At 38.1% G+C, this 144,179-nt stretch overlaps 1 protein-coding gene across 3 annotated transcripts; it reads right to left on the reverse strand.

The window, feature by feature from the left end:
- Positions 1–10,396: 10,396 nt before the first annotated feature.
- On the reverse strand, positions 10,397–102,152 carry FLRT2 (fibronectin leucine rich transmembrane protein 2). 3 transcript variants are annotated; one of them, XM_081333608.1, is made up of 2 exons: positions 101,524–102,152; positions 10,397–17,768 (listed from the first exon to the last, which is right to left on the reverse strand). In XM_081333608.1, exon 2 carries the CDS (start codon positions 17,371–17,373, stop codon positions 15,382–15,384), a length of 1,992 nt encoding a protein of 663 aa, XP_081189734.1. In that variant the 5' UTR covers positions 17,374–17,768; positions 101,524–102,152; the 3' UTR covers positions 10,397–15,381. The 3 variants fall into 3 exon arrangements, with proteins under 3 accessions (XP_081189734.1, XP_081189735.1, XP_081189736.1); XM_081333609.1 differs by lacking the exon at positions 101,524–102,152 and adding an exon at positions 96,858–97,668; XM_081333610.1 differs by lacking the exon at positions 101,524–102,152 and adding an exon at positions 27,050–27,101.
- Positions 102,153–144,179: the final 42,027 nt, after the last annotated feature.

The raw sequence follows: 144,179 nt of genomic DNA on the forward strand, positions 1-144,179 counted from the left end.
TAAAGCATATAAAGAATGGTTACTGGAATTGGGTATGTCTAGCTTAATGAAGAGAATGACTAGGGATGATAGCAGTGTTCCAATATCTAAGGAGGTGCCGCAAGGAAGAGAGAGTCAAGCTATTCTCCAAAGCATCTGAGGGCAGGATAAGAAGCAATGGATGGTAACTAATCAAGGAAGCAACCCAGAATGAAGGAGAAATTTCCTGGCAGTTAGAACAATTAATCAGTAGAACAAGAAGTTGTGAATGCTCCAATAACAGAAGTTTTAAAGAAGAGATTGGACAACCATTTGTCTCAAGTGGTATAGGGTTTCCTGCCTGAGCAGGGGTTTGGACTAGAAGACTTCCAAGGTCCCTTCCAACTCTGTCATTCTATGCTATGCTATGCTATGCTATGCTATGCTATGCTATGCTATGCTATGCTATGCTATGCTATGCTATGCTATGCTATGCTATGCTATGCTATGCTATGCTATGCTATCTTATTTTATATCCTATTTTGATTGGGTAACTTCTTTGGTAGACTGTGAAAATCTACAATATCTTGATTTTTAGCAAAGCATTTGACAAAATACTGCATCATACTTAACTAATCAAGCTCTTTAAAAGTGGCCTGAGTTATAGTACAATGAAATGGATGCGTAACTGGCTAAAAAATTGTACTCAAAAGTACTTATCTGTCTCTTTTCATCAAACTGAAGAGAGACACTTAGTGAGCTACCATGAGCTTCCATCCTGGCCTCTCTACTCTTCAACTTTTGTATTAGTGATTTTGATGAGAAAGTGGATTATTATGTTTGCAGATGACACAAGATTTGGTGGATTGTTAATACTATAAGAGAAAGACATAACATTCAAAATAAACTTGATGAGTTAGAGAAATGGAATGAAAGTAATATTTAATCACAGAGAAATGCAAGTTACATGTTTAGCAAATATTAATCAAGCATATGGTATAGAGTAGTTTGACGAAAGTAGTTGTGACAAAGCATTTGGAACTGATGACAAACTGTATATGAATCAGAGGTATAATGGGGCAACCAAAAATGCAAATGCAGACTTAGGCTGCATTAACAGAATTATTATTTGAAATTTACAGGAGGCAATAGTTTCATTTTATTCTACATTAATCAGAGCACAACTTAATTACTTGTGTTCATTCTGGCTACCACACTAAGAATGTTCCATTTTTATCCTCTCTTTTCCTAGGAGTTTTTTTATACTTTTTATTAATATTGATTTTTATATTTTTATATCTGTTATATCTATATTTATGCCTTTTCTGATTGTTGTGCACCACCCAGAGTTGATTTGGATGAGATGAACAGCTATACAAATTTGATTAACAAATAAAATTAAAATGCAGATAATTTGGGGTAAGTTCAGAGGAGAACCAGAAGAATAATTAGATGACTAAAAAGTTTTATGAAGAGAAGTTTAAGGAATTATGGTTGTTTAATCTTGGTAAGAGAAGATGATGGTACCGCTTGGGGCAGAGAAGGGTATGATATCATTCTTCAAATCCTTGAAAGGAAATCCCTGAAATAGAAGAAGATCCAGACTTCTCCTGAAGTACAGGTCACAGAGTAATGGCTTTAAGTTGCAGGAATTCCAAATGCATATTAGAAAGATTTTATGAAAGTACGAATGGTTTGACAGGAACCAATTAAGCAGAGAGATGGTGGACTCCCCTGTGCTTGGTATGCTTAAGTGGAGGCCAGACAGCCATCTGTCGGAGATTATTTAATTTGGATTCCTGCACCGAGTAGGGGATTGGATTTGATGACCTAAATTAATCTTTCCAACTGTATGATTCAATGTTCCTCTGAACACAGCTTGAAATTATGTGCTTCTGAAGAGTCACAGAAGAAAAATACTGGGCTCACTTAGTTCTTATCACACACAAAGCTTACCAAACACAGGCAGGGTGTGGGTGGCAGATGATGCAAAGAATGAGTTATCCAAGGTGTCAGAGCTTATTCTCTAGATTTTTTTTTCATCATAAGATGCCTGAAAAATATGTGGGAACTCAAATTACATATTTCTATGGAATGGATCATCTTTTGAATATCAGAAGTCATATACTTCTGAAATAATGACACATTATAGATTTTACAAGATGCCTTGATAAAGGGGAGAAATGTTCTTTCCCCTAGCCAAAACAGCATCTGTTTTCAGCACAAAGTCTTTCATCACTTGTTAAGAAATATTTCCCCCCAAAGTGTTATTTTAAAATAAATGAGAATGTTCAATAAACAGGCTGAATAGTTAAGCTCAGATTTGGGTTGCAATAGCTTGCATTGTTCTGTGTTTTCCCTATTTTCTGAAAGGCATCAATTGTAAGGTTACACATTGTACCTTGTGTCATCAACACATTTGTCAGATAAAATGGGATTCTACATTTTTTATTGTTAGCAAATGTAAAGGTGGTTATGGAAAACTATTTACAAAAAAGATGCTAGGTCAAATGCTATGTCCACAGAGAAAATTATTTTGTTATTTTGCTCTGATTCTTAAATAAATAGACCAAGTCCAAGTGCTTTTTACATATCCCTAGGCTTAGAGATAAAGTGAAATGGGAAATTGTTCCTAGATATAGAAAACACTCATTATCTATAAGTGAAGAGCAATTGTTAAGTAATTTTAATGGATACGATAAGGAGCAAATTTAGAGAATACTTTCAGTCAGGAATCAGTAAGATTTAGCCTCAGAACATACTTTAAATAACATTTAATATACTTTGGAATTCATATGTACCAAATAATAGTATTTATGAGCATGTGCAGAATGTCCTTTTTCTATCCAACATCAAAGGCAAATGGCAAAATCAAAGGCAGGATAGAGCTATTACAGGCAGCACTAGTTTTTCTTAATTGAAAGCAAACAGCTAGAGCTCTGGAGACATCACAAAGATTCCAGATGCCAAGTTTCAATTATTCAGTGTAAACTTTTATTTGGAGGAGACCCGCTCCTTATAAACATGCTGCATTATTAACCATGCTACAACACTGGTGTTAAATATCCAGTTTCCTATTTTTCCCCCCCTGGAGCTTTGATCTCTCCTTTTGACTTAATAAAATTCTCTGGGATATGAGTCTACAATTACTTTTTCTCAACCTATATTTTTGAGGTGTCAGAAGCCAAATCTGGAAATTTATTCTCAAGTTTGGACAAGGATTCCTCTCCAATCTATATATGGTATATTGATGATTCCAGGTGTACCTATTGCAATGATCAAGAATATCAAAAAAGGGAATGTAACCAAAATGTCAAATCCATACCTTTTTTACATTCATGTAATGAATATTCAAAACAGGCAACACTCTTGATGTCCACTAACTGTTGTTGTAGAAGCCCACAAATGATCTATTTCCATCCCATTCCCTCTTTTTAGAGTAAATAATTTCTGAACAGAATTATAACAACTAAAATTGGATTGAAAAAATGTAGGGGAATCTTTCTTTCTTTCTTTCTTTCTTTCTTTCTTTCTTTCTTTCTTTCTTTCTTTCTTTCTTTCTTTCTTTCTTTCTTTTTCTAGGGATGTTGAAGAAATATATTTAGTCAGTGTGTTTCCATTTTCCAGATTAATATATGGATTCCAGATTAACATGCAGATTGGAAGACATACTTCATTGTGCATTTCAATTAATTTTGTGATGCAGTTCTTGTCACATTAAGAAATTACAGAAGCGTGCCTATTATGGAAAGTTGTAAGTAAAATGTGTACATGATATATACAAAATTAGTATATTATGAACAACTATACAAGAAAACAAATGCATTGTTCGAAAACAGCAAGATGATGCAGAAATGGGATGGATAACATCTTATTAAATATGTATAAGACTAATACAAAATAAATGTGGAGTCGTACATATTTATGATTCCTGGACATTTATCAGTTCCTCAATTTCTTTATCATATCTCCTCCTCTGCATAAAGTCTTAGAATCCCAGTCTATAGCTACAGTATTTACTATGTAGTCATGAGAATGTTAATAGGCAACATCTGTCTTTTTCTACTTTTCCTATTGTTGACTAAACATTTATTTCCTTTTTCATCTCTAAGATGCCCTGCTCTAAGAAGGCATGTGACATTCAAAGAGATCAACGTTTGCTGCTGATCCCTATTGTAGAATAGGGACTGCATAACGTAAAAATGCACGTAAAAATGCAAGTAGAAAAATAGGGACCACTACGGTGGGAAGGTAACAGCGTTCCATGCGCCTTTGGCGTCTAGTCATGCCGGCCACATGACCACGGAGACGTCCTCGGACAAGCGCTGGCTCTTCGGCTTTGAAACGGAGATGAGCACCGGCCCCTAGAGTCGGAAACGACTAGCACGCATGTGCGGGGGAACCTTTACCTTTACCTTTAACTGGCATTGAATTCATATAAAATAGCAGTAGTTGTCCCAGAGTGGATGAGAGACAGACTTAAATGAGCCATCTGCACATAACACAACACATACAGAATAATTCCCAGGACCCAAAGCATATTGGAATTAGTTTGAAGTTCATTTTTGTAACAAACATTCCCTGAATTATACTTGGCTATTAAGTGTATATATAGAAAGTGATAAGGCAGAGTGAAAACCTATTTTGAAAAAACATGCAAGAAAAGTGAAAACAATGCATAGAAAGCGTCTAAAGAAATACAAGTTCTGCCTGCTTACAGATTACTTTTTCCAGGATTAAGCAGTACAAATAAAAGAAACTATATAGGAGGCGTTCAAATGTAACATTCCTTTTGTCAGGAAAACAAAACACCATAATTGTTAAATCAGATGTTTTCAGGCCTGCTAATGCTAGATGTGAAGTGTGTTAGGAAGATAGAAATATTTCAGCTTTTGTGCTGTAATACAGAGGTCACCAACCTTTCTTGGTTGGTAGACCAGAGGAAAATGAGGGAGAAGCACTTTAAATGCCCGCATGCACACATGCGCATGTGAACGCATACAGTGCCATGAGCACATGTGCGACACAAACGTGGCAGCACTAGCACCTGCATAATACTCTCTAGCTCTACCCCATTGTTGTGCAGTGCAGCGCCATTTTATTTTATTATTTATTTATTTTATTTAATTCAATTTATGTACCACCCTTTTCCCGAAGGACTCAGGGCGGTTTACAGGGCAAAATTAAAACAATACAATATAAAAATTAAAATAAAATTAAATCAATAGCCCCAAAATTTAAAATTAGAATTTAAAAACCTTAAAACCCCTCAGTCCAGGCCAGCTAACTCAAAAAGCCAGGTTTTTAGGTCCCGGCGAAACGAACGGGCACCTCATTTTTGCACCCTGTGGTGTGGCAGTGTTCCATTTTCACACCTTGTGGGGTAGCATCATTCCTTTTGCATCCCGTGGTGTGGTGGTGCCCCATTTTTGCATCCCATGGCATGGGGCCCCATTTTTGAGCTCTGTGGCCGCAGCACTAGCACAAGTGGGTGGGTGTGCAGGCACCGAGCAGCCTGTCCCACAGCCCAGTGGCCACTACTGGGCCGCGGCCCACAGGTTGGGGACCCCTGCTGTAATACATTAACTATGCTAACATTTAAGTATGCAAAAGCTGTCTCTCTGTGTTTTTGTGTATGAGAGGTGGATGGTTCAGATTTTTTTCTCACTTAGGCTAAAGTGCTATGGTCCTGGAAGACAATCAAAAGTTTGTAAGATCTCACTTTCTTTATAGATGGGATCCAAAATTGCATTCTCACTTCCAGTTCCCAGAGAACCTTGTGTGACCATTTTGCCTATTTCGACTGACATGAAAAACTCACTTTTATAATACCTGATATGTCTGGAGATACCTATCTTAAAGAACAGATTCCAAGGATAGTTAAACTAATTCCCTGTAGATGATCATCTTGCTGGCAAGTGTCTTTTTACTAACGTGTAGTAGGATAAGGACAATTTAATGCTGAATGTCTATGGAAATTCTCAATTATCCAGGTTATGGCTGTCCCAAAGGTGCTTTTTTTCCCAAAAGGCAACAGGACTCTTCAGAGTGAAGTAGCTTCTTGGATAAGAAGCAAAATGTCTCAAAGGAAAGAACCAATTGTCTTTTGGAAAAAGCACCTTTGGGACAATTTAATGCTGTTCCAGGAATAGCTCTTTCAGGGTAATGGTGTTACTATTGTTTTATTTCTGATTTTATCATTTCACTGCTCTTATTTTTTTTCTAGTTGTTCTACTTATTTTAATGTCTTTATATAGTATTTATTTGCCACCAGGAGCACTGAATTGTGGAAAGACAGTCCATTTGCTGCAGAAAAGTGTAGGCATTGATTTGTGATTTCAAGTGCACTCCCTTACATTTCAGTGTATTTCACTAAAGCAAAATCATAATACATTGAGACGTTATGTGAAATTCTTTCAGTTTAGAAAGTTACGATGAACTTTATATGATTAGCTTGCAGAGTAATAAGCGTATGAAGAATCAACATTTTATTAAATTAGCATTTGTCATTTTTTGTCTGTGCAGCTTATTCTATTTCAAATCACCACTATATCACATATATATGTATCGGCTCATCTGTGCATATTCTAACAAAGTTTTCTGCTTATAGGTGAAAACTGCATTTAAAGAGTGAGGAGTGTAAGATTAAATAAAACCTAACCCATTATGACAAAACCTAACCCATTATGTCATAAAAATATAGTTGCTGGGTCCTGAAAAAAAAATTAAAAAATGACATTCTATAAACAACATAGGGATGCGGTGGCTCAGTGGGTTAGGACACTGAGCTTGCCGATCAGAAGATCGGCAGTTTGGCGGGTCGAATCCCGAGTGCCGCGTAGCAGAGTGAGCGCCTGTTACTCGTCCCAGCTTCTGCCAACCTAGCAGTTCGAAAGCACGTAAAAATGCAAGTAGAAAAATAGGGACCACTACGGTGGGAAGGTAACAGCGTTCCGTGCGCCTTTGGCATCTAGTCATGCCGGCCACATGACCATGGAGACGTTCTCAGACAAACGCTGGCTCTTCGGCTTTGAAATGGAGATGAGCACTGGCCCCTAGAGTCGGAAACGACTAGCACGCATGTGCGGGGGAACCTTTACCTTTACCTATAAACAACATATTGTTATAGTTTTCTTTTCAGAAATGTCTCTTAGCTTGAAGAGCAGGTAAGGAATGATCCAGCCAAAATTATGCAATATAAATGCCATGCAAATTTTACATTTTAGAGACAATACATTTTCTAGCCTTTTAGTTTTATTTTTTTTTAGAAACTAGTGTTCTTTTTATAAAACTGTTTCAATTTTACAAATACTTGAAGAATAATGCAACTTGTTTCATGGGGCTTAAAAGAGAACCACTACATGTAGAGGTTAATAGCTTAAAATAGACTCAGGCAGATTTTCAAGGGTCATCTGTGTGTGTGCTTGCAAGATGTTAATTAAAATGCCAACTATTATAGGAAGCCCAATCTGTCCTACAGTTTCATTTCACATGTGGACATGCCATATTTTATGCTGTATTGCTTTGTTCTTGAATTTCTAGATGGAGGTAAGTCTATTGTAGGGACGCGGTGTGGCTCAGTGGGTTAAGATGCTGAGCTTGTCGATCAGAAGGTCGGCAGTTTGGCGGGTCGAATCCCGAGTGCCGCGTAACAGAGTGCCTGTTACTCGTCCCAGCTTCTGCCAACCTAGCAGTTCGAAAGCACGTAAAAATGCAAGTAGAAAAATAGGGACCACTACGGTGGGAAGGTAACAGCGTTCCGTGCGCCTTTGGCGTCTAGTCATGCCAGCCACATGACCATGGAGACATTCTCAGACAAACGCTGGCTCTTCGGCTTTGAAATGGAGATGAGCACTGGCCCCTAGAGTCGGAAACGACTAGCATGCATGTGCGGGGGAACCTTTACCTTTACCTATAAACAACATATTGTTATAGTTTTCTTTTCAGAAATGTCTCTTAGCTTGAAGAGCAGGTAAGGAATGATCCAGCCAAAATTATGCAATATAAATGCCATGCAAATTTTACATTTTAGAGACAATACATTTTCTAGCCTTTTAGTTTTATTTTTTTAGAAACTAGTGTTCTTTTTATAAAACTGTTTCAATTTTACAAACACTTGAAGAATAATGCAACTTGTTTCATGGGGCTTAAAAGAGAACCACTACATGTAGAGGTTAATAGCTTAAAATAGACTCAGGCAGATTTTCAAGGGTCATCTGTGTGTGTGCTTGCAAGATGTTAATTAAAATGCCAACTATTATAGGAAGCCCAATCTGTCCTGCAGTTTCATTTCACATGTGGACATGCCATATCTTATGCTGTATTGCTTTGTTCTTGAATTTCTAGATGGAGGTAAGTCTATTGTAGGGACGCGGTGTGGCTCAGTGGGTTAAGATGCTGAGCTTGTCGATCAGAAGGTCGGCAGTTTGGCGGGTCGAATCCCGAGTGCCGCGTAACAGAGTGCCTGTTACTCGTCCCAGCTTCTGCCAACCTAGCAGTTCGAAAGCACGTAAAAATGCAAGTAGAAAAATAGGGACCACTACGGTGGGAAGGTAACAGCGTTCCGTGCGCCTCTGGCGTCTAGTCATGCCGGCCACATGACCACGGAGACGTCCTCGGACAAGCGCTGGCTCTTCGGCTTTGAAACGGAGATGAGCACCGGCCCCTAGAGTTGGAAACGACTAGCATGCATGTGTGGGGGAACCTTTACCTTTACCTTTAAGTCTATTGTAAGACTGATGAAAGAGTTGATGTGAGATTTCAGGTGAAGTTCACCGACTGCATTTGCAACCCGATATTGACCCTGATAAATATGACTCTGTAAGCTCCCATAGGACACTGATGATCTCCCTTTCTATGCAATAGATTCTTCAGTATCTAATTTTCAGTATCATAAGGGCAAAGTACATTTCAGTTTCTAGTAATAGTTAATGGTAATTCTAATCATCCTTGATTACTGGTATTACCCCTGTTGGGAACTGGAATCTAATACTACGTAGATACCCAGATGTTCTCTCTCTGGTAAAGCAAATAAAGACCTTTCATGTGAAGAATATCAGCTCACATGGGCCAAGATTTATTCTTGTGTAATTCCTCCTGAAAATCAGTACTTTTCCCATCACCCATTTAATCCTTTCAATTGAGGATTGAACTTGAGATGTTCAGCTTGCAAACAATATGTTCTTTCATCGAATATAAGCCAGCAATCAAGGCAAATACTTATATTACTTTAATTTGTTAACTTTTTCCCCCCACCAAGAAGGCAGTCAGTCAATTTTGATGACTGGGTGACATATGGATAAATACACACACAAACACAAATCTTGACATTAATGAACTAGGCAAGATTTGGAATTTCTTAATATGGGATGAGTTTATATTTCAGGTGAACCCTTAGATACCATTTGTTTTTCTAATAAAAATGGTGGAATATCCATGGATCTTCCTTAGCAGTCTGCTACTAAAAAAAGGAAACTCAATTTGTGAGTATGTGGGACACGGAGTTTTCAGGTCACAAAAAGGAGCTGAGAAGTGCACATATATCCTATAGTGTGAGGATCCTCCGCTCCTGTAGTGTGCTTGTATAACCAACAATTGAGGCTTTACTTTTATTCTATTTTGAAATAATTCTCTATAGCTTTTCTGAGGGGAGCATTGAGCTGCAATATGATTTTGGTAGTGCAGTGGTTAAAAAGCAGTATTGCAGGCTAACTCTGTCCACAGCCAGGAGTTCGATCCTGAAAGGGCTCAAGGTTGATTCAGCCTTCCATCCTTCTGAAGTCAGTAAAATGAAGACCCAGATTGTTGAAGGCAATATGCTGTCTCTGTAAACTGCTCAGAGTAACAGTACATAAGTCTAAGTGCTACTGCTAGTTAGGAATAAACTTGTTATGCTCAACCACCCTGCACATTCTTATGGACCTCAGGAGGGAATGGGCAAATTAAAGGCAATGAAGAAATGTCTTCTTTGGATGAAGGACATACTCAGAATTTGCAGGAATTATTTTAGGAACTACAGACAAACGGGGCGTAAGACTTAGCAACATGAAACCCACAAATACATTCTCTTAATGTCCAAAAGTTGTGCAAAACTTTCAGAAGACTGCTTATGAACCCATCGAAGCCTATACAAAACATTTCTACTCACTTCCTTAATGCAACTACAACAGTAAGGTTAAGTGAGTTTGCAGGCCCTAACACATGGAAACAACTGAGATCAGCTTCCAGAACAGCAATCCAAGCTTGGAAAAAAGAGGTGGGGGCATTCAAAGCTTAGGATGTTTTTTGAATAGTCTCTGTCTTCCACTTTCCAAATTGCTATTGCAATCATAAAGAACAATGTGAAATAAATAGCCTTAAAATTAGCTTGTCAGCAAAGCAATGCTATTAGGGGGAATAGGAAAAAAAACACATAGTTCTTTTATTTCTAGCATTTTTTAAAAAAAATGTGAGTTGCATTTTTATTATTTTCATTCTCTGAAATGTTGTTGAAAGTGTAGTGCAGTGTTGCAAACTGGTGTTTTGCTAGCTTGAGTTGAAGTCCACACATTTAAAGTTGCCAACTTTGAAAAACACTACTAGTATACAAAGATGAGGCCTCTTAATGATTACTGGCTGTTCTTTTTTATTGACCTTTAGTACTAAAATGAATTCTTTTCCTATCTGCAAAACAAGAAAGCACCAGAAGGCAGAGCATCGTGATGTTGGAGGTGGAACTAACAACACAGTCCTACTTTTCTTCCTGACATTTTCTGGCTGCACAGAATACTTCTAAAGAAAGATTTTACAGTGGGATACTACAGCAGATATCTGCAACTTAATAAGTTATGCAATATTGGATTCACAATTTTTTTAAGTTGGGGTGGCATCATGCCTTAAAGCTATTGATCCCACATTGCTTACCTTCTGAGATTATGTGGGATTTGTAAGAAGCTCTTGGTACATACAAGATACTTTAAATTTAATGCAAATATATGTATTTGCATTATCCCATTCAGCTACCAGAGTTAATACATGCTTTTAAGCATCATTCCAAAAAGATTAGCTATTGTATATGTGAAAAACAGCCAGCTACTTTGTCATCAGAATTAGTTTCTAAACTCCAGATCTCATATGCATGATAATTTACTTTGTTTTCCCCATTAAAAGTATCACAAAAATTTTAATATAACTTCCCTATTCAGTTATCTATATAAAATACTGTATCATTTTAATTTGGGGAAATTCTTTTATACCCTTGAAAAATAATGAAGACACAAAATCACTATTTAGTGATGCTTTAACAAATGCTATTCACTTGCATATCAAAGTTTTGTGAGATGCATACATTTCTCTGCAATCATTAGTGCTTTATTCATTTATAAGATCTGAGCAAATTTTATCCAGGTCAAACAAACTCATGGGAACAGGGAGAAATCTTTAATGTTATTATTAGCTATCTAGTCTCTTATTTTCTTGTGAAACTGTGATTTTGCATGACATTAGATAGGTATCCTAAAATGATTTACTTCATGGAAAATAGAAGTTAATTCTGTATAATGGCTCAAATACCAACAGTCAAATCCACTGCTTTTAGAAAGAATCATATGCTTTTCTTTTATATACCTGTTCCTTTGCAGAAAAAAAAACAACTATATAACTATTTGAAATTTGGCCAAGTTATTCCCCACCATTGACATTTCTATAATTCCACGAAATTCCTCATAATGTTCTTTTCCTGCTGAAAAAGTTGCAGTCATTTCTTTTTCCAATATGGGACAATGAAGCACCCATTTTTTCTTTACAGTCAACGAAACCAAGTTGGAGTAGACTTTCTTTGGAATGATCCAACTAGATCAGGGCAATTTTGGGATTGTGAAATGGACTCTCAAACTACACTAAGTGGTATTGACACTGCTAGCTCGCCACCAAATCTTTCAAATCTTATTGCTTGTCAATTTTCTACACAGAATAGCTGTCTTTAACAAAGTATTAAATGCCCAAAGCCATTAAGTTATACACCATCATGAACCTAACTTGAAGATAAAACAGTAAATGTATCTAGGACATTTTTTTAAATAGTTGATAAAATCAATCCTGATATTTTTAAATTGTTGTTATAAGTCTCCTTAACTAGGTTTACACAACATTTGATTAACCTAAAACAGATAGATTGAAAATGATAGCTTTTAATTCAGAAAGTGGTAGGAAACTCAACTTTTGACTTAGCATGTTTCTTAAGTTTTAGCCATCTTAAAGTCTCATTGTTTTGCTTGCACATGCGGTATAAACCAGTAATTTTGCTTGGTTACATATACCTCCAATCATCCATTATCTTATGAAAAGTAGAACTAGCAAGAGTTCAAAGGGAAGGAACCAACTGAAAATTGCTCATAGAAGCACTAGGAAGATACCATTTGCAAGTTGAAAAATGATTTGTTTAAGAGATGTTCATTTGGAATAAGCCATAGCTTTCTTGAATGGTGTTCTGCTTAATAATGGTTATGCTTTCTGAACAGAATGAAACCAGCTCATGTTTCAAAGATGAGACAAAGAATTTCTTTCTTTGGGTGCAAAAATCACAGTACTCCTGACAAGACATCAATCTCCAGAATGCAAAGGAAAAGGTGAAACCCTGTCAAAAATCACTAGAATGAAACAGGTTCAACCCTGATGGCATTGATGAACATCAGATTTACTTTCTTTTGTTCATGTAAATGACTGCCACATATATTGCAACACAGATACAAGGTCTACTGTTTGGACTCTCCATTTTATTATAGATAAGATAGTGTGTGTATGTGTGTGTTGCTTAGGCTCATGATATAGAAAAACAACTAGAAAACAACTAGATTAGACAAAAAAAAAGCCTATTTAGTCTATCATCATATTTCTCATCAAGTACATGATTCTGAGTAGAAGAAAATAAGAATTACAGCTGTTACTCTTAGCAACTGAAATTCAGAGGCATTCTTTATGCTGGAAGTAAGATTTAGCCTTACGCTCTATAAAGGAATTCAGTTTGGAGGACATTCCATTATCTTGCATATGCAAAGAATTAGTTTCATTTAACTGCTGTGAAGTTATCCCTGTTCCACCTGGATGACATCCTGCTTGCAGGAAAGCCTTTTCTTCCTATCTTTTTTCATAGATCTCTGTGTGTCTTCTTAATGTTTAAACAATATCTTCTCTCAACAAACAGCTAATTCAGTCAAAAGCAAAAACAAAAACAGAAAAAAACATAATAATTCCCTAGCTAAAATTATACATTTGAAACCATATGCAATCTTTTAGTTAGCAACCTTCAGCAACTACACTGATACAGTATCCATGCAGGTTGCCTAAAATACCAATGGAAATTCTTATATTATTGAAACCTGATTGTAAAATGAACAATTCCTTTAGGGAATTATTGGACTCCGCTATCATACAAAGTCGTGATCCATCTGACTGTTGTTAAACATTAATATAATTATAGGTGTGTTTTGTGATTAATAACAGATTAGGTAAACTGAGAAGGCATACTGACCACGGTTCTTATTTCCATACCTTAAATCATCCTTTTTTCAAAGGTGATTTTGGGTTAGCCTTTAATTGAAGGATATATTACTGAGATGACTAATTTTGTAGGTCATTTCTGATTATTAGAAAACAGTTTGAAGCCTCTTTTCCAAATAAATATGATTGTGGAGTAGGAGGAGGAGAAGTAGCTTTTTTAAAAAAAAATGAATGAGTTGATAATTGTGCTTAATTCTCAAGAATTCTGCATATGCATTTAATTAGATTAAAAAATAAGAGCAGAGTGTAAGGGAAGGCCACACTAATTTATTGATTAAAATAAATAAAATAATCAAATCAAATATGGGTAGTATAGTCCAGCCTTCTCCAACCTGGTACTCTCTACATTTAGTGGACTACAATTCCATAATCTTAGCCAACATCATTTCCCCTGGCTAATATCCAACTCATGCCAGTATATGAAACCATCAGTCATGTCCTCAACTTCATGCAGAGACTACATATGGGGAGAGTGGAAAGTTAACTAATCTACCATCAGTGGATCTTTGCCTAATGCTAAGAGCTGCACTAGGTTCTCCATGCAATAACATATGATCTTCCATATGATGCACTGGAAATTCTTCTTCTTCTATCACTAAAGGGGTGGGTTTTCTTTTTGTCATGTTTCCATATTAATAGAACTGTACAGCTTAGAATCCCAGGTAGTCCTTTTGCAAAGGTACAAAACTGAGCAAAATAATCTGGAAGGGAACCAGATAAAGTTAAGGACATTTCTCCCTAACTGAAATAATGCAAGTTATACATTTGGCAAAATCAGTTTGGCAAGTAATTGTAAAGGGGTGTGCAAGACTGCAAAGTCAATGAGGAAGCCAGATTTACTCAGCAATCATGTTACTGTCTTAACAACTGCTGTGATTCACTTAAGAACAGTGGCAAGGAAGGTTGTAAAGTGGGATAAAATTCACTTAACTGAAATTTTGGGTCCAGTTGTGGTTATACGTTGAGGACTACCTGTAGAATGTAAGTATTGATTGTATTCTGCCAAAGGTCTATCTGAATTGCTAATAAAACTTTTGAAATTTATGACTTAATGTGATTTCACTGGGAATTCAAAAATGCATTTCTGGAGAAAACAAAGTCTAGATGCAGTTTATTTATTTTTTTATAAGGCTGGTCAGAAAACGTTCCCAATTTGATGAGAATTTAATAACAAATGCCTTATCACCTTTTCTGAGAAGAAATGAACAAGTGATATATTTTTTGAAAAAAAGCATTAACAAAATGAAGGATACAGGTTTGTTAAGCCTGATATCCAGGAAGTTCCTAGTTTTAGTCACTGGCTAAAGGGAGCTAAAGGGACAGAGGCGTACAAAGTGGCCAATCTAATTTTTACAAATTACGCTTTTTAAAATCACCAATGAGGTTAAATTATTTTCCTGTCATGTAATACTGCTTAGGCATTCCTAAAGTTTCCTCTTGTAATACAAACTTATCTTAAACTAATAGATATATGAGCCAAAATCCCCCAAACAGCTCCAAAATCAAAGTATTGAATGTTTGAAGAATGAGGCATTTTGTTTTGTATTTCCTTTGCCATGGCATTGGGTTCTTATTGTACAACCCTGTACAGTACTTCTTCAATATATATATATTTATATATATATATATTTATATATATTTTAAAGATTTAAAAAGCAAAAAGTTACAAAACTGTTTGCAATTAACTTGAAATAGAAAAGATAGCACTTTTTTTAAATCCCATTATATAGTACACCATATAAATTACAGAGTATTCAAATGCACAAATGCATTTGTGTAACATTTATCAAATGTAATTTTTGTTGATTTGTGTGTGAGTAGATTAATTTTGCTTGTTCCCTCTGGGTTTTTGCCTGTGGTAATATTGCCTCACCACATACCTCACTATCACGTATGACAGTGTTCCAGGTCTGAGACACTGCTGTTGCAATATCGTATATTGTTGGGGATGTGGCAGTCTGTGTAGTTAATGCCCCCATTTGGGGTATATATAGGCTGCAATCTGAAATCTCCTTTAAGGAGCTGATCATTATTTAAGGAGACAATCTGAAAGCTGGTTTCTGTCATCTCCAGGATGGAGTTGTCCTTCTTGGTTCCTGCCTCACAGTAGTCATCTTTCCGTCGCCCACGGTTGTATTTCCACTTCTGAGAGGTGTAGCGTCCTTTTTTGTGCATGTGCCAGCAGAAGATACTAAGCAGAACTACTAGCACAAATACAACAGCCCCCCCAATTAAGCCTGCTAACAGAAATGGAGAACCAAGGCTATGAGAAGTTGTCTGTTCATGGCTAGAAGCTGAGTTGCTTCCATTATTCAATAGGGAAGCCTTTGTTGTGCCTTCTGAGCACACAGTGTCCTCACCAATGCGGTAATTATTAAAATCATCCAAGGGAACCAAACAAATCCGGTATGTGGATTTGGGCTCTAAATTTGTCAAGCTGATGTTCTGCCTCTTATCAGTAACTATCCGTTCCTGAATAATGCCTCCTTCCAGACTATGACCCATTTTAACCCAAGTAAGCTTGTAGGCCATCACATTAAAGAAGGAATGCCAGCTCACTTGGATGCAAGTGCCATTCACAACATGGATAAACAGCTGAAATCGTTCAACAGTGGGAAGGGTCATTTTTTCTTCATCATTCCTCTCAGGCACAATGGGGAGTGTGGTTATAGTAGGGGCAAGAAGAATGTTTGTTTGTTTGTTACTTGGGGTTAAGTATGATGAAGTAGGGACCATCATGGTTGGCAAAGATGTTGTGGGAATATGAGTAACAAATGATACATCTGGGATAGTTGTAGGGCATGACAACATGTTCATGTTGAGTTCCCTGACAGCCATACCTCGGACTTGTTCTGGTCCCTGACACATGAATCCTCGGACATTGATGGAGGAAGGAATTAATTTCAGCCATTCAGTAACCCATTTAATACTACAATCACATAGCCAGGGATTATTCCTTGCTGTCAGTTGCTTCAGGCTGTGAAGATTGTCAAAGACACCTTTAGACAGCATCCGAAGTTGATTGTTGGAAATATCAAGTCGTTCCAGGCGATGAAGATTTGAAAAGGCTGAAAGTGGTATGTTTGATATCTGGTTGTCCTGTAAATAAAGCCTAAGTAGATTTGTACCTGGAAGATCGGGAGGTGGGTATGTCAATGAATTCCTTATTATAGAGAATTCCTTAAGTTTGGATAAATGGCTGAAAGTGCCATCTGCAATTCCTTTATTTGTAAGGAGATTACCATCCACTATAAGACGTTCCAAACTTGTGAGATTCTGAAAGGCCATGTCTGATATGATGGCAATTCGATTTTCATCCACTCGTAGTTCTTGTAAGTCCATTGGAAGGCCAACTGGTACACTGCTTAAGTGATTCTTGGATAAGAACAGAAGCTTGAGGCTAACAGCTTCCCGGAATGCCCCATCCTCAACTCCAACAGTAGAGATAGAATTATCATCCAGATGAAGCTCTTCTAATTTCAAGAGTTGTGCCAGAGCAGCCCGAGAAATGGTCTGGATGTTGTTTTCTTGCAGGTGGAGAACCCTGACATTCCTGGGGAGATTCATAGGGAACTCATCTAGCTGGTTGCCATACAGGTAGACTGTGTGCACAGACTGGACATTGTGAAGTTCTGCAGGAAATCCAGCATTGTTAATTTGGTTATTGTGGAGGTAGAGTATGGTTACACCCTCCGGTATTCCAAGAGGCACTGAGGTCAAACTTCGTTCATTACAATAGACAAAGTTTCGGTCGCAACGACATACACTTGGACAGGCCAGCGCTTTGGACAACTGCACATACAATCCCAGAAAAAAAACAAGCCAGGATTTCAAGAAAGCATACCTGTCCATGGGCCACATTCTAGTCCACGGGCCCATTTCTAACTGAAGAAAGAAGGGAGAGTTGAAGAAAAAAAAAAAGAAATAAAATAAAATAGATGTTGTGTTTTGTCCTCTGTGCAGATGTTATATTCCTAGAAACTAAATGCAAAATAATCCTTATACAATTGGACTGTCCTTCAGTCTGCTTCTGAAAATCACTGTGCTGTTAGCCAGGTTTACACATTTTGATGCCTTCCTCCATGTATGCTAAATGGAAGAGTAACTATGTTCTATATAGAAGGCCAATCCTCAGTGTGAAGTTCCAAACGTTGACAGGAGACAGGGTGGTTGGATTAACTTTTCCTTTCACTCTGGCATTAGTAGTGAAAGTGCACTCAGGTTCCTTCTGTCTAAAAGGCATTCATTTCAGCTTTAAGCTGGGTTTGAGAAATCTGTTGAGAGAGAAGAGGGAAGAGATAATAAAAAAAGGCTGCATTGTTTTGTTAGTTAACAAACATTCTGTGAAGACAAGTTCATTAATGGTGTGAATTGGTAACATAAATAAGCCAGACCACATTCATAAATAATTCAAACTAACAATTCAAACTAAACAGAAAAATCAACTGGGAAATGCGAATGAGTAATGCGTTCCTATGATGTGGGCATGACAATGAATCAGGTGCAACAGTGACTAGTAGAAACAAGAGAAAAATCAAGCTAGGAATAGGAATATATATATATATATATATATGTTTTCTGAGGTTTTCTGAGGTTTTCACGGGTGCTTGTATGTAGATCTTTGGTCATTCTGTTTTTTTTCCCACGTAGAATTGATCAGGGCAACATTTCAACGAAATCTCATCCGTCACCACAAACACGGAGCCGAACCAAAGCAGCACAACTCACCAGTTCAGGTCTGAGGCTGGCAGCTGAGACCAGCCCATCCACTCAAAACACATCCCCACCCAATCAGAACACAGCCCCCATTCAAAACACACTCCCACCCAATCAGAACACAGCTAACCCCCCACCCAATCAGAGCACACCTACACCCACAGACCACCCCCCATCTGGCAGTTTAAAAAAGAAGAAAAAACAGCCACTACCATACACTTCTCCCAGAACGAAGCTGAAGCCACCAGCCTGAGGATGACGGATGAGATTTCGTAGAAACGTTGCCCTGATACCTCCAATTCTACGTGGGGAAAAAACCGAATGACCAAAGATATATATATATATATATATATATATATATATATATATATATATATATATATATATATATATATAGATATAGATATAGATATAGATATAGATATAGATATAGATATAGATATATATAGATATATATAGATATAAATATATAGATATAGATATAGATATATAGATATAGATATATAGATATAGATATAGATATAGATAGATAGATAGATAGATAGATAGATATAGATATAGATATAGATATAGATAGATATATAGAGATATATATAGAGATATATATAGAGATATATAAAGGACGCGGTGGCTCAGTGGGTTAGGACGCTGAGCTTGTCGATCGGAAGGTCGGCAGTTTGGCGGGTCGAATCCCGAGTGCTGCGTAACAGAGTGAGCGCCTGTTACTCGTCCCAGCTTCTGCCAACCTAGCAGTTCGAAAGCACGTAAAAATGCAAGTAGAAAAATAGGGACCACTCCGGTGGGAAGGTAACAGCGTTCCGTGCGCCTTTGGCGTCTAGTCATGCCGGCCACATGACCACGGAGATGTCCTCGGACAAGCGCTGGCTCTTCGGCTTTGAAACGGAGATGAGCACCGGCCCCTAGAGTCGGAAACGACTAGCACGCATGTGCGGGGGAACCTTTACCTTACTATAGAGATATATAGATATATAGATATATATATATATATGTAAATTTTTTGGATTGCTGACAAAGAATTAAAGGCCTTGGGTTAGGCTGAAACAGGAAATAAGATTTGTCCCATGTTTGGGGCCTAGCAAGGTAATCTAAATACTATATATATATATATATATATATATATCAGCCACTTTAAACCCCTCCAAACCACACAATAAGCAAACTGACACCCACTATAAAAACATGGCACCACCACAAACACGAAGCCGAACAAAAGCAGCACAACTCACCAGCTCAGGTCTAAGGCTGGCAGCTGAGACCAGCCCATCCACTCAAAACACACCCCCACCCAATCAGAACACACCCACCATTCAAAACACACTCCCACCCAATCAGAACACACTTACTCCCCCACCCAATCAGAGCACACCTCCACCCACAGAACACACCCCCTCTGGCAGTTTAAAAAAGAGGAACAAACAGCCACATGCTTCTCCCAGAAGAAGGAAGCAGAAGCCACCAGCCTGATGATGATGGATGGGATTCCGTCGAAACGTCGCCCCTACACCTTTAGTTCTACGCGGGGAAAAACCCGAATAACCAAAGATCCATATATTTCTAAATATATATATATTTAGAGGAACATCAGAAAAGCAGTGTGTTTACTGAATACTTGTCCAACAGCCTATCATTTAGGAGTAAATCTGTGTTGTTGTCATATGTTTTGCTAGTACAAAAGGAGAGTTATTTTCTGATATTTGATTAGACATATTAGTATTACAGCTTCCCCTGCCCCATTGTTCTGGGGAATACAATTTGTTTCTATTACTACAAAAGTAGAAAAGTAAAACCTTGGTTTCATTATATTAAAAGGCATTTACTCCAATATCCACTCTCAACTTATACCTATCTGATAGTATAGGTTGGCCTGGTAATCAGGACAGTGACAAAAAGATCTGAGCAAAAAAATACAGTACAACCAAATATATTATCAGAGGAAAAAAGGGTGAAGATCTTTTTTTAAAAAAAAATGTAGCGAGGCAAAAGCCTAAACCAATGAAAATATAAAGTAGATAAGGTTATGCGAAGCTAAGCAGCATGATGGCCTAGAAGTTGAAGACTCTAGCCTCTCACTCAAGAGAGTTCAATCCTAGACAGCAACAGATGTTTCTCCATCAGGGCGCATAGAGAAAATATCTGCTGCAAATTCCATTTAGGCGTCAGGAAGGGTAAACGCTGACTCCATTCAGTTGTCCCAACCCCACCCTCAAGCAAGGGATTACAGGGTCATAAAAATAAAAAAACAAAGGTTATGTGAAGCTGAACGGAATATAGACAATTTCTCCCACTTATGACTTTGAGGGATGTAATTCAAGATCTTTTAATATTATTCAGAGAATTGTTTTTATTAAGACGACTGTTAAATTTCAAGTCTTCCAAACACCTTCCTGAATTTCTCATGTTAGTTTGTCTCTTTACATCCATTTTATATAGCATCACTAAATCAAAGGTCATGCTCCCTGAGATTGTATTTCAGAAAGCACCTCCACATCAATCTTATAGATACAGAGCTTTTTCATTGGATGGGTGGCAAAAGCTATGATAGTTTAAACTTTTATTAAAGCAGCAAGGATAACAGCAGTAATTTTATACCACAAAAAAGCTTATGCTAGACTTCTTTGCAATAAGGTTTCTGTGTGAATGCACAAAGCTAAAGGTCACAAAATTAAGGCACTAGGAATCAACACTGCAATCTGCAGAGTTTGGGGAACATTTTCCTGCACTGTTAGGTTTTCCATTACATGTCAAATAGTCTTTAATTTTGCTTTCTCTTTCTGGCTGTATCCATTACTTAAATTTAAAAATATTTTTTTTAGTTCCTTAAAACATGCTGATAAAGATTTTATTCAAGATTATTTACCATTTAGTTATGGACTAATAATTTCTATTTTTTATATATTTTGCATATTTAATAGTTAACACTGTATAACAATTAATTTATTTAAGTGAAATGCTGAGCAAAATGTTACACAAATTTAACTCCCAGTTTCTCTCGTGTTTTAAAAAGGCAATATAGGCAAACTATATTGGATGGGGGGAATGTAAGCATTATCTACCTATATATGTAGGCATGGGCATATAAAAAAGTATATATACCAAAGGGAAACCTTACAGCCTATATCTTGCTTATTACAGCTCACAATACTATGTAACACTTAAATACTGATCTTACATAGATTTAGAAGTTTGTTACATATAACAAATAGAGAAAATTATATGAAAATCTTTTAACTTCAAAATTAAAACTGCTATGAAGACAATCTGGATACAAGAAAGAAAATTCACTCCTTTCTCCAATTTGCTATACTTGCACAAACCCAGCAGACTGCCACTAACAGAATAAAATTATTCTGCTTTTGCCTCACATTCCCACATTGTGTACAGCATAATGTAATAGTTGTTATGTTGGACATGGGAGGACAAACTTTAAGCTGATTTTAGCCATATGGCTTATGTGATGATTTTCATTACCTTTCAGTCAAACCTAACATTTTTGTTTGTTGGATTGAGTGATGACGAAAGAGAGAAAGTTCTATTTGTATTGCTTTGAGGATCTACAAATTAATATTATTCATGTAATGTAGTCACATATATGTGCCCAGACATTAACACACATGTGCATGTGCTGCACACATGTGCGTGCACACACAAACACATACACAGAGTTCAAATTCTGAAAATAAATCAGCAAATTCAATATTATGGACTGAGGAAACACATCAGATGCCCTCAATGTATTTTTGGTAAGATGAAACTCAATAAGAAAGCAAGTGATATCCTATATTTCAGTTTTCCCTCAAATGTCAGAAAGTGGGTGGGTATAGAGAGGAACAGTATGTTCATACACAAAAACCAGGGGAAGCATTTCTCTTTTGCCTTCAAATTTCTAAAAATCTCACTGCAATCTGGAGTAGTTTAACCACATGATCTTATGATATTAAAACTTACATCATTGTCTGATGCTAGGAGGCAAGACTATAAAGATGATTCACCTTCTCCTTGTTCGTATCCCTCTTGACACAATTTTAATTACACCTGTCTTTCTGCCTCATTTACTAATGGAGTTCAGAATTAGAAATGGAACAAGCCAAAGCTGTAGGCATGAGATGGAAAAGGCAAATTGATGAATGAGAAAAGGGAGATGAGGGTTGAACACAGGGGAAATGTGGTAAGTGGAAGAAGGACTAATAACCAGCACATTATAGCTTTACTGTGCATGTGTCCACTGTCAGCCTGATCAATGGCTGCATTGTTTCCATCTGCAATTTCCTTTGTCAACCGAGCATTCCTCAGGACAAAAGCTGCATCATCCACTGTATTTATAAAAGCAAGTCAGAGAAATAAATACACAGGAGAAAAATAGTTATTCAGTGCCAAGAGTGGAAAAGATTAGTCAATATAGATCTATAATAACAAACTAAGAATAAGCAGTAAGATATAGTGGAGCCTGTTTGATTTCAAATTAGCACAATATATGAATCCAGCCATTCTGGGTAGTAAATACCCCAGTATAGGATTTAGTATTACATTTATATCTGGCCATTACAGTTATTTAAAAGCTATGGGTAAAACAAACTATGGCTTTGCATAATGTGTGAACTCAAACCTGTATCTGAAACAAACAGTCACCATGGATATTTAGTGAGGGAAAGTCTCAATCAAAGATGTTAATTTTAATATGTTTCCTTTTAATTTTCTCTTCTCTTCTACACCCCATTTTTCAATACACTGGGGAACAGATTCCAGCCCCTCCCACGTTTTATTGGTTTCCTCCCTCTTACTCATCCTGACTCTCACTATTTCCTTCTTTCATTAGTAGTCAGATTATGCTGACCTCTCCGAGTTGGATCAGCGCTACAATATTACTGGCAATTACCAGTACCTACAGTTTGAACCGTTAAAATCAGAATAGCTGACCCAGTTTCAGCTTATAGCAGCACTGGTCCCTGGATGAGCTGATCAAGTGCAAATGGAAATCCGTATAAGATGACTGAAAATGTATACTGCATAGGCTCAAAAGATTGTTGAGAATTACCCCTGAGCAACATAATGCATATTCTAAGATCAGCAGTATTCCGTCAGGAATGCAGTGTTAAGCAATACAGTCTCATTCCCTGGAGGATAATTTCAGAGGTGAACCTAGAGGGGGATATATCAGTAAGAGAAAACAAGAATCAAAAAGAGGGGGGGAAGCATATTTTAAGGGCATTTGTTGCAGAAAACAAGATATATTTGTTCTTAAGGAACAATGTTCTCAGACGCTAGGGATGTCTTTACACTAGTCAAATCTATTTACCAGTTTTATTCATTTTGGAAACAAAGAAATGTTCAAGGATTTAGGACAGCAACACCAGCAGCATAGCAAATGACCAAACTGTAGAGAAGAATTACAATCTCTTTATCTTTCTACACTCTATGTAGCTGATAGGAATGCCACTTTCCCAAAGATTTACTAAGATGCTATTCAAAACTAAGGAGTAGGTAGGAAATGCTGACATTTGCAAACATTATGGTGGTGTAAAGCTTTGAAGGGAATCTTTTTGACAACAGAATGAAGCACCTCCTTGAAGCCACTTTGCAAAGCAATAGGGGCCCCCCCTGAAAGAAAGTCAAGATCTTGCATTGCTTTTGTTTTTTTCTTATTTTTGACATCTTCACCAGAAAGTTGCGATTGATCCACACAGACAAACCCCGGGGTAGCTTTTCTTCAGTGTATTCACAACACACTCAGTAATCCCTTCTAGCTACTAAAAAGGCCAAAGGAAGCCTCAGAAAGAAGGCAAAGTATTCTGAAATTAATTGAATCCTTACTTTGCTTTGTCAAGATGAAGCAGAGTTATCAAAATTTTATTGTCCAACATCAGTTGGTTTTATTTTTGGCTTTCCCTTCCCTTCCTCTCCATCTTGACCTTTTGGGGAGGGAGGGAGGGAAGACATGTTTACTTGCTTCTTTATATTAGTACAGCTTGCATGTGTGAAAGAATTATTGATGTACACAGATGAGAGATTATTTTTTTATGGGATGACCTTATTTAGTGTATTAAAATCTTTCTCAAGTTGAGCTTGACTCTGAGTTTTCATTGTCACAACTATGAAGTTGGATGACAACAACGTAGAAGTGATTGTTTTCCATGAAAAAAAAAACGTAGAAGTGATTTGCTACTGCCTTTCTTTTTTCGGTGTATGTGTGTTAATGTTCCAGTCTAGACCAAAGGACCATATTTCTTGATAGTTTCCTGTCCAAATACAAAACATGTCTGATCTTGCTTAGTTTTTAATGATTAGCCAAAATCAATCTAGCTAGGATACATAAATTTACACACACACACAGATATACACGTGTGTGTACATATTTGTATATGTATGTATGAATATGTGTGTGTGTACACACACACAAATACATTTATGTGGAGAGAGATCCCAGGGCAGAGGTCTTTTCTATGTACTTTTATTTATGTTAGTCTGATTCTCCATTGTTCTTATCAAGCATTCACCTTGAATTCTGATTAGTCTTCCCTGTGGTATGTATAGCACTATTTGGAAAAAAAAGCCTTTATATCTAAGCAAGTGACTGGGAAGATACCAAGGTCAGATGGTCACAATCTGTCATTAAATGGGAAAATATTGTATTTGTATTTAAATAATTGTAATTTTACATTTGCAAGTATATGAATTATAGAATATGGAAATTAATATATTTATATAACCTTATTTTCTTTTCGCTTCTTCCTGGTGAAGCACAGGTAGTCAAGGTGAAAAACAATCAGGTTATGTGTGGCTGATTATTCTGTGCAAACATTTAAGGACCAAGTTGTTTTTGTCAGGGTTAGGATTTAAAAGCTGAGCATTTTTGTAAGGAATACTTTTCCAAGATAAACAGGTGACACTGTATATTTTAAATAAAAATAAATAAATTAGGATAGATGATACTTAGGGATATTTATAGAAACTTAAATCTCCCTGTGCTTATATACCTATTCTCAAGCTCTTGTGAGCTTTTCTGAAGCCAATCAAAAGTGTTATTAAGAACAGAAGAATCAACTGTCTTGGTTCTTGTGAAGAATGAGTTGCTGGCTTTAAGCTTCTCTAAAACAAAGAGAGTGTCCTTGTGCATTAAATTAGGCTTTTAGTTTGAAAAACAAAAAGAAACAGAGCCTCTTTGTGTATTACACTCTGACAAGAAATGTCACTCTCAGAGCTTCTTAAGATGGCTAGAGAATGAAGAGAAGATAAGGCAAACTTTAGACAATATTAAAAGGTAAAGGTAAAGGTTCCCCTGCACATGCAACTTTAAAGTAACTAATAATATTAATTTATATTCTGTTCACTGAAACCTGAGAACTTGGGTGAATGTTTAACATTGTAATATTCAACAGTTTTAAATACACTTTATTATGCTTTTTTATGCTATCATATTGCCTTGTCATACCAATCAAAATAAATAACTCTCTCTCTCTCTCTCTGTGTGTGTGTGTGTGTGTTAACCATTTTAAAGTCTGACCTTTGGTGTCCCCCCCCCCTTGATACTTTTTTTCTGGGTGGGAAGGGTTCTAGGTACTTAATTATTTCATTATCTCTTTTAAATAAAACATGCTGCTAAAATGAAAAAAAAACCTCTTTTTATTGAATTCTCCCTTTTCCATATTTTAATAAGCATTTATTTCTTTGCCATGCACAATTTTTATAAATTACTCTAAAATTACCTTTGGTTTGTAGCTGAGAGACAGACACATCTTTAACCCAGAAGGCAGCTCTGATTTATGGCAGTTTCTACCATGAATCACAACAATCACTAGACCAGGTTTACAATTTGAAACCTTAATTTAAGTGCATACTTTTCAATGTTTATAGTAGCATCTGTTCAAAAATAATTGATTCCAAGTTGTCCTCTGTAGCAGAAAAACCACAATAAATCAAAGCAGTAATACACACACCAGACACAAATGTCACAGTTGCCTGAGACTTCCCTGATGCCTGTATGTAAGTGATACAATTTACATGATGCTATTGGGTGTATAACATGATTGGTCCCCTTTCCCATCTCAGATCCCCATTTTAAAATAGGGAGAATGGAAACTAGCTGAAGATTATTTTGAGGTTAGAATTTCTTTCCAGATATTCAAAAAACATGGAAACTGCAGATCAAACAGCATATCTCAATCCCCATTTATTAGGGAGACAATCAGAACTGCATATTTTTCTGTTTAAAGAAAGCCCATGCATACAGAAACTTAAATAAATCTAGGAGAGAATTGCTTCATTCTTATCAGAATTAAAGCTGTGGAAATTGAAAAAAAAACAAATGAGAAAACTGCATAGCATGGCATTAGGGGGAAAAAAGAAAGAAAAATCCCACATTTATATTTTACTTAAGATCTCCCATCTTAATCAAGGTAACTATTTGTATCAATTATCAAACCTAACCAAACTATATCTCTATATATGACATACTGAATTCAACTTAATATTATTTCACATGATTCCATATCAAATAGTTTATATATCTTAGATTTAATGGGCTAGAAGTTCTTAAATTCCATTCTGAATTACTAGAGTTGAAAAAAAATGTTTTTATGCAAACAAAATTCAAATCAACTCAATTTAAAATTAAATCAAATCTCTCCATCACAAAAGTTCATTTGGTAATCGTTGCCCTTTAAAATGATTCTTTTTTTTGTAACCTTATATATGTAATTTTGCTGAATATTCCCCTGTAAACCCAGTGATTTTCCTTTCTCTTGGAGCCTGTCCCTTGGTCATTTCATCAATGTCTAACAATATTCAAACTAGATATTTTGATAACAGTTCTAAAGTTTGTCACCTCTTTGGTGGGCATTTGCATTCTGCTCTCTCGCCTGTGTCCTTGGATCTTGCGATTGTTGTGTCTTGTCTCAGGTTGGCATTTTTGTTTCCTGTCATCCCCCCTCCTAGTATTTCCCTCCCCCATCCTCCCTTTTTATGGCAGGATGCCATCAAAGTGAAGAAAGGTTGAAGTGGTATGATGGCAGATCTGACAGTGGCCCTTTTATCTGAATTGTGCCACAGCCTGTTTTACCACAAGGAAAGAAGGAAGACCAGTATAGTCTGTAAGAACACAGATTATAAGTAAAAATTTCACTAATCCCTTTCAAACAACTATCTTCCAATGTACAGTGATGATACAAGGAGAAAAAAAAAGTTATGAAATTAGTCTCAGGTCTTTGAAGGAAAAATAGAATACATACGTTATAAAAAGTACAGCTAAACTATAACTGCCTAAACAGGACTCTTAATATTCTTCTCAAGAAACAAATTGGACATGAATAGATAATGCTATATTTATTACCTTAGGGAGGGAATATCATATAATTATTGTTAAATAAAAATGGATGAGGGGAAAATCTCTGTCCTTCTTGGCTCCTAAATGTTTTCTTGTGTATTTCGAAGATGAATGTTTCATCTTTCAGAGCTGCAGAAGAGAAATGCTGTTTATGAGAAACTGACATGTTCTGCTTTCAGGCATCCCTCATTGTTCATGAAATTAATTCTCCAAGTGGCAAATTTGCAGTACAATATAAGTATCCAGTGCTCCCAGCCCTATTTCCTATCTCTTCTTTAACCTTCCTTGGCAAATACTTGCTTCAAGAATGTAGCAGTAGTAAACAGAGGAAGCAAACGATTATGGCACTAAGAAATGATATAAATATTGAAATTACACTTACTGTATTTTATGTGGCTAATTGTGATGAACGTATTCAGACTCAACAGACAATAAGGATACAGACATGTGTGTGTGTGTGTGTGTGTGTGAGTGTGTGTGTGTGTGTGAGTGTGTGTGTGTTGTAATGTCACCGGAACTTCCTTCATCACTAAGAAAAGGGTGCCTATATATAAAACCTTTAAACTTTCTAAAAGAAGCTGAAGGCAATAGTGTTTGCTGAAACACTGTTATTTTTAACAAAATATTTGTATATAATAGACTTAGCTAAATTCCCAACTGGAGGTTCTTCATTGTCTGCGAGTACAAAACAAATAGTTGTGGTCTTTTTTTATGCTGCAAGCTTTATTTTTTGCAAATGTTAACATAATACAATGCAAATAAGACAACAGTATCAATATACAGTATTTAGATAACCTCTCAAACGTCCACCACAATTTTGTCTCTAACCAGCAGTAGAGGGAGCTCTTCCACAGCTACAAATGTCACTTTTCTGCTCTTTCTCAGACCCTGAAACCTTTAAAACATATTTTTGATACAGTTATAGCATTCCATGGGATATATACATATATTATGTCTGTTAAAATAACTATTCTTTTTTCCCAGACAGGAAAGCTTTACACACGATTTCACCATAGTTTGTAATAAAGTATCACAACACCCAAAATTTCTTGTTCCTCTTTGCAATGATGGGAGCTTCTTTAGAGGATTCTTCACTCAGATAATGTTGAAATAGAAAATTACTCAGAACTATACAAGAGAGAAACAGATAAGCAGGCAGATAAAAATTAAATAGGATTAAAATAATTGGAAGGAATAAGAAAGAGGAATAAAGTAGCTAAAGAACTGATTACACAGATTTATACAGACTTTTTAAAATAATACAGACTATACATTTTCAAGAGCCAGTTTGGTATAGTGCAGCAGTCGGCAACCTGAAACAGCAAAAGAGCCACTCGTAACCCGTTCCGTCACACACACAAAAAAACCAGGGAGCCGCAAAAATGTGTGTGTGCATGCGTGCACGCACATGCACGTGCAGAACAAGGCAAAACATGCACCAGCCCTGCCCCCGTCTGGTAAGAGAGACACAGAGAGATGCAAACGCATCCCCACAGGAGAGGCAGAAAGGACAGGAGATGAGGCAGTGGTAGCTCGCTGGAAAATCAATGGACTTGGTCTCTCTCTCTCTCTCTCACACACACACACACACATACAAAGAGAGAGAGAGAGAGAGAGAGAGAGAGACAGAGAGACAGAGAGACAGAGAGAGACAGAGAGAGAGAAGGGGGGAAAGGAGGGGGTCTGGTAGCGTCCAAGACTCCATATGCTGCTCAGAAACAACAACAACACCCCCGCATTCCCCATCTGACTGACCCACTCACCTTTCCAGCAGTCCACCTGTCTCTTCCTCCGCTGCCGCCACGTGCAGTCTGAAGAAGAGGTTTGTGGGCAGTCCCACAAACCAAAGAACTTCAACCAATCAATTCAAACTTCACAATGTTTTTGTTCCATGAGAAGTTTGAATTGATTGGTTGAACTTTTTTAGTCCCCCCTTTTTTTCTGGACTGCACATGATGGCGGCGGAGGACTGGGAGCTGCAGATGGCTGAAAGAGCCACATGTGGCTCCGGAGCCGCGGGTTGCCGATCCATGGTGTAGTGGTAAAAGGCTAGCAACTGGGAGACCATGAGTTCTAATTCTGTTTCAAGGGAAAAACCAGCTGGGTGATTTTGGACCACTCACTCACAGCCCTAGGAAGCAGGCAATGCCAAATCACGCAAATCTTCTAAGAAAACTGCAAGTTCTTCAAGACATAGTCTGCAGGAGTCAAAACTGACTCAAACTCGTCAAATAAATAAATATAAATAAATATAGGAGTTGTAATATAGTACTGTGAATCAGCTTTAATATGAAAAATTTGGGACTGTATATTGCTAATGAAAATAAAGGGATAAAACGAGAAATGGATAACAGGATAAAGAAAAAAAGTGGGGAAAAAGTGAGTTAATATTAGTATTGCAATTGGGTGATACCAGTTTTAGGAGTGAAATAACAGTTAGGTTGAGGAACCCCACAAGTGAGGGGCCTCAGGGTAGATCTCTGTCCCTCTGCCAATACAAATTGCGAGCGGCCCGAGAGGTAGGAGGAGAACCACCGTAAAACAGTGCCTCCCACTCCCAACCCCTTGAGCCGTTGCAGCAGGATACCATGGTCGAAGGTATCAAAAGCCGCTGAGAGGTCAAGTAGGACCAGGACAGAGGAGCAGCCCCTGTCCCAGGCCCTCCAGAGATCATCCACCAGTGCGACCAATGCCGTTTCCGTGCTGTAGCCGGGTCTGAAACCAGACTGGTATGGGTCCAGATAGTCCGCTTCATCCAGGAATTGCGGGAGCTGATGCACCACAACACTCTCAACAACCTTCACTACAAAGTGAAGGTTGGTGACAGGACAGTAGTTATTCAACAAGGCCGGGTCCAGAGCAGGCTTCTTGAGGAGGGGCCTCACCACCGCCTCTTTTAAGGCAGAGGGGAAGACACCCTCCATCAAAGAAGCATTGTCAATTGCCTGGAGCTAGCCCCATCACCTCCCAGGCGGCTGCAACCAGCCAGGAGGGACATGGGTCCAGTAAACAAGTTGTAGTGCTCAGTCTATGCATGATTCTGTCCACATCATCCAGAGTCACAGGGTCAAACTCACCCCAAATGGTAGGATCAAGACCTGCCCTCTCCACTCTGCTGGATTCTGCCCAGTTGGAGTCCAAGCCAGTTCGGATCTGAGCGATTTTGTCCTGCAGATACTGTACAAATTCCTCAGCCCTACCCTGCAAGGGGTCATCCCTCGGTCCCTGATTAAACAGGGAGCGGGTCACTCTAAACAGGCCGGCTGGGCAGTTATCTGTGGACGCAATGACAGCAGAAAAGTAAACACACTTTGCCGCTTCCATCACCACTAGGTAAGACTTAAGATAAGTTGTTAGCTGTGTTAGATCAGATTCGGATCCACTGGACCTCCAACACCTGGTTGGTTCTGCCTCCCAGTGGCAGGGGGTGGCGTACTGAAAGTCTAGCCGGAGAAGAAAATGATCGGACCATGACAGGGGTTGGATTATTAAATCCCCCCTACCCAGACCATTAATCCACTGCCCAGAGATAAAAAAACAGGTCGAGTGTGTGCCCTCCATTATGAGTCTGGTCCTGAATTATTTGAGTCAGGTTCATGGCTGTCATGGAAGCCATGAACTCCCGGGCCGCCTCACCCATGGAAGGCAGATTGAAATCCCCCAGAACTATAAGCCTGGGGAACTCAATCCCCAACCTGGACAAGACGTCGAGAAGCTTGGGCAGGACCGATGACATGCAGCTGGGAGACAGGTATGTAATCAATAGGCCCAACTGAACTCCAGGACCCCACTTCAAAAGGAGAGACTCACACCCACCTATCTGAGGGACAGTGGCCACTCGCGGACAAAGACTCTCCCTAATAATAACTGCCACCCCCCCACCCCTGGGCCTGCGGCTGGTGAATCACCCGGAAACCTGGTGGGCATACTTCTGAGAGAGGGACAACCCCCTCTTGGCCCAACCAGGTCTCCGTGATGCAAGCCAGGTCCGCGCTCTCCTCCTCAATAAGATCCTGTATGAGGGGAGCCTTGTTCACCATGGACCTGGCGTTGATATAGACCAACCTGAGCCCAGGTTCCTGTAATCCTATGCCCCCGGGGCAGCGAGAAAACCAATGAGGGCGGGAACAGGCCACCGCTTGAAGACAGCAGTGGCCTGTTCCCCGATTATGATAAAGCACTTTGCTCCCACACTCTCTGCCCCTCTCGATCATTGTTGGGATAGAAAGACCCTCCTCAGTCAGAGCTGCATCCATTCCCAAACAAAATCGCTCGGATCCGGACCAGTTTGGACTCCGACTGGGCAGAGTCTGACGATGAGGACATGGGCAGACTTGTTGATGTTATCTGGGAGGAGTTCGATCCTGTGACCCTGGACGACGTGGACAGGATCATGGGGAACCTGAGCTCCACATGTTTATTGGACCCGTGCCCCTCCTGGCTGGTTTATGCGGCTCGGGATGGGACACGAGGCTGGCTCCAGGCAGCGATAACTGCTTCCTTGAGGGAGAGTAGTTTTCCCACCGCCTTGAAGGAGGCGGTGGTGAGACTCCTCCTTAAGAAGCCTGCCTTGGACCCAGCTGTGTTAAACAACTTTCATCTGGTCTCCAACCTTCGCTTTCTTACGAAGGTTGTTGAGAGTGTGGTGGCGCATCAGCTCCCTTTGTTCCTGGAGGAAGCTGATTATCTGGACCCGTACCAATCGGGTTTCAGGCCCGGGCACAGCACGGAGACGGCATTGGTCGCTCTGGTGAACGATCTCTGGTGGGCTTGGGACAGGGGCTGTTCCTCTGTCCTAGTCCTATTAGACCTCTCAGCGGCTTTTGATACCATCGACCATGGTATCTTGCTGCGGCATCTCAGCGGGTTGGGAGTGGGAGGCACTGTTTTTCAGTGGTTCTCCTCCTACCTTCTGGGACGTTCGCAGTCGGTGTTGGCAGGGGGGCAGAGGTCAACCTCGAGGCCTCTCATTTGTGGAGTTCCTCAGGGGTCGGTCCTCTTGCCTCTCCTGTTCAACATCTATATGAAGCCTCTGGGTGAGATCATTCGTGGTTTTGGAGTATGCTGATACCCAGCTTTTTATTTTGACCCCAAACCACCCCAGTGATGTCCTCGACGTGATGTCCCGTTGCCTGGAGGTGGTCCAGGTGTGGATGGGGAGGAATAGGCTTCGGCTCAACCCTGACAAGACTGAGTGGCTGTGCATGCCGGCATCTCGGGAAATTCAGATTATTCCACCTCTTACTATGGGGGGGTGAGCTATTACCCCCCGTAGATAGGGCTCGCAACTTGGGTGTCCTCCTAGATTCACAGCTCTCCTTAGAAGATCATATAGGAGCTGTGACTAGGGGGGCCTTCACCCAGGTTCACCTAGTGCGCCAGTTGCGGCCCTATCTGGACCAGGATGCCTTGCGTACAGTCACACATGCGCTCGTGACCTCTCGTTTAGACTACTGCAATGCTCTCTACATGGGGCTGCCCTTGAGGACCACTCGGAGGCTTCACCTGGTGCAGAATGCAGCCGCGCGAGTTGTGTTGGGGGTCTCCCGATACTCCCATGTTACACCTCTGCTCCGTGAGCTGCATTGGCTTCCAGTTGCCCTCCGGGTGAGATTCAAGGTGCTGGTGATGACCTATAAAGCCCTACATGGCATGGGTCTGGATTACCTAAGGGAGCACCTGCTGCCGGTGTCAACTTCCCTCCGTCCAGTGCGCTCCCACAGAGAGGGCCTCCTCAGGGTACCACCGGTCAGAGAATGTTGACTGGTGACCCCCAGGGGGAGGGCGTTCTCTGTGGGCGTGCCAGACCTTTGGAACCGCTTACCGGTTGAGCTCCGGATGGCTCCCAACCTTCGCTCCTTCTGATGTGATCTAAAAACTTATTTATTTGAACAAGCTGGCCTGGTCTGATGGGTTTGGGGTTTTAACATTGATCTTAACTAATTTATTGCATCGGGCACAATTATTTAATGTTTTTTAACTTTTGTATCTTGTATTTTTGATATTTATTGCCCTGTACACCGCCCTGAGTCCTTCGGGAGAAGGGCGGTATAAAAATCAATCACAATTATTTAATGTTTTTTAACTTTTGTATCTTGTATTTTTGATATTTATTGCCCTGTACACCGCCCTGAGTCCTTCGGGAGAAGGGCGGTATAAAAATCAAATAAATAAATAAAAATAAATAAATAAACCCCTAACCCCCCCCCCCCAACGACCATCCGATGGTCTGGACTGTTGTCCGGATCAAACTCTCCCAAGTTCATTCCAGATCCCTTGGACCTCCCCCCTCCCGTATCCCCTTAAAATGTTGTTTAAAAATCTTAGTAAAAATCCCCTCAGGTTCTTCTTTGTGGCATGCCTTATTAATAACAAAATCATGTTTTAATGTATATAAGTCACTTCTTGCACTGGATATCAAATTTTTATGCTTATACTACATGTGGTACAAAGTTTTACACTCAGAATCCTCTTTATATCAGCATTATGGAAATTAGGAAGTCCTTAAGACCCAGATTATTGCACCCTTTGGACTATCTCCTAGAAAAACAAAATATCCTTCTCTCTTTGTGAATTAACTCATGTGCTTTCATTTTTGGTAAAATGTGAAAGTAATGAGTTGGATACAGGCCAACAAAGATTCTTTTCCAAAGATAGTATTTTAGAGTACATTGAAAAGCAAATGCAGAGCACAGCAACACATGATGCACAGGTACAATTTGTTCCAATTCCTGTAAACAAATGTGCTCAAGTGTCCTCCTCTGATTTCCTCCTCATATTCTTTGATGCCAGCCCAGAGTCAATGATGATAAAGTGTTTGCCCATGCAAGTGGATCTCAGCTTTCCTCTTATCTTTCTCCAGATAGTCATCACTATATTTTCATTCTGAAAAGCCAAGAGGAACAGATGATCCCCTTTAGGACTAATATTAAACCAGGTTTCATGTCTGGGCAGCTACTGCTATGGAATAGGTCAGTTTGTGTTTTAATTCACCTCCCTTCAAGGCCGCAATTGTCAAGAGAGTTTCTGCTTAAACCTGATCAAACAAGGTACCGGTAGTTTAAAAAAGCAAGAGTTACAAAGATACCTCATTTAACCCCGTAATTATGTCCCATTTCCTGATACAAATGGATTTGGCATTATTTCCAACTAAAGTATGGAACTGTAACATGAAATATGCTTCAGATTAGATAGCTACAGTGGTTAAAATTAAAATCCCTGCTTTACATATAAACATGCTCTGAACAGTGAGGAACACATAATTCTCTTATTGTGTGTGTGATAGGGCAAAAAGATAGGAAGCCACTGATCAAAATGGTGGCATTAATAATGATACCTGAAGCAAGAGTTGAAAACGGTAATAACTTTTCAAGATCTTACAGAGTAGAGTGTTGTTGTTTTTTAAAATTGCCTGTTTCAAAGAAACTAGGCTTTTCTATCTTAAAAAAAAACAAAATAAGCCCCAAGGTCTGCTGCTTGGTAAGATGATGAGGCCAAATTCATTAAAATATATGTTCTTAACCTTAATGCTTAGTTTTGTATGTGGCAAAGTGCATTTCTATTTAAAAGAAGTGGGCAAAGAAACAGCTTGCTGTGTTTTTGCAAGCAAATTGGCTTCTGCCTATAAATTATTCTACACAGTTTGCTTTTATCTAGGCAGCCTAGCAAAATGTTTAGAGATAATTTGAAAAAGCTACTTTCTCTGGCCTGAGCAGAGGTGGATCTTGACACTTCAATGCCAGAAGCCTAGTATTGCATTACTAATGGGGTGCACAGCACCATGAGAAGCAAAAAGATGAGTCTGTGTTCTCTTCTTTCTTGTCACCTTAATTAAGAGGGAAATTGGCAAGGGAGGCAGGTTCCCATGATGCCATTGCTAATAGGAAGTGGATTCCTGTTCTCTGGGGCTTTCAATTCCCCTACCTTTGCACACTGAGTGTGAAGTGTATTGGTATCCTGGCACATAAGCCCAAATAAATCTGTTCTGTTTTCCAGAATTATCCAACAGCTGTGGAAGGCATCTGTGCAATCCCATGGAAAAAAGATATTGCCTTGAAATTTTTCAGGCAGGCGCTATTGTTCATTCTTTCTCCACCTTTTGGAAATCAAAGCTTAAGCACTGTACAGTGTCTAAGAACTTTTATGATTACACCAAATGTGATGCTTGTGGGACTGCTATATACTGTAATCAAAAGGCAACAGTCTTAATAAATCTGCCAACGGCTTGGTCTAAGTTGTCTGGAGGAAGAAACGTATACACAGTCTTACTTATTGCTGCTAGGACAAGATACACATGGTAATACAAATGGAGCAATGTTTAGCCATTACACAAGTATTGCAACTAATATGGTGGAGTAACGGTGCAAAAAGATTTTGTCTTTTGCAAGAAACCCAATGTGTATGAATTATAGAATCCTCAGCCATCAAGATATGAATTGCTGTAGGATATGAATGGGATCTATATTTTTCAAAATTTGTATCCATTTTCCCTTTATTTGGTAGCCTTCAATTTGGGACATGACTGAGCACTGCTACTCCAGAGAAAGAGAAATGTTTTCTGTTAATCTTATGGACTTCAGAGTGATTGAAAAGTCAAGACTTTTCTTTTCTCACATCAGATTTATGGAGAAATCTTTAGCAATTCCAAAACTCTCATTCTGGTGTGTCTTTTTTATAACAAGAATCATACAACATGCAGAGAAAGTTTTACCATGTCAGCTATCAAAACCTAGACTATATTAGTGCTGTTCCATATTCAGCTACTGTTTAGAGTCTGAACATCACTTGATTGAAAGTTGTTCCAGGGCAGGACTTATTTTTAAAGGATATTTGGGAAATTATATTTGTTTTCTCTTCATTAACATTTCAGAATCTTAAAAGGAGGCCGCCACTAAAGATAATTGAGACATTCTTACTTTGCCAGAAAATGTTCTTTCCTTAGAGAAAATTATATCAGATGTTACTAGGAATAGAAGACATATGAGCAATTCTTTAAAGAGAAATGGTTATTTGTAGCACTGTATTTATGCTTATCCTTTTAATGCAGATGGCCCATTGTAATCCACAATATGGTTACAATATTGTTTTTAATGTTTGATTTAGATTAAAATAGAGCATTATATAGTCCAACACATAAATTGCTTTTCATTATTCATTCCTTATAATTATGTTGACCTTTACTATCTTATTCACTTTAAAAAAAAACATGCATACCTTGTGGTTGATAGCTTTCCTACCTTCCTCAACCTGCATCCTTCAAAGGTGAGATTGCCCAGGGATCCAATTAGGAGATGGCTGGAGGCTTGGCAACTGCAATCCCAAAACATCTGGGAAGGCACCAGATTGGGGAAGACTGCTATACTGTACACTTTTAAATTACCATTAGTTTTCAGTATTGTGTGTGCAAACATATACATATTTAGTCTAGCAAGTATTTTATTCTTAGGTGCTTCTAACCCCTTATCAGCATTTGTGTTTCATAATATGTTTTCTTTATTTTCACCATGCCAACAGCACATTATGACTTAGTTTTTTTCATGATTATAAAGCCTTTCAACATTTAGAATGGCCTCTTCCATAGTCTTTGACTTCTATATATAAATAGCTAGTTTTTTGCTTGACACTCTCTCAATGTACATTAGTTATAAGATTGATTATAGTTACTTATAAACAATTAAAATTAACATATCATCAAATGAATTACTGTATTGGAATTAAGAAATGGAGGGTAAGGGCTGAAAGCCAGGATTTAGCCAACGAAGTGGATAATACCCTGATTAAATAAAGAAAAATAAAGCTATTTTCCTTATCTATTTACTAGTTTCTGTTACCCTGGTTTAAGGACATGAACTAGTAGATTGTCCTGTAATATAAAAACTAGATGATGATTACCATTAGCTAAGATACAAAGGGATTGGATAAATTCATGCAAGATTCACCACTATTAGTTTTGAAGACACATTGTTATCTTTGGGTTGGGAGCATGCTGTACCTAACCAGAGACCCCTTTAAAGTATTTGACTGACCAAAGTGCTGAACTAAGAGGGGCTTTGTTTTTATTCTTATGCTCAAGTGTCACTATTTCTCTTAAGAGTAGAGAAACAAGTGATTTTTTTTTCTCTGCATCCAGATCGCAAAAACAACGGTTAAAAAGAAAGGCTTTCTTTCTTCAAGCTATTCTGAGAATGCATATCTGCTTTCAGGCCCACAAGTCAGGAAGGGCAAAAATGCCAAATAGGGTTTATTTTTTGGCTTAGTGTACTGCGAGTATCCATGCAGTATAATTTGTCAGCAGTGCTCAGTGTGTGGCTTGGGCACAGTCTCTCTGATGAATAGATGTATGCCTGTGAATTATGTGTGTGTGTGTTTGCATGTGGCCTTTGTTGCTCTATCTACCACTGTGTTGCAGCATCTAGCAGGTTAGTGGAAATAGCAAAAAGCTTTTCAACACCAAAAGTTTCCTAACTGGATTTCAAAGATAAAGCTTGCATATTCATTGGAATTTAGGATTGTGTGTTTGGCACAATGGATCCACTCTTCCTCTGTCCTAGCAAATGTGACTTGTTATTTCTCTCCAGTGTTGGGGATGGAGTTATCTTCAGCCAATTTTATCAGTTGGGGGAAAACAATTTAAATCATAAATGTCAAAGAAGACTGGAACCTGACCTATATTAAACCCATTTCAGCCAATCAATTACCAGTGGAAGTTGGTGCAGAATTACTGATCTATTTATGCAGTATGAACTTTGCATATTTGATTAAAAGGTAACAAAAAGAAAAGAGCAGCAAACGTTTAGGCTTTTGCCTCAGATTGTCCTTGGTCAGCTTTTTCTGATTTGAAACAGTTTTGAATTATTTATGCATAGAATTGAATAAAAATGAATGTTAATTCCTACTTTTCTGCCTCCTTAGAGAGACCACCACATTCTCTGTTTGAAATGCAAGCTAATGCCAGCTCATACCTCTCTATAATTATTGCTAGCTCTTTCAGCTAGACGGGAAAATGCTGCATCCTGTGTACAAGAACAGAGGGGAGAAAAAGGTCTATATAATGCATTTTGAACGTTTCATAAGATTCATATTGTTTGACACCTTCTATAGCTGAACAGAAAAAAAATCTGACTATTATCACTGATCATCAGATTTTAGATTGTTATTAGAGGGAATAGAATACAATACTGCTACTTTGAATAATATTCATCATCATCTAAGAGTCTTGGCATTCTCTTCCAGCTCTATACTTTAAATGTCTGCCTTTTCTGTTGTCAGTCTTTGTCGGCTGATGCTGTTTAATTTTCCTGATATCAATAATCATTTCAGAAACTGAATTTCAATGTTTCAGATTCACAAACCATAGAAGGCAAATCATTCATATCAGATACATTTTCATCCCATTTGATGAACAGATTTTTACAATTAATGACTTGACATGATATATTCTGGGAGTTGTATTTTTACAAAACCTGCAAGGTTAAATGCATACTGTAGTAAGTATTTGTACAACTGAATCCTACTACACAATTATTCCATATTCCTCTTATTACAGATGCTCCTGTCCATTGCATATTGCTGATAGCCAGACAGCACTGATGTGATGTGAAACACCTGCAAATTCTAGGTCTTTGCCAGTACTGAAAAACCAGATCTGTTTTCTTCCTTTCTTAAGCCACAAGTGAAATGAATATGCCAGTAAATTCATCCTGTAGTTGGATGTGTTTTTTTTTTAATTACACACACTATCTGCCACTTCCTAGCTTGCATTTCACTCAGAACCTACTATCTCTTTTCTGCTTTGGAGAAGTCCTCAAATGCAGTTTTGCTGACATGTAAAGGGTGGCATGTTCTGGATTTGCTGAGGTATTTATTTATTTGTTATTTATTAACCAATTCCAGCACTGTCCCAATTCCAGACAAACTCTGGTCAGCTCACAATACAATAAAACAAGATTTTCAATAAATAATGAACAAGGTGGGAGGTCGCACAGAACAACACAGAAACACAGTATACAGGCCTGGGAAAACAACCAGGTCTTTAAGGCCTTTCAGAACACCATCAAAGTGGAGCCATATGGATTTCAGGGGAATTCATTTCAGAAGGCAGGTGCCACAACAGAAAATCAGTCGATATGCTACCATAGTGAGCAGAATATATATATATATCAATGTTTTGCAAACTGCCAGTAAATACACATATATACATGTCTGGCTTTGACTATGGAGGAAATAATAGAAGCACTTTTATTTATTTTATGAAGGAAGGCAGAATAACTTCATTCGTGGAGCAAGGGAAGCTTTGGTGGGAACAGAAACTCTGTATTTGGCAAGCTTGATGCAGAGAAAGTGACTATTTGGCTGGTGTTTTGTGTATTTAACTATTGGCTAGCACTGACAGAATAAAGATTAGTTGCAGTTGAAGACTAATCTCTGGTCTCAGAAGCATATACAGTAATTAACATTATGTCAAATGTGTTTCTAGTCTGCAGATGAGCACAACAGCATGGAGGAAAGGTAAACTGGTGTGAACAAGTGTTAGGGATGAAGAGGAAATGGAATGTCTGGTTGTATGGCAATTTTTCACTATTTTCCTATTTTACCTAGACTAAAACTTCCTCTTTCCCTTCTTCCTTATTCCTATTTACAATTGGGGTGAGAAATAGGAGGAGGAAGATATAGCAGGAGCAGCAACCACTATCCAAGGGAAAAAGTCATAAAAGTACGCTTGAAAGAACAATAAAGTTTTTTTAAAAAAGCCATGCTTCTGAAGAGTTAAATAAATATGACTGATGCTCTCCAGTAAAATATTTACAGTAACAGCATCCTATTCATTGAACAGCAGAAGTAAAATGAAGCTAAGCATTTTAAAGAGCATCTTCTGTTATGCTCTGCAACCAGCCTGTCCTAGATAACTTACTGCAAAAGTAATGAAAGCAAAAAAGATAAAAGTATCCTTTGCTGGCTTATGTTCAACATAGTATAATCTAAAATTAAAAGAGAATATGCTTCATACCTTGTTGCATTAGTACCTTGTACAATTTTAGCATAGTCATCTAAACAGAATTATTTTATTTTCTGCAGTATATCTTCAGCATGCTCTTTTTCTCTTAATCGTTGGACTCAATTGTTTAAAAGCCAAAATACTGTCTTATGATTTAAAAAAAAAACCTAACTAGGCATAAAGTAAAAGACAATATATATGTAGTTCAGGGTTGAACTGTGGAGTCTCTGTTGCTCTGTGATTAGGTAACATCAGTGCAAGTGAGTGTGGAGTTTGATCCCAGTTTTTATACGACAGCTTGCCCTGCCAGTTTTGTTGGGTGTAGTTTTCTCCTTGGTAGTTCCTTGATCAGGGTATCATTTTATGCTTGACTGTCTGGTGTTAATCCCTGATTTTCTGGGTGATATCTGACTGCTGGAGAGGCTATTTTCCGGTCTTTTTGTTTCCTCAGCACAAACAATCAACTGATGTTACTAGTTGGATCGTGAAACATCTGCAAGCAAACAATCAAGTATTTCTATTAGCATAAAAACCCTGCCACATCTCATTTTCAAATGGCCAAGCTTTAGAATATCATTATCAGACTTGCCTAAGTAAATAAAGTATCCATTTGCCTGGACAAGTTTGGGATTAGGGCATGATAAACAGGCACTCATGTTGCCTATAGCATACTGTGTAACTAGCCAACTCTTATTGGAGAAACTCAGCCAATTTTCTAGTATGTTTGCAATTGCACAATTAGCCATATGGATAAGGAATTTCTCCGTGAAATGAACCAAAACTGCCACCTTGTGTCATCTCTCCAGTTAGGGGACAGATGAAACTGAACTTCAGCCAGCTATGGCTGAACTAATTCTCATGACAACATTTTGAGACAGTTATGTTTAATTGCTGCTGGAGAAGAGAGAATGAAAGTGACACAGAGACAAGGTAGCATTGCCATATGCTTCACAACCATAGAGAATATGTACACTATTATTACTATGCAATTTACAAGGACTGCAGTTTGGCTAAACGTCTACTGTCAATCCAGGCAGTATTATATTGATTAGACAGGCTGCTAGACTTAGATTATTATTTTTTTCAACTAATCAAAAATTGTGGAATCCAGATAGGCAGCATGTCCCTCTCAATTGCTATCCTCAGGTACTTGATTTGCAGCCTTGTGAAAGAATGTCAGAATATTTTATTTGTCCTCTGTTAATGAATGATGTGCCCTAAGTGTCAAAAGAAATTGACTGATCTTGAGTAGAGACTTGGGATAAGGCTGAGATTCTTGAGCAGTCACAGACCCTTATTATATGCAAGAAAAAGTTAAATCACAATAAAAGTATTAGGTCATTTTTAGTGCACAAAAATATTTGTTGTAATTTGTAAGAAATACACACTCCGCATGCTCCACAATTCATCCTAACTTTTAAAATATTATTTGCCAAATAACATATGATATCAAACAGCACACCACCCAAATGGAATACCAGACTGGAAAAAAGATTAGCATGCTAAGATCAGATACAAGAAAGCTAGAACAGATGAAAGAAAAGAAGCTGAAGAACAAGTAGACCAAAAATACCTGAACAAGAAATATCACCTGGAAACAAGGAAGGTTAAAGAAGCATTGGAAATAATAAAGCCACAAATCGAAATTAAGAGCTTTTGTAGTCAAGAAGATCAGAAACAAAGCTTGAATTGCACATTATAGGCAATAATCTCCAATCAGAAATGTTTTTACCAGTCCATCAATGGAGGGACTACAGTGAACCAGTCCACAAAAAAGAAACATTGAAGTTCTGGGTACTGAGAAACAAAATATCAGCTTCCAATTGACAAGATGATTTTAGAAAATTGAAAGAGAAGGAAGACTGACTTGAATGTAGCTTGAATTGATTAAAAGAAGGCATCTGACTCCTGCAGCATGGTTGTATAATCAAATGTCTAGAAATAATAGCAGTCAGAAGAAACATCAAAAGCTTTATGCTTTTGGGAGAAATGGGAGAAAGGAGAATATCAAGACAGAAATCTTTCCAGGAGATTCATGCTCACTGGTACTATTAGTCCTTGCACTGATTCCTCTTTCAACAATATTGAACAAGTCAGGACCACCTGAATTAGAAGCACTGCTTAACACTGTCTGTATATGTAGCCAAGATATAGTAGAACAGTTTGGACTGGACACGACAGGTGAAGAAGAAAAAAAGGATATTGGAAGAATATCTGAAGGAGAGTGAAGAAGATGCAGAGTTTTATTCTTTGGTGATACTTTGTTGTTGCTTGTTGCTGTCTTCCTTGCTCATCATAGTGTGTGTGTGTGTGTGTGTGTGTGTGTACATGTACATGTGTGTAACCACATATATACTTACATGCATACACGCACACATATGCATACACACACACACACACACACACATATACACATACATATATGATGTGTGTGTATCCTCTTTCTCTTCTACTTTAAGGCAAATGCTTTAGTTACATGCTCGCATAAGCATGAAACCGAAGACACCAGACTGCAGATGACGAGTGGGACCTCGTCGAAACGTCGCCAAGACACCCTCAATCCTACACGGGAAAAGACCCAAATATGCCAAGACCTACACACACACACACACACACATATATGATGTGTGTCTATCCTCTTTCTCTTCTACTTTAAGGCAAATGCTTTAGTTACATGAATTTCACCATCTCAGAATGGAAAGAACTGTCCTGCCTTACTTTAATTTCATACACTTGTAGTCAGAGAAAATTCCAATCGTATATGCCATACATGACACCGTTGGTTATTTTTGCTTTATGCAGAATGAGGCTTGGAGCATTTATCCAATGCCAATGTCACCCTGGGCCCTTTGAGGTGGGGGAGGCAGGGGAGTTTTAAATGAAGAAATTAATATACATGTATATGTCCAATGAGTGCCTTCTTATTCTGTGATATCTCTGTCACTCAGATTTACTTCCTACCTACTTTCTAATGCAGATATGTGAGTCCTTTTCATTTAGAATTATGTGGAAACGTGAAAGCTTTGTGAGTATGATATGTGACTACTGAAAACTATGGGTTATCTCAGTATTCAGTGGGCTGGTGCTCAACCAACCTGTGACAGACCAAGCACAACTTCTTCAGGCTATATATTGTTAGTTATGTGCCAATGAGGGTTTACACTGAGAAATCACTAAGGCATACAGTAATCTTTACAGAATCGAAACAGTAGCTTCTCACCTACTTCTGCTCTGGGGTGTGCAGGTGCCAGCAAAGCAAAGCTGGGGTAAAATAATTAACCCTCTTTTAAGGTGGTATGAGCCTGTTCTTGTTCGTTCCCTTCAATATATATTCATTCCTCACTTCCAGTTAGCATAATGGATACATTTGAACACAGGCTGTATAATATTTTACTGTCAACAGGTGCTTCTCCTTCAGGAGTGATATGCCTATACGAAAACCATCTTTGGTTTATTTTAAAAGTACGTCAAATATTCTCTTTCTTCCAAGCTTCAATTGAAAGAAACCAGTACACCATGTTGGGCATGACAACATAAAAACCAGTCATGGAGATGATATCCATTCATGTCTTTTGCAGAGAGGAACTCCTGGGGATATTCATATTTTAATTATGGCTGCCTGCAATTGTGTTATCTGAACACAGTCAATATTTCATTTGCCCCTGTGACATAGAACAGCTTTTCCCATCCTGATGCTCTCCAGATGTATTGAGACTATATGCAATTTAAGGATTACTGATAATGTGCCATCAAATCGGTGTTGACTCTTAGGAACCACACAGAATATCTTCCTCCATGACAATTTTCCCCTATAGGAATTATACCAGGTTATGGGAAGGTCACCTATACTGAATGTCTGTCTCACAACGTTCTTAAGCCTGTTACAAGCAGACTTTGTGCTAAAACCATTCCACTTTAGACAGCTAAAAATCCACATTCTGGTATGGGATGGGGATACTTGGCTTATCTTGCCTATAGCCCTACAAAGTTCCTGTTCTCCTTTCTTTATTTTCTTGTGCCAATCTTACAGTAATTCAATACAAGTACAAAGCAGGGAATGGAAATCACAGTGGGGAATTGACTGTAATGAAAGCTCTTGCTGAAGTCCCTCTGTTTCCTGGAACAGTGCAAATGGACGGTGTGATTTACAAGGTTAAAATGAAACGAGAGTACCATTGCCCTGGATGCTGTACTATAGACATCCAGAGAAAGGCAACATTATCAGCACAAATGATGCGAATGAAGGTAAAATTTCCTTCAAATTGAGTTTTCTCTTGGGGAACTTCATAGACTCATTGATGTAGTTTTTTGGCAACAGTGTAGATGTGGTTTGCCATTATTTTTTCTTAAAAGTTTGGTATTCTTTGAGAGTCTCCCATGAAAGTAACAACCAGGGCCAATTTTGCTTAGCTCCTGGGTGCAGACAAGGTCACCTAAATCCTACCACATTGTGAAGCACAACACTCTTTGCTTCTCATGTTTTAAATTATTAATAATGGTTTCTCTTATTTCACTTTCTCCTTTCAAAGGGCAGATCACATAAAGACACTGCTTGATTGTCATCAGTCCATAGACTTACATGAACATTGAGATGTTCTGGACAGGTTGCAAAAATAAGGTCACAGAGAACCATCCCCCAGAATCAATCTGACATAGGATCGGAGCTAGAGTAAAAAGGAAATGTAATTAGTAAATGATTTGCTATAAACACTGAGGTAAAAATAGTTTTTTTATAAAAAAAACACTATAAAACTCCCTCATGCCTACCAAACAGTCTATCTCATCTCACCATGACATGCCTTCACAGCCCCATATTACCAGGCCCTATGTGTTGAACATGTGCACAGGGAAAACCTGGTCAGGGAGACGTTTTCCAGTCATATCTTAAGTGTGTGCATCTTCCAAAAGGAAGCCTCAATGAATATCATGAACTGATGACATTTTAATGTTCAGATTCCTTTTAAACAAGGATAAAGTTAAATAAATTAAGAGTATTGGTCAAGTGTTCATTTTGTTCACAATAAATAATTATGTTTTATCCACCACACTGAATCAGTTGTATATCTACCGTACTTCTGTACTTTTTTCCTACTCCCCTCCCCTGTGACCTGTTTAAGTTCTTTCCTGACACAAATCTATTTTTAGATTGGCTTTTGGAAACTCTGTAAAATGCCATTTTCTCTGATGATATGCATACATTTGCTATGGTTTTTGTTAATGGTGAAAAGTATTTCTCAGAAAGGGATTCTAAAAGTTCAATAAGATATACAGTTCAAAGACAACGTTCTAGAAGTGTCTGAAATATGCATCTCCTATACTCCTTCAGGCAAATCTGTCTGGACTATAAAGATCAAAGAGATAGGAATGCCTCATAAGAGATAGTTTCCAATAAACTGCTATAGTTTTTTCAGAGGCATCTTGCAAATTCTCCTGCAACACGCACACATTTATTGCAGGAATATAAACATGCAAATGTAAACCAGACTTTGAATTTTAGAAACTGCTATTACTGATAAAAATTGATAGCTGAAATCCTGAATATATTTTTTTTAAAAAAATGAGTATAAATGGATTGGAGGCGGGTTGAGAAAATGCATAGCTACATACTTATCGATGCTTTTTTATCTTCTCAGACAAGTTGATTTCAGATTTTATTCAAGAGGAAAGATTGATTTATGTTCATAAAGCAATAATCTCTTGTCTTGTAAGGAATAACACAAAGAATAGACTGAAATCCATTGCAGGAGCATACAATAACATCAGTTCAGATTAAAATCTAATTCTAATCACTTCCTGAAGTACTGAAGCTACAGTTTCATTTGTTAAAAGCAATCATCCCACAATCTGTCACCATCTAGATGAGCTGGATTATAATTTCCAGCCTCCCTGCGTGAGTTCAGTTATGACTGTATTAATGAGGTATTATCAGAGTTGAAATCCAAAAGATCTGAATGGCATTATGGTAGGAAAAATATTATGATGATTTCTCAAAGACATACATGTCTACTCCTCCAACTTGAGAATACAAATTCCAAACTAAAGAAAGTATATGTTCATACGGTTCATACATTACTTCTGATTCTGAACACCTCATGTGTGGCAATTCCATCCTTTATTGTAAAGTTGAAGTCTTCTAGAATAATTAAGTATTCTTATTCCTGAGTCAGATGGTTCTGCTTATCTTTCACTTTGATTATTCACTTCTCTGTTTCTTCAGAATATCATTTTAGTTAAGCAAGGTCAGTCACAGGAAATCATTATTCCTTTGCTTTATTCAAGGACTTGCTGATTTATGATTTGGTGACTCTTAGACACTACTTACCATAATGATTTGTACTGTTGCTATAACTATTTGCACTGTTGCCATCGTTACACCTAAGGCTTGAGACTTTTGGAGAATGGGGTTAGTCTAGCTTTGGGAGAGAGAATATTCAGCATTCATGTCAAGGCTACCTGCTACATGACCAGAGACATTGCATCAACAATGGCCTAAAACTCAAAATTGTATATGAACTTTTTGATAAATAAACCTTTTAGTCACCTGTACAGTATCAAGAGATTGAACCTTATCAAAATTAACTGAAAATATAAGAAAACAAAGATTGAAAAACAATTCTTCTGGGTAATACTCAGTTTGCATGTTATGTAGGTTTCTTACAAACTATAGATTTGGGGAAAATTTATTAAAAAAAAGATTTCCATTAAAAACAAGCCCATTGTCTTTAAATGTTAGAGGGATTCTTTAAAGACCCAAATAACAAAACAAGATAATAGGTTTAGTCACTTCTAAAGGATACTTTAGTATTTAATTTGCTCTTCAAAATGAGCATTTAGCCTGAAGATTCAACTAGTGAAGCAATGCCCCATCACATAGTCTATAAAATCTAATAACCCTCATTTGATCTTATTTGATGAAAGGATAAAATATGACTATACATTAGAAAGAGCTTTCTCTCAAAAAGGGTTGGCTGTAATCATACCATGACATTCTTCAAGCACTGTTTACAAAGACAATGACTGTACGCGTAAATATGATAATAGGTATAAATACACACTACTGACAATATGGGTGTTAAAGCTCTCTTTTTTTTTTCGTCTAAGAAATAAATATCTATTAACAGCTAAGAGTCAAGGATGTCCTTGAAGGCAAAAATCCCACTTAACATAGGTAAACCACAGAATTGTTCAACATTCAATTCTTTACCTAAAACATACAGGCAATGTTGACTCGCAGTGCACACGGGAACTGCAAAATGTGTTTGAGATTAGAAGGTGCTGGCTGAAAGGTTCTTTTTGTTGATGGCCTGTAAAACCTTGGAGAGATAACCAATGAGCTAGGATGATCCTAGCAATCACGAAAGAAGGGTAGTAAACTGAATAATCTCTTAAAACAAACTATATTGTAATGCCCCCCAGCAGTTGCTGAACACAGTTTAACTCTTTGTTCCTTCATTTCTCTTGGCTCCAGACATGGTGACAGGCACAATCTCTGGGTTTCTGATCATTTACTGGTGGAACTACAATGAAAACAAGCAGTCCTGATAAACAGTAGCTCTTTGATGGAGTCTTTCTGATAATATTGACCTCCTCAGTGGTTATTTTCAATACATAATGCAATCCCAAAGCATAATCTTTTGCCTAGAATGAATTGTGCTTAACAAAAACCACTCTGCTGTCTTTTGCATTGTGACTTTCACAAATCAAAGTTGCATCTCTTGCTGCAGAAGCCTGTTCATGATGTGTTATTTGGAAACAGAGTATTCCTTCGATTCATAATGGTTCAGTGCAGCACTTCTAAGTGTTTTTCTTTTCCTTGAACATTAAAGCAAGTAACCTTAGCAGGGTCCCTTAGATTACAGAACTGGGTCTGTGTTTTTGTTGTTCTCCTTGTTATTAACAAAATCCAGTTATTTTGCCAAGATGGTTTCAAAAGAAAAGTATTAGAAAATGGCCTCCATCTTATCCTTCAAAGTTCAAACAGATGCCCTGATCAAAATAAATTTAAGGCAGAAAGTTCTTTCCAAGTTATTCATAGTATTGCTGCCTAAGTTAGCCATAACGTGTAACTATGGTACACCAAATATCTTTCCAAACATGAGCCATGGATACACGGTGGCTCAGTGGGTTAGGACGCTGAGCTTGTCGATCAGAATGTCAGCAGTTTGGCGGGTCAAATCCTGAGTGCCGCGTAACAGAGTGAGCACCTGTTACTCGTCCCAGCTTCTGCCAACCTAGCAGTTCGAAAGCACATAAAAATGCAAGTAGAAAAATAGGGACCACTACGGTGGGAAGGTAACAGCGTTCCGTGCGCCTTCGGCGTCTAGTCATGCCGGCTACATGACCACGGAGACGTCCTTGGACAAGCGCTGGCTCTTCGGCTTTGAAACGGAGATGAGCACCGGCCCCTAGAGCCGGAAACGACTAGCACGCATGTGTGGGGGAACCTTTACCTTTACCTTTTTAGGAATATAAGCAAAATAAATAAATAAAAATGATTAAGATAGGGAAAAATATCCCAGAAATCAAAGTGGTACATGTTAAGAATATTCTTTGTTGCTACGATGAAGATTTACAAGAACTGATAAACTACAGTCCCTTCCAGACAAACTCTCCACAATCCACCCCAATTGTATTCAACCTGTTGTGCCTTCGGATGAAAGAATCCTCAGCTATGGCCAGTCATGTGGAAGTTGAAACTATAGAATACCAATTTAGAGAAAACAGCACTTTGATAATGTTCTTGCACTTGTAATCAAAATCATTATGGCAAATATGTCACAGGATTAAAAAAAAGGAAAGCAATGGTTTATAATCATATGCTGATGTGTTTTCTTCAGAACAAACTATTCAGTTTCATCAGTCAGAAGGGTAGCTGTTCCAAACTAAGTAGATTCAAGACTGGAATAATGAGTAGTGTCCCCTTTAGTGTTTTATCAAAATAAAGGAAAATCAGATAAAAAATATTAGTTTGGTTGGTTAGTTAAAAAAAGTTTTTGTGTGTGTATCTCCAAAGGACAAGGCCTCCTTTGCCATGGTGAAATGGCACTGGAGCTTTCTAAAAGGTCAGATTATTAACTCTGCCCTTTGGAAAACTAAATGTTTTAAAGTCTTTCAGTGAATGCCAAAATTATCTTTACTGCTTTCTGAAAATCAGAAACAAAATGAGAAAAGTCATCAGTCTTTTAAAACTGCTTATTCTTCCTTTTAATTATTTTGCTAAGTCTGAGATTTATAATATAATTATATCTTTAAAACATAGTTGATAAAAATATTACAGAAAACTAAAATAAACCCCATTGTATTCAACATTAAAATTAGGCTCTGTAAATGACATAAACACGAGACAAAATGCCAGTTGTGTCAAATCTTACACAACAGAAAAGCTTGTGCGAGATGATTGTTTCAAACCTTTTATACAATTTAGTCCCAAAAGAAATGTGTAGAGGACACTAGTGTCAACAAAAACAGATAAGAAAGGAAAGGATGTTGGCCCCAACAATTTAAGAGCTTGTCATTCAGATATCCCAGTCAATTCTGCTAATAATCCACAGCAAAAGCCATTCTAAGAAGCAAGATCTGGCACAGACTTTTCAAGTTTATTTTTGTCAAATGCCAATTCACACGTTAGAGAAAGAAGTCTGTATTTTCCTCTGTGAACATTTCCACTAGTCAATTTCAGCCAATCGCTTGATAAAGGTATGTACTGTAGTAAATATGACTTGCTTGTCATATTAAAACATCACATTGCAAAATACATGTCTGAATGAACCTTTTATTGTCAAAGTACAACCATGTATACATTGAGATTGGCTGAGCCTCCCTTCGTGCCCCCACCCCCGCAACTCACAGTGACAACAAACCCTCCATCTTATTACACCATGTGAACTGATTGCACCACACACCAGCCTCGCAAGTCAATTCTGCATAAAGTTTATAAAAATTATTTCCCGTTCAAAAGCCTAACAGCCCACTGATAAAAGCTGTTTTTCAGCCTGTTGGTATGGCTGGCTATACTCCTATATCTCCTACCCGATGGTAGGAGAGTAAAGAGATACCGTCCAGGGTGTGAGTCATCCCTGAGAATTTTCTTCACTCTTGCAAGGCAACGAGCCCTGGCGATGTCATCCAGTGGTGTCAGGGGATAGCCCACAATGTTTTGTGCTGTACTCACCACCCTCTGTAATACTTTCCTATCTGCGGCTGTGAGACCAGCATACCAAACCACAATACCATATGAGAGGACACTCTCTATAGTAGACCGGTAAAAGAGGGTCATTAGGCGTTGTTCAAAAAACAATGTGGCACACACATACAAATATATTTAGTCTAATTTTGGAATGGTGACAGTGATTCAAGGGCAAAAGCTTAATTGTAAAGTTGGTATAATCAAATACACCTCTGATTGCACTGAAAATAACACACTTTAAAGTGACTTTTGAAAATTCTTTCTATAGGTTGTGAACTCTTTCCCAAACAATTTACAAGCTTTAGATGTGCTGAATCAACATACAGTACTTACATTTTTAAAAAATAATAATAATAATATTTTGTATGCCATCCATCTCACCATCAAGTGACTCTGGGAAGCTCATGGCATCATAAATAACAGGATAGGCAATAATAAGATTAAAAATATTAGAATATTTGGTATTAAAAATTGAAACATTAAAATTAATAATAGTAATAATAGATAAATATATAAATAATAATAGATAAAAAGAATAAATACAGAAATGGGATGAAGATGGAATCCTCATTAAAACTACTATCCACCTCCCAAAAGGGAGGTGAATTTACCTTCCTTCTGTTCTTCTCCTGAACCAAATGTTCAGTATGGATATCTATCTCTATTATTTCTCTGCTGTATCTAATTGCAGAACTATTCCCTGTATGGATGTTCTCTTCTAGTTTCCAAGCTCTCAAATATATATTGGTTAAATGATTGCCATAGCTACATTATTTACATTCTGGCATTGCCAGCTGTTACTATGCTGAGTGCATTCTTTTCTGACTACAGGAAGAAAATGTGAAGGATGAATGAAAACATTTAACTTCTCAAATGGATATGTGTCAGTGTTCTAATATGATAGGCATTTGTTTCTGTGCACTGGGCCAGCGTTTCAGCTTCATGCTTTTCTAATTCATTCCACATCACTGTCTAGGAAAGAATTTTTGACTTGATAAAATTATGCACTATCTTGACTTCAGAATATTAAAATGGGCAGGGAATAGATGGCTCATGTGATTGGTAAAAGGTTCATATTTCAGTGCACTGTTCATAGTTCAGTTTATAATAATCATTCAATATTTTTGTAAACAATTCAATTTATTCAGTGAGAAAAGTAAGTGTGAAACTCATTACAGTTTTTATATAGCACAAACAGAAGAGAACCATGTGTCATAATCAACACTAAAACCTAAAATATTAGGGAAGCTGGATGTAATTCCAATTCAGCAACAGAGAATGACATTTTAAAATAAGAGGCAATTTGTTGCATTCACTTTATAAGTCACCTAATTGGAAGACTTAAAGTGACATAAAGAAATTTAAAAACATATCATGTCCTGCCAGACAAGCCAAGTCTGAAAAGAGTAAGGTTAGAGTCTTCAGGGAAAATGCTATTCCTGAGGGGAGACCTGGCAATATTTCTTCAATGACATATGCCATGGACGAAGAACTTGTTCTGGGATGGAGGCAACATTTTAAAGAAATGATTTGGCCTTAGTGGGTAGCAACCTGCATGTCTGCTGGTATGATTTTGTAGTCTGATTTTGGGGGTGGGCGAAAATTAATGGTTAAAATGATAGCAATAATATGTTTTGGCTCAGTCCACCAAAGAGTTACTGGGGTATCCAATGATGTCACTGGAAAGGGAAACTAGGTTTTGGAAAAGTGGAAAGTTTGGGGAAAAGAAGATTTCAATGCAAATGAGGTAGTTAAATACAGCTGAGATTTATTTAATGTACGGTAAATGCTTTCATTCCTATTCCCAAACTGGCAGAGGTGGTGGGTGGGGACACACCAAATACAAAAAACAGCATGAAGAAAAGAAAGTGATACAGTTCTGCTCTGGAACTGAACATTTGAAATGGTGAATTCAAGTTACTATCATTCAGAAATCATCCCAGATTAGATGTTGGTGGAGCTGCATGAGAAAACATGTTTACTTTGTCTAGGCCACAGGTCTGCAACCCGCGGCTCTGGAGCCGCATGCGGCTCTTTCAGCTGTCTCCTGCGGCTCCCAGTCCTCTGCCGTGTGCAGTCCCCCCAAAAAAAAGTGGGACTAAAAAAGTTCAACCAATCAATTCAAATATGCAGGGTAGGTGCATATCTCGCCTTGGCTCCACTCTTCAGTCAAACCCTGTTCTGCGCATGAGCGCATGTATGCGCATGTGCACACATTTTTTGCGGCCCCCAGTTTTTCCTTTTGTGAGGGAATCGGTTCCGAGTGGCTCTTTCACTGTTTCAGGTTGCTGACCCCTGGTCTAGGCAGATAATTTATGTTTGCATTTTTCCCCAGTTTTCATTCACTGTGTAGGAAAGAAATCAATTTCCCCCCACACACACATATTCTTTCCACCATAATCAGGACAAAATTTTCAAAGTCACACAATAGAATCAATTCTAGACAAAGATCAAAATGCAATGGAAAATGTCAATGCAATTGGGTGAATGTTGAGTATAACAATATACGAGGGCAATTCAGAAATAAATCTCCGTTTGAGCATGTACGAGAAATAGGTGGGGATAGTGACGCCTGTCCTATGGCACCATACACAGTAGTTCAATAGACAGTGAGGAGTGGAAGGAGAAGGCTGTGTTACAGTTGACTCATTGGCTAGATCAATTGAAAATGAACCAGTTTTTTAAATGAAACAGTGGTTTGCATTGCACCACTTCGATGATGACAATGCGCTTCACAGTGCTGTTACAGGGTGGCTTCATTCCCAGGTGGGAGATTTTTTTGCAGAAGGAATTTCAAACCTTGTAAGATGTTATGACAAGTCCCTCAATCTGAATGGCGATTATGTCAAAAAGTAATGTAAGGTTGCAGTTTTCTGATGTGTATAATAAAAGTTCTGTATCTGCGAGTGTCTGTCACTGATAACCAAATGGAGGTTTATTTCCGAATTGCCCTCATAATAAGAGTTGTAAGGGACCTTAGAGTTTCTAATCTAACTCTCTGCACATGCAGGAGACTCTATATACAGTACCATTCTGGACAAATGGGTGTCCAATCTCTTCTTAAATACTTCCAATGAAGGAAGTATTCCTCTTGGAATGTCAGCTAAGTGCGCCCTTTCCAGGAACAAAGAGCAAAGAGCATATAAAGGGCTCCTAGAAAAGACAATGTGTGTGCCTCTGACAGCTGATTTTGTATATTGTATATTGCAGGGGTCCCCAACCCCCAGTCCGTGGACCAGTACTGGGCCATGGCATGCCAGCAACCAGGCCACACAAACAAGCAAAGACCCATCTGTGAGATGCAGGCAGCACACAAAACCTCTGGTCTGTGGAAAAACCTGTCTCCATGGAACTGGTCCCTGGTGCCCAAAAGATTGGGGACCTCTGGTATATTGCATTCTCAGAGTAAATTATTTGGGTGTGTCTACATGGATGGTTTATATTTAATTGTAGAAATAAAATCACATCGTTAATGTAAATATATGGCTCTCCATTTTAAACATCTCTGGGTAGGGACATTTTGTTCCTAACAAACTACATCGCAGAAAAAAAATTGCAATAAAATCACATCGTTAATGCAAATACATGAAACAGTGGAATATTCTTGAAAATCAGGAAAAGAAAAATTGTCTCTGATTTCATTTCTAAATAACCAGTTAAGAACTATCATAACCTCTGTGAAAAAGGACAATATTACTGCTACCAGGACTGGGATTCAACTGAGCAGTGATTGCTCAGTACTTTACATTTCCTTTCTTTTACTAGTAGAGTATCTTTCCCTGCAATAAATGGACTGTTAAAAGAAATGAATCCAATTCTGCAGTAAAGCCATTCTTTAACAGCCTAAGCAATTTAACATTCCCTTCTGACACCTTTGCCTTAATTCTGCTGTCATATTTCCTGGGTCAGTACAGCCTGGCCATTTGTAGCTAGGCAGAAATTATGTAACAAAGATGATTTGCAAGAAGATATAGCACAGCACAGCACCTTCATTTTTCGTATCGGGAAAAACAACAACCTAGCCTACTTTTGAATTATGCAATGAAAATGTTTCCCTTCACTGGATGTCTTCAAACACAAGGTTGTTAGCTGCCTGTCAGTGATGCTAATTTGGGAATCAGGCACTGTGCATGGAGTCAGATTCACTGTCTTAATAGCCCCACCCAGCTTGCTGATTCTGTTTTGCCAGTGTTTTTGCTAGCATTCATTTGCAATTTTCCAGGAAGTTGATGTGTAAGATTGTGTAGTGACACTAATTTCTTTATGAATGAATATGTGTAGGACTGCATTGTTGATTTCTGATTCCCTTTCATTCTTCCTATACCTTTCAGAAATCAGTACAGGCAGTCTCCTTGGTTAACAAACATTTGTTCAGTGACCATCTGAAGTTATGAGGGCACTGAACAAATGGAAGTTATGGCAATTGCAGTGTCCCCTTGATCAAAATTATGGTGCTTGGCAGCCTGCCCACCTTTACAATTGCAGGTGCACTTCAAATCCCCTGCATCCATTTCTCCCCCAGCCCATCTCTTCCCTTTTGCCATCCTGCACTCCCTGCAGAAGCTTCCCAAAGGACCAGCAATTGCCCTGGTGGACATGCCTCAGCAATAGCAGGAGAAAGAAGATGATGGTCAACTGTGAGCAGCAAAGGGAAGTGGCAGAATACCAGGAGACTAAAAGAGCAGAGATGGAGAGGAGCAAGGTGAGTGGGGAGGGACTTAAAGGAGAGGCAAATATGGCAGGATAGAAGAGCGAGGTCCTCGCCTAACAACAGCACCATCCTGGCTCAACAACTGCAACCAGGAATACCAGAACTGCTGTTGTAAGTGGTCTGGTCACATGATGTTTCACATAATGATTGCACCACTCAGCAATGGAAATTCTGATCCTAATTAGGATCGTTGAGAAAGGACTATGTATACATGAAAGTAGACATGAGGGCATACACATCCTCTCTGCAGCCAATAGCCATATAATTTTAACATTACAAATTTACAGAATCAGGCATTGTGACTTTATGGTCCTCTTTGTGGTAAGGACGGATGCTTGATTAAAACAAACAAACAAAAAGGCCAGTTCATATCCACTAGTCTTCCAACTAAGAAGCCTAGTTCCTAGATAGCTGTTTATAATACTTTCAGATTACTAATTTCAGATTACTAAATCATCTCCAGGATATTATTTGGATACTACCAGCAGGGAACATTCTTATAGTGATATAGCCCTTTCTTTAAAACAATCTTTAACTAAATTTCCCTCTTCAATAAAATGAGGAACAGTGTATAATCTATATGGAAGTTGCAGTTTAACACGTCTGCAAAATTACTGCATTGGGGAAGGCCACCTTACACATGCTCCGGCGTTATGGAACCAACTGCCGGTTGAGCTCCGGATGGCATCAGACCTCCGATCCTTCCGTCGCGGGTTGAAGACCCATTTATTCGAACTAGCGGGTCTGGCCTGATGGGGGTACTTGGGTTTTTTATAGGTTTGTTTTATTATTCTGGTTTTAACTTGGGCATTAATTTAATTATCTTTTAATGTTTGTACTGTTGTTTATATTTATGCCCTGTGAACCGCCCTGAGTCCCTTTGGGAGAAGGGCGGTATAAAAATCTCAATAAATCTTAAATCTAAAATCTTAAATCTTATAATGAGTGATGTATACCTATAATGAGTTTCAGTGAAATGCAAATAGTTGTCAGTTTAACATTATTTATCTGCTAAAAAGCCAATGCTTCATAAACTAGATGTTTTTTAGCTGTTGATAATAACTACCTGCTTCCAATTTATTTCCATATCAGAATTGGAATTTAATGGTCCCAAAATGTTCAATTCCTAATTTGTAGGATTGAAGTACTCTTAAATTTCAACACAATTATCAAGGTTTATGCAGTATATTAAGTAATGTCATAGTTGGGCTTTTTATTATTATAATTATTATTGCCATCTTCCTTATACTTTCTGACAAAGTGTTAGCAAGAGAGAATATTCTTGAATGCTTAAATGGTTACCATAAACATTACTGTCATTATATTCTTTCTAGTCATGAAAAGCTTCGCAATCCAGGCACTAAGCATTAGAGCATCCTGAAATCAAATGGCCCTTTCCAGTTCATGAATGAAGCAGGAGTAATTTTGAGAATTACTTGAGGACTGGCCAATAAGGTAATGAAGTCAAGTTACTGAGTGACCTTCAAAGAGCATTACGTTAGCTACGGAAATTGCCATAATCTGTGTTAGATTTTCTATAGGCAACAGGACAGCTAATACAATATTATCAGCTCTCAGATAGGGGGATGGGATGAGAACAGAAAGCTGCTTACAAATGTTCTGGCTAGCGAGGAAACTTAATAATTTTACATTCAGCACCAAAATCACTTTGTATAGCTCTTGGATCTCTAGTCAGCATACAAAGACAAAAGCAGCTTTTACTTTGTGTCTGGGTCACCTTCATTAGTTAAAATACACATTTTGTTTAAAAATGATTTATCACCCATTATGTACATAGTTCAATGTTATAATAGTCTCAAAATAGTTATTGTTGTGACCCTTTTAAATATACAAGGCTATATAGCGGGGGTGTCAAACTGCCGGCCCCGCTGGTTGGATGCGTCATGTGGAAGCTGCACCCACCCCATTGCCAGCAATGGCAAAACTGTCCTGATACGTTGCGCAACGTTACATGACGTTGCGAGTTTGACAAGTCTGCTATATAGATACACAATTGATGTAGAAAATTGCTTAAAGTTTTTTGATTTCACACAGTAAGATATCAACATGACTGTCACCAGCTATGCAGCAGAAAAATGATCACAATCAGCATCAGAGTCATTTCACACATTATACAGCAGCAAGCTCAGCAAGGTCCTAAACTTGTCATAGCCATGTCTAAGTTTTGTGTCAACAACCTCTCTAGTTGAGGATTTCCTGGATTTTCCCCCATCAAAGTACTAACCAACTCTACTTGTCTTTTTTAAAAAATAGTTAAAAATCAGTAGGTGCTGCCATCTAGCTTTTCTAATAGGCTCGGTATTTTTTTATTTAAGCCTTCTCTATAATTTTCTAAGAAAAAGTTTGAAGGATTGCTAGAGCTCAAGTTCTACTTCTATTTTAGGGTGTGTGTGCATTATTAGCTAGAGTATAATGTGACACTAGGTTTAAACACAGTCTATAATTGCAGGCTAACTCTGCTGACTGCCAGCAGTTCGATTCTGACCGGCTCAAGGTTGACGTCCAAGGTTGGTAAAACAGGGATCCAAATTGTTGGGGGCAATATGCTGACTCTGTAAACCGCTTAGAAAGGGTTGTAAAGCACTGTGAAGAAGTAGATAAGTCTAAGTGCTATTGCTAAGTGCCAGCCTCACTGGCAGTCTTCCCACACATCAACAATAAACCAATCCCTGATATTCCTTCTGCTGCTTTTAAAAAGGAGGAAAATTTGATACAGTTTTATATCTGAATGTTGTCCTACCTTAATGACAAGGTCTTATTTTGTTTTATGCCTCAGAGTCAGTTTATGATGCCTACTGACTGCCTGAACAATTCCCTACAGGTTTTTTTTGACAAGATTTTTGGAAAATGGCTTGCCATTGCCTCCTTCCTGGACTGGGAGAAAGTGACTGGTCCAAGGTTAGCCAGTTGGCTTTGTGCCTAAGGCAGGCTAGAACTGCTTTCGTGTTTCTAATCTGATGCTTCCACCACTGCACCAAACTGACTTTCATAATGACAGAACTCAAATATAAAACTATGTCTGAACTTCCTGCTTTCCTAAGATTTTGGGAAGGGTAACAAGAGAAATTGAATTATTTGTTCACCAGGTTTTTTTGTTTGTTTTGTTTTTGCTGCAGTATCATAAGCTGTTGAAAGTAGGAAGCACAGTTGAAACTATTGGTAAAGCAGCTAAAGGGACTTTTTAGAGGCCAGGGAAACAATTGGCACCAATATGTACTAATTGTTAAGCAGAAGATAATTTCTATTATTATTAATAATAATAATATCAATAAATTATTATTATTATTATTATTATTATTATTATTATTATTATTATTATTATTAATTATTATTATTATGTTAGGCAATTATTTTCCTAGGAATAAGGTCAAGCTTTTGTGATACATATCACATTTTCACAGTTTTAGCAGCAAAAGCTACTGGTTATCATTTCAACATCCTTAGAATCAGATTACAAGAAAATTTTATGTTGTGATGGGAATTTGCCAAGGAAGCAACTTTCAAAGGGGTTAAAGAAATAATATTAGCAACATAGACTGTTTATGACAGCAATTTTCAAATTCATGGTGCCTTCCAATGCCAGAAGCAATAGCATAGGGAGAGTGTTATTATAACAGCATGATTCTCTGTGAAAGCTTGTCACCTTCTGCTCTTGAGCCTTGCTAATGCACAAAGGCAAGATGCCCAGTTTAGAAAAGGGATGTTTTTCAACAGTTACATGGTAGCTGCTAATTCAGATATTAATGCATAATAATGGTTGTTTCTTGCTTACCTCTGAGGATAAGAAATGTGAATGTTATGTCTGAAGATTCAAAATTCAAGCGGTATTATTTTTCAAGAAATGTTGCCAAAATGCTATTTTGATTTTTATTCTAGAAAATGTCTATCCAGATCCTATAATAATGATTAGCCAAGGCCAAAAAAAATCCTGTTTTTGTGTCTCAGAAAATTCCAAAAATCTTCACCAAGTTACCAACACAGATTACCTCCCCCACCCACAACCCAGGTCAAAAGAAATAATTTAGAAATGTATCCCTAACTCAGTGGTCCCCAACATTTCTGGCAGGGAGGGAGAGGGGATGGGTCTATGTGGATACAGGCATGCACATGATCACACACAATTGCATGAACACAAGTAGTGGGCTGCTGCCCAAGGGTTGGTTCAGTTAGTAGGCCCTAACTGAAAACAGTTTATTATTATTATTATTATTATTATTATTATTATTATTATTATTATTATTATTATTATTATTATTATTATTATTATTATTTATTAATTATCATTAAAATTTATATGATTTACCACCATACTAAAGAATTTTCCCCAGTCCTAAGGCAATTTATGTATTTGTGCGTGTTTGTTCATGTGTGTAAACAAAACTCTAAAACAGACATGTCAAACACAAGTCCCGGGGGCCGGATCTGGCCCAGGAAGTGGTTTCATGCGGCCTGTGAAGCCATCCTGGAAACAGTGATGGAACGGCCCCCACTGCCTTGGCCCTGGCCCAGAGACCCTCCTTCTGCCAGAGACCCTCAGATCTGTCCCACTCCTGCCCAGGCCCCCATAGGCACCCTTGATGCGAATGATGTAGAGCTGGCCACGCCCACCCAGGCCATATGCACTCTAGCCACGCCTACCCAGTAGGCCACACCCACCCAGGCCACACCCACCCGGCCCCCTGAGGGCAACCGCAATGCTGATGCGGCCCTCAATGAAATTGAGTTTGACACCCCTGCTCTAAAAGATAGAAAAGAAGATCTTTATTTCAGATCACTGTAGCCTCTCTTTTTAGGGAAGAAATACAAGCATAGATATATTACAAGCACAGCCACTTTAATTTGAAATATATGTGTACTCTTATTCATTCAGTTTCTCATGCACACACACACACACAAGGACTGGAGATGACATGATACCAGTGTTCCAATATCTAAGGGGCTGCCACAAGGAAAAGAGGGTCAGCCTATTCTGCAAAACACCTGAAGGCAGGACAAGAAGCAATGGATGGAAACTAAGCAAGGAGAGATCCAGCCTAAAACTAAGGAAAAATTTCCTGACAGTTAGAACAAGTAATCAATGAAACAATTTGCCTCCAGAAGTTGTAAGTGCTCCAACACTGAAGGATTTTAAGAAGAGATTGGACAGCCATTTGTCTGAAATGGTATAGGGTTTCCTGCCTGAACAGGGAGTTGGATTAGAAGTCCTCCTAGGTCACTTCCAGGTCTGTTATTCTGAAAAAAAAGATGAACTAATTGCTTCATGCAATACCTTATCAATGTCAAGATGAAAATAGTAGTTCAGTTTCACTTCCCGTGGCTCCTGTGTGCCCACTTCTCCTCACCAGTTTCTTTAGCTTTTTTCCTTGTCTGATGGTCCAAAATATATGACACAAGCAAGGTTGTACAGTTGCAAGATGTAGAGGTTACAAGCAAAGAATCATCCTGCAATTCCTACAGCTTGGTCAGAATTTACAAATCACTGTTTTCAGTTACCCAAGCTTAGTCATTTGTAGGTAAATTTCAGAGTGAGGTCTAAGGGGAACATTTTTCGCTACTAGTGTGAAAGATGAAATTTTAATGAATAATGGAATATTTCTCCAGCCAATGCTGTATTTAATTATTGTTCTACTATGGCAAACAAATTACATGCAGTCATCTGCAACATTAAATGTCTCATCATGCATTCTTCACCAACCCAATATCCTCCACATGTTTAGAAAAGCCAAAGCAGAGAAAAACTGTAAATTACCCTCCCATCACATCTGGAGAGTGTCAAGCTGGGAAAAGTTGGCATAATGAATTCATTGATTAATTCATAGAAGTTTACTATGTTATACCTTTTAATACAGGAGTCAGAAAACAATCAGCTATGCCAACATTCTTCTGGTCTGCCTTGGTGGAGCAGTGGGCTAATGCCTCCTTAAGTAACACCAGCTGCCTGCAATTATTGCAGGTTCGCATCCCACCAGGCTCAAGGTTGACTCAGCCTTCCATCCTTCCGAAGTAGGTAAAATGAGGACCCAGATTGTTGGGGGCAATTAAGCTGACTTTGTAATAATGCCGCTTGGGGTGTGTGTGAAAGCCCTAATAAGCAGGCATATACATAGAATGAAGGCTACTGCTAAGCTTGTAAGCCGCCCTGAGTCTTCGGAGAAGGGCGGGATATAAATGGAATTAAAATAATAAAAAATAAAAAATAATGCAGCCAATTACCCTCTTCAGGTATTTTTAAGGTAGTACAGGACATGGTGATTTTCTCTCTCCTTCCACCACAGTATCGAAAAGTCCCAGCATATCAATCAGAATACAAAGAGAACAAGGCAGAATGGAAGAAGAAACTGCCCTAACATATTAATAAAGCACAGCACACGGAGGTCCCAAGGTACAGTGCATCATCAATTAAAGGGGTATAAAGGCAGTAATAATCATAATAAGCTAGAATGACAACAAAGGACACCAGGTTTGTCATGCCATCACCACATGATGGACACACAATGTACTTAACACTTGTATTACAACATCTGATGCAAAAATATAAGTTGTGTCACTTGTGTCTTGATACGACGTACAGTATACATTGTACAATATGTCATAATTTGGTTCCACGGAAACCTTCCTCCCTCAGTTGCCACATGCAACCCTCAGCCTCATTTTTGTGATCCAAACAACATTCACAGATCATGCCACTTGAACTCAGTACAGGGATTACTGACTTTTAGCAACAAGGTGCAGTTTTAGACGTTAACATCTCATTCCCCCTTAGAATATCTGGGAAAAATGCTGAAAATATATAACTGTACATCTACAGCCCTTGTAGACCTTCCAAAGAGTGCAGATTGTTCTGATTCTGTCAAGCTCTACTGTGGGTTTGCATGGCTTAGAGGATTGTCTGAACTGGAGTTTGTGCAAACAGCTTATGGCTTTTGCATGTTGCAAGAATGTAGACAAGTATAAGGTTATTCAGTAAGCAAACCATGGATTGATTTTCTTTGCCAATTCATTTCAATAGTAGCTCTAGAACAGGGGTGTCAAACTCGCAATGTCATGTGATGTGTCACAATATATCGTGACTTTTCCCCCCATTGCCAGCAATGGGGTGGGAGCAGTTTCTCCATGATGCATCCAGCCCGTGGCCTGGCAATTTGACGCCCCTGCTCTAGAAGTCTCTGTTCTGGAACCTCAAAATTCTCACATTTTGAATTAAAGGCTTACAGCAGGATCTGCAACCTTGACAACTTTAAGACTTGTAGACTTCAGCTCCTCAACCAGCATAGCTGAAGTCCACAAGTCTTAAAGTTGTCAAGGTTGCAGACCCTTGGCTTATAGGTACTGGACTTCACTTCAGAAGCTCAGTAAGAGTAACCAGCAAAAATGAGAGAAGAAACTGGTGCTTCTTCTCTTTAAACTATATGCTGTGGACTAATGTGTTGTTATAATGTGGCAGAATTTTAGCATAATAACAGCAACTAGAAAAAAGAAAATAGCTATAAAATGGTCACACTCACTTCTTACTATCTGAATACAATGCTTTATGAAAATTTCTTAATTCCAACTGATGTTGTGAAACTACAGACAGTAGTGAGTTGCATTGTATTTTTTTCTTACTATTAAAAGATAGGAAGTATATATTTCTATTGTGATTATGTAATAAACTAATTTGTCTTCATAATAGAACACTGGCAGAAAATTGTTTTTATTCTCCCCCCCCAAATCTTTATGAATACCAGAAAGCCTTTCAATTTGGCATGAAAAGTAATTCTTGCTTTTGAATTATGAAATGAGATTATTTTATTTGTATTTGGTTTGTTGACTAGTATGTTAGATATAGGCCTGGGAAATCCATAGATGTCTGCATTGTTGTGAATGGTCTTTTGACAACTGCATGTGTAAAACAGAGGTAATAATTATCTCACTGCCAGAGGTCAAAAGCACTTCTACTGCTAAGCTAAGCAGGTTTTACCCCATCAATGTTTCTCCATGCAATTGAGATGGGAGCGTTAACATGGGTGTATATCTATAGTAACTTTGTGGTTTTACTGAGCTTTGATGCAGTTTCATTGGCTTTTCCTTTAATGAAATTTTTTTGTTTTTGTTTTTGTTCACCACCCAAAAGGCAGCCATATAAATTAGATGAAGAATAATTAAAAATAAATGAAACTACTAAGGTGGTAAGAAATTCAGAAACATGTCTACGTTGCATTGAGATTATTTGTGGAAGAACAAGATTATGTCAAGCTTTCAAGTTGCACCAAACCTTTTTTAAAAAATAAAATAAAATAAAAATGATGACCTCTTTTGAGGCATAGTGAATCAGAACCCAGTGACTAATAAGAGTCAAGACAAAATGAAAATACATTTTTTCCAGAAGGAAGCAAGCCAGTAGTAAAAGAGGCTAGACAACAATGTGTGATTAGGTACATAAAGTACTATATTTAACTATTTCCCAACTCTGCTTAACAGCAACAGCAATAACACTTATATACCACTTCACAGGGCTTTACAGCCCTCTCTAAGCAGTTTACAGAGTTAGCAAATTATCCCAACAATCTGGGTACTCATTTGACTGACCTCGGAAGGATGAGTCAACCTTGAGTCAATGAGAATCGAACTGCTGAAGTGCCGGCAGTCAGCAGAAGTAGCCTGCAGTACTGCATGCTAACTACTGTGCCACCATGGCTCTTAAGATGGCAGAAAACTAAAATAGCACCTTTTAAGACCTGCTGTCCCTTTTGCTGCCCTCTTTACGCTGTCTCAGTTCTTACTCAATGCCAATCACCTGGTTCTATCCAAAGTAATGAGTGACAAAGCCTCAGAGATTTTTATACAACCTAAGGTTGTTCGTGAACAAAATTACAGCACATTTTAAAAAGAAATGCTTGAATACCTGTACCATTAAGGATAACTTTTAATATCTCTGATCCATTTTCTGGGAACAAGATGAAGACATGAAATGTAGCAGGAAAAAAGAGTTGCCAATAAATGTTTGACCCTTAGTTGGATGCAAATGGAAAAAGGTCCATTGTTCAAACATCATGCTTAGCAGAACTGAAGTTTTTTAAACATGAGATATCTGATTTCCATTCAAGATTCAGCTGAAAGACCTTTAGAAAATTCTTAGTCATAATGAATGCTTCTTCATGATGGGTTCTGTCTCATTCAAGCATTTCTTCACTAGACAGCTGACTCAGATGACACCTAGATAAAGCTTCACTTTATTTCTTCAAACCAGAGAGGGGATTTTCTACAATGAAAAGTCTAGTTTCCAGATCATCCAGAAGAAGATGGCCTTTGATGTCTCTTGTAGAGCAGCGATTCTCAAACATTTTGATCTCAGGACTCCTTTGGTTCATGTGGGTTATATCTCTGAATTGTTGTTATATTATAAATTAAAACTGAGACATTTGAAAATACTTAATTGACATCACAGACCTAATGAAAGGAACTTGGAGATACCCAAGGTCCCCTGACCATACTTTGAGAACAAACATGGAAGGAAATTTCTATTTTTCCAGATATCTACTAATTCTGCTTAAAGCAATGGTGGGATTCAAATATGTGAACAACCGGTTCTTTGTGTGGATGCTGCTTCCGGAAGTCCATTCTGGGCCTGGGCAACAAAAAATTAGTTACCGGTTCTGCCAAAGTGGTGTGAACTGGCTGAATCCCACCACTGGTTTAAAGGTATTTAATTTACAGAAATAGCTTGTAGCAATATATGTATAATAAACAAAATGGCATAGAGACCATTTATCTCTCATAGTATCTGTCCACCTGATATGAACTAATAAGATTGATACATTCTGAGTTCCTTCAGTTAAACAATGTCATCTATCAGGACTGAAAAGTGTTTGTTTGTTTTTTTGCTGTTGTGGTACCTGCTCTCTTGAAAGAGGTTTCCCTGAAATGCATGTTGCTTATACCCTAATAGCATTTCAAAAAGCACTGAAAACTTTGATGTTCTACGAGGACTTGGATTAGGGATGTGGGCATTGTTATGTGGACTCATCATAGGTTGTTGTTCTTTTCTCTCTCTTTTTCTGTCTTTTGTTTTTAATAATTTTATTATATTATATTTTTGTTTGGTTTTATTATACACTGTCCAAAATCAGTTTATAGTCAGGAAAGGCTGAAATTTAATTCATTTAATTTAAAAAATGTAGCTTTTTGTTAAAGCTACATCCATAGCATCTGTTTGCATTTTCTAAGTATTGTCCATTGATACATTTTCTACTAAAATTCATAAATGCATTGTGTTTAAAATTACAATTATTTTTCTTCTATTTGTTATTGAATTATAAGTACTCACTAAATGTTAAGTCAGTCTGTTAACATTAATTAACCATAGAACATAAAATTATCAATCACCAAATCCCACATGACACTAATGGATGTCATACAAAAAAAAGAAGCTTGACAACATGAACAAACAGAACACAGTTTGATATTCACAATGTCAATGATTTCTGAGTGGTTCAAATTCTATGGCTTATCTATAAGTAACAGGAGAAAAGTTTGTACACCCTTTAGCTGTGCAAAACTCTCAAGAAAATCAGTCAACTGTAGCAAATTCAAAAGCTACAGTATTGGCCATATACTCTTAGAGCATATTGTACATCCCTATTATCTTTTTCAAACACTTCTATGTTAGTTATCTTGAAATGAATACTCAAGATTATACCAAGTAAATATAATGAAATTAAAAAGCAGCATGATTCATGTCACTTTTACAACTATGGAGGTCAATCTGGAGTCTTGTGTGCATATCTCTATGTTTATCTGTATGTACAAGAGAGAGAATATCACATTTGTTACTATCTAAATTTAAGCATTCCAGTAACAATTGAAAAATCGAAATGTAATTATTAAACTCGTGTTATTAAACAGTCAGTCTTTCAAGACCATCAGTAATATTCCCCTCTGAAAAATCAGTTCTTTTAAATTATACAGTTTGCTGTAATTTTTGTTACTGTAAATTATAGCCCATTTTCTCTGGTGGATATGTGAATATATCTTTAATATGCGCTCAGATCTAACTTGACAGTTGAGAAGGTGATAGCAACTCAGATCCTTAGTTGAATTCTAATATGCTCAAAAGCCTTACATCATTTTTAAATATAGAATGCTGGCCTCCAACTATGTGGTAGACTACTGAATAAAAAAAATGCTAGTGTTGTATTGTGAAATATACAGATTAGGACCATGGATGCCTGAAAATATAGACACAGTGAGATTGCAGTGTATGAACAAGACCTCAAACAGAGAGCTTTGATAGTCTCAGATAACCATACCATGTGTCTTCAGTTTTGCAACAAGAAACCTTTCCTGTCATAGAAATTTCTGTCATGTTTTAAACAAGAAATGAGACACACATGAAATTCCCTAGGTTGTCTCATAAAAGCAGTACAAGCAGGGCTTTTTTTCTCATAGAACGCTCAGAACGGAGTTCCGGCACCTTTTTTGGATGGAACCTTGTAGGGAGGGCAAGGAGGGTTGTATGACACGTGTGAGTTCCGGCACCTTTTTCTTTTACAAAAAAAGCACTGAGTACAAGAAACAATACTCTGATTTGGTCAGTACTAAACTACAGCACAATAGTTTACTGCAATGGAGGCACCTTGATACTTTTAAAATTGGGCATTTTAGTCTATGACTCCCAATGCAATCCTGATTTAAAGATACTTGTAACTGACTGTGAAAATTATTGCTCAGAAAATAGTGTTATTTTTCTGTTTAGCACTGTATTATCTTGGTAGACTGACTAAGCCAATCAACTCATATTCACATTTTCCTGCCCCCCCCAATTTCAGAAGATTTCACTTCTGTCTGCATTTCATATCAACCTGACAAACTGATTACTCATTCTCATGATTTGTTGAAAGAAGTGACCTTCAAAAAGATTACTTGCTTCCACAGATAAATTTAAGGACACTATTTAGAAATTGAGTGTAAGTTTTATACTTAGTACAGTATATTACAGTATAGTACAGTAAAGGAACAGAGAAGCAAGCAAAAATTGTGTAAGAATATCAGACCAATCCAAACACCCATGTAGTCTAACATTCTGTTTTCTCTGAGTTGCTTATGATTGGAGTGGACAATAAACCTTGTAAAAGGACAGATAGACAGACAGATGATAGCCAAGCCACAAGGGGGAGGGACATAGACATGGTAGCAAAATAAAACATGCCTGTTTATGTTTCCTAGTAATTGATATTGAAACATATATTGCTTCAGATATCAGGACTGAAAAAACTCCAGATGCACAATAATTAAAATGCATTTGCTGATAATAATTGAAAATAAAGTTGAGTAAAATTTTAAGAGCTGTCTTGTTTCTTTAATGCTTTGAACATAATGACCCCCCAACACACACACACACACACACACAAAACTTCCAAAGCGTAGAACAAAACTGCTACTTTGACTCCCATCACTTCTCAAACTACCTCTGACATTCTGAGCAGGAGACATGGTAAATTCTGGCTGCCCTACACCTGTACTGCACTTCAAAGAAGTGAATAGTGCTGCAAAGATATTTTGCCTAATGGATAACCCCCTGCAGCTCATGCAATAACTTTTTTAAAAAATGATGTGCATGTGAAACAAAGACATTTGATCAATGAAGATAATGCAATACTGGCATATATGATCTAGAAGTAGTTCTAATAACTTTTTTTGTTTTGTGAGAAAGTCAGACAACATATAATGCTAACATATTCCATCGAACTGTAAGGTGCATGTGAGTTTTGCTCCATCACCAGAAACTGGCATTACCAAGTAAGATAAATCATCTTTGACATAGCAAGAAAATAATTCAACCAGGTTTTACTGCTTCTTTGCCCAAACATTAAGTTCTCTGGTATTCCTTGAAAATAGCAGATCTTCTATTATTTTCACAGTTGTTCCACATACTGGTTTAATTAAACTACCTTTATTCTTAAGACACATAAGAATATTATAGGGCATGTTTTGAGTTTTATCACTTCTCTCCAATTATTGATATTTGCTATGCTGATAATTAAAATCCAATCTAGTCTATTTTCTTTCCTGGAAAATAGGAAATCAAAAGTATTGCACTTATAAAGACATGTCCAGTTGTTTCACTATTGCCCATCAGGTATAAAAAGATCCATATGGGAACTGTCCCTTCCTCTTTTAAATATCTTTGGTTGATTCAGGACTATCAGGAATGTGAAGACATTCCAATAAAGTGACAGATCCCTCAACATGGTGCATCCTCTCTAATTTGTTTAGTCTACTCATATCCAGAGGCAGCAGTGTGCGTATGTGAGTCTGTGTTTCCATTTATTTGGAAATCACCTTTTTCAGAGAGGCATGCAGCCATCTTTGAGAAATATTGTTTTCCCAAATAGAGAATGATATAGAGTTGTTTGATATATATATACAGTATATATAAAGTCTCAGGAAGTTTTGTAAAAGTGCTTAATCAGTGATAGGATTCAAATATGTGAACAACCGGTTCTCTGTGTGGATGCCGCTTCTGGAAGTCAATTCTGGGCCTGGGCAACAAAAAATTAGCTACCAGTTCTGCCAAGTGGTACGAATCGGCTGAATCCCACCACTGGGCTTACTGCTATGCTGTAATGTTTTCTGCTTTTTTCAGCCATTCTCATTCAAGCACAAAAGGAAAAAAAATCCCCCAAAGAAAATTATCTATACGAGAAATTCTCACAAATAGGCTGAATGTTCCTTGCATAGCTTAGTTATAAAGCAATAAAATATATGTACCTTTCACCGTACAATACAATAACTTCTCTACCGCTTCTCAATTTACATCAGACATGTCAAACTTGCGACGTCTTGTGATGTCGCACAACATATCAGAACTTTTTCTCCATTGCCGGCAATGGAGTAGGCGCGGCTTGCTGATGACGTGTCCGGCCTACGGGCCAGCAGTTTGACACCCCTGATTTACATGCTTCTCACAATCCATTAAATCCCAAGAGAACCCATGCAAGGTTTTACTTTTGTCCATCCAATTTGGAGAGTAAGAACAGTCAAGGAAGCTGCAGATGCCAAACAGAAAAAAAACACCTATATCCTCTGCCACAAATTATGCTTTAAAAAAGCCTACCAGGAAAAATCCAAGTAATACCTTCCTGCAGATGAAGAATAGTTCTGGGGAATTGGAAGACAGAGAGTGATATACTATTATGTTAACTCTTCTGTCTCAGGCATCAGTATGTTCCAGTTTAATTCAGCAGGTTAATTCATCCTTTCACAGTAACAATTCCATATGATGAAAAATACATGAAGTTGGAATGCTGGTCTTTTTTCTAAAGACAGAGCTATTCCAACTTATTATAATCAAATGCTTCTCTGGAACAAAAAGTTTAAGCATTTGGAAATATAAGTTGTTATGGTTAGGGTTTTTTTGGCAGATATGAAATCCAAATTCATTCATTGAATTAAATTCCTTTACTATGCTAATACATTGCCAGAAAAAAAAAGTTTATAGAGTTGCTGTCCTTGGACCTTGCAGTTTTGAGTGCATATCCTAAATAAGGTTGAGAGTGACCAGATTATGTTTAAAATAGATAAATAATTAATGTAATAAGAGAAGCTGAAGTTGTACAGTTTTCATGACTGACACATGTATGGAAGAAAAAGGTGCTGCTTCATTTCTATATCAGCAATAAAAACTAAAACTGCGACCACGCAAATACAGAAGGAGAATATAACCACATTCAAATAGTACACAGATGACACTTTTCCTAACTGGCAAGATGAATAGGTGTTGTACTGCATTAGCTAAAACATAACTGACTGCAAATTATGGATGTAAGTCATTGTGCCTACATACCTATTATCCTAATCCCATGAGACCTAGAGGAGCACACCTTTAACAATAATATCCCACTTGTAATATCCAAGGATATGATACTTGGGATACTCTACTTCTAGATATGTTAGCTTCTGTATTTTGGGGTTCTTTATTTAAAATGATGAAAACCAAGTTTTGTGTAGTGATAAAGGCATCAGTCTAGAAACAGGAAGCCATTTAGGCACAGTTTAGGCACAAAGACAGCTGGGTAACTTTGGGCTAATCACTTTTTCTCAGCCATAAGGCAGTGGCAACCACTTCTGAAAGACCTTGCCAAGAAAACTGTATGGACTTCTCCAGGTAGTCACTGAGAATCTGACACAATTGAATGGAACGGGGGAAAACTGCAATGATATCAATCTTGAGATACACTTGTATTCTTAATAAATAAATTTATAAATTAGTGATGGCCTGCTCAGATTTTGGGAAACACTGATCTGCAGCTTTAGGAAAAAAAATATTAATGGATTAACATGGGAACCTTTTCTCAAATTATTCATTGTTGGTGACATAAAAACCCTTAGCACAAAGGCAAGGAAACCTGGGCGCCAAAGAGCGTACTGCATATTTAGAGAGAGAAATTGTAGATCTTCTTCTTCAACTGAAAAAGGTTCTCTCTGCCAGAAAGGCTGAATTTGTTCTCAAACTGACAGCCAATGGAAAGAATTTTCAAGGCCACAAGAACTACTGAAAACTCTCTAAGAAATCCAGCAAAGGAATCAAAGCCTGAATTGAACTGCATATAAATACCTGCTTTTACATTTCTTCTAAGAACTTATCTCCTTTTTCTGTCTTCTTCCTCAACTCTCCTTTTTTTCTGTGTTTTTGTTTGCAATCATAATGGCAAGGCTATTTTTTAAGCTGATATAAATTTCTTTAGAAGACAGAAATTGCTTTAAATGTGGAATTTTTTTAAAAAGACAGTAAATTGATGCCAGCTATAGTTTGGCATTATATTTGAAATTGCCCTTCACACCTTCTCTTTTAAATTAAGTTCCTATTCCCATCAGAGTAATCAGATGGAAATGAGCTGCACCCTTGATAGTATTTATTTTTACCTTTTACTTATTAAATTCCACTCATTTTTCTTCCAAATACAGAGTTCTGTTCCACCTATTATCTTCCAAAAATAAGATACATAATTCAATAGAATGAATAGCAATCCTCTCTTCTTAAGACCATGAAATAATTGTAAAACTATTTTAGCACTTTTACAATACAAAAACTGCAACACAGAGGATGATGATTGATCTTACAGTGAATATTTGGCTTAAGATGAATATTTTATATTGATGAGATAACTGAACAAGATGCAACATAGCCCTGAATTGAAGGCCAAAACTCTTCTGATGAACATTTCAGGAAATGATTTTATTTACAGTACTTATTGGATAAATTGCAATAATCTGTCCCTGGATGCACAGGGTCAGGGATAGAAAAGGATATTTCCATAATTAATACTATAAACAAAATGAAACTCACAAAAAGGGTTTGTAGTTTTAAAATCATAATATTATGTTAATAATTGGAACAGATTTGCTAATATCTGGAAGAAATGTGATCTGCCTGCAAGCAAGAACTGGTGGACCATAAAATAGACAACATAATAGAAAATGAAGAAGTCATCATTCTGGGATTTTAGAATTCAAACAGACACCTCCACATAACACCCCAGATTTAACAATTGTTAATAACAAAAACAAAATATCTGGATAGTGGACATAACAGTACCTGGAGACGGCAAATAGAAGAGTAAAACACAAAATATAAAGACCTGCAAATATAAGTAGAACAACTGTGGTAAAAGAAAGCAAAGATAGTACCAATAGTAAGAGCCATCGAGTGCAATCCCAAAACTTCTGGAGCATCACTTGAACACCATTGGCAATGACAAAAATCACCATTAGTCAATTGAAAAAAGATACCTTTGTTTTGGAACAGCTTCTATCCTGCAGTTAACTTTAACACCATCAAACAACAATATCTGCCTATTCCACATTCTTGGGAAGGACTTAAGAGGTAGATAAAAATGCCAAATCCAGGCTAAACATCTGGCTGACTATGCAACCAACTGTAATAATGAGAAGAAATTGCATTTCAGTTTCTATCCAGGTCTTCAAAGGAAAAATGAATTTGATAGCTCCCACATGAACCATTGCTTTATTTAGAGCCAATTCCTTCTTCACACAGAATATCCAGTGGTTTATTGTCCTTTCCTATGGCTTTTTATTTTGTGTCATTTTTAATTTGCAGAGACTAATAATAAAAACATCTTAAAATGAAGATGGAATTGACAATATTTATGATAATTTTTCTGCTTCAGCTCAAGACGAGAGCTTCATATAGATAATGGGAAATGGTGGTCTCATATATAAAATGTGATTTACTTCTATCCATTTTATTTACATAATTTAAAGAGGTTACTGTGAAAATTGTTAGTCCTAGACTTTGTCTCCTCATCCCTTCTCCATACCTTCCTGAAATGAGATTCGGCCAGGTGCTCTTCCTAGCAAAATCCAAGAGACCAGGCTGACTCCAGTGGAGAGATGCAGTCCTACAGATATGGTGGAAGTTGTGTGACATCTAAAACCTCAACAACAGAAAGAGTGAATTAAGCAGTTCTTGGAAATGAGCCGGATGTGGTGAGGTGACCCATAGTTCAGTAGCAAATTATAGAATTTTAGAGAAAAATGTTAGGAAGAAGAGTTATAAAATCCCAGACTTAATTTTTAGAGGGAAATGATTCAGTGTAAAAAAATCCAGATAAAAGGAACAGGAGCGAAGATATTATGAAACATTACATAATGTCTGGCAGTGCAATTCTGCATTTTTTTCCTATGATTTTCACTGAAGAGAGAATTCAAACAAATTCTCACGGGTTGAGTGTGTTTATTTTGCTATTAACTGTCAAAAATATTTGAGGATGTCTTCACAGTGCCTCTGATTTCCCCAACTTCTTAAAGGGAGGACTTTATACTATAAAAGAACTCTTTTCGTTGTTCCTTTTTCAACAGTGGGGTGCAAGTTAAGGCAGAGCTCCACCCATTTTCTAAACTGGAAAGGAAAATTCCTTCCTCCTTTGGAGAAATTCAGAAAAATTATTTGCACAAACTGCTTTGCCCTCAAATTTGGTAGGGAATTATGAAAACTTTTGCCATCCGTATCCAACATTAATAGGATTAAAGTAAATAACTGAGCTACACCAACCTAAATTTAGCCAATGATCTATAGCAGATGCAGATGAAGATAAATTTTCCATTGTCATACTACATCATTTTGGCTGCTAAAGCTCAGTATATGCAGTAGAATCTAAACTGATTTTATGAACTAGTTCTCTTCATTTCAGCCCTGAATTCACTGGATCCTTTTGAAAAAAAAAAAAAGCTGCATAAGCAAACACTGTTCTGGGTGTGAGTCCCAAGACAGCCCAAAAAAATCTATTTTAATTCCTTCATTTCAACAGCTGTCCCCAGTGACCCTTCTGCCAGCACTGGGACCCAAATTCTCTCTGGATTTTAATTATACTGCAAGAATGATTCCCATCTGTGTCAAGCAGGCATTATCAGATAATGAGCAAGGTGCTTAATCCACATCACTGCATAAAGTATGTTTCAGGGGAAATCAACAACCATTTTTTTGCTAAGCTGGCAAGTGACTATGCATGTGCACATGGTACATGCAAAGTGAAGTGCTACCCACACACTGAAATTCACTGTAAACTAATGTACTGTGAATTCAGCTTATAAAGAAAGAAAATATGCATATGACTTTAACTGTTGTTGTTTAAATTCACCAGATACAGTATATTCCTAGTGTTGCCTTTATATTCCCCCGATTCTAAAATTGGCAGACTGGCTTCAATATATTGCAATCAAATGCAGCACTGAACATGGTAGATGGCAAACTCTATGGGTTTATCACTATTATTATTCCATAGAATGTGTGGCTAATGTGATAGGATTATAGAAATCCAGATTCAAGTCCAGCTTCATCCATAAAAATTCACTAGGGGGCTATGGGTGAGTTGGTCTCTTTCAGACCGATCTACCTCAGTGGGATACAGGAGGGAAAAAAATGGAGAAGGCATGCTATGCAAGCCAACCGGATCTCCTGAAAGGATAGTTTTGATATAATCTACTATGTAAGTATTATTTTTCCTTAATTACTATAATTTTCTGTATTACAGATAAAAATAACGTGAATAAATATTAGATAGTTCTACCACAAAAGATGGATGGATGGAAGGGAGGGAAGGAGGGACAAAATCAAGCAAATCCAGGAGCAATTCTAGATGTTACATTTGACTGAATAGTAATGGATGTTCCAGAATGTCCTTGAATTCTTCAAGAAATGCAAAGGATGAATAGAATCTTATTATTTAGAAATGTGTATCTCATTTAGCAGATTCCTTCCGAGAGGAATATATTACTGCTGGATAGCCAGTACCCAGTATTTTTTAATGTATAAAAATAAGGACTTCCTAGTTAATAAAAGGTCAAGTGTGGTTGTTGAAAGAAAGCCATTCTAAATTCATTCTACAAAATTATTGACTTCCTCATTGTTAGAGAGGCAGGCTCAAAATTTCTTTATCATTACTAGGTTATAACACTTTGTGGTGGCAATGATGCTGCTAATATGAGGAATTCTAAATGTCCCTACAAAATCATAAAATTGTGCGGAGCCTTTTCATATATGAAACCTTATACATTACTTGGAACCTGAAACCCAGAACTATAACATCTTTGTCAGATGATTCTCCAAACTCTGACTGAAGACTTCCAATAAAAGACAGTATCATCTCTACAGGTGATTGGTGGCATAGCTATTGGTCTGTCAAAACATTCATTTTAATATTCTCCCACATATATATTTCTGTAATTTAAACTCACTATATCTAATTCTAGCTTCCTGAAGGGGAAAAAATAGTTATTGCCATCTTTTGTGTGGCAGTCCTTGAGGATTTGTTTGACTCCAATAACAGAAATGAGCATATGATTAAATGTTTTTACATTCTTAAAATTCCATCACTGTAATATTCAGCTAAAAGATCACACATAGCTGTGCTAGGAAATGTACCTTGCTGAGTTCTCAAACACCACTTCCAGCACTTTCTATTAACACCTCCCTGCCCTACAGTTAGACCCTTCTTAAACATGCATTTAGCTGTGCAACTTCTAATTACAGTTGCTCTAGAAACAATGGCTTGTATGTTATAAGCATAATTTGGCAGAACTATATTGTAGCTACATGAGTGATGCAAAAATGGCATCTTAAAATTTGCCACCCTGTCTGCGAGCAAAGGATCTGGAGAACCATTTCATTCAGTATCTCCAGTGAAATGAGAAATTCTCCAATGGGATTGTTCTTACCATTAACTTTTCTTCCTTTTGTCCTATTTTTTTTTAAAAGAATGTTATTCTTGTAGCAACCATAAGCCCCTAACAATGTCCTTCAAGGTACAATGGGGGAAATGAAAGTTCCCACAAAATAGGAAGAAGGAAGTAACAATTGGCACAAAATGTTCAGGATAGAGGATAGTAGAAATGTGAAAAAGAAGAGTCACAGAAATAGTTTCAGAACTATAACTGAGAAATGTGGATTTAGTTCTAGATGCTCCTTTCTAGGACTTCCAGCAAGATTCTTTCTACCATATCAAAAGTGTCTTAGCCATTCTGGTATTATTCGGCAATCACAGCAGGAGAAGAGAAGCTAGACTGTTAAAACCAGACAGAAGCTGGCTGTTCTTCATTTTCTAAGCCATGGCATGCTTTTTACAAGAGAAGACATTTAACTCACTAATCCCAAACAGTTAAAATTTAATGCAAAGTGCCATATGTCTACAGCAGTGTCCATAAAAGCCATTATACCTGCAATCTTCTGACTCACAGACAGATGAAAGACTGGTAAATTTTTCAGAGCCTTCTTAAATGCCCATAATGACCAAATGCATGAGAAACCACTAAAAAAAAAGATAATAGACTGCATTCTGATAGTCAGAATTTTTTGTTTGTTTGTTTGTTTTGTTTTTTTAGCGTGATCAGGGGAGAGAAAATGATTGAGAAACAGGAACTAATATATAAATAGATTTCGTTCTAGTGAATCAATCAGCTATTGGAAGCACCTGTTTGTTTTACTGCAATGTGAATCTGCAATTCTTGAGGCAAAAAGCATATTTTTTTTACACATATTTTCCTATCCTGAACATATGCAAACACAGATTTGTTAAACTTTGAATGGCTGCATTGTGTGCCTTCAGATTAAGAATATAAATCATAAAGATATGAACACCTAGGGCAAGAGACCATTGAATTGGTATACCTATCCATTTTTGGGTAAATAAATAACAACAACAACAACAATAATAATAATAGTTGGAAGAGACCTTGGAGGTCATCTAGTCCAACCCCCTGCTCAGGCAGGAAACCCTATACCATTACAAACTGCTGTCCAGTCTCTTCTTAAAAATTTCCAGTGTTAGAGCATTCACCGCTTCTGGAGGCAGGTTGTTCCACTGATTAATTGTTCTAACTGTCAGGAAATTTCTCCTAGGTTGCTCCTCTCTTTGGTTAGTTTCCTTCCGTTGCTTCTTGTCCTGCCTTTGGGTGCTTTGGAGAATAGCTTGACTCCCTCTTCTATGTGGCAGCCCCTGAGATATCTATGTTCAATTGCTATGTGAGATTATATATATCTCGCATAATGTGTTTATATATATATATATATATATATATATATATATATATATATATATATATATATATATATATATATATATATATATATATATATATATATATATATATATATATATATGGAAAATGTTTTTGAAGATTGTTTGAATTTTTTGATTAATTTAAAATATAATAGTGAAGCTGCCAATTGGGACTTTTTAAATTGAATGCAATTTGTCAGTTTCAAAATTATTCCCAGATGAGCAGTTTACTCTAAAATGAATTTTAAAAAGTTCATTTTGACCTAAGGAATCATTACTGCCAAACAGGCCTATGCAGCTGCTGACATCCTATTCAAATTATTTATCCCAGATGCACAACTCTTTGAGCATCTGGGATAAATACAATTCCTTTAAGATAGTTTATATGAACTCCTCCTCTTCTTCAGTAGAGACCCCATTCAGAAATTCTTTAGAGTCCTAACAATCTTGTGCCAAAACTGTTCAACATACTCAAGAAAAAGGTAAAAGAAGTACAATATAGATAGGAAATGTATACAAATGCACAATTTATTAAAAGCCAGTCACAATGCTGGAATTAATTAGCACTTGAATATATGTCTTAGGAACATAAACTGAGGTTAAGATGTTTGATACATTTGACTATCAGTATTGTTGTTGTTAGCTGCGAAGTCGTGTCCGACCCATCGCGACCCTATGGACAACATTCCTCCAGGCCTTCCTGTCCTCTACCATCTTCTGGAGTCCATTTAAGCTCACGCCTACTGCTTCAGTGACTCCATCCAGCCACCTCATTCTCTGTCGTCCCCTTCTTCTATTGCCCTCGATCTTTCCCAGCATTAGGCTCTTCTCCAGTGAGTCCTTCCTTCTCATTAGGTGGCCAAAGTACTTGAGTTTTAGCTTCAGGATCTGGCCTTCTAAAGAGCAGTCAGGATTGATCTCCTCTAGGACTGACCGGTTTGATCGCCTTGCGGTCCAAGGGACTCGCAGGAGTCTTCTCCAGCACCACAGTTCAAAGGCCTCAATTCTTTGGCGCTCAGCCTTTCTTATGGTCCAACTTTCACTGCCATACGTTGCAACTGGGAAGACCATAGCCTTGACTATACGCACTTTTGTTGACAGGGTGATGTCTCTGCTTTTTAGTGTGCTGTCTAGATTTGCCATGGCTTTCCTCCCCAGGAGCAAGCGTCTTTTAATTTCTTGGCTACAGTCCCCATCTGCAGTGATCTTGGAGCCCAGGAAAATAAAATCTGTCACTACCTCCATTTCTTCCCCATCTATTTGCCAGGAATTGAGAGGGCCAGATGCCATGATCTTGGTTTTCTTAATGTTAAGTTTCAACCCAAGTTTTGCACTCTCCTTCTTCACCTGCAACAAGAGGCTCTTTAGTTCTTCTTCACTTTCTGCCATTAGAGTGGTATCATCTGCGTATCTTAGGTTGTTGATATTTCTTCCAGCAATCTTAATTCCAACTTTTGATTCATCTAGCCCTGCCTTTCTCATGATGTGCTCTGCATATAAGTTAAAGAAATATAATTTCCATAATTTTACAATTATAGTCTAGACTTGCAACTTGCAGCTATGAAGTTCTGGAAGACTAACTCGGTACTTTTGACATGTTTCAATCATCTCAAACAATTAAATGTTTCTGAAGCTGGAACAATTTTCAAGGAATTTATGATATCACTCTTGAACTTTTGTCTGTGTTTGTGTATGTGCATGCACACGTCTCTTAATCATTGTTGACTCCTGACAACTGACTGAATTAGTCTCCACAGTTTTCTTGGCAAGATTTTCGGAAATGGTTTGCCATTGCCCTTCCATTCCCAGTGCTGAGAGAATATGATTGGCTCAAGGTCACTCAGCTGGCTTTGTACCTAAAACAGAACTAGAATTCAAGAGTCTCCAAGTTTCTAGCCAGGTGCCTTAACCAGTAAATCAAACTGGCTCTCTTGAACAAAACAGCTCGGTGCTATTATTCCCACATTATGGGTACTGTGGAGATTTGGCTCGCCATCCTGGATCAAGACCCCCATATATTAGACAGCATCTTCATAATTCTTGAATCAAAGCTTCATTGTTCCTAATTTATTGCTATAAAAGATTGTCAAACACACATCAATGTCTATCTTCATGCTATACACAATTAACTGAAAGAAACATCTCTTTAACTATGTTGTTAAGAAACAAAATGTGCTTGAATGCGGCAAGTCATATTCAGGTTTTGGATCTGTTACAATTATGTTTGTTTCCGTTTTAAATTAATAGATCCATAAAGTTAGCATGCAACAAAAAATGCATTGTTTAGTTCAGGGGTAGGCAACCTTGGCTCTTTTATGACTCATGGACTTCAACTCCCAGAATTCCTGAGCCAGCTGGCTCAGGAATTCTGGGAGTTGGAGTCCAAAAGTCATAAAAGAGCTAAGGTTGCCTATCCCTGGTTTAGTTTATGGATTACAGTTGTGACCAGAATCAGTTTTACCATGGTGCTGTACAATTTTTTCCCCTGAGTATCAAAGGACTTGACCAACCCTGGGTGAGGAGTTTCGGAAGGAGGTACCAGAGATACTACCTATCTGCTACTCACTTCTGGCAACAAAAAATGTGGAATCAGCCCAGTTTAGCTAAGATTACTGAGTAGGAATTAACTTTGGCCTAAATCTCAAATGATGATAAATGAGGGGACACAAAAATTCCCATCCTGAGCAAATTTGAAGAAAAACACAGCACAAACAAAATTTATATTCAATGCTGTAGGAATTAAGAATCATTCTATTTCAATATCTACTTAATTATGTCCTTTGAGAGTACAATGAATCGTACATGTTGTTAGAATTATATATTACCTAGTATACAACCGAGTCTGAAGATATCTATCTAAAAGCAGATTGAATTCTTAGGCTATTCTTGCTTTCAGTTATTGCAATAGCAACATGAATGTGCTAATGAATTTGTGGATACAACAATGTATTTTCTGTAATAGCACTGTGGGGGCGATCACTTCTTCATAACTTTCATTTACAAAACAGAAGGCGTCGTTACAAATTATGAAGTGCTAAATTGATTATGACTGCACCCTGCCATCAAGGATTCTTAAGAAATCTCAATATTTTGTTTTCAAATTGTTGTAAGAAATTAAATACTCAGGAAATTACTAAAACAAATCCTTCTCTGTAATAGCTACTGCATTGTTATCCTCTATACCAGGGGTGTCAAACTGCCAGCCTGCGGGCCGGATGCGTCACGTGGAAGCTGTGCCCACCCTATTGCCGGTAATGGCAAAACCGTCCTGATACGTTGCGCGACATCACAAGTTTGACATGTCTGCTCTATACTTAGTGTTTGTTTTTTGTTTTATTTTTTATTAATGAAATTCATACGCCGCTCAATTCCAAAAAGACTCTAAGCAACTAAAAATAATGCAAAAATAAAATAAGTAAAAAAAACATTTCAAAATCAATAACAATAAATCTTTGGCCTAACACACAAACGGTAGACATAAAGAAGGGACTCACCAGTTATCAATCCTGAAAGGCTTTCTAAAACAGCCAACTTTAGGTCTTAGCTTTCCTTTAGTTTTTCCCCCCACACATTCAGTAATAATTGTTTCCACAAATGTGCTGTCTGAGTTTACATTTGCTAATACATATTTAATTCCTAATCCTTTATTCTTTCCTCTAGCCATCGATAAAATAAGTCCCAAGGTTAGTAATATTCCGTTTCTTCTTTTTCTCGTAGTCAGTCTATCCATCTCCGTGCATTTTAGTATTTTTTTAATTATTTCTTCATCTGATAGTATTCCTTCATTTTTCCAATATTACACAAATATAATTCTTGTAACATGCAAAACCAAATATATGCTTTGTTTATTATCTTTTCTGGCATTATACCTAATAAAAAAGTTAAGGTTTAAAATCTACATGTTCTCCCAACATCTTTTCTAGCCAAGCATGTATCTTTTTCCAATAACTCTTTACTTTGTCACATGTCCACCAAACATGATAATAAGTGCCTGACTTATGTTTACATTTCCAACACCTATCTGACATGTTTTTAAACATTTTTTCTAGTCTTGCTGGTGGCAAGTGCCATCTATATAAATTGTCTTTGTAGGAAGTTGACATTGTCAGTTTGTAATTTCTTTCCCATAAATTTTACCATTTTTCTAATTCTATATTGTATCCAAAAATTTTGCCCATCTTATCATTGTTTCTTTAACTTGTTCGCTTTCCATTTTCAAAATTAATAGAAAATTATACATTTTCTTAGTTTCTCATCAGAAGTTAACAATATCTTATCAGTTTGTTCCTTATAAAATCTAGTTTAATATCTTTATCATATCTAGCTTGCATTTGTAAATGTGCCCACCATGATAAATTGATACCCTCATTTTCCATTTCTTGTTTAGATTTTAAATTACCTTCAGAGTTTAGAATATCTCTATATGTCCAGGTTTTTTCAAAGTCCACTAACTTTGGGTGTACAAATGCTTCTATTGTTGACAACCACCCTGGAATTTTCAAATATATTTTACATTTTATTTTCTCCATGTTGTTAATAATGCATTTCTTATATAGTGATTTTGGAAATATTTATGAATTTTATTTTTCCTGTACCATAAAAAAGTCTGCCACCCCAATTGTAAATCATGCCCCTCCAGATATAACAACCTTTTATTTCTAAGAGTTATCCATTCTTTTACCCATGTTAATGCAGATGCTTGATAATATAAAACTCACTCTGGTAAACCAAGACCTCCATTTTTCTTGGCATCTTGTTACATTTTCATCTTAATTCTAGCTTTCTTTCCTTGCCAGATAAAATTTCATGATTAATGAACTTAAGTCTTCAAAGAATTTTTTCTCAAGTTTTATAGGTATTGTTTGGAATAAGAAAAAGATTTTTGGTAGCATGTTCATTTTCACTGTAGCAATTCTTCCTAGTATTGACAATTGCAAGTTTTTCCATTTTTCCAAATCCAGTCTTATTTAATTCAATAGTTTTGTATAATTATCTTATTTTATCATTGAACATCTTGCTGTTAAACATATTCCCAGATATTTGACCTTTTAAACTATTTGCAGTTCTATTTTTCCCGACATTTGGGAGTTTTTTGCTTATTTGTAAGATTTTTAAATATTACTTTGGTTTTTTCTCTATTTATTTTCAATCCTGCCATTTCACCGTATTGTTCTATCTTTCCCAATAGTTTAGGAATCATCTCCAAAGGCTCTCCTAAAATAAATACCAAATCATCAGCAAATGCTTGTAATTTATATGCTTCACCTTTTATTTCTAGTCCTTTAATTTCTATATCTTGTCTAATATTTCTATTTAGAACTTCCAAGGTGAAAATAAATAACAATGGAGATTATAGACATCCTTGACTTGTGCCTTTTTTTATCTCAAAGTTCTCAGTATAATATCCATTCACAATCACTTTCACTGTTTGTTTATTGTATATTGTTTTTATCATGTTTATAAAGTTCTGTCCAAAGTCCATTATTTTTAATTGCTGAATCATAAATTGCCAGGAAACGTTATCAAATGCTTTTTGGGCATCTAGAAATATTAGTGTCAGTTGTTTCCCTGGACGTAATTCATAATATTCCAATACATCCATTACCACTCTTAAATTATTTTTAATTTGTCTCTTTGGTAAAAAAAACAAAACCATTTTGGTCTGAATGTATAAATTCAGTTAGGAATCTTTTCAGTCTCTCTGCCATTATTGAAGTAAAAAATTTATAATCCACATTTAGTAATGATATCGGTCTATAATTTTTTATCTGTTTCAAATCTGAATCTTCTTTTGATATTAAGGTAATATCTGCTTCTATCCATGTATTTGGGAGTATAGCCTCCAACAAAAGTTCATTGCAAACGTCTTTCAGCAGTTCATTTAGTATATCTTGTAAAGCTTTATATAACTCCTCTAGTAGTCCATCTGGCCCTGGTGTTTTCTCATTTGTTTTTTGTTTTTTTTTTTTTGGTCTTCTTAAGGCCTCTGATATTTCCATCATTGTTATTTTTTCCTCTAACATAATCAGAAATTTCAGGTTTCTGAAATTTTTGGAAGATTATTTTCTTCCAGATATTGAATCATTCTCTCTCTTGGAATTTCTTCCATATCATACAGTTTCTTGTAATATTCTTTAATTATCTTTATTTCTTCATTTTTAAATTGTAGGCAACCTTTTTCATCTACTAAATTATTTATCATTTTCTTCTCCTGTTTTTTAAGCTTATAAGCTAACCATCTTCCTGGTTTATTTGAATTTTCAAAAAAGTTTTGTTTTGCTCTTTTTATTTTCTATGCCATTTTTCTGAATCCAACAGATTTGTGTTTTATTGTTTCCATTTCTCTTTTCAGAATCTTCTTTTCTGGGTTTATTTCCAGTTCTGATTCTAGTTTTTCAAATTTTTCTTTTAATAGTATATTTTGCTGTCTTTTCTGTTTGTTTTTTTGCCACATATGTTATAGCTATAACTCTGAAGTATGCTTTGGCTATATCCCATACATTTTATAATGTTCTATCTTCCTTTTTATTTTCTTTGAAGAAAAACTCTCTCTTTTTTTTGCTTGTTCTATAAATTCTTTCTTTTAATATAGATTTGTTCAAAGTCCACCTTGATTTTTTTAGTATTTTTAGTATTTTTTTAGTATTCCTCTTCATGTCACTTTTAAAGGGTTGTGGTCTGGTTCTATCTCAATTTTCTGCATACTTGTCCTCAGTTCAGATGTCATCCAGATCACGTCAATTCTAGATCAGGATTTATGACTGAGTAAAATGTGTATTGTAATTTTCTTGGAATGATTTCCCTCCAAACATCTTGTACTCCAATTTCTTCTATCATGTTAAAAAAAAGGTCTTAGGTATTTTTTTTTATTCCAGTTTTTTCCTGTTTTACTACTTTTATAGTATAATGTCCCATCCACTATTGCATTAAAGTCTCCTACTAAACAAATATTTTGCTACTCCATTTCTATTAATTTCTATGGAGATTTTGATAGAATTCTTCCTGATTATTATTTGGTGTGTAGATTACTACCAACAATGTTTGTTTTTGATGTAAGTATATTTCTACCATCACAATTCTTCCTTCTTCATCTGAATAAATCATTTTAGAATCTATTGTCTCTTTAATATATACGGCAACACCTCTTTTTTTTCTGTTGTGCTGATGCATGGTAAAGTTTCCCAATTTTTGGGTATTCCAACAGCTTGTAATATTTTCTTTTTATGTGTGTCTCTTGGAAACAAATTATATCTATATTTAATTTCTGCAGTTTTCTAAAAAAAGATTTTTTTAGGTCTTAGCTTTCCTGAACACTCATACAGCTGCTACTGAGCTGGACACTGGTGGAATACTGTTGGAGGAACACCAACAGAAAAAGCACAACCTCTGATCATCATCATAGGAGGGTATTTGAAATGTACCCTCCCTAGAGGATATTTTATCCTATCTTGGCTCCAGATGTTCAAGCAGTATACAGAGCACTCCCTATTCGTTGTTTTTTTCTCCCAAACAACTATTTTCTGAAGTAGGGTGGAGAGAGACAAAGAGTGGTCCAGTGAGCTGAAGATTTTAAGTCCATGCTGATTTTGTTTATCTTATATGGATAACAGTGCAATCTGCTGTTCTTTGGGTGGCTTTGAAACTTATCAATGTACTGTGCTGAATAGTCAAGTTCCATATGTTTTCTTTTGGAAGATTAAGATATTGGCAAAGGAAAACAAAAGTATAAATTTACAACCACTAAATATGAATGTCATGTTTTATGGTTTCTGAAATGAACTGCATTTAGTGTTTCAAAATTTCTTTGGTAGGAACCTCCCCCCACCAATCTTGTATTTAGCAACTGCCTCACTGACTTGAACATTTTCATGAACTCTTGCACCCTTCTATATCAGGATACAGGATTACTTTTAACAGTCAATGGCCTTATTCATTTTCAAAGGAAGTTACGCATAGTTCGTGGCAGTACATTTGGTCTGCTTGCAAAATATATTCATTTTTCTCACCTCTCAATTCAATACAGGTATTTCTGGACCAAATCAGTACCAAATTGATTTTTGTGATAGCAGCAAGTTAAAATGATGGCTATTTGGGTGGTATCTGTCAAAAGAATGTTTTTGTATCAGGACTCCACATAGCAGACTTAATTTTTAAAAAGCTTTTTGTTACAACATCAACCCACAGACTGTCTGCTTGTCAGATCAGTAGACCTGAAACTGCATGTGCTATAAGCATGTGAGCATTGCTTGTTCGTTAATGTAAATTCAAGTTGTTCTCCACCAATGCAGAGAAATGATGCAGAGATTAGAGAAATGTACTGCAGCAAATTTAGAAAAGCAGTATAAATAAAAACAATTTTAAAAAAAATCTTACCAGTAGTTAGTAGTCCTAGAATTTATTTATTTATTCTTTTCAATTTCTATAGCTGCCCATCTCAACCAATGACTCTGGATGGCTTACAATTAAAACAAAAATACTATAAATAAAACAATAAAACATTTTAAAACAATAACACCCAGAATTGGCTTACTGGGGAGATAGGCATCATATAAATTTAATAAATAAATAATAAAACACAACCAAAATTAATACACACAGCAGCCCAGATTCTTGGCCAGTTAACAAAAAGGGCAGGAAACAGGGCCCTTAATCCATTCAGTGCCCCAGGCTCAAAACACAGCCAGGTTTTTAAAGCCTTATTGAAAGACCAATAGGCTTGGAACCATTCTAATCTCTGAAGGGAGGATATTCCACACAGCAGGAGCTACTGTGGAAAAGGCCCGTCTATTAGTCCCTACCAGTCAACATTATTTGGCTGACAGGATCTGCAGCATACCCAGTCTGCTAAATAGAATTAGACAGGTAGTCTTAGAAAAAGCCAATTGCTCAGGTAATGCGGTCCCAAGCTATTTAGTTTTAACAGGGAAACCAGCACCTTAATCACACCCAGAAACATACCAATAACCAATGCAGCTTACGCAGTAGTGGTACTGCATGTGCCTTACATCTGGCACCATTTATTACCAACGCAGCCACATTCTGCCCGTTTCCCAATGTTCTTTAGGAATAGCCCCTATGTACAGTGCATGGCAGTAGTCTAAGCAAGAGGCTGCAATAATATTCTGCAGAAAGGTTTAAACAATTATTTAATATGAGTCATATGGTATCCTACATGAAAAGCATAAAAAGATTTAGATATATTTTATTTGAAGCCTCAGAAGAATAGCTGAAGAACTCTGCAAAATTCAACTGAAATGGGTCTAAAAACTAACGAAGAAATTACTACCACATCATAAATTAAGAATGCATGGCCAGTTCCTGGCCAAATAGCTTCTTCTTAGCAGTAACAATAACCATGTCTTAAGAAGTAATATTTTTTTTATCCTTAATCCCTGACACAGCTTCATAACATTTTAGCTGTTTCATAGAATTGCTAATTTTGATTTCTCTCTGTTTTAGAGCATGCAGCAAATCTTTGGGGAGGACAGAAGCAAATGATCCCAGGTTGTAAGAAGGTTTCAGGGGACAGGGATCACTTTTGGTTCCTTTCTTTGAAAACTTTCCTTTCAGTTTTGGATTTGGCAGAAGTTTAAAATTGCTGCTGTTAAATACTATTTGCTTTGTTAGACACTTATTCAAAGCCCTAATTCTGAATGGGTTGTCCCCTTTCAAATTGCTAAAAGGTAGGAAGATTATGGCGGCACTGTGCTCAAGGAAAAAAAAGTAAGAAAAAAATAAAAATGAAAGTGGGGAATGCCTGAGTGTGCAAGTAGAAAAAAATGCTGGAATGAGTAGCAGATTCATAAGGAAATTGCTACTCTTCCATCCCAGTTATGAAGGTCACCTGTATTTATCCGTATTCAGAATTTTCTAAAGCACGTTATGTTGCTTTCAAAGGAATCATGTTACTCAAAATTGTTACATATTCTGACACAAACAACCCCCTCACATCTATAAGGAATCCCCGGCAGCCGTTGACAGCCGTCAAAAGGCTGCCGCGGCAATTCCCCCCCCCACACGCGGCTAGCGGCCGATTCTGACAGCTGTCAAACTGCCGCGCATGCGCAGTGCACTGACAGCTGTCAAACCGGCCGACTCTGACAGTTGTCAAACTGCCGCGCACGCGCAGTGCACTGACAGCTGTCAAAACTCAGAGAGCCGCGCATGCGCAGCTCAGCCGGAGCTGTCAAAGCTGTCAGCTGGCCCTGGCAACAAGCCGCCGCAGCCGCGCCTACCTTTAGCCGGTCTCCCTCTTATTGGGCGTCCTTATCTGGCGGGAGATTCTTGCTTGTTTATTGGTTCTTGTTGTTGTTGTTGTTATCGCTGTTCACTATAAATACGAGAGATTCCCGGCATTGCTTTGCCCGGGACCTCTGCCCAAATAAAGCGTTGTTTGAACCGTGCCTGCTGTCTCGCTGTCGTCCCTCAAGACAACACAAAAATATTTCACAGTATTTCAGTACTCCCAGTAAATGTGGGCATGCAGCATAAAATTGCTATCAGCTTCTTCTTGCTGAATGAGAATTCTTCTGTACCAAGCAGATGTAGGGTTAACCTCTTAGCCTTGTCATAAATTTGTTGTGTAATTTCTTGCAAGCTGCCAAGAGCCCAGCAGGAGCCAAATCATCATAATCATCATCTATTTAAACTGAATACAGTATTTTTTTCAGTAGGGATTCAACTTCAGTTTAAACTCAGAAACCACAGATGGCACTGAAAATTCCTACTGCACATTCCATAGATCTTAGTTGGGGACACAATGTTAAATTTCTACAGTGTCCCACAGTCAAGAGTAAATCAGTGAATCTATGTATCTAAGCTAGTGTATGGCATAGATACACAGACTTTTTCAAGCATATATCCACACATGGCTTTTGTGTGACATGTTGAGGATCATATTCCCCAAGATGGGGGAAGGGCAGGAGAAATGAATGAATGAGGCCAAGACAAAAAAGTGACTTTAATTTAATTAAGGAATTAAAATGTTATTTGCTAGCCAGGAAGGGAAGCTATCAAAGATTTTTTCCTTAATGGAACTTGAGTGGTATTAGTTTCCTTTCCTTAGCTCAGTCAATCTAACGTCTTCTCATAATGCCAAACTTATCATTTTTACTTGTAGACCACTCGGAGTTACTTAGTGAGGTAGGCAGTGTATAAATTTTATAAATAAATAAACTGGCATAGTTATACAAATGTGTAACACAGCTGGTAGATACCAGGTTGAAGAAGGCTGCCTTAGTCCACTTTAGCTTAAAAAGTCTAATGTCACTAGGTGGCTGGCTGGCTGTATGAGCAAAGTAAAAATAAAAATAAAAAAACCAAACATTAAAAGTACGGAAAATATTGATATAGATTCTGAACTATAACATATGCCAGAGTTCAGATTTGGCAATAACTTTGTGAAAGTGTATTGTTCATCTATTTGCCTTCTTTCTGCTTCCTGTTCCTCCTGCTTGGTTAGGATGAGGAGGGGAAAAACGTGTCCCAGTTAGAACACTTCTCCCTAAACTATCATCCTGCAGCTTGTAAAATATGATTGTTTATGAGATATTGATGACTGGAAGGAAACAGTAAAGAACTGAGTGTCATAATTAAAAATCCAGTGCATTTGATCCAATAAAAATTTCATCGATGTTACTGAGCAATGAGTGGCTGTTAATCCGGAAGTCATCATGGCCAAACTGATTAATGCATGTACAAAGCTGAACAAATGAAGGGCAAAAAATCTATGCCAAATATTTTCAGCAAGACACCTCCTTATCTTTTGGCTGATTGCTGAAAATGCATACACACTCTGGACTCAGCTGTTTTAAATTGCAGCACTCTGTACTTTAAGTCCAATCCCTCTACATTTAGTGAAAAAGTATTTCCTTATTTAGAGATCTAGAATTATATCATGCAGAATTGTGCTACGGATAAAAGAAAATCTGCAAGAAAACAAGGTCTGAATAAATCAACAAACTCCTCCCCCCATCCTCCCTGCTTCTCTTGCCAGGCTGCTGGCAGCAATTCTAAAAACTTCATTTATTTTAAAGTTATAGAGGTCCTCTGTATACACTGCAAGACCTAGCTTTTGACATTTGTATATTACTTATCTAGAAATATTAGTGTATATATGGAGTATTTTTGTTAAATGGTTGCAGGGACATAGCAATTAAAATCAATACTGTTACCTAAAACAGTGGCACAACACAACTAAGAAAAGTGCCTATACATAGCGAGGGAAATTCCAAAAAGTTGCTCCAAAATGCTTAGGTTTTAAGAAGACCATTATCTACCCTAGCCTTTATTGCTATTTTTCAAACTGCTGGACACTTTTATTCCAGTGTAAAGACTGTTATTGTGCAGCATGACATTCCTATAATGAAAAGGTATTGAAAATTCAATAGTTGGCAAAAGTAATTTATCAAATAATAACAATAACAATCCAGCCTATTTCAGTCAAACACGTGTTTTACAATCTATTGAACAGCAGCTTTTTTAAAAAATAACAAGAAAAAAGAAAGAAAAGCAAGAGATTTTCACTTAGCACTCTGGCATCAAGCCAAATACAGTCCAAGCATTACCACTGGGAATGATTGGACTGATGCAAAGAATTTGCAGGGTGTTTTCATTTCTCTATCTACATAAAACATTGTGTTTCAGCTATTCTATGCATTTTTAATTTGGTGAAATACATCTGAACAGATGCACATAAAAGAAATACCCTCTTATACTATAGAAAGTACATTTGGCATCATATAAAAAATAAGGATCCCTAAAAATAATTACGTATTATAATTAAGATTAGGCTTTGGGGTGAGTGTACTGTCTCAAGGCCAATAAATTGTATAAACAAATAAATAAAAGGAAGGATATAATTATTACTTCTATATTACTTCTATAGCTGTAGCACCTCAAAAACTGTTTCTATCTAGGTATGTATGTTCAGATTCATTAAACAGTATAGCAGAAGGTAAGTATAAAATTAGTACCAGGCAATATCCAACATATTGAACACAAATATATTCCACTGGTGTCTTGATGACTTAGAAGAGTAGGTTCTAAAAAACAAATGATTTTATTTTTTTCAATCATTACCTACTACAGAGATGGTAGAAGTTTAAGTTCATGTGGAAACGGCTTTTTTTTTTACTGAAATCTTGAGTGCCAGCAATTGGAATAGTTTGAAAATAGCAATATATATATATTCTTCTTCTTCTTTCTGAAGAAGACAATGACATTCGATTGCTTCCTTTGTCGAATAATTGTAAATGGAAAAAACTTTGCTTAGATTTTTCAAATCACTCAAAAAGTCACATATACTCCCACCCTGTCCAGCACTGATGTAGTAGAAATTAATAACAATGGAACTAACTATGTTAAAGATGTTTAGGTTGTAAGATCCTGTTTTTTTTAAAAAAAAACTGAGATAAGGAGATAAGATTAATGATTAACACAGGGTACAAGATTCTGATTATACAGAGTTTATTTTTCAGTGGGCCAACTTTCAACATCAATACAAAAACCAGTTCCATGTGACTAAACTTGGCTATTGTGTTCTGCTAAGAGTCGCTATAGAAATAGGTGGCCTTAGAAATGAAATGAAATAAAATAAACAGCAGGCATCCAGGAGGAGGAGGAGGAGGAGGAGGAACACTACAAACTGAAATAGATGTAAAACAGTAACCTTGTCTACTTATAAGTATGGGGGGAAAAAACCTGCAAGTGTCTTTCAGTATTTAATGGTTGCTATAGATATCTGAAAATCTAGTAAATAGATGGTCTGATCTTTGGAAGAGGAAGAATTGGTCTGGAAACAAAATTGATATCTTCTATGATTAAACAGCTGCCCAAATGAATAATTTGGTATTTCAGGTTTGAATAAATATATCAATCACCCAACTAATCAATTAACGTACAATTTCCAGATATCTTTTAATGAAACACAAAGCACTCTGAATGTGATCTGAGTTGCTAATTCGATACTAATTGCTTTGCACTTTAAAACACAACATTTATTTCAAATTTTGTTGGGGCAGAATTCTGCTTCTGTCCTGAAGGAAAAGAGATTCATGTGTTGTTTTGACAAACATTTGGCAAATACTTTAGCAGGGTAGCATGTAATTGTTTGTGACCAAGAAACCTGAATGTTGAATGGCACAACAAACATAGGTACCATTTTCAAGGCATCTATGCTGTGCTGTATGAACTATCTGTATGCTACGTTTGCATGATCCTTCCCTCACAAGGCAACCTATGATTTCTCATTTGCTTCTGTTTATGAGACTGACACATTCCACCAGCTGCAGTTGAGAGTCATGTTTGGTATCATTAACCCATTTCTGTCCTGATGAGATCCTGGATTTTGTTTCCACTCTGGGCATTGACCTTTTACATCTGTGTATCTTTCAGACAGTTTACAGCAGCTACCTTCAGAGACATGTACGTATGCATTGATTCAGATGGCACAAAAATATCAAAGGGAAATAAAGCTTGACACATTTATAAGCAATTACTTTGGGAAGAGGAAAAGCTTGGTTTGGTCTGGTCTTAAGCACCTTAAGTCTGTGGCTTTTCTACATTTTATACTTTGGCCCTTCATCACTGTTTAGCTGCCTACCACACTTTAAAGTAGCTACAATTTTAAATCAAGCTTGCAGTAAAAATATGCTAGCATCTAAAAAACAGAAGACATTATATGTTTTTAATGATATAAGAGAAAAGGGATGGACATTTTCATAAAAACTAATAAAATTTAATTTTAATTTTATTGAACAGGTAAGAATTTTTTTTAAAAAAAGTCTACATCTTAATTTTCTCAGTGCAATTGTCTCGTCAAGTTCGTTTTATCTGTGTGAAAGGAAAATGCATGTATCAGTGAAAGGAACATACAAATTAACATAAAATTGCTTCCAAAAAGTCTTAGCAAAGTAAACAGATTTTAGAGATTTTTTGTCAATACTTAAAATGAAATTAAAAAGGGGTGAAAGGAATTTTAAAAAAGGAACAAAAACTATAATCAAATGGGTTTTCAACAATGGGTTATTAACAATTCTAATTGCTCCAATACATTCATACAAAGAATGGAAGCATATAGAATAAACACTTGACTTTATTCAGCCAGTCTTAATAAGATTTCAAGAAAATATTTGATGCTGTTTTTAAATGTGAGAACATTCTAATCAATTGAGTAACACATTATAAATTGTATGCCTGTTCAAAATATATAGTTTCATAGCTGCAGTATGTTCAATGGGATTCAGTTCAAGATAACTTCTCTCCAGACTGGACACTTTCTCCTTAAGTTTGAAAAGTTACTTTAATCTTTAAATAAGTAAACTGATTCTTGTGGTAATAATACACAATCTATGCTGAAATGAGCAAAATCGGAAAATAAATTGATTCCACAACCGTTTAAAAGAATCAGAAATAAAACATTCTGCAGCCTCTAATCCCACATGAACAAATGTTTATCAAGAACTGACTTGATAAATTATCAAAACTATTTAAATATTACTTTCAAGAGTTTTGGGGAAACTATTTTAATTTCTGTGATAGTGGTCATTACTCTATAAACTTTCACAGGAAAACACACTATTAATTCATCAGTTTATTAGCTATCCATAATAATTATGAAGGACTCAAAAAACCATATGTATTCCAATAAAAGTTAAACAAACTAATCTTGTAAAAAGTTAAGCAGCTCCCTATTCAAAGCACAAACAAAACATGGTGATAGGTATTCAGAAGTATTGGGAATACATAATTCATCAATGGTTTTGACAACTGGAAGACTGGAATCTAAAGTGTAACGTCATCATAAAATTTTATTTGAGTTTAGAAGGAGTGGGTTCAGCAGTCTCAGAAGAAAGAGCACAACAAAAGTTTTCAGGAGTCTATGCTTCAGTCACTATGGATTAATCCCATATAACAATTAGGTCTGTTATGAATAAAGTTTTAAGTTAAAATCTATGTGGAAAATAAAGTAGATTTAAAAAAAACAATTCTGCTTCCCCTAATTTATATGCAGAGGAAGAGTATCCCATTAAACTAAATTAATGGGATAATTTTAAACTAAGAAAGCAATGCAGGTCTGATCTTGCTGAAAGCAAAAGAAGACGCTTTTAAGAAGCAGATTGGAAAGCATGCAATTATTCTTTATAATATTTTAAATTAAGGATATTTTAAAATTGCTTGAGAAACACCTTCAAAAATGCTAACTATAACAAAGAATTTTGTTTTAAAGATCTCACTAGTGCTGACTTTGGATTCATTCAAAGAACCATGTCAAGAGAAGGAATCAAAGAGAAATAAAGCCAGTTAATTGTGTAAATCACCAGCCAAAGACCAAAGAACAGGAAGATCACAACAACTTGGGCCACTGACTGAAAATAATAAAGCTCATTGTACTAACTAAGCATTTTATGGGTTGACTGAACTTGAAAAAATTCTGGCGAGACTGGATTATTTCCCTTCAGGGTGTTAGTCTTTCCTAGGAAGCCAGAAGGTTTTGTTTTGCTTTTAGTTCATATCAAAAAATGCATTGAGGTATGAAAGCATTAGTTTGATCTTATAGTTCATTATTTTAAAAAAGAAAATAAAAATGAATATACAGCTTATTTACTGCTTTACATTATTAATACCATCAGTCTGGAGTACCACTATTTAGAATAGCCACTATGAGTTCCTATATTCCCCCCCTCTCTCTTTCTTACTTAAACATAGGGGGGGAAGGGTAATTATTAATGTTGGACATTTTTAAGCTTTTCTGATACGAAGTAAAGGAAAGATGCCAAAGAATAAACTCTTGGAACAGATGTACTTAAAAAGAATAGTGTCTTCTGAAACATTTAATGCCACTATATTATTTAGTAGTAAACCCAAAACATCATTTGGTAAATGTATTCAATTTTCAATTCACATTAATTATCTCCGTCATGAAATATGGATCTGGATGTAGGCAAGAGACAAATTAGTACTGGAAAGCTGGATTTAATAATGCTTTAAAAGGGAACATCTGTTAATAGCAATGCATTCCCTTGATCACCAGTTTGTATTCACAGTACAGGAAAATTTGTTTTAAAGCTATTACCTAAAATCATACTTCTCCTGTATTCAGATGCTGATTATTGTACATCTTTACTAAGTAATTTTCCATGCATATGTTCCTCTATGTAAATGTTATGTAAAATCATTTAGTCCGCTGAACCTTTGGAACAAAGATTGCCAGATAGCTCAAACTGCAGTTTGTTGTGTTTTCTGACTGTGACAAGACAACCTAAAGACAACACTGTCCCACTGGCTGATTTTCTTCACATGTCAACTGGACCCAAGTTAGCTTGCATTAATCTATTTTTAATTGATAATACAATGGATACTCTGACAATGCACTTCAAAATAACAAGCAGAGGGGGAATCACCTTAAGTTATGAAGACCTCAAGCAGTTCAACTTTCTCTCTTCCCATCTACTTCATAGAAGAAAAAAGTGGAGAGAACATGCATCGATTCTGTATACTTCTCACAGATAGAGGTCACTAATGGACTGAATTTGAATCACTGAGGCAGAAACCACAAAGTTATATGAAGGTAATCCAAGGAAAAATGAATTCATTTTCAGATTAAGAGCAGCGAGTATATTAGTAACTAAGAATCTATCCTTCTTAAAACAAAAACTTTATTTGTAGAGGAACTATTTCCTTTATTTGGAAGGTGCAGCAGAAGAAAAACTCCACTTACTGCTCTTGAACATTGGTGTCTTTCTTTCCTACATTCCTATTTACATGTGCTTTCTGACAATTATAAATATACATGTATTCCTGATTTTTGCCTGAAATTATAGTCTATGGCTTGTATTTTCAGTTGTGAGTACAGATGAAGTTGTCTGCTGCAGATAAGACTATTTCTGTATCAAATACTTCTGCCGAGAAGAATATGATCATGGGTTACAGAAAAAGTTCAAATTCAAATTGCAGAGTGAAAGCCAAAAGCTGATAAAAATAACATTTCACAATCAGTCTGCCTCTCCCACTTGTGTACATTCCAACAATTCTTTAAGTACTGGATTTTCATAAACTGAGCAATGACTGGAAACCAGATTGACTGGAAGCAAAATATTATATTAGATAGATAGATAGATAGATAGATAGATAGATAGATAGATAGATAGATAGATAGATAGATAGATGGATGATGGATGGACGGACGGACAGACAGACAGACAGAAATACACTGATCTAATCTTCTAGCATATAGCTTCCTCTCTCTCATAGCTACATTTATTATTTAAAAAATCCTATGTTTGTTAGGGTTATATAAAATATACAAATGCAGTGCTAGGCCTCAATAAGGTATCGCAGGAAATTTGGGAAGTTGGTGGATTCAAAATAGGCTTCGTGGTATTTCTTGAGTAGTACAGTAGTGGGAGAATTTTTTAAAAAAACTGATCACAAAAGGAAGGTGTGAAAAACTCAGTAAGTAGGAAGAAAAAGGAGCTTTAGGAACCAGAGATGGAATCTTACGTTTAGCCAAACCTACATTAAGACAATGACCTCACATCTGAACATTAAAAAACCTTACATAATAGTAATATTTTGGTTTTTTTCCCATAAGGTTAAGTAAGTTACTACAATTCTAAAAGAAAGGCCACCACTACTGAAGGGTTGCCAAGTTTTATTTCTGCTGAACACAAGATTATCTGCTACTGTATTGCCTTCTAAATTAGCAGAACCCACCATATTCTTTAGCTGTAAATGTCAAGGATGTGTAGCTTGCATTAAAAAAAAATATTGAGTGCAGTTAGGTATGTTTGACAAAATATACCTAATTTGACCAAGGGCCTGTTTTTTGTCCAAATGGATTCCCAAATAACTATGCAGAGGGGGATTCCCAATACACACCTTTCAGGGAATAAATCTATGAATAAACTCAGTGAACGGTCTTTCTTTTATCAAGGCATAGTTGAAGACTGTCAGATTCTGTTGCCTGGAGAAGATTAAGTTTCTGTTCTAAATTGGTTTGATTGGTTTGTAAGAGCAGGGGAGCTAAAAGGCAGTAAATAAACTTCTGGAATATGATTTCATGCAAGAGGGGGATAAAACCCAACAGATGTTTTCTTCCATACATAAAAATGCCCTCTTTCTAACCCAAACCAAAGCAAAATAACCATAAAGTGTGTGTGTTGTGTTTGAGTAAGGGGTGGGGAAAATCAGCCACTACAGAAATCTAATCAGCACTTTCTATATGCAAGCAAAGGATTTTACATGGATTTGTGCTTTGGAGTTCATTAGCTTATTGTGAGCCTTAAAACACATTTGCTCCATTAAAATTAATTAAAAGCTCCTGTTGACTGATTCTCTATTCCAAGGAAGAAAGTTGATAGCTTTTCCGTTAGTTTTCAGCTGGCATTTTATTTAATGTATGCTTTTTCTGCAGAGCTTTTTTTTCCCCAGCCTCTTCCTTCAAATGTCCCTTTTGCCTCTTAGCTTGAGCATAGTGATCAACTCTGACCACTTATATGAAATTATTCTGCTGAGCATTTGATGGACCTGAAATGCCATTTCTGCCTCCTCCCCCAAGCCACCAAGTCTGGCTTTATTAATGAGACTCTGAATACCAAGGCATATTTACAAATCATTCCTGCATCCCTTTCCTTTAAATCTCATAAATCTCTTTTTAGGCTTGAAACTACTAGATTTGTCTCTTCCTTGCAACTTCTCCCTCTCTCCTCCCCCTCCCCACCATTCTGGGAAATATTCCCAGTCATTCAAGATGCATAGCCTTGGAGCCTGATATCACAAGTTGTGGGGTGCTAAATAGCCCTGGGAAATAAAAAGGAGAAATCAGCCAGCATGCTTCTACTTACATTCACCTGGGTTCTCATACTGTGGTTAAGAAAAACAGGGAACTATGCCTAGCTTCGAATGGTTGCCAGTTGCTCCAGTTGTCACACAGGCATTGATCAACTCCCTGGTTCTTCCACCTGTGTGTGTAGGTCACACACAAAAACGCCTCTTCTAATGCAACGAATTGGTAATCTTGTGCCAACTTGATCTCCAGCCATTCATTATTTTTATTATTATTTTTTTTATTTTTATTTTTTTTTTTGGGGGGGGGGGCTCTGTTGTAATAGTCTGGCAAAAGAATCAACCTGCCTAGTGCTGGGTGGAGTGGGGTGGGGAGAAATCGCTGGAACGAGAAGACATAAGAGGCACTCAACTCTACCTAGCAGGTCTGGGTAAGTCCTCCTCCGAATCCGATGCTTATATAATTCCCGGGCGCCTGTAGCCGAGCAGACCAGAGCAAACTTTGGCAGCCGCGGCAGCGGATTTTTTCACGGGCTATCTTGTGCAAGGTCGACAGCAGCTCAGAAAAACAGGCGGGATCCCGACCTCGGCGCCCTAACGTCCCCTTCTCCTCCGCCGAGGGCTGGTGGCGCTTGCCTCCGGTGCGGCTGCGGCCAGCTCCGGCTCTTGCGGAGCGCTTCCTTCCCTTTTCTTCGCCTCGCTCTCTTACGAGGCAGCGACCACATCCTCCCCTTTTCTCCTCCAACGCGGAGCCTGGGACTCCAGCATCCCCAAGAATGCCCGGGGCAGGCGCGCGCACGCGCACGCGCGCGCACACACGCCTCTTGCCCACCTCCCGGTTGGGGGAAGCAGCGGGGCGCGCGCGCAAGAGGCGTCGAATCCCCCACCAAGTCCAGGCAAGAGAGAGAGAGAGAGAGAGAGACTCCGAGAGGAGACGGGAGGCTGCCGCGGAGTTTTTTCTCTGGGTCTTCGGAAATCTGGGGAGCGGATCACACGGGGAGGAGGAAGCCCAAGGAGGCAGGACCCGGGGAGCAATCATAAGAAGCGCCGGGCGCTTTGCAGGCGTCTGCCTGTGGAGCAAGCGGGAAGCGTGTCTGAGGACCTCGTCCTTCTCTTTCGTAAAAGTCCGGAGCCAGCCCTGGAGAGCAAGCCCCTTCGCAGGTTGATCTTCGGTGTAATGAGGTCCCGGATCGGACTATTTTCCCAGCTAATGGAAGCTGTGCCCCTTTCCCCTTTTTCTCGCTTGATACCCCGGGGAGATGTTTACGGTAATGAATTCAACCGATAGCCATCTCGCGCTCTCTGCCTCTCTCTCGCTCTCCTGGAGTCCCTCCCATTTTTCTAATTGAAAGAAATGCTTGGAAGGCAGGGCCGTAACTGAAAGCTTTCCAAGAGGCAAAGGCGGTTTAAAATCCTTTTTTTTAAAAAAATAACAAAAACGAAAGGGAAAAGAAAAAAAAACACCTATAACCTATCCTTCACCAAAAACCTCTTTTAAGTCCAAAGCGGCGTTTCTGCCTGGATTAGTTTCTCTCCGCCCATTTTATTCTTTTTTTTTTCGTGGACTCATCTTTCAGATAGAATACGGGAGGCAATATTGACTAGTATCTCAGAGCTTTGCCTTTAACTAAACGGCTTTGCCCCTTATTTGCGGAGGGGAGCGCCGGCGAGTGCGCGCTTGCCAATTGTAAGGACTTTAAATTGACCCAACAGAGATTCCTCGACGAAGGAACGTTCAACAGAAAAGGCCTTCCACCTTCTCAAAAAAATCTTTGTATAAGAGAACCTAGAGTTTTCTGGTGTTGTTAACATTTAAAAATCTCCTCACCTCCCAAAAAGCAGCAGTCACTACCATTTAATTTTACCATAATTCTGAGATGCTGGGAAGAGATTGAAACTTCACTTGTTTAAGACTATCCTTTGAAACGGCTTTGCAAGCCAGTAGACTAAACCACATTAGAGTATTTACGGTAGGAAAATTGAGGGAAAGAATCTCCACCAAAGGGGTTTGTACTGTAGTGGAGTTCTTTCCTCTCCACTTACCCGATTTTCTTTTATTTAGCAAAATCAAATCAGGGAGTTGACTGATGGGTCCTTAGAGGGACTAAAATCTTTTTTGTGTTATCTCCAGAAAACCAAACGTATATTTTCTCTGCATGTCACTCTGAGCCTAACAATAGGGATAAAATAACAAAGCCTTATCTTAAATGATACTGTTTTGAGTAAACCAGTGGGGGGGGGAAGAGGAGGAGGAGGAGGAGAGGTTTTCAATCATCAACCACTCTCTAAATAGGAAAATGAATATATCCTCACAATTTTAAAGCTATAGTGCTAATGTGGGCGACAGACAGGAGAGAGGTGTACCTGCTAGATCTTGTTTAAAATATATGCTATCCAGATTGCATGTTTTACATTATTTTTAAGACCAGGGGTAATAGAAAATCAAATTGGAGAAACTGATAAATGTGTCTGAACTTTTGGAGAGATTTTATTTAAGCATTGAAAGGCCCTTACTATTTTCTCTTCGTACTGTCTTCACCTCTATCATCTAGCCTTCTAATGTGGTACACTGAGGGAAGCTTGAGATATATTACATGAATTTTCATAATTTGGCAACTACAATATCAAACTAATAAACAGAACAAGTGAAAGGTCTATCACAGAATCAACCCTACAGCAATTCTCAAATATTCAAATATTAGGTGTTAGCTAATATAAGAATTCCATGGAAGAAAATTATGTTAAGTTTACTAGAACTTATTTTAAGGAGAGGGTGCAAGCAACTGCAACCAACAGACATCACTGCAGCAGGCCTAAAACATTCAAACATCTTTATTGTGACAAGCCATTTCTTCCCTGCTGATTTATAGCATCATCCTAACACCACTGTGCCTGTATAACTGTGTATTCATTATACTTAGATCAGTGCAGCAATGGTTGAATGACACCATATATCATTAGTGAGGAAATGGCCAAGGCTGTCTCAACAGAAGTCTTACACTGAGGCTAAGAGACGGTTGGCAATATTTCACTTGTCTACTTTCTCCTTCTTGTAGGTGTTCACAAATTCTTCTCAGTGCCTCCCCCATCAGCCAGGTCAACACTGCAAACTAAGTCAGAGGACACTTTCAGACTGTTATTAATGTGGCCTTACAAAAATGTAGAGATAGAGGTTGATAATAGAAGATGGCTGACCCACCCATTGATGGCCATTTGCACATAGCTGGCTAGGCAGTAACCTCACCCTAAACTAAGAAAGTGTGACCACCATGTGGGCCAGGAGTATCTAGTATTGCTATAGCTTGCTATAGATCCCATTTGTTTCAGGACTTATACGGACTAGCAGTTCAACGCCTCTGACCGGCGCTAGATTGGGAAAGGCTTTCTAATATAACACCTACCCAAAAAAATATATTAAAAAATAATCCCACAGCCCGGCTTGGAGCGGCCTGTGGGGCCAGACACGATCACTACTTGGCCGCCCGCCGCAACAAGCAGCTTCGGAAAGGCTCTGCTGCCTTAGCCAGTGTAGAGGAATCCTCGCCCCCCTCCCCCTCGAGGGTACGCGACCCACCTCCTTCGAAACACGAAGTAGCTGGTGCGCTGCCGAGTCCGGCGAGGGAGGTTAGGCGAGCTGATACATCCAGCTCTGTCAGTGGGAGAGCCTGGAGTTTGGCGAACAGAGCCTCCCGGCTCCGTTATAAAAATACAGGCTTGCCTGTGGAAAGCTGCCGCCGGATCGAGGCTCGAATCGTGGTTTGCTAGTTCGCAGGACCTCGGAAACATGGGAGCCTGGAGGGCTGGAAGGAGTTAATCGCCGCCTTAAGAGCAGGGCACCTCTCTTTTGCGGAGGGGAAAAAAGAGATTCGCGAGACAAGAGTGACTAATGGGGGGGGAGATAAGGGGGGGGGTCTGTTTTCTTCCGCAGACTATTGGGATGAAAAGAGGAAAGAGCTAACTAGGAAAAAGGGTCCCAGAAGGATCGAAGCACTCTGTTTCCAACTGATGGATCCTGCCCACTTGTTTGTAAGGTCTTTGTTTCTTTACACAAGAGATAAGGGAGGGGGAGAGAAAGGAGGAGAGAGAGATCCTCTCCCCCCCCCCCCCAGTAGTCATCCTCCCCTGCTTGCCTGTAAAATCCTTTCAAACTCACCCAAGCTGCTCAGCGACTGAATACAGCCAGGTTTCAGCGGCGCAACCGACAAGCGTGCAACAGAAATGCCCCCTCCCTTCCTTCGCTAAAAGCGCGGCGATTTAGCGACACACGCCAGGATCCACTTATCGTGGCTCTTTTGGAGAGAGGAAAACAGAATTTGAGGGTAAGGGAAAAAAATGATCCTCTCCTTGCCGGTGCGTGGCGTATTTCAACGTGCCAAACTGCCCCTACCGAACTGAACCTGCCAGGCTGAAAAATCAAATTGGCACTGACGTACAAAAAAAAAAAAAGAAAGAACCGGGGAGCGAGTGGTTTCAAGAACACCACAGCAGCGTCATCCCGCTCATATTACTGGATGGACTATTCCTCGATTTTGCTAGGCGCTACCAAGAACCTAACCTTCCCGCGGTCCTCTCTCCAATCGCAACTTTAAACTTTGGCGAAACGCGTCCCACTAAGTTTCCTTTGCTTATTCCTTTCTGGATCGCTCGCTCGTCCTTTCTTCTAGCGGTTGGGGAAAAAAGGAAGCCCTGCAAGGGAGAGACAGTTTAAAAGGATGCCGTTTTTACCTGCGAAGACGGTCGCGCGGCTGGTCTGCAGTTGGATCTCACCCAAACCCGACTGGGTCAGGAAGGTGGAGAGCGAAGCAGCTCAGTCCCGGCATTGTACTGGTTTAAGGATCACCGCCAAGGTCTGGCTTGGTTCCATAGCTGGCAAGAGCCAAGCTCGTCCTCATAATCACACCGCTCCGGGCGAGCGTGAGGAGACGATTCCCCAGAGATGCTCGCTCACCCGGGCGTTCAATCGCAGAGCCCCGCCACGCAAGTCCAGCTGGTACGCTTTGAAATCTTCTGCTCCTTCCCGAAGCAATATTTCTCCGGAGAGGCTCGAGGTCCGGGGCCTAAAGAGTAAAACGCAGTTGAACGTCTTCCCAAATGAGCCGGAAAGGCTTCTAGCGAGAGTAGCTACCACAGCAGCAGCAGCAGCCACACGCCGCCTCGAAACGCCCAGCGCCTTCCTCGAAATTCCGCCGTCTAGCAAAGAGCGGGAGGCAGCACCGGCCGCTTATTAACCCTTTGCGGGCGCGACGCTTCAAGGAACAGCGGAGCCGTGTTCCAACGTTCGTCCTGCCGGCGGACGGGGTTTTGTTATGACTGGCCCCACCGAGACTGGAGAGAGTTGCTTGAGGAAGCGCACACACGCACGCACACGCTAGGAAGGAAGAAAAAAAAAGGCGGGGGGGGAGGAGGGAAGTAAAGCCCCACCCAGGGCAGAATTGCTTTGCGGATTAGCTGTCCCTTCGAAAGGAAGGAATGAACGGCAGAACTGAACTGTGCCTTAACTCGAGAGGAGGGGAGGAGGAGAGATCTAGTGACATCACGATTTAATGAACCTTCCCACCTGCTCATTTCTTCGCCCCACTATTTTTTCAGCCGGGCGGGTCTGCACACTCGGTTAAAGAAAACAATTCCGACCATTTCCCGGATTAATTTCCCCCAAAACCATGGCAGCGCGCGCCGAAAGAGTTTTGCGAAGGCGTTTTGTGCAGTCATGGTTCTAGCTCAAATCTCTCCCTTCCTCTCTTCTAATAGACCTAAGAGGAAACAAAAGTTTTACTTGAACCTCGTTCTGCTTCGCTGTTCGGAGATGGGGTGCGAATTAAAAATTGATCGTCGGCTCGAATACACCTGGGAAACTCCTTTGATGGCGTTAACTCGTTTCTACTCCATATTTTATCCCTCCATTTATAGAGCAACAATTGTTTCCCTGCTTAATTCAGCTCCAAACCATGATAGTCACCAGCAACCCCCCTCCCTTTTTCTGGTCGGTCTGCCCATACTGTATGGCCACGTTAGCTTTGACGTGCCAGTAGTTTAGGAGGGGTTTGTGTGTGTGTGTGTACAGCATGTACATCGCTATCCTCCAAATTACAATACTTCATTGGCCAGCCTGGACATCAAGGAGAGTCCGGAAAGAGCTTTCTCCAATTCAGCCACAACTGAATTCTTAGACAGGAGGAATCTCCAAGCTGTAAAATCTGAGGCACTGTTCCTTTCAAATAACTCTTTCAAGCCTAATAATTCGAACCGAAGACAAGAAGGTGGCTTTGCCTCTCGGATACGTGTGTGTGTCTCTCTCTCTGTGTGTGTGTTTATGGGCGGGCGCGCGCGCACTCGTGTGTACATTTGCTGGTGTGGAAGCTTCGAATTCCTCAAGAGAAATTCGTCTCTGGAAAAAACGGCCGAGGCATTTTGCAAACAACGCGTTTCTTCGGGACGCAAGGGAAGGCTGTTTGCAATAAAGGGGCGAAATGGGGGGAGGGGGGGGAGGAAGCGCAGATGACCCAGGCGATCGGAAGGGCCGTCGCTGCGTTTCCCTTGGAAAGGCTGGAGGGAGTCGTCCCGTTGGCCTCGAGAGTTTTTTATCCGAGCTGAACATCTTCTAACAAGACCGTGGAAACGACGGCGGGATTGATAACGTGCGGCCGCTGTGCGAGAAGTGCAAGGGAAGAAGAGGCGAGCGGGCTCGCCGGGTTTGAATCGTCGCGCTGCAAGTCCCTCGCCTTAGCCAAGGTGGCGGTAGAGCAGCGTTTTCCAACCTTAGGAACTTGAAGATGCGTGGACTTCAACTCCCAGAATTCCCCAGCCAGCATAGCTGGCTGGGGAATTCTGGGAGTTGAAGTCCACGCATCTTCAAGTTCCTAAGGTTGGGAAACGCTGCGGTAGAGCATCGGAGGCCGGAGGAACGCCCGTTCGCTTGCAGCTCGCAGCGCCGGGGAGAGCCGACGAGCGAGGACATGTTCTCCTTAGCCGCCTAGCCCACGCTTCTTCCCCGCCCCTCTTTTGCTTTCATGTGGGATGATTTATCTCTCTAGATCCCCGCTTTTTTGCATTATTTATTTATCTTGGATATTGCTCGATTGCTTAGCTTTTTTAAAACCCTGCTTTAAAACAAGTGCTGTTTTGTACTGTATTCTATTCGGATCTTTTCGCAGTTGCGGGGGGGGGGGGGAGGGAATCACCCAGGAAAGGTCGAATTGGATGTTGGAACAGTAGCGGGCGATGTGTGGCCCTCTAGATGTGGCTGAACTCCCATAGTCTCTTCCCATTATCCATAAGAAAAATCAACCAAGCTGCCTGCAGAAATGGACCAAACAGGTGCTCTTTGTTGACCGATTAATCAAGTCATTCATAAGGCTGCAATCGTCTCTATACAAGCCCTCTTGGGTTTAATCCAGCCCAGCTTTCTCAGAGCCATCCAGTCTCTTGTTCAAAGGGGTGGGTGGGGGTTTGAAAGTCAGTTCTGCTTTCCTATGGGGAAGAAGAATTAACCCAAACCAAATGTAAAATAATAATGTGAAATTCAATCAGTCTATAAAAAGCAGAGAAAGAAGATTTGTGTCTCTCTACAGCTGTGGGGGAACTACCCTTTCCAGCAATTCGCAATAATGGCCAGGCTTCTAGAGATACAGCTCAGCCCTCTGTCCCTACCCCTGATCTAAATGATGAGGAAAATATTGTTACCATGGAAATGGAGTGCGTGTGGGAAGGGGGAACTATTACTAAAGATTTCCTTCTGCTAAAATAAAATAAAGGGAGGCATCTACTCTAGTAGAAAACAAGTAATCTTCGAAAGGCTACCAAATAAGTGGTATCAACTGGTCTTCAGCTGAATTAGAAATCAGTGCAGCCTTCTTCCAAGTAGGGATGCTTTGGACTAGATGAAAACAGATCATACATGTTTTATAAATAAATAATTTGTTCTGAGAGCTCTGCTATTGAGCATTATGAACTAGTGACTACTTTCTATCTCTTTACTTGGCAAACCTAAGTAAAAAATGTCTGCATTATTTGTATGAACCCAGGATTAATATTGTACTGCACTTGAACCAGAACACAGAACCCTAATAATAACTTGCTGCATCACTGGAGGTTTTTTAAGAGGAGATTGGATGGGCATTTGTCACACAGGGTTTCTGGGCAGAGCGGGCAGTTGGACTAGATGACCTCCAAGTTCCTTCCAACTCTGTTATTCCGTTAAACTTCTAAGCTCAGCCTTGCTCTATATTACAGACAACTACAGTAGCTTTGCTTCCTTGCTAAATTAGATCAGTTACAATAGTAATGCTTCGTTAGCATTAAGCTTGGTTATTTTCCCACCTTAATGACTTAACAATGTTTTTTTTTAATCCAGAGTCATTACCCATATGATTCAGTACACTGCAAATCCATAGTATAGACTAGGAATTAAATAATTCAGGCCAAGCTTGTTATTCCTCGCATAGCTGTTTACTGACAAAGGTTCTCAGGATTTTAGACAGAAGGCTATTCAAACTCTCTCTAGAGACTGAATGTAGTAGGCCCTCTCTGAGAATTAGCTACTGCATTACTCTTAACCTATGCAGGGCCTTCTCTGGGGAACTGAAAGTCACCCACACTCATCATTTTAAAGCAAACAGCCCCTTCCACCAGGCCTTTTCAGAGGAGTTTATGAAGATTCTAATTGGATTAAGGATAAATGTAGTTGTCTTTTAATGAGTTTTGACTGCTACTTATATTTTGCCTCTAGCTGTCTTGAACATTCTAGAAGTAGAAAGATGAGTAAAATTTTAAATAATAAGGCAAAGGAAGGTCTTTTGTGAATCAAGCTCAATTTCTACCAATTTCATAGACACATTTCTTTAGCTTTCTTAGTAAAAATGCAGATATGTTTTACCAATGCTTTCTTCCAGGATTTGTTCATAGCTACAGCTACCTGGTAATTTCTCCTCCAAGTACTAATCAAATATGTTCCTTCTTGTCTTTTTAAAATCAGCTAGGTTTCAGGAAAAAACAGTGTAAGGGAGAAGGGCTTAGCACACTGAAGGGAAATAAAGACAAACTGATAGATATAAGAATATTAAGATATGTTTTATTAATAAGACTCTGTAAAAGCTTCCTGATGCTCTAGAACAGGGGTGTCATACTCACAATGCCACGTAATGTGTTGTGACGTATCATGACTTTTTTCCAATTGCCGGCAATGGGATGGGCGTGGTTTCACCATGATGCATCCGGTCTGCGGGCCAGCAGTTTGACACCCCTGCTCTAGAATCTACTAGACTTCCTTCTTCCTGAACAGAAAAAAACAAGGTTGGGTGAAGGTTTTTGAATCAATTCAGGATTGCTAGAATTCAAGTCTGCCCAACATTGTCCAGGCTTGCTTTAGTTTGGAATTTGTCATGTTGAAGTCTAGTCCTAGTTGATGGATATTTCACATGTCCCTATTCTTTCTCTTGGGAAACTATTATATACTACATTGGCTGTTAATTCTTATACATTCTGAATGTGACTATGTCAAGCTTGGCTTCTCTTAATTCTTCAGCTTGCAAATGCTAATGAGAAATGTACAGTCTTCAACAGCTACCTCTCCACCCAGTTACTTATCCACCTATCTACCTATCCATCTGTTGGGGACAGACTTCTTCCCAGCACACAGATGGATATCAGTAGCCAATTATAGGAATGCTATGGAAAAGTAGTTTCCAGAGCATCCAGAGAGAGAAGAATTAGGTGCTATATTTGGTCATTTGATACTGAGAAAATTAACTCACAATCTTCTGGTCGTCCATATAATATACCGGAGCTCTAATATCTATTTTTCTTGAAATAATCATCACTTTTTCTTCTGTTCCTCCTTCCATACTACTTGATAATATTTTTTAGCAAGAAAGTTACAAAGATATCATCTAGTTACAGTCCACTCTATGCCTTCAGGTGCAGCAATTTATTCACTTGACAGATTTTACTTTTTAACAATTAACTTTTGATAGAAACATGGATACTCACGTATGAGAATTATTTCTCACAATTCCTCAATATCTCTTCCCATGGGATATAGACTTCACAGGATGCTCGCAGAGATTTCATCTCTAAAACCTCACAAGGGTATGCTAATAGTTTTTCAACTTGCAGATTTCCCCCCCTTTTTTTCTTTAAATTCAATCACAGGTATATCTCCAAAAATAAATCCAATAAGTATTACACTCTGATGATCAGAGCAGCAAAACACATTTATTTATGTATTTATTTTTACTTTTACTGCATCTGTGAATTGCCATCTGCCAATCCTTTATGGTGATCTTGTCCATTGTGGGGATTTTTCAAGGCGTCTGTCAAAGAAAATCCATCACATTTGCGGGGCGGGTTGTGTAAGCCTTGTTGACTTCATTGAAGTAGGATCTAGCAAGTTTATCAAGGAATTGTTTGACTCTGTTGACTCAGAAAAGAAGATATAGACTGTGCACAATTAGCACAATTGTGATGTGTTAGATTCATGTCCTTCCTATTTGATCAAGGTATTCCAAGAGGTGAAAGATAGAGGGTCCAAGCATTGGAGAACTCATCCTTGAGAGAGATATTGATTCCATTTGTAATTAAGGAAGTGGTAGTCCATCCCCTCTTCACTGGACACCACAGTGTTGCTTAATTTCTTCCCCATCTCCAATTTTCTTTTTTGTGTGAAGGTTACTAGGAAGATGGTTGGCCTACAGCTTCAGCAGGCTCTGTAGCTAAATTATCTTGATCCTTTTAATTGGGTTTCACGTTTGGCCACCAAAACAGTCTTGTTAATGGCCCATGGTAGGAGTACATCTATCCTCTCCCTCATTGATCACTTGATAGTCCTCAGTACAATTGATCATGAAATTCTTCTAAACTAATTGGGGTTGAGAATGGGAAGCAAGTTATCACATTGGTTCTTTTCCAGTCAGTTGTTCCAGTCACTGTTAGGTGTGTGTGAGTGATGTGAATGAGTCATGCAGCCATTAGTCCATGTTAAGCCTTACTTCAGGGCTCATTTCTCTCTCTGATCCTGTTTAACATTTTCCTGAAGCCATTGGCTAAGGTTATCCATTTGCACAAAATTAGGTACCTTAAGTAACTGGTCATAGCTTTCAGTTCTTGTCATCCAAGCCATGGTACTAAAGTTTTGCTTCATATCTATGGAGATCTGGAAGTTTAAAAAAAAGGCTCTGGCTCAACTATAACAATCTTGACTTCACCTAACATCAAGAAATGTCCAACTTTGGTTCTAAATGGGATTGGTTTAGCTAGACCTGGACCTCTCCTGAACTCACAGATTCTTCTTGAAAAGCAATTAGATTTGTACCATTGTACAAATCCTTCTTCTGCATCAGTTGCACCCATTCCTGGATGGGAAGGCCTTAAAATCATTCATGCTTTATTCACAACTCAAAATAAATTACAAAATGCTCTCTACAGGGGGCTGCTCCTGAAGACCATTCAGAAGCTATAGCTGGTTCAGAATGTGAAAGAGTAAATTATTATCAACATTTTCTGATGTGGTTACTGTATGTAGTACCTTTACTCCATGGGTGTGAAACTCACCACATCACATGACATGCCGTGAAGTATCATGACTTTTTTCACATTGCCGGAGCTAGGGTGGGTGCAGCCTCCACATGATGCAACTGGCCCATGGGCCGGCAGTTTGACACTCCTGCTCTGCTCTATGAGGTGTACTGATTACCAGTAACTTTTTGGATGCAATTCAGGGACCTATAAAGCACAGGGCCTGGTTGCTTGTGGAATGATCTGTCTACAATTACTTCTGCCCAAAACATTTTCTCAAGATAAATTTGTTCCTGGTCCAGTCTTAAGCAGTCATCTGGAAAGAACTAGAGTCAAAGCTTCTTTGTCACAGTAACTGCCCTACAAAGGAGCATTTTTCCCCATGATCCAGATCGCCCTGAATATACATGCCTTTAAGAAGTAACTTAAAATCCTGACTTTTCCCCAAGGCATTGGTCAGAAAGCTCTGCACCCATCTTGATTGCTCTTAATTGTTTTCGGTTGGTAGAAATTGCTTTAGGTATGTTATTTGTAATGTTTTCTTGGTTGCTGTTTTTACAGTTTTGTATTGCTTTTATTTGTGTACTCTTCCTTGAGTCACATGTCAGTTGAGCAACTGTACAAATTGATTTAATAAGTTATAAATATGAAAAAGGTATATGCATATGTATGTCTTAGTTCCTCATATGTGCATTTGTGACTCTTATAAGACTGTATGGAAATTAAATCCCATTGAATCAAAGTCAAGAAATAATACTGTTAGGGTAGCTTTCTCAACTCTCCTTATTTGTTACAGAACAACTCTTAATATCTCTATCCACCATGGTTGGGGAAACAGAAGGAGGGCAAAGAAAGGCAAAAACTTTACTTCCTCATTATTAACTAAATCTCATTGGAATTTTTGAGAATATATATGTATGTGTGTATGTATGTGTATATATTTATTTATATATATACACACAGTGTGTTTATATATGTATATGTCTGTCTGTGTGTATACAGGTGAAACTCGAAAAATTAGAATATCGTGCAAAAGTTCATTTATTTCAGTAATGCAACTTAAAAGGGGAAACTAATATATGAGATAGGTCAGCTGGTGTTGGTCCACTGTGCTTCATTAAGTCCAGGGTCAACGCAGCCGTCTACCAGGAGATTTTGGAGCACTTCATGCTTCCTTCTGCAGACGAGCTTTATGGGGATGCTGACTTCATTTTCCAGCAGGACTTGGCACCTGCCCACACTGCCAAAAGCATCAAAACCTGGTTCAATGACCATGGGATTACTGTGCTTGATTGGCCAGCAAACTTGCCTGACCTGAACCCCATAGAGAATCTATGGGGCATTGCCAAGAGAAAGATGAAAGACATGAGACCGAACAATGCAGAAGAGCTGAAGGCCGCTATTGAAGCATCCTGGTCTTCCATAACACCTCAGCAGTGCCACAGGCTGATAGCTTCCATGCCAGGCCACATTGAGGCAGTAATTGCTGCAAAAGGGGCCCAAACCAAGTACTGAGTACATATGCATGCTTATCCTTTTCAGAGGTCCGCTATTGTTCTATTTACACTCCTTGTTTTATTGATTGCATGTAATATTCTAATTTTCTGAGATTGTGGATTTGGGGTTTTCATGAGCTGTACGCCATAATCATCACAATTATGACAAATCACGGCTTGAACTATCTTGCTTTGTATGTAATGAACCTATCTCATATATTAGTTTCCCCTTTTAAGTTGCATTACTGAAATAAATGAAATTTGCACGATATTCTAATTTTTCGAGTTTCACCTGTATGTACAAGTAGTCCTCAACTTATGACCACAGCTGAGTCCAACATTTATATTGCTAAGTGATACATTTGTTAAGTGAGTTTTGCCCCATTCTACAACCTTTCTTTCCAGAGCTGTTAAGTGAATCTTATATATATATCACATTGTGCACTAAATAAACTTTTGTTGATCATATATGCTTAATCTGTTATGCATTACATTAACCCATCTCTAATTTTAGCTCAGGAGAGACTTAAATCTCTTGCCTTTCAAATGAGCAGAATTTAAAAATTCCGTTGGTGGATCATTCTCATTCTAATGGAAAACGTTTTGGTTCTCATTTCGTTTGCCTTGTATTTTATGTAATAAACACCTAGTGAACACCTAATGAAATTTCAACAAGAAGTAGTCGTAAGAAAATGAACCTGCATGTTTCTATCTATATTCCCATTGAAAGCCAGAAAGAAACTTTTCTAATTAAAAGAAAGGGCATATTACTTCTGCCAAAGTCTATTAGTTTCCACAGTGGATAATTGTAAGTTAGATGTTTAAATACTCTTAACAATTTTTTAAGATGATGATGACTTCCAAATTGGTTCATTAGGGTAGCACTCATAGTCTCTGATAACTAGTTAATTTAAAGTATTATTGATAGTTACAAGAACTAATCCAAAAAGTTTTGCTTTCTTTTGGCCAATTTCAGACATGTAATCATTTGCTTGGAAATCAGAAACAATGCAAAATAGCTTCAATTGAAATAAAGGAAAACAGAAACAAATTTGGAATAGATTAAAAAAACTGCAATTTGTACAGAGTAGCAGTAGGAATAGTCAACCAGCATTTTCTGTGGCATATTGCCTCTGGTGCTTCTTTGATTGGAAGTCACTTTTATCATAAATAAAATAATATCTTCTGAAGGACAGTAAAAAAAACCCCAACTGTTATAAACTGATAGGATTTCCTAGGAGAGTTCAAAATTAGCAATATCAGCTGGGGAAAAAAAGGGCTTTGTGTCCAATCAGCCATCCTACCTACCTACCTACCTACCTCTCTCCTATAATCCATTTCAGTGATTATAGGCAGCTTACAAAAATTCTAATTCCTAGAATAAGAAAACAGAGTCCCTAAGAAAATGTTGTAGGGTGAAACAATGTTGTCCATGACATCCCACCTTTTTAGTTTCTTCCCTCCTACCCTCAAGAACTATATACTGTCACCATTTCAACTTTCATTAAAGTTTTGGAGGTTGTTTCAAATGTTTTCAAGATAGATGATCTGGCACTGCTTACATCCATATTTAAACACACATACACACACACACACACACACAAACACTCAGGTTAGTTATTATTTCCCAGTATGCAAATGATTGTTATAAGACAGTGGTAAAAATAACTTCAGAATGAACTTAGTATGGTGTTATCAAGAGAGAATAATAAGATGGCAAGCATGCTCAGTGAGCATATTTTTCTTCCTTGTGCTCTTTCTCTGTCTCTCTCTCTCTCACACACAAACACACACCAATAGAGCCACAAAAGGGGGCATGCTCACTGTGCACTCTTGCCATCTTATTATTCTCTCTTGATAATGTCACACTAAGTTCATCCTGAAGTTATTTTTACCACTGTCTTATAACAATCTTTTGCATACTGGAAAATAATAACTAACCTTTGCTGATTAAGCTGCCAAGGATTCAGTACTGCAACAAGGTTTTAAAGCCTATTGTTTAGGGCAGCACATTTGTCACTCTTAAAGTCACCTTCAATCTATGAACTGCAAGGCTTTCTAAATCAACTTTTGATATCATAACTCACTTCTGAGTGATCAAGCACCTTTGCTAGAATAAAGACTAAATAGCAAAACTATCATAGATATGTTTCAAAAATAAAATGACTTCTACAGGTAGTCTTCAACTTTATTTAGCAACCATTCAAAGTTACAAAGGCACTGAAAAAAAGCAATTTATGATCAGTCCTCACTTAAAATTGGACACTTGGCAACCGGCATGTATTTACAAAGGTTGCAGCATCCTAGGGTCATGCAATCACAATTTGCAACCTTCCCAGTTGGCTTTCAACAAATAGATGGGGGGGGAGAGAGAGTTGGATTTGCTTAACATGTTATTTATGTTAACTGTTGTTTACTTACTAGATAAATCACAAGTACAATATATTAAACCACAAACTGCAATAACTCTTCACCTTGAAATAAAATTAAATATACTGCATTATAATTAAGTATATTGCTCAACTGTTGTGTCTAGCAGTGGCTTTATCTTTAGGAAGAGCTCCACTGTTCATTACAGTCATTGTATAAAAGCTTTATGTTCTTAGTTATGCGATCATAACCATGAATACAAGAGTATAAGGTTTAATACAGTGGAAAAGCCAATATGCAATGGTTCTTGAATAACTATTTTATGTTGGCACTGTTCAAATATAACTGCACCAGTCTAAATAAAGTGGTTATTTTATGAAAAGGTCAATTATTATATATACACAGATATTCTCTCTCTCTCTCTCTCTCTCTGTCTCTGTCTCTGTCTCTGTCTCTGTCTCTGTCTCTCTCTCTCTCTCTCTCTCTCTCTCTCTCTCTCTCTCTCTCTGTGCAAAATAATACTAACCAATATTTATTGGTTATCTATTTTTGTATGGATGTTTTTTTACAAAATATTCAGGACATCAGTATAATGATATGATTATGTAACTTCTGGATGGAATGCTATGAATTCTTGACTATGCAGCATACAAATAAATCTAATTCCTACAATTCTAGCTTTTTAGTGAATGAAACCAGTAAGGTTTGTGATAAACATAATATTTGTATTTTGCAAATTTCACACTAGGAACATTTAGAATGGAGCATGTTTCCTCATTTATAAAACAGTAAAATACGGGTTAGAATGATACAAGTGTTAGAAAATTGACTGAACAACCACTCCAAGAGTACTCAAAACTGGTTCCACAGCAAACTGGACACTGGTGTTGAATGAAGTGTCCCAGGGCATGATCCTGTTCAACATATTTATCAGTGACATATTGAATAAATTTGTAAGATACTATGAGGATTGTGTAATACTTTAGAAAATAAAGAAAAGATCCAAAAATAATCGGGGCTTGAGTGATGGGCCAAAAATGAACAGGATTAAATTTAACAGTGAGAAATGTGAAGTCCTGTATCTAATGGGGGAGATTTGATTTGTCAGTACTACATATGAAAATAATCTGGGTGTCCTTGTTAATCACAAGTTGAATAGGAGCCAACAGTGTAATGGCAGATACTGAAAAAACCTGTGTTATTTTAGGATATGTTAACAAAATCATAAAGTATAGATCAAAGGGAGTAATTGTCTGTTTCTAATCTGCCTTGGTCAGGTTCTACTTGTGTCCAATTCTGGGTACTGAAGCCTTAAAAAGTCATTGATCAACTGGAGGGTTTCCAGATGTTAACTACCAAAATGGTGAAAGGACTGGAAACAAGACTTATGAAGAATGATTAAGTAAACCAGATGTTAGGTTAGCTTGCAGAAGAGGGAGAGTAGATATCATAGCAGTCTTCAGATCTTTAAAGAGAAGGAAGCAGCCTTGTTCCCTGTTACCCTGCAAGGCAGGCACACAATCAGTGGACTGACTACAACTAAGGAAGGTAGATACAGGTTAGCTATTAGGAAGAATCTCCTGGGGATATAAGATATGTCAACCAGTGGTATAAGCTGCCTTGTCAAGTAGGGCTTCAAATAGAGGGTAAATGACCATCAGTGCAAAATGCTTTAATGGGTTCTGCATGGAGAAGGAGTTGGACTAGATGACTTTTGAGGACTCTTCCAACTCCATGAGTCTTTTAGTTTTTTCTTGGTAAGCTGGCAATATGGATAGTCCACATAGGCAATGGTGCCAATTTAACTGAACACAATTTTTAAGGGAAAGGTTTACCCCAACCTTCAGCTTAGATCAGTCCTTGGCATTTGGAGCATAGATTACATATTTTTGACAATTAATCTTGTGCTGCTACTGTAAGTAAGTGTAAGAGTTTGATGTGATGCTGCATAGAATAAGCAATAAGCTGTAACTTACCAATCTTCCCCAATTAGTTTGGAAAGAGAGTCTTGGTTAATTGTTTTATTTTAGTTCTGATGGTTAAATTAATACAGAAGATGTACTGTGATTTCATTATTTTTAGACAACAGAGTGAGTTGATCATATTGGAGAAATAAACAGAAATCAGTTCAGTCATTGAAATATTCATCAACCATTCAGAAAATGGAAAGATGAGAAAGAGTTAATTTAATGACATGTGAACTATATATCGCAGCAGGAAAGCACAACTTAAAGGTAAAAAACCAGCTTTCTTGTTGATATTATTGGAGAATATTTCAACATTGAAATGAATCATTTCTTTTTCATGCTGTCATTCCACAATTTTTTACAAGGATTTTGAAAGACTGTGGATTTTATTAGCTTTTTGAGAGGGTGAAAAAAGGCATCTGATGTGTAAACACACTTGCAAAGTTTTCTTAAAAGCTTGCAAGCTTAGGGTTAGCTTAAACAAGATCAGGGTAGACTAAAACAAATTACATTCTCCATTTTTTTTCCTTTTTACTGAAGTTTGTCTTTATTGGGCCAAAAATATGGCTGGCAGAATGGAATGTAGCTAAGTAGCTATGTCTTGTTCGTCTAAGTTTGTGTAGGCCACATCACTGGAGTTGATGTGATGAGTCATTGGAAAATACCTAAAACAATATCTAATTCAGGTCAACAAGTACAGAGCATGTATCAAAGCTCATTTGTTTCAGTTTGAATCCTGAAGCACTCAGATATCGGCACATAGGAGTCTGTTTTTCACTAAATCAGAACATTCATTACCTATAGTAGTTAAATGTTTTCTAAACCCCACAAGGTTATTTCCAGAGACTGTATTTACAGATGCCTGAACCACAAGTTCATCGGTTCCAGTCAGGAAGAATAATGGAGAAGGACATTAAAAATCATAGTTCAGCAATATCTGAAGTGGCACAGATACCCCATCGCTGGTGTATACTAACTAACAGTGGATGTTTCAGTTATGAACTTTTCAGTTTTTATTTACTATTTACTTTTAACACTGGCAGTTCACAGATAAAAAACACATAAAATAATATAATACTATAATAAAAGCAAAGAACCGAAAATAGCAAAAGATTGTACAAACAACAACAACCAGAGCAACCCATGTCACCCAGAAGATATCATCAGGCTTGTCTGTTTGCCTGGTTTCCTTCCCTATCCCAATCCTGCAGGATTCTCAGACATTCAGAAGAATACCCTAAAACATCTACAGTCAGATTAAATTAATGAAAATCTTACAAAACCCCAAAATCCAAAAGCAGGAATCAGGACCAAGTGTTCTCCAGTAGAAATCCATTTTGAGTTGGTACTGGAAGGTTTCAAAAGGCAGTAACTAGCTGGAACTAACCTCAGCTCAAAAGGTTGGAGGCCATTCTGGAGGGCCAGCAGCACTACAGAAAAGCAGTACTCAGAGCCTCACCCCTCCCTTCCCAAAAGTAGGGAGCCATCAACTACTTCTTTCAACAAGATCAAGTTGGTTGAGATGATTCTACTGGGGAAAAAACAGTCCTCAAGATAACCTGGTATCCAAACTGTTGTGTAGCTGGTTCTTTGCAGGCAATAAGCAACTGAAGGTTGCAAACAGGAACATGTTTTATTGTGGCAAACAGGAACAGAACCGAAACAGAGGCTGCTGTGCAGCTACTTATATGGTTGGCCACTAGGCGGTGCCAATAGGTTTAAAGGAACCTATTCCCACCCCAAATCATCCAATGATCTTCTTGGAGACAAGAAGTCTGGTTAAGTCAGTGACCGTTACACAGACACACCATTGAGCAACCTTAAGCAGCATTCAAACAGACATGTGAATCAGTTCAAGTAAAAATCCCAATACATTACGCCCCTCCCCCCTAGAACGTACACACATTATTTAAGAATATAATCTTGTAGATATTGTGGTGGTCTATGCGACCATTCAGAATGCCTAGGGGATCCAGGTAACTCCTGGTCTACCAGCTTGCCTGCCGGGCTGGGTAGACCAGGACTCTTGGGTTCATGTGAGTGGGATTGACTTGAGTTCCTTTGGCTGGCCATTCCAGGTCAGCCCAGACCAAAGTCCAATGAGGTAGCTGTGTCAGCGGAGCTGCTGCCTTGTTCGGGTTGACTTTCCCTGTCAGGAGACCCATGTTGCACTCCCAGACTGTGTCCATCTATGACCACCTCCCCACTGTAATGACTGAATGAGTCCTCAGAGCACATGAACTGCTCTGTTAGGCTGCCAGTTGTCAGCTCTTGTTGCGGACCTGCCGTGAGGTCCTTGCTTAGTGGCTGTTCTGCAAAACGCCTTCACAGCTGATCAATATGTCATTGCACGACTTGCCCCCCCATCCAAGGCCACCTCATAGGAAAGGGGTCCTGAGATTTTAACAATTTTACCCAGCACCCACAAGTTCCCATGCCCATAGTTCCAGGCCCACACCCCATCATCCACTTGCAACCCCCTTGGTGCCTTTGGGTGTGTGGTGTCTGCTGCTATCCAGTCAGGATGCAACATGTCCAGTTTCATGATTAATCTTCTCCCCCAGCAAAGCTCTGCTGGGCTCTTGCCTGTTGCTGTGAAAGGCGTAGTGTGGTGGCAAAGCAAGAAATCAGCCAGCCTATGGTGCCAATCCCCAGACACAATGCACTTGAGTGAATCTTTTGTCGTACATACCATGCATTCAGCCTGCCCATTAGTTGAGGGGTGAAAAGGAGACAACATTGCATGCCTTATGAGGTTAGCCCTCAAGAAGGCCTGAAATTCTGCTGCTGTGAACTGGGCCCCATTGTCCAAGACTACGACGTCCGGCAGCCCATGTGTGGCAAAAATCTTTCCAAGCACCTGGATGGTCCTAGCAGTAGTCATAGTAGATGTAGGAATTACTTCCAACCATTTAGAGTGGCTGTCAACCACTATCAAAAATAACTGTCCCTGAAAGGGCCCAGTGAAGTCAGTGTGAATCCTTGACCACGGTGTATGAGTCTCCTCCCATTGGTGGACAGGAGCCTGCGGCATCTCTGGCCTGGACTGTTGACATGTGTAACACCCATGAACTTGCACCTCGATAGCTTTATCTAACCCTGGCCACCAAAGGTAGCTCTGTGCCAGTGCCTTCATCTGGACTATGCCTGGATGGCCCTCATGCACAGACTGAAGCATTAAGCACTGTGCCTTAATGAACTGGAGACAATAACCCTGCTCCCCCATAATATGCAGCCCTTGTAAGCTGAAAGCTCATGTCTACATGTGAAGTAGCTCTGAAACTCTGGTCCTGGGTCTATTTTCCAGCCACCCAGTGTGAACCCATGACAACACTCTGCTTAACATTTTGTCTGAGGCAGTTTCTCCAGCCACATCCCCAGCATGGAGGGGAAATTCAGGCAAATCTTGAATTGGCAAGATGCGAGCTGCTGGAGCCAGATGTAGCTCCATGTGTGGCAATGGCAACCTGCTAAGGCTGTCTGCGTGGCCCATGTCTTTGCTGGGTTTGTGAACCAGCCTGTAGCTGTAGGCTGATATAAAAATGGACCACCTTAACATTCTAGGGGAAAATATTTGAGGCATCTGCCTGTGTGTGGTAAATAACCCCAACAATGGCTTGTGATCAGTGAAGACCGTGAATTTCCTGCCATACAAATAATCATGGAATTTCCTCACCCCGGCCACAATGGCCAGAGCCTCTTTGTCAATCTGAGCATAATTGCGCTCAGCCAAGGACAGTGTCCTTGACTAGTAAGCAATAGGGGACTAAATCCCATCATCTGACAAATGGCTTAGTACAGCCCCCACCCTATAAGGGGATGCATCACATGCAATACAGACAGGAAAGTTTTCATTAAAGTGCATGAGCACTGAATTTGAGGACAGTAGTGATTTTACTGCCTTAAAACTATTTTCCTGGACCTTGGTCCACTTCCATGGGGCGTTTTTGTCTAAGAGCCAGTGGCCTTGTTAGGAAGGAATGCATGGTAAAAATTCAGAAGACCCAGGCCCCAAATCATCCAATGATCTTCTTGGAGACAACAAGTCTGGCTTAGTCAGTGACCGTTACGTAGACACACCATTGAGCGACCTTAAGCAGCATTCAAACAGACATGTGAATCAGTTCAAGTAAAAATCCCAATACATTACACAAACTATAACTGACCTGAGCATGAGAGCTTTAGCATATAAAGTAGATTCCTTTATTATTGAGACATATGATATATCATGCACTGTGTGTCTCTGTGGGCACACACAACCAGGCAAACATATATACTGTCATCTTAGACTGGCTTTCCATCAAAATGTCTGGTCCTGTTGAGTCTATTATTTCATAGTGTATCCCTTCCTTTGTGTGCTTTAAGCAGAGAAACAGCTACTAAGATCTTTTAGCAAGATTTTTCTCTGGGGGCTTGAAAGAGACTGTTGACATTGGCCTCTAAACATCCAAAGATTTAGACCTTTAATGTATAATGTTGAATCAGACAACAGTGTTTCTTTTGAATCCTGTGGTTAGTATTAACAATCAACCAACTCTGGGATATTCTCTCTAGTATCAAGAGCTCACGTATATTTTTTCCTTGTTTTTTGGGAATCCAGGTGAAACGTGTAACTGTTTAATCAGACTTGTAAACTAAAGTATGTAGGTCATATCCCTCACTGATCATTTAGACTGATGCTGTGCTCATTGTTGCACCATTTTTGCAGCAATACAGGATCTATCAGTAAATAGTAGAAAGATATGACTGGATAAAGTACTCATTATCACTAACTCTTTATGACGTTTAAACTTTGTCAGTTTAGTAAGCCCTTTACCATCACAAATCCACACCCTTAGCCTTTGTTTTGCCCAGTAATTGTTATTCTTGAAAATCTGAACTTTGATGTTTTCTATTCAATATTGTGTAGTGACACAACACTAAATATGTTGAGGAGGGAGGATTCTATGAGCAAAGTCTACCATGAATTTCACAGTATAGTCATTTTACAATTATCAGTCAATTTCAGAGGTATACGTTGTTTTAAAAGGTTTTAAGTAATTTTTTGTACCTTCAAATCAGATTTTTTTTTTACTCCTGGTGATTGCCTGGACATGTCCCTGTGGTACTTTTGGAAATGGTTTGCCATTGCCTCCTTCCTATGGTTGAAAGTGTTTAGCCCAAGGTCAACCAGCTGGCTTTGTGTCTCAGGTGGGACTAGAACTCATGATATCCTGGTTTCTAGCCTGATGCCTTAACTACTACATCAAACTGACTCTCTAAAAAGGGGTTTAAATTATTTATTAAAAAGGTAAATGGCCTTATACAAGAGACCACCTGGGCAACGCTGTTTGAAATAAAGTGATGGTTTTTGTTAGAAATAAGAATTCATCTTGTTTCTGCTATAAAAACGTAAATCATCAACATTTAAATCAAGTCTACATCTATTTGAATATACTCTAATTTTTGGTCATGGTCACACTGGAAAGCTTTAGGGAACTGTGATTTTTTTAAAAAGGAACAAAAATATCTAGTTGAACAATATTCTTTTGTTATCATTCTTTCAATATTCATATTTCATGAAGCTTATAACCCCCTACAACAGGGCTATTGTTAAATATACTAGTTTGTCTTGTTTTAAATCCCATTCTATTCACATCATTCTTAGTGGTTCAAAATAACTTACCTTGTGACTTTTAAAAAAAAAAAAACTTAATGTCTTACCGGGAACAAAGAGTAAGTCATATGCTGTAAGAGCTTGTCAAAGTCATAATTACAATTACATTTGTCTGTGTTCAGCTGTCTGTCATCTGTTAGCAGTTCAAATGCTCTGTGTGTCTTTGTGAATTTGTTGAAATTCTCTTTAATTATTTACTGCTCCATGATCATCCATTACTGATTGCTAACTGCTTTTGGCTCTCTCAGCCCCTGGTTTCTCTGGCCTTGTATCAACATTGCTTACAACCTTCAAGCCGTTCCAAGCGCGAAAAGCTGCTAATGCTTATTAGCATTTCTACAAATTTATGAAAATATCCTTGTTTACACAAGTAACAAGAATGGCTGTGTAGATAAACAATCTGCTCGTGCAGTGTGCCAAAACATAGGAGGAAGTCTGGTCAAGCCACAAGAATGGGATTTTAAGAATTCTGGTTTCTTTTTTTGTCTGTTTCCTCAATAGTTTTGGTATTAGGTGGAGTCAGGGATTAATTTTTAAAAGAAGAGACACACTACATCAGCTCATACCAGATGAGAAATTATGTTTCTCCATTAACATGGTGAAATCCATCCCCATTAACTCATGTTTAACTGTTCTCACTGGTAAAAAAAAAGAAAAGAAAAAAAAGATAGAAATTCAATAATATGAAATAGTTGTTCCCAGCCATTATATCAGACATGTCAAACACAAGGCCCGGGGGCCAGATCCGGCCCGCGAAGTGGTTTCATGTGGCCCCTGAAGCCATCCTGGAAACAGTGAGGGAACGGTCCCCACTGCCTTGGCCCTGGCCCAGAGACCCCCCTTCTGTCAGAGACCCTCAGATCTGTCCCACTCCTGCCCAGGCCCCCATAGGCACCCTTGATGCCAATAATGTAGAGCTGGCCACTCCCACCCAGTAGGCCATACCCACTCTAGCCACACCCACCCAGTAGGCCACGCCCACCCAGGCCATACCCACCCGGCCCCCTGAGGGCAACCGTAATGCTGATGTGGCCCTCAATGGAATTGAGTTTGACACCCCTGCATTATATCCTCACTTTCAACTCTGTAACTGTCACTAGTGTCTTACATGAAGATTGTGTTTGTTTTTAAAAAAATGAAGCAAAGAGGGGAGAAAAAACCTAATTTGAGTGTTAATTAAGAATTAAGGAGAAACTTCTTAACACTGAGGACAATTAACCAGTGGAACAGCTTGCCTTCAGAAGTTGTAGGGCCTTCATCACTGTAGGCTTTTAAGAAAAGACTGGACAGCCACTTATCTGAAATGGTACAGGGTCTCCTGCTTGAGCAGGGGGTTGGACTAGAAGACCTCCAAGACCCCTTCTAGCTCTATTCTCATTGATTGATTGAGTATAAAGCCAAAGGGTGCATATATCTCTAAACCAGTTATCCCTCATACATAAATATTGGCAATTTATTTTCTATTGTATTGGTATTCTGTTTTAGTGGACATCTTTCATATATAGTGTTCCCTTCTTTCATTTTCCCCCACAAGTCTGTATGAAGACTGGGCTACCTTGAAAGCTTCTTGGGATTTTCCATGCCTGAATGTAGACTTCAGCTTGGATCGTTCTTGTCCAGTCCAAGGCCTTAACAATTATACCCCACTGCTAGGAAGCATGCAAACACGAATGTTATTTTTATTTAAAATAATAATTCACATCAAAATGGGGATGCGGTAGTACTTTGCTATTTGCTATGGTCCAATCCAGGATGGCAAGTAAAGTACCTTTTGGATTAAAACCCTCCTAACTGCATGTCAATTCTGAACTAAATTAAGCTTTCTACATTTATTTTTCAGTTAAAAAAAACAGAAGTAGATCTGCCTTGGTGGAGCAGCGGGCTAATGCCTCCTTAAGTAACACCAGCTGCCTGCAATTAGTGCAGGTTCGCATCCCACCAGGCTCAAGGTTGACTCAGCCTTCCATCCTTCCGAGGTAGGTAAAATGAGGACCCAGCTTGTTGGGGGCAATTAAGCTGACTTTGTAATAATGCCGCTTGGGGGGGGGGGCGCGAAAGCCCTAATAAGCAGGCATATACAGAGAATGAAGGCTACTGCTAAGCTTGTAAGCCGCCCTGAGTCTTCGGAGAAGGGCGGGATATAAATGGAATTAAAATAAAAAAATAAATAAATAACTTGGCTTTCAGAGGAATAATCTAGGTCACTTTGCTAATGTTGTGAACATCCAGATGCTGACCACAAGAACCAATCACAGGGTCCATTAAGGAATAGGGACAAGCAATCCCAAAAGCTCCACAGTTCACAGGGATGCTGTGAACTGTGACTTCTGGAGAATCATAGTCTGCCTATTGCTGCCTTAAAGTTTTCTCTTTGCATTTCTAGCATAATACTTAAATTCACATTTACAATAAGAAGCATTGAATTGCAAACATTTACATCTGCCTATCCCAGGTTCTTCAGAAGGACTTGATAGGTGATAAGAATGCCAAACCCAGTCTAAACCTGTGATTGACTGTGTGACCAACCATAGTAATAACACCTGAAAGTGTGTGAGACCTTCCCAAAGCATCCTGAAGCCTGTTCTGAGGCTATAGTTGCATCACAAAGGGCCAGGCCAGGTACTCTTCGTGGGCGGTGGAAGGAAGAAGATAGTAAGGGTCAACCTGGACAAAGCAGGGGCAGCAGATTGCAAGGTGCAGAGTGCAGTGCAGGGTGTTGGGAGTGGCTGCAGAGGGGATGGCCGGGCTTCTTAGATTGGTGCTACAGCAGCTGTGACTGAGGCCACTTGGGTTTTTCACTGTGATGCTAGGGCAGCTGGTTATGGTGTGAGGCTTGAAGTGGCACTCCTCAGCTGCGATGGTGTGTGGGTACTGGGGCTGAAACAGAAGCCCACAAGTGGTGATAGGCTGAGACTGCTGAAGACCCTGGGCCTCTATTTCAGCTGACATGCTACTGGCACCACCAGTGATACAGAAGACCGACACTGTGTAGGACAAACAGGAGAGCAGAGATGGGGGAAAATAGACAGGTGGGGGGGGCAGTTAAAGAGGAAACAATCCCTTACATTGGAACAAACAAGGCTCATTGCTGGGAGGAAGCAGTTTGGGAATGGTTTGGATCCTGATAGGTCTTCACCTAATGACCAAGTGTGATTCACTTAATGATGGCAACAGGGACATCACTTAACACATATCACTTAATAACCACATTGCTTAGTGGCAGAGTTGCTAGTCCAAATTGTGAAGGTTAAGCGACAGCTACCTGTAGACTAAATTATTTATAATGAAAACATCTTCCTCATTGCAGGTACTTTAATCTAGTGATGAAGGCCACATGTCCTTTTCTTTGATAAGCAAAGTAGACTGAGCTATTTTGTGCTCAGTTGGTTCTAAATAGTACTCACATTTAATTAAATGGCATGCAATTGCTTCCCTCCTCCATCCCATTTCACAACATCAAAAATCTGTTGGCTACCAGTAACTTGACAACTTCATCACCCACACTCCCCAGCTGTGGCATAGTAATTCCCATCCCTAGCTCTCAAAGAAGAATAACCAGAGGGATTTCAATACTACCTGTCATTTCCTTAGCAAATTTAGCCAAATGGAAGCACTTATTAACACAGGTAACCTGTCAATTAGATTATTTCTGTTGGATTTTGTATGAAAAGTTCACATAATTAAATGTGATATTTTAAAGACAGGCTGGTGTGTTGTGTTGTGTATGTATGTATATATAAAACCTGAGGTGACTGTCCAATGTTATAATCAGGATCTAGAAATGGATACAATTACACCTGGAAATTGAAACACTGCTTTGATGCATGAAGTGTTTTGGGAATCTAAATATTCATTCCACAGATAATTACTAATCATGGGAAGTGATATTTTTTTCTTTATTCTACACTGTTCAGAACCACAATTCAAATAGCATGCCTTTTACTGGTACCACATTTCAGGAAATATTGAGACAATTTGAAACAGTTTCAGAACAAGGAACAAAGATGATTAGAGGGCTGGAGATAAATAGCACTTTTTATGTACTTCAAAAAATGACATACACACAAAAAAGCTACTATCCACAACATAGAACAAGTGTGATATTTTTGCATTAACTGGTAAGCTAATTTCAGTTGAAAATTAGGAAAATTTCTTAATGATATGAACAGTAAAGATTATCTAGGACGATTGTAGGCCTCTTTCATCAGATATGTTCAAGTAGATCTGCATAGTATCTGATAGGATGCATTAATCTGGATTCCTATGTTGAACAAAGGTTTAAATACTCCAGGAATATGTATGAGACAGTTTCAACTTCCCAATCCTTCCAAAGAGCATTCATCTGGCCAAGTAAAAATCTTCAGCCCTCACTACCAATCCATATTTTTTTACTAAGACTATACTGCATTCTATTTAACCATCACCTTATCTTATTCTTGCATTAAAATGAGTAATTTGCTGGGGAGGAGTCATGAAAATACATGGAAAGTCATATGGGGTGCTGTGTTTCATGGAATGTGGGTCTGTGATTATCCAAGAAAAGGAAGATGGTATGAAAGTTTAATTAAGTCATCTTCCAGTCACCTTTCATGGAAGAATAATAGCGTTCATGGTAAGACTGCTAATACCTTTTACTATTCCTTTCCTCTTAAAATGGACATTTAAGAATATTGGAATATATTTTCAGCCTTCATGCAATCCTCCCATAACTGTTGTGACCCACGTATGGCTATTTTCTTGCAAAGTATGAGGTATCTATGAGTTTTATATTAGCAGAAGAAGCCTCTATTATGCTCCACAATGGAATGTTATTTGGTAATACCACCAATAAAAACTGATATTCCATTTCGTTAGTTTACTTTGTTAGAACATCCCATCTAGATATACTATCTTAAGAACCAGTAATAAATGTGTCAGATTGTTGAAACTTTGAAAATTTCCCCATTCTCCTGATATGTCTTGAGACATCAGCTTGTAAAATGACAACGCTGATAACTATGCTGTTTTTTTCTCTGTTTGGTCCCAACACAAATAGCACACCCTGTTGCTTAATGATACCAATTGCTTTGAAAGTTGGAAAGGCAGTATATAATCACACACTTTATTTTGAAAAGACTTAGCTTAGGTTGTCAGTAAAGCTTACCAGTTTTAAACCTGAACCTTCATGGTGAATTGTCCAACTTTTCTTCCTGCTTGTTGTAACTTATACCTAGTCTGTTTGTTTCAATTTATGAAACAGCAATTTTTTTTTCTCTTAGAAGAAGGAAAAAATGGATATGATATCGCCTGATCAGATTTCAATAAAGTCCTTTCAGTTGTTGAAATCTTCACCCAAGGTGGGGAATGAGGGCATGCTAGCCCATTTTCATTTTTTTTCTTTTTCTATTTTCTACCACATTCTCTGAAGCCAATCTTTCTGACAGGAAGTCTCTTGAAAACGTTTAAAACCATAACTGCAAAACATTGTAACCTATGTCAGAAACTTCCACAAATCAGACAACCTTTTTGCTGCAGGCCCACAACTTCCACTGTTGGAGTAGCAAGGCTAAGGGATTGAGATGTGGTGAAGGGCTAAGACTCCCTAATATATCTCTGCTCTCCCTCTGTATGATTTAAATTAGATGAGGCTTTGAATATACAAAGAAAGATTATGAACCATACCTACTATTGAACTTTCATGTGTCCAACTAATATTGAGATAATAAATCACATGCTAGTTGTACTTTATATATACTGTAAGTATCCATTGTAATCAACTTCTTAATACATTTCCTGGACATTAATGTTTGTAATGGCATTCATACACAGGCCATTGAATATATTATGGTCTTATATCAACTTATTCTATTCATCATTTCACTGTTTACAATAAACAAAATTCACTTTGAATTTAAACATATCAAAGGAAATAACTAATATTGCAAAGTACATATGTAACAGCCACTCTTTTCAGCCAGATTAATTTAACTGGGTTAGTTAATAGCTCTTGTACTAAAATTAGCAGGATTAAAACACTGAACTTTGGATGGCCTATGTCCATGAGTTTGGAAACATATGTCAAAGAGATATCCTTTTAAGGAGTCATAAATGGCAACAATTTCATGTTGACGATAAATCTGAATTTACCTTTCAGTAACTGGAAATAGCTTATAGCAGATAACTTGAGTTTCAGGAATTCATCTTTGCTTGGTACCAGTAACATATAAACTAAAAGGTATTCACATTTTTCTTCCAAGAGAAGCTGTCTTAAGTCCTATGACCCTTGTTACTGCAAACATAAAGTCTGCAAAGGGGAAGTAGTAATCCACACTTGCGGTTGCTATGACATTTTAGACAAAATAGTTAGACCACAAAAAGCAATGACAGAGAGTGAGTGTGAGAGAGGGAAGGAGGGAAGGGGAGGGAGGGAGGAAGAGAGAAAAATAGAAAGAGAGAAAGAGAAAATGATTGTTTCTTCACCAAATTCCACAGTGAAACAAGTTCATTGGATAATTAAAATTATTTGATAAATTACCGTAAGTTAATGTATTGTTAATAACAAATGATGAAGATTGTTTAAATACATTTTCAGACCATGTGTACTTGGGCAAATCAACCAGTTGTTTAGCAGTTTATGGAGAAAGAGCTGAGCTTCTAAAAGAGTGTCATCTTCAAATACTAAGAAGAAACAACAGAAGGGTATAAAGTAACAAACATCAGCATTTACTTTCTCTTAATTTGTTCTTAAATTAAAAATGAAGTCAGTATCGCTATAATTCTCCATTACCATCAAACAGTGTTTCCAAATATTCCTCAAAAATATTTAAATTAAATTACCGTAAAACTAATTCAGTGTACAATAAAGCCCCAAGATGAATTTTCCAAAGTAGTCTATCTCACCTTTGTTCTGCCCTAAACTGGCTCATTTTTCATGGAAAAAACTATTTTCTTTCTTTCTTCTGCATTGATGGATGGAAGAAGATAAATCCTGGTCATAACCCAAATTGGCTTGTCTCATGATGGCCTGAGAAATAATGCCTTACTCTAAGGGGCTCAGCTTCTCATGAGACTTAGCTCCACCTACTCTGCAGATCCAGCAATTTAATATGAGAGAGAGAGAGAGAGAAAGACAGATTCTTCTATTTTTGATAAGCTATCACTAAATGAATGGAACAAATAATGACCACTTAACAGCCACGTTGACCTGATAATTAATAATTCATTTAGCAATAATAATAACCAGAAACAACTTAGATGGTCCAAAGATTTTATATATAGAACCATTTCTGATAAAATAATATATTTATTCACATGACATACCTTTAACAAAAATCAATATTATCTTGACAATATTTATATTTTCAACTATATATTCATTTTAGATACATTTTTGTTTCTAATTTTGTATAATCTTTATCCCACTAGCTGCATTTTCAGTAAAAGGAAAAAAAAAATCACATCCAAGCTCCTTTTGAAGTGGACAAGCAATGATTGGGAACATAATGAAATCCCTAATCCTTTCCAAGTCTGTCTTATCCTCCAATTGCTTTTTTTTTAGGAAAAGGAAATGATATTTCCAAGCTACTTGATGTCATCCTCCTTCCCAAAAAAAAAGTTTAAATATTATTTTTGGAAAAAAGGATAACCATTGCATTAAACCAGGCATGTCAAACTCACGACATCACGTGACGTCACGCGATGTATCAGGACTTTTTCCCCATTGCTGGCAATGGGGTGGGTGCGGTTTTGGTGACGCATCTGGCCCGCGGGCTGGCAGTTCGACCTGCCTGCATTAAACAAATTATCTTTTTATAGAAAGACACATATTCATGTTTGCATGTTAGAGTAATTAGATTCTCTTAGCCTATTACAACTTTCCCAGATCTTCAACTATCTAACAGCTGAATATTCTAGGATTAAGAATGTAATAGTTCTGGCTGTTAAAGGCAAGTCTACTATAGTTTTTCTTCTGTTGAATATTAGTTGAGTCATCCTTGCTTAGTCTAACTGAATGAAATACAGTTGATTTCTTTCATCATGGTATTCAGTCAATTTTGTGAAATATGTTATAAGTGAGCAATGTATGCACTTTAATTTCTAGAACACCAGTTTATATAACAACACGGAACTTTTTTTTTTTCCTCTTGGGTAACCTTGGTTGAGCAATGTAGCCTTTATATGCTTTGTTTGCACATCTGTTTAACATTGGTAATAGCTCTTCCCTTTCTGATAGGAGAGTTCAGTAAATAAATAAACTGAAGGCCACAAGGCACTTCTCTACTATGCTAATAGGCTAAATATGGAATTAAGGATAGAACTAAGAGCAGTCAGTAATCTCCATGCTATAGTAGTGATATCCAAGGTTACCTTGCACTCATGTTTGGATCATTTAATGCTATTAGAGTGATTAGAACCTGAATGAAGGGACATAATTTGTACTACATTAAAAAGACTTGATTTGATTTCTTAGTATTTGATCCTAAACATCTGGCCACTAGTTGTAATATGTCTTTCCATTTCTAAAACTTGGATGAATGGTTTAGTGATGTCCTGCCATAATGTGAGGTTATGTCTGACAGGCCCAGAATATTGTAGTTATTAGATGTCCATGAGTGCCCTGGATATTTGGGAATGGTTTGGATTTCATGAGGTGACTTTAAGCTGAAGATATATCCTTGAAAGCTGAAATCTCTTTCAAAATTAAGCAATGATATCTTAGCTTCTCATGTCATGGATTTTACCATTTTTCTCCTCTACAGTAAGTGTTACTTCTAAAGCTTTATGCTGCTTGGTACTATATTATTATGCTAACTTTTTCCCTCCACCATCTTCATAACATTTTTTTCTGTGAAATAAAAGATTTTTTTTTACATGTTAAGCTCCTTTTGCCTTAAGCATCTTCTAAAGAAACAAATAAACAAATGCAGAAAATCACAGTGTAACCTTTATTTTGCTTGCCCCGTATTTAAAGCACATTTTCTTTTCTCTTTCCTATCCATATGTCAAACTGTATGAATATATTACTCAACACTTTTTAAAAGAAATTAATAGCTTGCTAGCTTGCTTACTTACTTACTTGAGATGTTTGAAGCTGGCAGAAACTGAGAATCATATCTCTAATCTAAAAGGGTTAGAGGAGAGCTGTTTCAGTTAAGATTAATTGCAACACATCTGTTTCTTAGGATTTTTCTGTGTGAAAGAGATTTTGTTTTTACAGAGCTCATCAAATTTGCACAGCTCTTTAATGAGAATAATTGACCTTAGAAATAAGTCACCTGGCCATAAAGTAAATTCTATTCTTTCAAGACAGCTGTTTACTTGCTTCAAAGATCTATTTAGTCTTGAAGCCCTAAGGTAATAACCTCATTGACAGTCTGCTTAATACCAATATACAAAGAGCTTTCCACAGTGGCAGTAGCATACTATGCTTATTCCTCTCTTAATAGGGGAGATGAGCAGGAAGCATTGCAATGATCCTTGAACTAAAGTGGGATCATCCATGTGTAGTGGCTTATGGAATCATGTGGAGTAGGAACTAATGTAAGTGTAGAAGACCAGGCTGAGTCTGAGGGAGGGTCAAATGCATCATCAGTCATGAGTCCACGAGTCATAAAAGAGCCAAGGTTGCCTACCACTGTCTTAGAGCATACCCACAAAAACAGAGAGAGAACATGAAAAGATGGCAAAAGTGTGCATATTCTTAAGCAACATATGCATCCTTCCTGATTACTTCATTCTACACCCTTAGGCAGGGGTGTCAAACTGCCAGCCCGCGGGCTGGACACATCATCCGGAAGCCGCACCCACCCCATTGCCAGCAATGGCAAAACCATCCCGATACGTTGCATGACATCACATGACATCACGAGTTTGACATGTCTTCCCTTAGGCAACAAATATGAACCCATTTTGATTAGGCTACCTCTCTCCAATATAGGATAATCATTGAAAAAAAAGGATTAAGGGGGAAAACAAATCAAAAGTATTTTTAAAAATGCTCCAAAACAGAGGGTAGAGTTCCATGATTTAGCATGGGCTTGGAAGAGAGTCTCCCTATCTCAATCCAATATCCATCAATATTCTATTATGGATCTCTTCTACTGAGAGAAGCAAGGAAAAATAAGTGCAATTCTTGTCTTCCCTGCTTCTCAAAATAGTCTTATACTATGATTTAGAGATGATGGTTATGCATTTCTACATGACTTCTATTTAAAGGTTATTACTATACTCTGATATGATGAATGTATACTTTCATATTAGCTGAGACATGATTATCCACATTCCTTTTTTAAAAAAAACAGCACAATACTCATTTCTTAAAAATATATATCAAAATTTACATAATCTGTACTTATAATTACAAAAATGAAATGCTACTAATAAAAAATAGACATAATAAATGTTATGAGGCCAGAAATCACTTGCCTAACCCATTATTATGAGTGGCTGAGGATAGTCCTTACCATCAAACATTCTAAAAGTCAATAATCTGTTATTCACATTAGCAAATTAATGATTCTGCAAGAGGTAGCACCTATGGGAAAAGTCATGGCATCAGGAATAGTACACCTTTTGAAAAGTGCAGTCTCAGCCTCAGTAATGTCATCTTCAGAAATACCAAGAAAGGTCATCTATTTAGAGTCATTCATTCAGTGCTAATACTTCATAATGTCCATGGTTCACTCAAAGAGGAAGAAACTTCTGAAGCTACAAAATCCTTAAAGGAGACTCTTTTATGATCATAGTCTGAAGGGCACCAAAATTAGAAAACAATGCCTTCCTTAGTAAAAAGCCCAAATATTAACTTTTTAATTGCTGAGTCAATTACAACACATCCTTTAAGGGAATAATAATTCACCTGCCTAGTAGTATGACCAGGCACGAAGGTCATCTGATTACAATTTTCTTTACTCTGGTTAAATGCATTGTACCTCTTTTTAGATTATATTAATTAATCTATATTATCATCTATGAATATTAATTAATACTTACAAATATTATGAAAGCATATGTCTTCTATTTTCAGGAGGACTATATTATCATCTTACTCTACTTCCATTCAATGTCTTGTTGGGTCCTGTACTTACAAAAGCTGATCTGCACCAAATTTAGAGTTGAAAGCAGATCAAAATTCAAGTCAAAGTATTTTTCTTCTGTAAGGTAATTTAATTAATTTAATTCCATTCAAAAGAATTGAATGTAAATTAAATTTAAAGTTGAACATAGAAAAAAGTTGTGCATCATATAGCATGAGTTCTTGTTACTGACAAGGGTGGGGGATAAAAAAATATTTCCTCCCACCAGCATCAATAGCTTTGTTTCAAGTTTTTAATGAGAGGAGAAGGACATTAACTCTATTTCTTAGTTACAATCCTTTTCCTGCTGATACCACATATTTATTTAAAGTCTCCACACACTTGCATTTTCAGTTACATAACTCTCCGTATTCCTATGTGCTTAAATTTTACTTTGAAAGTATGACATTTGGAAGAACAGCTCTGACAGCCATCAGAAATTAAATATAGAATGCAGAGGTATTTAACCTAAAATAAAAATCAGATATAAATGGTACACAGATGTATCACTGAGTAACTCTGAGTCACAAATAGTTTATCTCCTCTTATTCCCTGCATTAAACACAGTTATTGCTTGATATAGTTCATGATTTTTTAAAACAGTTGCTGACAATGTTTCTAATGAATTAGATTGTTTTTTTTTCCTTCCTCTCTCTTCCTTAGATTTTTATTTAATCATATAAAATTGGAATCAACAAAACATTCACGACTTTGGGGAAGTTTTGTTACCCACATATTTACCCAGACAGGATCTTATTATTTATTTACTACATTTATATCTAGTAAATTAGATTTATATTTCCCTTTTTCTTAAAAGCCAAGTCCACCATCATACTTCCTTCTCCTATTTTCCCCCTACAGCAACCACACTGGAAAATGGGTGGGGAGGAGAAAGAATGACTTGTCCCAAATAATGCAGCAAGCTACTGAGGGTGAATTTGAACCTAGATCTCTTTGGTGCTAAACAAGAACTGAAAGCACAGGCCCATAAACCCCTACTCAGAAATAAATTCTGAGGAATTTGGTGGAATTTATGTGCAGACATATGAGCAGAGGGCTGCAGCTGCAGAATGAGCTGTGAACTAGAAGTTTTACTAAAAGCCTTACTTCCACCATTAAATGATCTTAATACAATCATTTCTCTTTCTTCACAATCTCTGCATTTGTAATATAGGGTAACAGGAATGTTTTACTGAAATGTAACAATGAAATTGCAGTGAACACTTCATGACATCACCTCAGCAGCACTCAAAATAAACCATGATGAGATCAAAATGAAGACACATGCCTCCCGATGTCATCATGCCAAGGATTCAACTTAGTATATGAGATGAATCATTTTCCTTAATAATGCAAGTGCTCTTTACTCCCTCAAATCTATTCTTAGCTACTATCTGCAAGATCTGAATAGTTTAGGCCAGAGGATCCCTGTCTAATATGGAGCAACCCGTATAATTCTTTCCCAAGTTCATGCTGGTTAATTCATACAATGAAAGTCAAGGGACAAAACATGCAATGCGGTGTGATAGAAGCACCATATCTTATATACATACAACCCACATGTGTCACAAATACAAAGAAGGCAGAGGCAGTGTTGCAGTATTGCAATGCATATTTCATCATTTTGGCATCATCAGTGTTAGGAAAAGCCACTTCTACTCATATAATGTAAACTTTCCAAGTATATCATTAGACATGGAAAAGTCATGGTGAGCTTCTGTGCTCTGGAAAGTAGCAGCTGTACCAACAGCAGCCTACTTTATGTCAGAAATTATACTGTTTAGATCTTTGGCTTAATTTTATGTAGCCCTCAACCTGTTTTGAAAAGACCTCTTGTAAAAGCTATGCATCTTGTTGTTGTGGGCTGTTTCAGAGATAAAAGAGGACGGAGTGGCACAAAAGTCAGACAATACATTGAAGAAAAATGGGATATTCCCCAGCCTCTTTTGGTTTGGGCCAAATCACTGCTTGCATCAAAACCATTTGGTGTATGCCATTTGATTATTTTGAGTAAATGTCTTGTGAGATTGTTACATAACTAGCCTTTAAAATTAGATACATAAAACTTCAAAAATAAAAATAAAAATAAAAAAAGGAAATGGACTGATAATGACAGAGCCAGGATTGTAGATTTTATATTTGGGGCATCTCTCCAAAGTAGAATAATCTCTTTGCTGCTGGTGCTGAAGAAGTTATCTCAACTGCATCAGCCCTTAGGAAAAGATAATTTGAGTATCTATGAAGTGTTTAATGCATGCATCTTGGTTAAACAAGACAGACCTTTTGGAACCCTGAAATTAAAACAAATAGACTCACTGATTATTAACAAGAAGATATGAAAAAAGTGTCTCATACTTTAAGTGGGAAATATCATAACATAAGAGAACTCAGCAATCCCTTTATGGTTTTCTATGCAACTGTTGAAAACCTATCAAATATTTTAAATATACCCACTTTGTCATTAGGTTGCTCACAACGATGTGTTTGTTAACTGCTCTATTTTTGTTGTTGATGCTCATGGCAATTATCCATATTTTTACAGCATATTTATTTCAGCTACCCATGGAGTGACAACAGGCCTGACAACTTGTACAATTGGTGGCAATCTCTTGGAGCAATACTCCCTTCCTGGCATGTTTATGATGTAGGAAAAGGGATTATCTTGGATAACAGTGTCTACAGTCTTGTCAACTGACAGGACTGAGGTGTACAGTGAGTCTAGCCAAATCTTTCAGGCACAGCTGAGTAGGAAAATGGGGCAAAGTGACCTTCAACTGTGACCCAAACATTCATTAATACCTGGTATTTATTTAGGAAGGCTCCAAGGTATTTTTTACAGATGTTGGTTGACAAAGGAGACTGGAGTTAGTGGAAAGAGTTCTGTAGTTAATGCTCTCTTCAAAATGATATGCAATGAATATGCTTGTGTGTGGCAAAGATAGTGTATAGAAGCTAACAGTTATATGGCCATTTTAATATAAGAACCTTATAATGCCACTTACCTATGCAATGATGGAGGACAAAAAGTGTATAAATCCCATCCATGAGTGTCCAAAATTCCACAGGACATTGAAAATAGTCAGCCAGATGTTTTTAGACTAATAAAGGAGAATATTTTTAGCTTAGGGTTGAAATGAGAAGTCCTTGGTGCTCTCTGATCTTAGTTGTTTTTTTGCAGACATTTCATTACCCAAACTATGTAACACCATCAGTGTATCCATTCAGGCTCTGGTGCTTCTTTGATTTGAGGGTTGAATTTGAGGGATTTACTCTGCAGTTTGTTTGTTTTTTATTTTTCTCTCATGTCTCTGTGAAGTAGTCATGATGGTAGTGGTCAGTCTGTCCATATGCTCTAATGTGATGGTCTGTTCCAGTTGTTCATTGAGGTTTGCTATGGTTTGAGAGATATTTGTTTAATCTGAGGTGATGAGAGTGGAGGTGAGATGTTTAGCCTGGATTTGGCATTTTATCCATCTAGTGAGTCCTTCCCAAAGAACTGGGATAGCCATATGTTGTTGTTTGATTGCATTAAAGATATCATATTTCTGTTAATATACTACTTATATCTGAAAAAATATAATCATCAATATTGTAGGCATGGTTGAGAATTTGTTTGTGCAAAGGAAGGACAAGACATCTTCAACCAAAGTGTAAGAGTTGATGTCATTGGACATTGGCATCTAAACTCTGGCATTTAAACTAATTGGGGATGACTTTTATTATCTTTATACTTTCCTTTTTTACTTAGAATCATAGTATGGAGGACTGTTTCATTCGCTAATAGTTTTCATGATCAGGAAATGCCTCATTATTTCAAATTCAGATGCCCCTCTGTAAAACCTATACTTCTCTTGTTCTACCCTCAAGATCTACAGCAAATAGATCCATACTCTTCCCTCTGACAACCCTTCAAGCTTTGGAAGATGGCTATTCTCCCCTTAGCCTTCTCTTCTTTAAGTTAAACATATGCAGTTTCTTTAACTGTTCTTCAAGGATTTAGCTTTCAAACTCATCACCATCTTTGTTGATCTTCTCTTTGCTCTTTCCACTTCCTCAGTATCCTTGTATTATGGCAATTAGAACTGAATACAGTATTCCAGGTGTGCTTGCAGCAGTACAGTATAGAATGGAACTATGTATTCTGTTTATCTTGACACCAAACTCTGTTGATGCAGTCCAAGGCTAATTTGGCCTTTTGGCAGTCTCAGGACACTGTTGACTCGTGCTTAATCCGTAGTCTACCAAGATGCCAAACCTAGTACCACCTATCTTCTATCTGTGCATTTGACCTTTCTTATCTACGTGCAGAACATTACATTTCTCACCACTGAGCTGCATTGAAGTTGTTCCCATTGTTGCATTGAAGTTGAATTTATAATTGAGCTCTAAGAACTTCCATTCTATATTCTTCTTTTACAAATAAGGAAAAGGCTATCTGTTTCTCTCTCACAACATAGCTGGCTTCTTGTCCACTGGTGAAACAGAGGGCCCATCCTCCCTCACTTTATACATATAATTAATACAAGATTGGGGAGGAGGAATTAAGAAGACCTATTTCTGTAACAGCTGCACTACTTATGCATGTTTAAGAGAGGAAAGACAACTCTTTATGTGGTGAGAAATCATGACAAGAACTTTAGAACTCACAAAACAATACCTGGAGCCAGAACTGTTTCAGTAACTTATAAATTACTCTGCATGTATGGATGGTGAAACTGTGTTTCATCTTTTAATAAGCAGAAATAACAATAGTCCAAGATTTATACTCAGTTTTTTGAGCCACACTTCTTTAACAGCCATAGCAAATAATACAATGACAATGCTCCTTGGGATTTGGTTTTTCAAAACAAATATTTAAGTTTCTGCAGGTCATCAAAAGTCCACAATATCATCTAAACTGGTACTATCTTATCTAAAAATAATCATTTGTAGTGCTGGATACCATTCTGCACTGAAAATTACATCCTCAGACTGATTATGTAAGGAGGGAGGGAAGGATCAGTGGCGTAGCGTGGGTTGTCAGCACCCGGGGCAAGGCAAGTAATTTGCGCCCCCTAACCTGTGGATTTTAGCACTCGAGTCTCTTCCACTAGCTCAGGAATTCTGGGAGTTGAAGTCCATGAGTCATAAAAGAGCCAAGGTTGCCTACCCCTGAGTTAGGTTCAAGGCAAAAAAGGGTCTCTGGAGAAGAGGGAAAATGCTAGTTTAAAACTGAAACAAGGCAACTTTAAGGTGCCTCAGCTGTGATTTAGGATGAGACAAAGAGAGGACATGGCGTTGAAAATGGTTAATGGGGCATGTTTGTTCCACTCTTAGTGGACGTCAGGATAAACCCCACGAGAGAATGACCTTACAACAGATGTGAATAGGCTTGGACTACGTTTGTAGATTGAGTGCATACATCACATGGAGCGATGATGGGCTTCATCAAGATTTATGATCCCACAATTGGCTAGTTTTCTCCATCTTGTCCTAAACCCTGGATACCAACCACGGTTTATGGCTTAGCATGTGGCGTGGGGTTGACCCAACATGTTAGGCGACAAACAATGACTTCCAACTTACAATGCCTCAGCTTCCCAAGGTTATTCCAAAGCCGGAAAAGCCAACCAACCCACCCTGCAGCTTTGCCTGCTTAGGCTGAACCCCAGGAATTCATACTTAAAGTTGGGAACTTTAACTGAGTTTCCGAGTGAGGTACTATCATTCCTTCTCTTTGTACCTTTATCCACATCCATAACAATAAGAGAGTTGGAAGGGACCTTGGAGGTCTTCTAGTCCAACCCCCTGCTCAAGCAGGAGACCCTATACAATTTGAGTAGTCTCCTCTTAAAAACTTCCAGTGATGGAGCAGCCACGATTTCTGGTGGCAAGCTGTTCCACTGGTTAATTAATTGTCCTCACTGTCAGGAAGTTTCTCCTTAATTCCAGGATGTTTCTCTCCTTGATTAGTTTCCATCTATTGTTTCTTGTCCTGCCTTCTGGTGCTTTGGATGTATAAGTTCACACACACACACACACACACACACCATTCTTTGCTGTCATGTCACCCCAATGATACGTTTGGTTTGCCATTAGGGTGCTGTGTGAATGTGGTCTTTAAATAAACCGCTGTTTATTAAATAAAACAGTTTTTTTTAAAAAAAACAAACAAACCCCCTTTAAATAAAAGGGAAAGTCTGTAGCTTGGGAGTTTGGAGAGAGAAATGTTTTGACACAGTTAATGTGTGTTTCTGTGACGTTCACGAAGCCCCGGTTGAATGACATGAAACGAATCCCAGTTTATGGCCAATTTGGGGAAGGCGGCATCTGAGCGCTCGTTTTCCCCGCACCGGGTTCGGTCAAATTCACACACTCTTGAGCCAATCGAACGCATCCTTGTCTTTTAATCCTGTTCGCGCTCCAGAAACTGAGATTGAAGGCAGAAGAAGAGTTCAAGCTTTTAATGGGGGGGGGGCGAGGGCTGCTTTTCTGCATTCCAGCAGGACAGGATTTATTTATTTTTTTATTTTTTATTTTTAAAAAAGCGCCTTTTGCAGAACAGAGACAGCACGGGCGCGCCCACAAACACACACACACACGCACCCGACCACGTCCTCTCGCCCCCAAAGTCTGCATGCACGGTTGGATCGGCAACCTGCCGACACAGCTTTCGCTCCAGAGCAGGGACCCCCGGAGAGACGCTGCAGCGATCCTCCCCCGCAGGAAATCCACCCTCTTTCAAGCCCCGCCGTGCCCCCCCCGCCTTTGGCAACCCCGGGAGCGCCTTGGGAGAGCCTCCGCAGCGGAGCCCCGGGCTTGCAGGAGGGCCGCGCTCTGTGCACGCTCAGGAGCCGCCTTCTCCTTTGCGGGGGGGGAGGAGGGAGAGAAGGCTTCCGTCCAGCGCCGGAGCGAAGGCGGAGCGGCCCGAAGGAGGAGTCACGCTGTGTGGTTGTGTGTTTGTGTGTGTGTGTGTGGCACGCCGTGGGGCGTCAGGCCCTTCCCGGCTGGGGCTCCGGTGCCTCCGCCCTGCCGGATCCCGGCGCCGTCGAGCGCGCCCCCCCAGATGTTGCGCCCGGTGCGGCCGGCCCCCCCTGCACCCCCCACGCTACGCCACTGGGAAGGATCATGATAAAATGTCCTGATTACCCTTAGATCAGACATGTCAAACACAAGGCCCCGGGGCCAGATCCGGCCTGCGAAGTGGTTTCATGCGGCCTGCGAAGCCATCCTGGAAACAGTGAGGGAACGGCCCCCACTGCCTTGACCCTGGCCCAGAGACCCTCCTCCTGCCAGAGACCCTCAGATCTGTCCCACTCCTGCCCAGGCCCCCATAGGCACCCTTGATGCGAACGATGTAGAGCTGGCCATGCCCACCCAGTAGACCATACACACTTTAGCCATGCCCACACAGTAGGCCACGCCCACCCAGGCCACACCCACCCGGCCCCCTGAGGGCAACCACAATGCTGATGCGGCCCTCAATGAAATTGAGTTTGACACCCCTGCCTTAGATTGATCTGTAATTGTCTCCTCCTTCCTTATAATTCTTCTCAAACATCCTTAGATTTCAGATTCCTGAATTTCCCAGTCAGCGTGACCATTAAATGTTGCAAACTGAGATTAACAAATCTAGATAGAAGCAAAGTTATCTTACTTTGTTCCAATTTTCCAAGGCTTGCATTTATGTCAGCAGTAAAAAGTTAAATATTTTTTGTATCTGCCATGGATTCAGCAACAGATACTTAGAAGCTACACTGTGTAGTGAAAAGAAGTGTGAACAATGCCACACTGAAACTGCAAACTACATCCATCTAGGGGACATGCAATACTTTCTTTTTTCATTAAAATTTCTGACAGCTAATAATTTTCCTAGTGCAAAACCCAATATATTTGTGGTGAAACACAGAAGTAAGATGATTCCAAGAGCTGAGACAAAAGGATTAAAGGAACTGCATGTAACTGTGTGTGTGTGGGGGGGGGTGTGGGTGAGATTTCTAATTCAGAATTTAGAGACAAGAACAATTGAGTGTACTCACCAAAAAAGGAGGTAGCAGATAGGAGAAATCTGAATAGAGATGTCTTCAGGAAGTGTTGCGGATAGAAGGAGCTTTGGGTTCTTTTACAAGAACCTTACATTCAGGTCAAGTGGGCTGGGAAGCCAATCAAAGATACACTATATGCATACGTATGTGTGGCTTTATATGCATGCATGTATAGATAGAAGATGTTCATACACCAGTTCTAAACTAAATAGCATAAACAATCAAATGATTCACTTCTAGTTACCTGAATTTCCAGTCAGCAGCATGTCATGTGCCTTTGTTACCATTTGAAAGGTCATTAATATTCACTTAATTGACTGGTTGGCATAGGTCTCTTGTGAGAGTTAATTCTCATAGTGGTAAAAAAAAATACTTGTTATCCAGAAAATAAACAGATGTAGATTGTTCTCTGTCTTAATAAGAAAGATAAACCTTCTCCACTTTGAGTTGAAAAACCAGAGTATAATTGCTACCTTAGAGTATATATTCTAAGTATAGTACTTACTGAAAAATTTGCATTGTACAGTTAGCTTCTTTTCTCTCTCCCTCTCCCCGCTCTCATCTATCTATCTATCTATCTATCTATCTATCTATCTATCTATCTATCTATCTATCTATCTATCTATCTATCTATCTATCTATCTATCTATCTAAGCAGACTTTCTAGATTCTTGTTTCTGGGATTAAACATACTGTCCATTTGTTTTGCATAAAGAATAGTTCATTATTCATTATAGGCTAGCCTCTTTGCTAAATTTCCCACAGCACAAAATGTAAGAACTCACTACATTCAGGTTATAAATGCATTTTTCCCCTCTCTGTCTTGCACTCCTGATAAAACAATAGTATCTTGATGAAGACCTGTTGTAGTCTATTAAGATTACATTTGTGCCATATCCATAGATCCTATAAATCTGCCTTGTTGCATTGCTTTCAATACAATGGTGCCTGAGAAATCATTTACTCTGTATTCTGATGGACCCATTTTGCTTCCCCGGCTGAAATCGATGGGACACCTTCACAATGGATTGTTTACAAAGTTTTTGAAAACATTTCAGGAAAAGTAAATCTCTACTGCTTAAGAGAACTCTATAAACACACTTGGATTTATCAGATGATGTGCCTACTAGCATTAACTTGGCTGGTCACCTTCCTTGCTTTGAATTCAAAGGACCTTGAAACAAGCTGTAAAAATAGAGAATGGAGCACCCCCGAAACCACTGAGTGATTCAGGGTGGTGGTGATGGTGGAAGGGTCAGGCCTTTTGCTATTTGCTTAGGAAAAGATATTCATCTGTTACAGCTTTGGAAAGGAAGTGATGATATAGGCAGGTCAGCATAGGTCTAGTTTGTTCCAGACAGCTGAGAGATCAGAGGTTAGACACGTGCTATCTTTTGCTGTACAGCATGCATGAATAACACCAACGTTTATTGGAATGGTCTACAGCAGTGATTAGTCAAAAAGGGCCTTTTGCAGTACAGATGATGTCTGGGTTTGTCTGGATTTACTTTAGGTTTTAGATAAGGAAAGACCATGAATTTCTCTGTAACAGCCCCATGGGAAACTAAAACCGGAACACCAGAGTGCAAAACACTAGTTTCTTCCTCCCCCCCCCCCCCGCTAGACAGACTGGATTGAAATATAAAATCTTATCTTACTCCCACGCATGCCAAAGGCATCCTAACATTAGTTTTCAAGAAGAAAGCAGAACTTATTTGTTGCATTTGTTTTAAATGTGTACAAATTCTTTTTGAAAGCTCTGAAATATGAACATATTTCAGGAAATGCTCAAGCAAATATTGTTTTCTTTGGGGCATCTGTTTGTGATTTGACAGCTGGAAAGGAGACATTTTGGTATTGGCAGAAGGTGAGGAATCATAATGTGTTCTAAAAAAATGTCCAAATATTGACCTTCACTGTTGCTGCCATTTTCTGTTCTGCATTTGTTCGGATTTTTGTTCAAGCCACAATGATTGCTTCTTGATTTGAGATGCCCAGTTAAGAGGAAAAACAGAGACAAAAATGTTGATTGTAGTTATGCCGGTGAAGATATGTAAGCATATTTAGGTCATATGAATCAACATTTCTTTTTTTAAAGTGTTAACTTACTTCTCAACATATACATTTTTTATAATAATTTATCTTGTTATACTGCTTCAGTGAACGTGGTTCACTGAAAAATAATCCTGTTTATTCCAGTCTGGTGAATTGTTGAAGATTCTCTTTTAAGAATCTCTGCCTCATAGACTGGCATACAGGCATATACACAGGATTCCTTAAGAAGAGAAAACTGCTATTAACTACTTTATGTCTGCAGGATAAATGTGGCTTTACAAAAGTCTGAACAAATTATTCCAATGAAGAAAACAAGATAACTGTCTATTTATGTCAAGTATAAAGTCTTTAATGCTCTTTGTAGTGTTATCAGTTTGGTCTCAAAGGACAGAATTGTGATTTGCAATCTTGGGTGACAATCCTATGTGTGCCTCTTGAATGAGTCTCACAGAAATCAGCAAGATTTATTCTTAAGAAAACATGCACATGGATTGTGAGTCAAATGCACACATTGCTTATCTACTATAAGACTTCACAGAAAAGAATCCTCCATCGGGACACTCATTTTATTAGGGATTAAATGATCCTTGCACATTACTAGGATTTATTAGTGCAGTATATTATCTATGCTATAGCTATGATTTTACAAATGTTATAATATGTTTTTAGAATATCTTAAATTTTGTAAATGATAATTACAACACTTGTTGTGTAGTGAGTTCTTTGGAGGCAGGAAGCAAGATGAGAGGTTTCAAACAGGAACATTTCTTTATTGAGGCAAACAGGAACAGAACTGAATCAGAGGCTTCTGCGCAGCTACTTATACAGTTGGCCACTAGGCGGCAGCCAATAGGTTTAAAGGAACCCATTCCTGCCCCAGAGCCAACCAATGATCTTCCTGGAGACTGCATGTCTGGGTAGTCAGTGACCATTACACAGACACCCTAATTGAGCAACCTTAAGCAGCATTGAAAGACACGTGAAAACAGTTCAAGTAAAAGCCCAATACATTACAACACTGTCCCAATAATTGCATAGTTTATGGAGATTTAAACATCTCTCTCTCTCTCTCTCTCTCTCTCTCTCTCTCTCTCTCTCTCTCTCTCTCTCTCTCTCTCTCTCTCTCTCTCTCTCTCTCTCTCTCTCATCTTATGAATACGTGGCTAATAGATCAAACACTAAAACAAGTCTATTACTGCTACTATTATTTCTACTGCTACTGACAAGACAAAGAGTGAACTCTACACGTATCAGCCTATTATTTCAGAGAAGATACCATCTATCTAACTTACAGTAGGATGTAGCAATTTAGGTATATAAATTAGATAAGCAAAATAAAAAAACAAAATAGGCTTTATTTTAAAATGTTAAACTGTGAGTAGTTTCAAGTGTAACATTCTTCTGTCATCGTATGAATGTGAGGGATGCCTTCACCTGGGAGGGATGCCAAGTGTCATAAGAGAACTGTGGAAAAATGAGCAAAGCACCACCCCTCCAAAGATTTAGGTAGGAATCAGTGTGTTTAACTTCTTCGTAAGTGAACATGTTTGTGAAATCTAGGGTGACCAGTAGGGTGGCCAAGCCTATAGTTAATCAGAGTATTTACATCAGAAAGATGTTTTTTTGAAGAGCTGTATAACAGCCTTTCAAATTAGGCTTTAAAATTATAAAAACAAGTCAATGTAAGCCAATTCAAAAGTGTATGCATTATAGTAACAGCTCCTGTTCCATAAGGTGCACGTACCGTGTCTGACCAGTAAACAGATCTTGAAGTTATGATGGGAAGTTCAGTGTAAATGTTAATTTAATAAATGAAAGCTATTAAGAAAGAAAAAATAAAATGACCTACTATGATAATAGCCTTAAATAAACCTATATTATGGCCACATTTTCAGTACTGGATGTATTCTGATTACTATTTCTGTTATTAAGCAAAACAGTTGTTAAGTGAGCTCTGCCAAATTTTACATTCTTTGCCACAGTTGGTAAGCAAATCAGTGCAGTTAAGGGAATCACACAGCCATTAAGCAAATCCAACTTCTCCCGTTGACTTTGCTTCTCATAAGCTGGCTGGAAAGATTGTGAAAGGTGATCACGTGACCCCGGGATTCTGCAACCATTGCCAATTGCCAAGCACCTGAATTTTGGTCATGTGACTGTGGGTGCTATGATGGTTGTGAGAGTGAATCCCATTTGTAAAACACTTTTTTTTCAGTGCCATTGTAACTTTGAACAGTCACTAAAGGAATGGTTGTAAGTCAAGGGCAACTTGTACTGCTTGCAATAAATATATTGCAGGGGAAAAAAAGACAGAAAAGGGCAACCCAAATTCTTAGGGAGCTACATCACTTTTTTTCTAGAAGGAAAAACTTGAACTTTAAAGCAAATGTGGATAAGGAAAACATGACACAGGCATACAAAGTCATGTATTGTATGGAAATAAGCAGAAATAATTTGTTTTCCGTTCTCACAAAGTTAGAATTAGAGATCACCAGTGGTGGGATTCAAATATGTGAACAAATGGTTCTCTGTGTAGATGCCACTTCCAGAAGTCCATTCTGGGCCTGGGTAACAAAAAATTAGCTACCAGTTCTCTTGAACTAGTGCAAACTGGCTGAATCCCACCACTGGAGATCACCCACTGCAAGTAAATGTGTGGTGATTCAAGAAGTACTACTTTAGATAAGACAGAGCTACATATGGAATATCACATATTCAGAAAAGATAATGGCTATCAGCTTAAATGCCCTTAAAAGAGAAATCAGTGGATTCAAGCAGAATTGAGAAACTCAGTGGCTAATAATCCTAATTAATGCAAACTTTATATTCTATAATTCAGAACATACACTCAGTGTATACTGTATATAAAAATAATTCTATATAGATAAATGGAAAGCAAAACCACTATCTTATGAAGAAACTGGCCCCCAAACTAGTACATATTCAGGAGTGAGCTAAAAAGTATAGTGAGATAAAGTATAGTGAGTAAGTCACTTTTGATAAGATCTACACTGTAATCATCCACAGTATAAGTCCTGAGTAGGGCCTACTGCTAAATAAGCAAACAAACAAACTTTTGAATTCAGATTTATAGCACTTAACAATTTCAGTCATGCTCCCCAAAGCATGGAAAGTTTGAGGTACCCAACATCATTTCCATGCCATGTAAGCAGTAAACACATTTTACAGTCTCTCTCGAAACCCTCACAGGCTCACACTTTCTCTTGGTCTTTCACCTTTTTTTTTCTCTG

Source organism: Vipera berus, assembly GCF_964194415.1.
Source record: "Vipera berus genome assembly, chromosome: 1".
In the NCBI taxonomy this organism is placed as follows: domain Eukaryota; kingdom Metazoa; phylum Chordata; class Lepidosauria; order Squamata; family Viperidae; genus Vipera; species Vipera berus.

What these genes read in the sequence shown, in the direction of transcription:
- FLRT2 (XM_081333608.1), bottom strand. Translation starts at nt 17,373, where the DNA reads ATGGGCCCGTGGACTAGAATGTGGCCCATGGACAGGTATGCTTTCTTG.